Source organism: Diospyros lotus, chromosome 9 (assembly GCF_014633365.1).
Source record: "Diospyros lotus cultivar Yz01 chromosome 9, ASM1463336v1, whole genome shotgun sequence".
NCBI classification, from domain to species: Eukaryota; Viridiplantae; Streptophyta; class Magnoliopsida; order Ericales; family Ebenaceae; genus Diospyros; species Diospyros lotus.
The window spans coordinates 30545606-30667349 of record NC_068346.1 but is presented as its reverse complement, the minus strand read 5'-3'; the positions used below and the strand labels follow the sequence as shown (position 1 = coordinate 30667349).

Here is a 121744-nt window from a genome sequence, read left to right as displayed (position 1 = left end):
GTCAGTGAGTCGTGGATGCATCTCGAATTGGATTCAAATCATGAATAAAATTACAACTAATTGATAAAATCAGGATCTTATTGTCAAAATTAAAAATTTTGAATAAAATTACAAAAAACATAAAAAGATTTAAATTTTTTGAGGCCTTATATCAAATACCAAACGTGCGATTAGTATAATTTACTCACCCTTACAATTAATATTTACCTTTGCAATATTTGCAACCGATGGCCTTTTTACTAGGAAAGACCTATTTATTACAATCACCCACTTCTCATAAGATGATAATTATTTTATATGTTTTACTTATCTATTATAAGCTATTTAAAACTATACATTCAAACATAATTTCGTGCATCGCACGTGCCACAATCTAGTACAAATATAGATTTAAATTCTGTCTTTTAAAATTACAAATAGAGTTAGGATTCAAAAATAAGTTGGAATATGATGGATTGAATAGAAACAAGACGCATGAAATTGTATATAAATAAATTTTTCATTCTCTAATCATAGTTAGACGTATAATTTTTATTTTTTTTTAAAGCATGTTCATTTTTTTTTTGTTAAACGCACCATTATGAGCGTTTTTCGTTGTTCGACTCCAAGATATCAGTAGAGGATGTAAATCAAATGACTCAGTAATTAGTTCGATCCCTAGTCCCGTTGCAAACATGAGAGTGGTAAATGATTTTTAACTTTTAGCATCACTCTAACTGTTAAGCTTCTCTTCTTAGGCAAGACTTGAACACTAAATCTGAGAGCTTAAAGAGCAACACCTCAGAGTGTACTTCCTTTGTTAGCGAAGCTACCTTTGATGTAGAAAAACACCGAAATAATAGTTATTTTAACATTTTTGAAATGTTTTTTTATCTTGAAACATTAAGAAATATATAAAAAAAAATTAAGCCATTTTCATAATTTTAGAAATACTTTGGAGCTATTTTACAATACTCAAAAAATGTTGAAAAGTTATTTTTGATTGAAAAATGCATTTCAATTTTGCAATCATAGTAGACACGGAGGTAATTTTCTCTCTGTTATTTTAGTTATCATGTTAAAGATAGAAATAATTTATGTCATTATTAATAAAATTTATGTTTATATTTGATTGATAATTTTTTTTATAATTTTATATATTAAAAATTATATTTAAAAAATTATATTTTTTTATTTACTCATTTTTCTTGCATTTTTATTTTTTTATTTTAAAAAAAATACTATTTCTTCATTTTCATTCATTTTTCATTATTATTTTTGTGTAATATAAAACTTGCACAAACTCTCTAATTAATCATAAGTTCATCTATAAATTCATAGAATATTTGATATTTTGAAGACTATTTTATTATATATTATTACTATATATAAAAAATCCCATACGTTTTGCAAACGTAAAAATTTAATGGTTGTGAATTAAAATAATTGTTCTATATATGATTTACTTCAAATTTTGAGTTTTGTATTTTTTTTTTATCATCAATTAAATTCATAAGTTTTTAATTACTCTTTTTTGTATATCTTTATTGTAATGCCTCGTTTCTCGAGCACGTTATAATTCAGGACAATTCTGGGATAAATTTTTTTTTTATACTATTAAAACTAAGACTAAACCATATTATTGCTCTTATACATCCCAAAATTTTCATTCATTTATCTCCAAAGAGAATTATCATAAACATTAAATGCGGAAACTAGAATCGAACCTAACATCATAACATTAATCATAAGTCAGTTCTTACATCACGGGAACATAAATTTCTCAACATGAATTAATACATAACATAAATTCTCAACTAACATTAACCCTAAATAGGGTTCTATATTATCATTTCTCAAAATATTCAGAATTCGAAGTAGCAGAACTTAAATACATTATCAATATAACATACGTTCAACTGATCATACAACTCATCATGCACTTTGCTAAGGGGCATTACATGCCTCATTCATCTTCGTTTTTCGAGCACTTTGCTAAGGGGCATTACGTAAAATAAGGTTTTGGATCGAACAACTTACAAACCAAGTATTTCCATAAAACTAAATTCAATTAGGAAGTACCACTTACCTTGCAAAAAGATAATTTTACCCCTAACATAATTTTGTCTCAAAATTAGCGTCGGACTTCCAATCATACTCAATTATGAACCTTGACGCATCCTGGGCATTATAATTACTTAAGAAAATCATATTTATAATTTTCTCTAATTTTCTTAATTTCTCTCATTTTCTTCTATTATTTTCTCCAGATTATGAAATAAATAGCTTCTCATAAAATTTTCTCAATTTCTATTCACAATAATTCCTAAAACAATATTCTTAAGCCCCATTAATTTTCTCATAATTTTTAGAATCTATATTCTATTTATTTCTCATTTTCTCTTTGATTTTCAAGCATCTATTGTCTCAAAAATTCATAATAAATACTAATCATGTATTTTTTTTCCAATTTTGTCATCAAAAATTCTAAAATATCATTCTCATATTTTTGAAATTTTTCAAGAAATTTTTGAAGATAACTCACCTTCCCGCGGAGCGATTCGATATTCTTTTATATTGCGACGAAATCTCGATTTACGCATCCAACAACGCCTTCTACTACAAATTTTTACACAAACTACTAAACTCAGCCTATAGGATTTTTCTAGGAATTTTTTTGGTATTTCTCTCTCTCTCTCTCTTTTTTCTTTCTCTTTTTCAAATCTTTTTCTCACTCTCAAATATTTCTTTCAACCTTTCTTCTTCTAATTTAAGTTCTCAAATCTTTCAAGTTTTCTCTATTTATAAAAGATTGAATTAAGTTTAACATAATTGTAGTGACCCACTATTTTTAATTATTTTGTCACATTTCTTAATTATTTTTCACTAAATCTCACTAAAAATCCTTAATTATTTATCCACACCTTACTTTGTCTCCCACATTTCTCAATTATTTCACTCATCATCTTTAATTATTTTGTTATATTTCTTAATTATTTTTCACTAAATCTCACTCATAATCTTTAATTATTTGTCCACACCCTACTTTGTCTCCAGCATTTCTTAATTATTTCACTCATTATCTTTGATTATTTGTCCACACCTTAATTTGTTTCCCACATTTCTCAATTATTTCACCCATCATCTTTAATTATTTTATGATCTTTCTTAATTATTTTTCACTAAATCTCACTCATAATCTTTAATTATTTGTCAACACCCTACTTTGTCTCCAACATTTCTTAATTAGTTCACTCATTATTTTTGATTATTTGTCCACACCTTAATTTGTCTCCCACATTTCTCAATTATTTCACCCATCATCTTTAATTATTTTGTCATATTTCTTAATTATTTTTCACTAAATCTCACTCATAATTTTTAATTATTTATCCACACTCTACGTTGTCTCTAACATTTCTCAATTATTTCACTCACTATCTTTAATTATTTTGTCACTTTAATTATTTTCCACTAAATCTTCTTCTAAATAGATTATTCTTTTATTTAATTCATTAATTTTAAACCTATTTTCTTAGCCTACTAATTAGCCCATTTACTTAACTTTTTATTTTTTTCAACTTAACCTACTAATTTTAAGACCATTTACTTAGTTTTTATTTTTTCAATTTAACCCACTAACTCTAAGATTATTTACTTAGTCGTTATTTTTTCAACTTAACCCACTAACTCTAAATCCATTAATTTTTTTTCAATTATAATCTCTAATTGATGTTAAAAATATTTTAAATATAAAATTAATTATTATTATTCTCAAAGCTAGGATATTATATTTATTATCAATTATATCAATTTATTGAAAAAACCCTCAATTGGCACCTCAACAAAGTTGTCAGGTCTATTTCGTTCCTACCAAAACATCTCGACTGGAAGGTACATTAGAACAGAACGAATGTAATTTCTTCTTGAGTCATTTTTCAACTGTTTCTATCTATATTTATCGGAAAGGCTTGGAATGAGCATTTTGGGCGAGGGATATCCTATTGGTATTTTTTGAATTACATAATATATATAAATTGACAAAAATATTTCTCATGTGAGACTTGTCTTACGATTTTAGATTAGGAGTATTTTTGTTATTATGTAATTTAAGATATAATTCAAAGAATATCAATAATATTTTTTTTTTTGGACGAGATGGTTTAGAACTTCTTTTAAGAGCTGGCCCTACTTTCTTTTCTAATCTCCTTTCCTTCAATATATATATATATTTTTTTAGCTTTTGTCTTCGAGAAAGGTAAAAAGCGAAAAATTTAATGATTTTTTTATTATAATCATAAAAGTAATATTTTATTATTTTATTTACAAGAATTTCACATAAAAGAGTGCTTGGAAATGTATTATTGATATATTAAGTCTTATATATATATATATATATATATAACCTCAAAATGGTCCGAAATGAAATGTTTTGTGTTCTCTTTGTTGTTTTCACTCCATTTTGAGTTTTCAATTTTTTAAAATACTAAAAATACGTTTATTTTGTTATTTTTAAAATAAAAAAAATTATAAAAGAAACCCAAAATAACTTTTTATTGTTTTGAGTGTTTTCGACCAAAACACATTGAAAACATCAAAACGTGGAAAACATGTTAGAAAACATTGGTCTAATCATACGCAGCGAAAAATAAAATCTGATTTTATTGGTATCACGTTTTTCAAATCTTACAGTTAAATCGAAGACATAAAACGAAAAGTTACCTCGAAACGAAATTTGATTTCGTTGCCGATAACTCGCCCGATATCTCCCATGCGTGAGATGCCGAGTCGGTCCAACCGAAATCATCAAGACTTCAATAAACTTGAGAGAAAAAGGGACTCGAAAATTTTTCGTAAAATTTTCGTTTTGATTCAACTAACTAATTGATTAGATTTTGGGTTTAATGTTATATTTATAGACAAGAAACCCTAAAACCCTAAATGCTATTGGGCCGGGCTTTAGGTGCTAGCAAAAAGCCCAATCCAAATTAATAATTAAATAAATAATCATATTACTTATTTAATTATTCTTATTTCTTAAATAATTGTATTTATAATTTAGTAATTCCATAATTACTAAATTTGCCCTTTTTTTCTTTTAAAATGACTTCTATTGGGTGGGACTTTCTGGGTTCACAATTAAATTGGCAACGAGAATTAATCAATTATTAATTCTCGTAAAACATGAGTGACATCTAACAATATGTCATGATTACCCAATTTAATGTAAAGCGAGAATGTGAACCTTACACTACGGTGCCCTGCAATATAGTCCCTCTATCATACTATATCCTGACGAGATATGAGATCACGGTCAGTAGGTTAAATCTCTCGATCTCGTCATATGACCAAATCTAATAATCACACTTGACTAATATGACACACCCTTTACGGAATCCAAATTCTGTCATCATATTACCTCGGCCAATGATTTATCGTCAAGTGACTATTGGATCGCATAGGACATCCTCATCGTATATCTCGAGGTGATAGATTCCATGTCTGATGCACATATACCTCGTATGTCACTGAACTAGGCACATAGATACGTACGGCTATCCCTGATTAGGATATCAGCGATATTATATGGTTGTCCTAATCCACTGATTAGGACAACCATATAATATCGCTGATATCCTAATCCACTAATACACAGATATCCATGTCATCTCAGGTCTAAGGACTAATGCAAATCCGTAGTTAATATTAAATCATTGACCCGTGAGATAAAACCCATGTAATTCAATATTAATAGTCCCGTTCAGTGAACTCATTCCTATAACGAGTACACACTCGTCTTCCTTCTGTATCTTATACAGAGTGGTACGAGACCCACCAATCTTGTCTTTCGGTATCTTATACCGAACAAGGAGGAAAACGATGTGCCAGCCTTTGCGAGTTACTAATTATCCAAGTTAGGAACTTTATGGCCAGGAACATATTTATAGTATAACGTATTATGTATTATTCGTCTCGATTATTCTTAACAATTAAGAATGGTATCCACTCCTTATTATACTAAAGGATATTTGTATGTTCAATTCAAATCATATTGCAATTTCAATTAAACATAAAACTTGCCATTAAATAAGGTTTAAAGAATTACAAGATCAAGCTCTATTGTGTCACTAGAACTGGTCTTAAGGGCTTATATCTAACAAAACACTCACACCCATCTCTCCCCCTAATCTCGCACGCAATAGCATCTCTCATCTCTTATATTATTTTTCCTCTTTTCTCTTCCTTCTCAAGGCTCAATCATCAATAACGTCCGCCACTACCATCACCACCACAAGTCGTCGTTGACCGTCATTCGATCGCCACTGATTTTTGTCTTATCTCTCATCTCCTCTCTCATATCTTTTCTTTATTCTTTTACTAGTTTTTGAGCATGTTGATCGATAGAGATAAGGGTGTCAGGTGGTTAGATCTAATCGTCGGAAACCACCTGCCACAGTGGCCGATGGCGACTGCCAATACGTTTACGCGGGTTTGGGTTTTTTGATATGTTGGTCGATGGGGATGATGGTGTCGGGTGATTGCCTTTAATCGCTGGAAACCACCGACTACGATGACGGGTGGTGACTGACAGTGTGTTTTTAATTTTAGTGAAAAATTAAAAATTAAATTTATGAAAATTCAGCCGTTAAATCTTGTCCATTTTTGTGTATGTTAACTTTCTTGATTTAGCGTTTCTAATAGTAGGCTCTGATCGTGTGAATCTCCAGCTAGTAGTGGTTGCTGACGACAGATAAGATGTAGGACGTCGAAGAGAATAGAAGAAAAAAAGAGAAAAAAGGAAAATAAAAGGAAAAAAAGAAAATTTATTCTTAAATTTTGAAAATAAAACTATATATTTATTTAAAATTTTAAAAATGTTGTATATTTATATTATAATTAAAAATATAAGATAACATATAATATATTATTTAGTATATTACACATTATAATTATATATAATAATATTTAATATAAATTAGCGCTCAGATGTCATCAATTCATTAATTAAATTTATTATTTTATTTTAATAATAAAATTAATTTTATTATTTAATAATCAAATTTATTGAATAAAATATCATAAAATAATTTTTCTCAAATTTAAAAGTAAACGCGTTTTCTACCTTTCTATTTTAAGAAATAATTTTTTAAAATAATAAAAAATATACTTTCAAAATAGATATTCAAAATACAAAATTTAAAATTAAAACACAAAAGAAAACGCAACCTTAATTCATACATTTTTACTTTTCATCCTTCATCATTCACCAAGTTTTTTAATGGGTAAATTGCATTTGAACTCCTATGATTTAAGTTAAGTCATTTGTGCAGTAGCCCATACAGTTTACAAATGTTTCTAGAGATTCTATGATTTATTTTTATTTTTTATTTTTGCTAAAACACCCCATCATTAGCTTAAAAATATCCTTTAATGAGTTGTCCTAATAAAAGAATTAAGTCACAAGGGCACTATGGGCAAAACCCAACAATTGAGGGCGTACACGAAAGATTTTTCATCCGTACATTTACAGTATGCCCATATTCGATTCTTGAGTGTCGCAAGTTTTTTTGATTTATCTCATCTATCATTCTTTGAGATTGAGCGATAAAAATGCTTAGAAGAGAGCGTTATCCCAAGAATTAAGGCCTCGAGAGAAATTTTTGAACCACGAGGGTGTAATGTCTTTAAATGAGGTGTTTGGATACAAACACTAAGCTATAAGGGCTTTTGAAGACATTTTTGAACTATAGAAATTTATTTGTAAATGACGCAAATCATAAGAATAAGAGCCCTTATCACTATATCCTTTGCAGAATCCTTTGCTTGTGAACTTCGAGATTCTTTTATTTTGGTATCTTTTTCTCTATTGATGTATGTTACACGTTGTGAAAATCAATATTCTTTTAGGATTATCATGGTATTTTCTATTATTGTAATTCTAAGCAGGGGTGTGCAAACGGTCGATTCAATAACCTATCAACCGTCGATTAAATTGAATCGAGAAGCAAACTTAAACTAAACTGAACCAACCAATTAACCAAAACATTCGAATTAATCAATGACTACAAAAATTGTACCAAACCAATTAAACAGAATAAATACAAAAACAAAGAAAACCAAGATAACCGATAAAAAATACACAAAATCAAATAAAACGACGTCGTTTTATAAATATCAAAATAACATCATTTTAAAGTTCGATCGATTCCATTAGTTTGGTTCTTTCAACCAAAAAAACAAATCGAAAATCAAAAATTGAACTTTTAAGAAAAAGTAATCGAACTCAATCAAACCAATGCAAGATAAAAATTGAACTAAACCGGCAAATTCATCAATTTAATTTAATTAGTTTGAATAAATCAAACTTTTACTCTCCCCTGATCCTAAACTTCTATAGAGATCAAATTCTAAATCAAGGTAGCTAAAGCCATGGCATGATTCATTTCAAATTCTTCAACTGCTTCTTGTGCCTTATAGGAATGGTAAGAGATCAAGTTTGAATTGAAAACACAGCTGTTATCTTTGCGTTTTCAATTTTTAGTTTTAAGTTTTAAAATTATTTTTAATTTTTTATTTTGATACTTTGTTTTCAAAAAATTGAAAATATGTTTTTTTTGTCATTTTAAAAAACTCTCTTAAAACAAAAAATTAGAAAATGCGTTTACTTTAGAATTTTGAGAAAAAATATTTTATGATATTTTATTCAATAAATTTTATTATTAAATGATAAAATTAATTCTTTTTAATAAAATTTTGCTATTAAAATAAAATAATAAATTTGATTACTAAATTGTCGATATCTAGTGATAATTTATATTAAATATTATTATACATAATATGTGTAATATACTTAATAATATAATATATGTTATCTTATGTTTTTAATTATAATAATATAGATATATTATATTTTTAAAATTTTAAATAAATATATAATTTTATTTTTAAAATTTAAGAATAAATTTTTCATTTTTTCACTTTTCTTTTTTAGAGTCAAAACATAAAAAATGGATTTTGTTTTCCATGTTTTGAATTTAGAGATTGTTTTGGTTGAAAACAACCAAAATAATATTTTATTATTTTGAATTTCCTTTACAAATTTTTTTCTTGTTTTTGAAAATGACAAAGTAAACGTATTTTTATTATTTTAAAAAATTAAAAATTAAAAATAATTTGAAAACAATAAAGAGAACGCAACATATTTTAATTTTGGATTTGAATTTATTATTAGAATTTGATTCGATGATAAATTTAATTTTAATGAAGTTGTGGTGGTAGCATAGGCCTATTTTTGACAATTTTTTTTTTAGAATAGAGAGAAAGTAAGTAGGTGCTTTGAAAATATTCTAAGTTTGCGAGATTCTTGATATTGTTTTGCTTCAATTTATTTATAGTGAAATTATTTGTCTTTTCTTATTAATGTAGATAACACATTATGATCGAATCTAGTATATTCTATATTCATTTATTATTTTCTTGATTCTATTTCGCATTATTTTTTATCTCCACTCTCTCCATCTTCATCAAATAATGGGCTTAATTTTTTTTCCAACCTCATCAAATAATGAGTACTATTTACCTAGATTACACAGAAACAGAAACGAAAAACGTTTATGATACGAAACAAAAATGTGGAAACGGACATTTTTCTAAAAAAATAGACATAAATAAGGTCTGAAATGAGAACAGAAAATGTTTCGAAAATAGGAAAACGGGTCCGATGTCGTTTCCGTGCAACATAGCTCTTTACAAACCTAAGTCAATAAAAATTAAAATTAAAAAATATTTATTTTCAAAAAATTAGTTTATATTTGAATTATATTTTTTTTGTCATCTAAAATAACTATATGTTTTTCCCTCCTTATAGATATTCCACAACTTAGATTATTATTAATATTTAAGAAATGAAATAATACAAATAACACAAACAATCGAAAAATAAAGTAATTTTGAAGATAGCAAAAATAAAAACAATAATTTAAAAAATAAAATATCAATCATAAAAATGTGGCCTTTGTGATCTCTAAACATTTTTTATGAGAGTAATTAGGTGTTTTCATCATAAAATATTGACATTCGCCTCAAAAGTCTAAAATTGTTTGGGGAGGTGAAATCATATATAAAAAATTGGTATCCTATTGTGAGGAGTGTCTCACCTCGAGCGGTAGTCTCGATATTATTGTTGGGTTAATTCTTTTTATAATATTCAAATTGTATCCTAACTGAATATGTAAACACTTTGGAGGTTTTTTTAATGAATCTTTCCTAAAAAAATATTAAAAAAATTGGTAACTAGAAGAACCCAATGAAAAGAATAAAAAACTTTTAAAGATAGATATTGTATGCAAATAGAATAAAATAAAATAAAAATAAAAATTATGTGCTGTTGGAATATATATGGGATTTGATCACCTTTCAATTTTTGGAGGTAATAATTCTATCATGTGATGGTTGGTGTTACACATCAGATAATAATAAGTTTAAAATCACTTATAATGATAATTAAAAAAATAATTATTTAAAAAATAATAAATAATTTTTTTATATAACTCAATATTTTTAGTCATATTATCATCAAATACACGTGATTCGATAGTATCATTCCTTTCGAGAAAAAGACAATTTTTTTAATTCAAGTTTACATTTTTTTTACCTTAGTAAAAATACTCTTGATCTTGTTTTAACAAGATAAAAGATAGAAATAGAAACTACAAGTAACCTTTTTAGTAGCACGCTACAAGGAAACACAAAAGTTACAAAAACACGTATCCCAAATTTTTTTTTTATTGGCGTGCCATAAATTGACATGAAAATTATGTATAACAGTTGCGATATTCGTCATAAAATCTTAGACCAAATTTGTAAGTATTAAAATTGTAATATTTATCAAATATATATTCTTAAATAAAATTATTAATTGAGAATATTAATTAAAATTATAAAAAAAATTAATCACTCAATTCACACCTCATCTCGAGTGACCATATCCTAAGGGACCAATAATAATAATTAAAGAAATAATTATTTAAATGTTATAAATAAACTTTATATATATCTCAATTTTTTTAGTCATATTATAATCAAATATATGTGATTCGATAATATCATTCCTCTAGAGAAGAATAATTTTTTTTTAATTCAAATTTATGAATCTTGTTTTAACAAGATAAAATATAGAAATAGAAATTACAAGTAACCTTTCTAATAGTAGGCTACAATTAGACACAAAAGTTATAAAAACACGAATCCCAAAAAAATTTTTTATTCGTGCGCCGTAAATTGACATAAAAATTATGTATAGCAACTGTGATATTCGTCGTAAAATCTTAGACCAAATTCATAAGTAAATATAGGAAGACAAAAACAAACCCTAATTTGAATTTCTTTCACCATCAAAGCACCACCACCACCACCAAACAGGGATGTTGTTTGTTTAGCCAGTCGACCTGCGAACTCGGCCAATAACTCGGTGACCTATATCATTACATACTGCTGGCAAAGAAACCACCACTATATTGACACACTTGCAGTTTCATTCTCAACTTTGCATCTTTCCTTGAAGCCTGAAATTTAATTCCAGCCTTAGTTTTTTTTATGCGATTCACTCTATTCGCTGCCATTCATTGATTCCAAAAGAGCTGCCTTTGATTCCGAGTATGTGACCACAGATAGATAGACAGAGAGGGAGAGAGAAGAGACTTTTCACTTTTGGCTTTTCCTTTTATGCACTTTATGTGGTGTGTGGCCTAATAAGCCTCACCCGCCAGTACTTTTTTCCCTGCCTGCACTTGAGGGCCACGTGACCCTATGATGCATGAAAATTTTTCAAGACTTCTTCGTTTTGTTGTTTTCAAAATACCTTCCTTTTCGAACCACTAAAAAATATTTTTGAGTTATTTTTATAATTTTAATTCCCTTTTTACTTATTTCGTAATATAAAATAATATTCAAAACGTGTTTCTGATTTGGAAACGCATTTCTTTCCATGAATAGAAATGAAATTTTTTTCGTTTTTAATTCCTTTTTTACAAATTTTTAAAATTTATTTAAATACATAAAATTTATGTTTATTTTTAAATTGAATAACTATTTTTTATAATTTTTTTATGTTAAATATTTTTAATATAAATTTCGTGAAGTAAAATCTCACAAAATAGACAATTATCCAAGATAGATAAAAAGGTGATGGTAAGTTGCTAGGTCCAAAAACAATCATATAAGGGAATTTAGGTATTTAAACTTGAAAGAGGATTGGAGGTCCAATCACCACCCAATCCATGATATGCTCTTTTTGTGTACTCCACAAATTCAAGATTATCTTATAGTTTTGGAGGCCAATCATGTCCTGAACTAGCTTTTCTTGTACGAAAATTAGGGCACCATCTCATCTTCTAGTGGATCTTTCAACGCTCAGTCAATAATCATGTTAGAGAATGACGTAATAGAAATATAATAATAGCGTAATAAATGTCATACCTTATTCATTGGACATTGTGCTTTTGTATAGGTGGTTCGTGTTGAAAAGATGATCAGGATAAAGCTAAAATTATATCTTGCATCCCTCCGCTATTATTATAAGAATTGAAGGTAGGACTAGTCTCTATTAGGTCTATTCTGTCTTGGGGCTCAATTTTAAAGGTTGGGATATTCTAAACTTTGTAATAGTACCCTTCATCAAAACAAAAACTATATCTCACTATCAATTTTTTTATACCTAAAATTTCACAAATAATTTTCTTTTTTAAATTACAACTTTGTTTACACTTTTCTTTACGATTGAAGTGTGTTGATTATTTTTATGGATTTGTGGATCATGGCAATCTATATCATAGATAGATCTTTATTAGGTTAATTAAATCAAATTAGGTAGATTTGTTAGGTTAATAGTAAATTTAATGAAAAGTAAATATTTATGTCAAACTTAAGATATCTATGTTTCTATAATTATTCAATTATTTTTATTAAATATTAAGAGATAATTTGTGTAACTAATTTATTGGTTCACTTTCATTTTCCTTTCTTTTGAACACCATGGTACAATCATGACATAAATTAATCCAAGAAAAAAAAGCACACGGAAGAGAGAAAAGAAAAAGATCATTGATTGAAAGGTATTCCATATACCCATAAGTGATGTGTCGTGGGCAAAGGACCACTAAAAGACCAAAAAAGTTCAAAAGTGTAAAATAATTTATGAGTTTAAGATAGTATCGTGCAAAAGTTCAGCAGACCATTACAGTCTCTTGGAGACCAAAGGTCGAAAGACCTATATTGGGAGACTATTATTGTTCCCGCAGATATCGTAATCAAGCACTATACCAGAGCTTGTCTTGTAAATTTTTCCTTTCATTGGGGATTCCGAGTAAAGCACAAATATGATAATCTCAACATCTAAAAATCTCTTCAAGAGTTATGTAAAATAGATAGTAAGAATCATAATTTTAGTAAATCTCATAATACTAGAGAAACTTATCACAAAGTTCTATGCTTCTTCACAAACAAAAGAGTGTTTATTTCAAAAAAGAGTATGCATCTAATACTGATTTCAATACTATCATTCAAGTATTCGTGTTTAATTTAAGGATTGAAATGTTTGCTTAAGAACTATCTTACATCCTCTAATCATTCACTTTTTTTGCAGAATTTAAACGACTTGAGGAGAATTTTTTCAGTTAATTGGTTGTAGGTTTTAAGTGATTGCGAGTTTTTTTATGGGAATAAAGTATATTTTAATTTTTAATTAATCACTTTTCAATCATGTTGCTAAATACAATCAATTGAAGCATTTAATTATAAATTATCAAAATATATCAAATACAAAATATCGTATTTAATATCTTACACACGTAGATTTACTATCATACACAAGAAAAGCTAAAATCTCGTAATGCCATTTTGATTTTTTTTTTTTTTGTTTCGAGTGTGCTTTATGATAAAATTCATTCAGAACTATTTAATTTACTGTATCTTTTATTGATTACGATAATTCAAAACCAAATTAAAAACAACTCGTAAAACAAGAATAAAGTCATGTGCAAAAACTATTCATTTTTAATTTTCATAAAACGAAAAGACTTAGAGAAAAAAAAAAAGTATTTGACAAAAGGTGGCCATGTTGGAACTTGGAACGTAGCTAGTAGTCCCTTGAAGCATGATAAGGTTATGACCATATTGACAAAGTTCCACAAAGAAAGATGCACCTTTTGCTTTGTGGCAAGAGTTTCATGGATGGAAGCCACATATGGAAAGTTAGATGCCAAAAGTTCAAAAAGGGAAATCACAAGTTGTCCAAATGCCACAATGGACAACTCCGCTAAGAACAAATTGAGTACATATTCTACTAAGAAAAAAAATATTAAATAACCCTCTCACAAAAAAAGAAATAAAACTAAAACTAAAACAACTTCAAACATGCGAGGCAAAGAGAAAAAAATACCAGAAAAACTAGATAAAAGTGGGAGAACAGCAACGATCAACCCAAGGAAAAATGGTGTCAGAGAACATGAGAAGGTCACTGGTGAGTGAAATGAAGCCATAAACTATCATCATGAAAACTCTTACCAAATCGTGGAGTAGAGTACGAAACGAGGATAGCCACTAAACAAGGATGACAGTTGAGCCCACCAGAAGTCTCTAGAAAGCTAAATGGATGAAGGAACGAGGAGAGAGGAACCGTCAAATCCATAAATTTCCTATCTTCGCTGTCAACCCCAAATTATTTAAACTTATAATCTCTAAACAATAATTAATTCTTTAAATAACTTTATAATTATATCAAATCTCCTTTCATTTCAAACTTTACCCTAAAAAATTTAAAAGGTAAATTGTTATAGTTAAACGTCACCTGATAAACTTTCACTTAAAATTTTAATTTTTTTTCTACCCATGTAGCACGAGCCATATTTCAGTACATATTAAGTAAATATTTTTTTTTTGTTTTCATTTTATTTGCGTCAAATTACAAATGGTACGGTAATTAAATAATGATTTTTTTTTTCAGTTAGGCAAATGAATTATCCCTTTTTAAGTTAAAAGGATTTTTTTTTTTTTTTCATATGGATTGGGTAAGTTAAAAGAATTAAGCCAAGTTAATTATGAAGACCCCCGTTGACTTTGTTGGGGTCAGCATAAATTTTTAAAATTCTAGAGGGACCAAAAAGAAATTATTTCTCAAGTATGACTGTTACAAATAATTTTAATTTTATTTTCATGACAAAATACGGCACTAATTTATATTTTTAATAAAAAATGAAACTAATAAAAAAATTAAATATAAAGGAAAGAAAAAGTCAAATTTGTGGGTCGACCTTCAATTTTGATTAGTTTAGCCTCTAAACTCTTCTTAATTCGAACTTATTTACAAACTTTTTGAATAATTTAGTTATGGAAAAAAAAAATTAGGGGATGTTTTCATTCCAATTTACTTTTAAATTGAATAATTCAAAACGTTTTGAAATAAATTTGACTCAAAAAATTCAAAGACAAAATTGATATTTTATCTTACATAAAAATAAAAATAAGAAAAAAATTCGAAAGAAACCCTTAATTATTGTTGTTATTGTGTATAATATTTGGTTTAATATATATGAGGATCTTTTAATAATGAAAAAATATGATAATTAGTTTTTAATATGCAAAACGTCAAGATTTAATATCTCAATTATTAAAAGTTGTTACTTTAAATTTTTATTATGATAAAATATTAGTACGTGCATGAACACGTTCGTTTTTGCGAGTGAAGACATCAATGAGATGCATCAAATTATGTTTAATATATAAATATTACATTTTATCCTTCAACAATTAAAAAATTTGACATTTAGTCTCTAATATTAAAAAAACCAAATTTGATAAAAAAAAATCTAAAAAGTTTGTTAAGAAATCTAAAAATATTTTAAAAAAGACTTATATTTTTTTTTAAAAAAGATATAAAACTAGTAAAAAAAACCTAAATTTCGTAAAAAAACAAAAATTCCTTAAAAAATACTTCAAAATATTCAAAAAAATTGATGGAGTTTATTTTGTCACTTCTTGTTTAAGACCTTTGTTTAATAGTTTGTGAACAATATTTATGGATGCAATGAAATTTTTGTTATTTTTTATTTGAATTCTTATTATCACAATCTCCATTAGGTATTTTTATGAAATTTGTTTTTTTGGGATATTTTTAAGTTTTTTATGAAATTTAAGTATTTTTTAAATATTTTAAGGTATTTTATGAAATTTAGGTTTTTAAATTTTTTTTGTCTTTTTTTAATGAATTTTTAAAGTTTTTTATTAAATTTTGATTTTTTATCAAATTTGATATTTTTTATTTTTAAAATCTGTTAAAATTTTTGATTATTAAATAATTAAATATTATATTTATATATTAAATTAATCTAACGTGTCTAACGTAGATAAAGATTTTGTTTATTTTTAATATATTAAAAATTTAAAATAATATTTTTAATAATTAAAATATCAAATCTTAATATTTTATATATTAAAAATTAAATATTATATTTTTAATTATTAAGCAGTTGCTATATTTAGTAAGTCATAATATTTTATTTAAATAATATTTATCATCTGCTGCACAAATTTTGCAAGTTATTCGTTTCCCTTGGGTTTAGGGGGAAAGAGCTTTCACCGTCAAGCCCGCCGTTAGTTTGCAGCCAGCCATTGTGGCCTCGCGTCACGTCAATACAAAAGCAAACCATTAAACGAGCCAATACGTCGCCACGTGGCCCCGAATCGGATCCAAAACGATTGTCTTTGGATCCGCCCCAAACTATTCAGCTTCCCGCTTTAGATTTCCTTCCACGTCACCCTCCTCCTTCCTACGTGTCATCCACGTGTCGCATCCGCCCCCACTCCGATTGCCCCCTTCCCTCATATCCACGTCGGCCGACAATACGCTACTAATATCTCCACGGATATATCTGTCTGTCCACCGTCGACTCTTGCTTCGGAGTTTAGAAGAGAAAAAAAAAAAAAAGAAGCATTTCAGCAGGTTGAACCCTAGAGATACTCTGAAATTAGTTTCCGTTCGAGGCAGATTTGCGTCTCCGATTGCATGAATTGCTTGTTCTTCGCGGACGGAGCCGTACAGATAGAGCTGTGCGTTCTTCTTTAATGTAGTCTAGGACTAGCAGGTATACTGTTCTTTACGTTTGTTCATGTTTTATCGGGAAATTTGAAGGTATTCTTGTTAGATTTGTGTTTTTATTCGAGGAATTCAGTTCTGCTGGTGGAACTGTTGGTGATGTTTCTTTGAAAGAATGTCCAAAGACTGTTTGTCGGTGATGTTATGTCTGGTTGCGGAGAAATTCTTGAAAAGTTAGTTAACCACAACTTTGAATTTTTGGATAAGGCTTTGATCTGTGGTATGTAACTGAATATTTGAACTTTTTCCTGAATGGTAGGGACGTAGGGTTTAACAGTATACTGCACCGGTTTGCAAGGAAAGAACATCATTCTGCATTATTAATGGTTTCTTATGGTTTAACCCTATGGTAATGTAGTCATGGGATATTTGAATGTTTATGGAAAATACTACGTACTTAAAAGATTGCAGGGTTAGAGAATCGGGACTTTCTTGTTCTAATGCTCTAGTAGCAAGGGTTTGTGATTGCTTCCTTTTTTTTTTTTTTTTTTGGATTATATTTACTAAGATTGTTTTTAAATCTTTGTGGAGTCAGTTCAAAATTGGATTATAAATTAATTGCTAGGACATGTTGTTTCTCATATTCAAGTGTGTATGTTTCTCTAATGTAGGAATATGTTGAGGGGTGAGCTTTTTCTTTAGAGGTTGATTTCTTATTGAAGACAGCATGTGCAATTTGTCTAAAATAGAATCTAGTGCCTCATTCATCGGTGGTCTTCTTGAATCTGGTTGATGAGGAGTCTTTTGGTGAACACGAATGGTTGGGTTTGCGGAACTCGATTTCCATGCATGGGATCAGCAAAAAGGAGTGAGGGATCGCATTGGAGGTGAGGGGCAGGTTCTTTCTGAGGAAGATGAATCCAGAATTAATGAGGATGCTGAAGGCGCAAAGTTTGGCCCTATGCAGTTGGTCCGGTCCCAGGCTGTTCCACAGATACTGCAGCAACACCCCGAAGGGCCTCAAGGATTGACAGTTTGTTGGGAAAGGTTTCTCCCTCTTCGGTCACTGAAGATTCTGCTGGTGGAAAATGATGATTCAACTCGCCATGTTGTCAGTGCATTGCTTCGAAATTGCAGCTATGAAGGTCAGAACCTCTCTAACTCTTACAATATTGTGTTTGTCTGATCTATGTTGTGCAGTTAATCTCTTTAGCATGTCGAAGTGAGAGATATTTAATCTTATAGTTGCACTGAATTAAAATTTTTGCTGATTTTATTTTCATCTTGTACCTTCTTTTGACCATCTTTGGCTTAATATATATATATATATATATATATAATTATTTCATCTTTAAGGTTGATGCATTATTATTCCAGTTTTATCTACTGCAAAATTTGTGAGATGTTGTTCCATCTGCAGGTACAATTATCTCAAGTGAAATTCTACAATTTCACTTGAAAACTATTTTTGATGAATCAAACCTTTATCCAATCATAAATTCAGTGACTTAAGAAGAAAACTGGTATGCCAATATAATTTTCCAGTGACTTGCGGATTTATTAGAAACCAGCATGCTTTGCTTTTTTATTTTGTCTTTCCTCTATAACTCAAAATTCTCACATTGGAGTTCTTTTGGGGGCTGGTGCCTTTGTATCACCCAGGAATTCTGAACAGAAATTTCCCGTGGCCACAAAATCCATGGTGCTCCTCATGGAAGTTGAAAGGCCCAAGTACCTGATCCAATCATCTTCTCCTTTGAAATCTGTCCTCAATCCAGGAAGAATGTCTTCTGTCCTGTCTTCAGAATCAGCCCTTTCCCTAGCAAATCGTCTCATCCTTTTCCATAGGTGGCTTCTTGAATAGGCAAACTGGATGACAAGAATCAATCACTAGGACCCCTGCATCTCCTCCAAATCCTGATTAACCCATTTCTTTACCCTTGCTACCTTGGGACAGGGCTATCTTCCCATTATCCAACCCTTCTCATTGCATATCTGATTAGTGGAGCAACCCATATTGACAAGGCTTGAAGTCCACTGATTTTGCTCCCCGTCCACTACTAGAGATAAAACACCGGGTGGTCTCAGCAGCATTGCAATATAATCTTGCAAGTTATGTGAACCCTTACTAGGGTATTATTATCCTTCACCCTTGTAGTCTTTGGCTTGAAGCCATGAACATACATGGTCTGCCCCCTCTAGAAGGGCTCTGATGGCCAAGATAACCTATGGTGTTCTTCCACTTGTATGTGGGTAATCTTGTAACACCCAACATCTATAAATTGACTATTTTAGAAAATTGTAAATTTTATTAAGTATCAAAGATAATTAAGACAGAAGTGATCAACCCAATGGACTAGGGTTGGGTTTTCTGTCACACATTATGGTCTGGGTGCGACCTCGACCGTTTATTGGCAGATTTGAACTATCTTTTTAGCCATTTCCTTTATGTTATATCGTTATGTTTTATTTACTTTATGCATTGGTATTAGTTTGAATATTACAGCTATAAGGGGATGTGATATTTTAAGGGGAGGTCCACGTGTAAAGGGGCTTGGGGAAAAAGACAAAAGAGTTTGTTATTGGGGGTGGGATCTGCTGTGGCAGCACCCCTGCTAGAGGTTTATATGCCCCTAGACTCAGCTGGTAACGGTATGAAATATCAGAAACAGATTCTATTCTTCTCTGTCATTTTCTCTTTGTTCTCTCTCTTTTCTTCCTCCCTCTCTAATCTCTCTCCCTTACTTGTTTAGTCTTCTTCTAAGATCCCTGACTGACCTCTCTAATTCATATTGAATTAGAGAGGGCAGATTACATTGTCACATTTGGGTTTGTGACAACTGGTATCAGAGCTCCTGTCTTAGGTGTAACAGTAGAAGTGTAAGAATCCCACATTGCCTTGGCAAGGGAGACTTGGACTATATATAAGGAGGAGGATCCCTTCACCTGTTAAGCTGGCTTTTCAGGTTGGAGTTCTACCTCTTACTTCTTACATGGTATCAGAGGCAACCCTTGGCTGGGGGACTACCCTCGATTGTGGTCATGGATCAGTACCCTACTCGATTATCTGGGCATGTATCAGTTACTGGAGAAGCTTCGGCATGGGGGGAGTGTGAGAATCCCACATTGCCTTAGCAAGGGAGACCTGGGCTATATATAAGGAGGAGGATGTAGAACTCCAACCTGAAAAGCCAGCTTAACAGGCTTTTTAGGTTGGAGTTCTACATCCTCCTCCTTATATATAGTCCAGGTTTCCTTTGCTAAGGCGATGTGAGATTCTCACAAAGTTGAGGGGTCAAAAGAAGAAGTAGAAGAGAGTGGGGAATCAGAAGAAGAAAACAACGAAGAAATTTCATTGCATGCACTCAAGGGAGTGACTAACAACAAGATAATTAAGGTTACAGAGAGTATGAAAAATCATAACTTGTTGGTCCTAATAGATAGTGGAAGCACACATAGCTTCCTTGATGAAGGGATAGCTAAGAGGCTAAAATGTCTGCTCTAGGGAACTCAACCCTTACGTGTGACAATAGCAAATGGTAGTAGGGTGCTTAGCAAATCAGCATGCCACGGGGTTACATGGGAGATGCAAGGAGAGAAATTTGAAGCGGATTTAAGGCTACTACAGTTAGGGGGATGTGATGTGGTGTTGGGGGTTGACTAGATGAAGGGGGTAAGTCCCATTAGTTTTGACTTCAATAGAATGGAGGTTTCCTTTGACAAGGGAGGAAGGAAAATAACACTGACTGGGGAAAGGGAAACGAGATCCTGCACGATGATCTCGGGAAAGAAATTGCACAAAATGCTCAAGAATAAATGGTGTCAACTGTCCCAATTGTTCTCACTGGTGGTTGTGGGGGAAGGTTCACTTATGACAATGGAAGGAGGGCCCGAGAAAGAGCTGCAAGGCGAGGTGTACTCGACAGTTACATCTCAGTCCCGAAAGCTTGACCAGGTACATTCTCAGTGCCTAATTGATGAACTGTTGGATAGTTACAAGGACTTATTTGTTGAGACCACAACCTTACCTCCTACCCAAACCTTGGATCACTCCATAAACCTGAAACGTAATGCTGAACCCATCAACATTAGGTCCTATAGGTACTCCCCAACCCAAAAAACTGAAATTGAAAAGATGGTGAAGAATATGTTAAACTAATCTTTCATAAGACATAGCCAAAGCTCTTTTGCCTTGCCAGTCCTCCTAGTTAAAAAGAATGATGGATTTTGGCGTTTTTGTGTTGACTATCGCAAATTGAATCCCTTGACCATTAAAGATAAATTCCCTATACCCTTAGTCGAGGACTTGGTGGATGAACTGCATGATGCCCATTTCTTTTCAAAACTTGACCTTAGATCTGGCTACCATTAGATCAAAATGAAACCCAAGGATGTCCATAAAACCGCTTTTAGGACACACCACGACCATTTTGAATTTTTGGTGATGCTATTCGGGCTCACCAATGCCCCAGTTACATTTCAATCCCCAATGAACCAAATTTTTTAGCCTTACCTAAGGAAATTTGTCCTAGTGTTCTTTGACGACATTCTTGTATATGGCCCTACCTTGGACCAACATATTTCTCACCTTAAAACCACCCTTAAGGTCCTTAGCTAACCAACTTTTCATCAAAAGGTCAAAATGTGCATTTGGACAGAATCAAGTGGAGTATTTGGGGCATTTAATTTCTAGGGCAAGGGTTAGCACCGACCCTTAAAAAGTGGAAGCCATGTTGGCTTGGCCCAAACCCACCATAGTGAGGGCCTTGAGAGGATTCCTTGGGCTAACGGGTTATTATCGTCGATTTGTCAAAGGATATGAGACCATAAGTAAACCTCTAACAGAACTCTTAAAGAAGGGAAGCTTTAGTTAGGGGCAGGAGGCCGAGATAGCCTTTGAAAAGTTAAAGAGGGCAATGGGTAAGGTTCCAGTTTTGGGGCTACCCGATTTTATCCAACCATTTGTGGTAGAAATAGATGCTTGTGGGAGTGGCATTGGGGCGGTATTGTCCCAGAAAGGAAGACCCTTAGCCTTCTTAAGCCAAGCTCTAAGTGGTAGACATATGGGCCTAAGTATATATGAGAAAGAATTCTTGGCGGTTTTGATGGCAGTGGATAAATGGCGTCATTACTTGGAATTGGGGAAGTTTATAATTAAGACGGATCATGAGAGTTTGAAATTTTTGTTGCAACAAAAATTGCAAACTCAACTACAAAAAAAGGGAATGGCTAAATTAATGGGATTGGATTATTCAATACAATATTGGAAGGGCAAGGAGAATGTGGTAAGGTGTCATGAGGATGGGAATTTGGCAGCCATTACCATGATAGTATCGGAGTGGTGTAAGGAAGTGGTGGATAGTTATGAAGGGGATGAACGGGTGCAAGAACTCATACAAGGACTGGCTGTGGGATCACAAGGAACTGGTGGTCATACTCTAAGAGAAGGGATGCTGCGGCTGCATGGTAGAGTGGTCATAGGCAGCAAGGGAGACCTTAGGAAAAAATATTATAGTCACTGCATGAATCTCTCTTAAGGGGGCATTCAAGGGTCCAAAACACTTATTTAAGGGTGAAGCAACTATTTTACCCTTAAATAATAAGTGATACTGTTATGTTTTTAAGCACAATACCAGTGTATTAGCAACCAAGCAAGGGAATCATTCGATCACTGAGTATTCCAATCTCCTGCAAACTCTATGGTAGGAAATGGATCACTACTAGTGTATCAAAATGACATGTAGTGTGGATGCAGACATACTGAAAAGGTTTGTTGAAAAAGGCAGGATTTAAGAATTTCTTGTTGGCCTAAATATTGAATTTGATGCAGTGAGAGTACAGATACTTGAAAAAGAGGGTTTGCCATCCCTAAATGAGACTATAGCCATTGTCTGTGCTGAGGAAGGAAAGAGAGGAGTCATGCTTGAGACTCATACAATGGAAAATTCTGCACTAATGACTAGAAAGATACAACATTCCAGTGCAGAACATCAAGGGAGTGAGGCTAAAAAAACTACTGATGGGTCACGGCCAAACAAGGATCTGGTGCACCTATTGCAAGAAGCCTAGACACACTATAGACAAATGCTAGAAGTTACATGAAAAACCATTAGCTGAGGGTAAAGGGACACCAGGTAAGCAGAAGAGGTAGGAGCATGCCTATGTGGCTAACACTTAACAAGCTGGAGAAATGGATCATTCAGAACCAGCTACTGAGTTCAACAAGGAAGAAATCACTAAATTGAAACAACTGATTGGATCCCTAGAGAAATCTATTGGTTCAGGTACTTGTCCCCTAACTTCTTCAGGTATTTCTTCCTTTTCTAATGCACTAACTACCTTAAATACTACTCTCTCAAATGCTTGAATTATTGACTCAGGGGCCACAGATCATATGACCTGTTCTTCTCACAAATTTGTGTCATATATTCCTCGTCCTAGCAACCGAAAAATTACCATTGCTGATGGTACAACTACTATAGAAGCAGGTTAAGGAGATGTTTATATCAATGAACATCTTACCTTAAAAAATGCTCTGCATGTACCTAAACTATTCACTAACCTTGTTTCAATTCAGAAACTTACCTCAGATTCTAATTATAGAGTGGTTTTTTATCCCCCTCATTGTGAAATTCAGAAGCAGGACCACGGGGAGGGTGATTGGACATGCTAAAGAGAAGGAAGGTCTCTATTTTCTTGAGGAACAAAGTGGACAGTAACCTAGGCTAGCCAAAATCTCTCCAATCTCATGTATGATTGAATCCTCTCAGTCTCGCAAAGAAAAGATTTGGCTACAACATTTATGTTTTGGTCATCCTTCTTTTAATGTTCTGAAAATGATGTATCCTTTATTGTTCAAATGATTAAATGAAGTAGACCTCCAGTGTGACATATGCGAGTTTGCAAAACATAGAAGGGCATCCTTTCTAATGAATGTTATTTCTAATGAATGTTAAAAGAAGTCCTATTCCGTTTGCACTTATACACAGTGACATTTGGGGTCCATCTCCTATTCCTAATATCATTGGGGTTTGGTGGTTTGTTTCATTTATTGATGATTGCACTAGAACCACTTGGATCTATCTTTTAAAGAATATATGACATGTCAGTTTTGTAGTCCCCGTTTTCTATAATTTGATAAAAACTCAGTTCAATGTTGAAATCAAACGAGTTAGATCAGATAATGCTAAGGAATACTTTAATTAGTTCCTTATTTCCTATTTCCAAGAAAAAGGCATAGTTCATGAGTCCTCCTATGTAAACACTCCACGACAAAATGGGGTGGCTAAAAAAAAGAATGAACATCTCCTAAATATCACTAGAGCTCTCTGATTTCAAAGGAATGTTCCAAAGCAATATTGGGGGGAGGCTATCTTGACTGTTACTCATCTTATGAACTGACTGCTATCAAGGAACCTAAATTCTCAAAGTCCTCTTCAATTGTTGTCTCAATTCTTTCCACAAGTTTCAATCTCTAGTGGTCTCATACCTAGAGTATTTGGGTGTGTAGCATTTGTTCATCTACACTCTCAACCTAGGGGAAAACAGGACCCTAGGGCTCTTAGATGTATTTTTGTGGGATATTTATCTACTCAAAAGGGGTATAAGTGTTTTCATCCTCCAACTAATTTTTTTTTTTTTTATATCAATGAATGTTACATTTGCTGAACGAAATCAATATTTTGTTCAGAATTCTCTTTAGGGGGAGAACTTAGTAACTGAGGAAAAGGATAAAAATTTGTTTCTTCCTGAGTTTCCTTCCTTCTTGCCTACTCCTATACAACACCTACAACCTACTGTTGCATCACTACAACCAGCATCTAATCCTCAATCCAAGCCTCAAGAACAAACAACATAAGTGTTAGTTCAGGAGGTAGAACCTTGTCCACTCCAAGTTTGCTCAAGAAAGAAGAGAGACCTACTACTCATTCAACACCTGTCTAGGTATTTGAATCAACTCCTAAACTTGACATGGAGCAAGCTGAGGTAACCAAGTCTACTTTTATCTATCCTAATGAAATTGAACATGTTTCTAATCTATCTAATTCAAGTGATACTGACCTACCTATTGCCAAATGCAAAGGAACTAGAACCTGCACAAAACACCCCTTGCACTTATTTATGTCCCATAACAACTTGTCTCCTAGTCATAAAACCTTCCTCACCAACCTTAGCTCTATACCCATCCCAGAAACAGTATTTGAGGCATTGAGCAATAAGAATTGGAGAGAGGCCATGAGGGTAGAGATGTAGGCACTTGAAAAGAATAAAACATGGGACCTAGTAAGGCTGCCTAAGGGGAAGAAACTAGTTGGGTGTAGATGGATATTCATTATTAAATACAACTTAGATGGGTCATTAGAAAGGTATAAGGCAAGATTAGTTGCTAAAGGCTATACCCAAACCTATGGTGTGTATTACCTTGAAACTTTTGCCCCTGTGGCAAAAATGAATACTATAAGGATATTGCTATCCCTAGTAGCTAATTATAGTTGGAAATTATAGCAATTTGATGTAAAAAATGCCTTTCTACATGGAGATTTAAAGGAAGAAATATATATGGAGGTCTCATCGGGAGTAAGTTCAACAAAGGAAAAAGATGTGGCATTCAAGTTAAACAAATCCCTATATTGGTTAAAGCAATCTTCAAGAGCTTGGTTTGGAAAATTTACCAAAGCCATGCTCAATTTGGGATACAAACAAAGCCAAAAAGATCATACACTATTTCTAAGACATTTAGTTGCTAGAAAAATCACTGTTTTGCTGGTTTATGTTGATATTATAATGACAAGAGATGATTTGGAGGGAATGGAAAGCCTAAAGTAGTGCTGAATAAAGGAATTCAAAATTAAGCAGTTAGGCAAGCTGAAGTACTTCTTGGGTATTAAAGTAGCTCACTCTTAGCAAGGTATTTTCATATCCCAACATAAACATATCCTTGATCTATTAACTAAGATTGGTATACTAGGATGCAGGCCAGTTGAGACTCCTATTGAGCCTAGCCATAAGCTAAGTAACTATCCAGATGATGCAGCAACAGATAAAGGTCTCTACCAAAGATTAGTTGGGAGACTCATTTATCTATCACACACTTGGCCTGACATAGCATATGTTGTGGGAGTGGGTAGCCAATTTATGCACAATCCTAAGAAAGTACACCTGAAAGCTGTGCATAGAATTTTGCATTATCTAAAGGGCACACCAAGTAAGGGAATTCTATTCAAAAAAGGATAAGAATTAACCCTTGAAGCCTATACGGATGCTGATTATGCAGGATCAATGGTTGATAGGGGATCAACATCTGGGTATTGTACTTTTCTAGGGGGAAATATTGTGACCCAGAGGAGGCAGAATGTGGTGTTAAGATCAAGTGTAGAGGTAGAATTCAAGTCCATGGCTCTTGGGATTTGTGAATTACTATGGATTAAAATAATCCTAGAAGATTTAAGGGTCAAATGGAAGGATCCTATGTAACTATATTGTGATAATAAGTCAGCTATTAATGTTGCACACAATCTGGTGCAACATGATCGCAATAAAACACGTGGAAGTTGACAAACACTTTATAAAAGAAAAGTTTGAAAGTGGTCTAATTTGTACTCCATTTGTGCGTACAGGAAGTCAGCTGACAAATCTACTTACTAAAGGCCTCTCGGGAACAGCCTTTCAAAAGTTAACAAGCTAGTTGGGAATAGGTGACATACATTCTCCAGCTTGAGGGAGAGTGTCGGGAAATAAGGAGTAATTTTCAGAATTATAAGATTTATGAGTTATTGTTTTCTTATGTAGTTATTGGTTTGTTTTTCAGTTGTTTTATCTGTTAGTGGGCTGAGTTATGGTCCACAAGTTGTGTTTGTTTTCAGATTAGTGGTTAGGTAGTTGCTCCTCATTTTAAGGAAGTGGGGAGTGCTTCTCTTAATCTGTATATATATTGAGGTATAGGCCAGAAATAAGATCAGTTTTTTTCTTTCCAATTCATAACAGATGATCTTACTGAACTCAAAGGGAAAGATACACGATGATGTTTTGCAAACTCACATACATCACAATGTAAACTATCAATTGAAATGTTCTGGAAAAGTAAACATAGTTCTAAGAATTATCTAGTTTACAAAAGTCATTGTTTTGTGTTTGGACAATTCTGAATTTACCTTATCTGCTAGCTGACGATTGAATCAATCCATTGAGTAGTCTACCTTTACATTTATCATTTAAACACCTACGGGAGATATAGCAGATTCAGATCCTAAATTGATGGAAGGTAATTTACATACCTATCAATAATTTGTTGTTAATAGATGGTCATATTTATTTATTTATTTTGGGTTGGTGGGGGGGCGGATCAATAGCAGGTGATTGTAAGGTGGCATTTCATCAAAATCTGTTCTTTGAGTTTGTGGCCTTTTAAGGTTTGTGAGTCATATGCTTATTTCTGCCCCTTTCTGTGACGTATAATGCTCAAATCTTGTGTGCTGTAAATTAATGGAAACTCATATTCTCATCTGTTTGTTTTCTCTTTTTTCTACCAATGATGTTGATATTGATTTCATCCTTGCAGTTACTGCTGTGGCTAATATTCTAGAAGCATGGAAAGTCTTAGAAGATTTAACCAGTCACATTGATCTTGTCCTAGCAGAGGTAGTGATGCCTTTTTTATCGGGCATTGCTCTCTTATGCAGGATTATGAACCACAAAACTTGCAAGAATATTCCAGTTATCAGTGAGTATTAGTCATATTTCTTCTATTGGGAGTTCTATGGATAAGTAGCATTATTTTTTCCTAAAATTTTCACCGATTGATACTTTTAACTGCTTCACCCGATGAGTTTTCTGTGCAGTGATGTCTTCTAATGATTCCATGGGTATAGTATTTAAGTGTTTGTCAAAGGGTGCAGTTGATTTTTTGGTGAAGCCTATACGAAAGAACGAGCTTAAAAACCTTTGGCAGCATGTTTGGAGGAAGTGCCACAGTGTGAGTAGATAGAGTTTTCCCAACTTATGTATTAATATTTTATTGACTTGTTGCGAGTTCAAAAGAGGTTAGTCTTCCTTGTAGATGTAAGTTCTAGTAGTCACTAGTTTGAACTATGAAAAATGGAGTTCCCTTTCATCTTGAAAGTCACATGCTTGGACTAAAATCAAACAGAGGATATTGTTCAAACCATAGTTATTCCTCGGCAAAGATGGTTTCTAATTCTAATTTGTGTTAATTTCTCATTCTTTCTTTAGTTTAGTGGCAGTGGAAGTGAAAGTGGTATACGGACTCAAAATTCTACATGGTCAAAAAGTATTGAAGAGTCTGACAATGACACTGACAGCAATGATGAGGATGATAATGCTAGCATTGGTTTGAATTTTAGGGATGGAAGTGACAATGGCATTGGCACTCAGGTATAATTTACTTTCAGGTAGTCAACATTTTAAACTTTTGGCCACATGTATGTACACCCATGATTTGTATAATTCTGCTCATTAATAATGTAAGTTGCATAAAATATACATCTAGTTATTTTCTTTATCTTCAAGCTTGTAAAACTTGGCATCTTGATTAAAATTATGGATGAACCAGTAGTAATTTGAGATTGTGATCTCTTTTATATGTGAATATACATTATTATAGCATGAAGTATACTTCTCATGTTACTTTTATTGTATTTGAATAACTTAAAGGCCAATCTGGTGATAAAGGTTAATTACCCGCGGGCTTCAAATTGGCTGATATACCTAAACATCAAAATAAAGAGTTGAAGTGAAGATGAGGGTGGCTACACTTTTTGGGCAAAACCACTAGTAACAGAATTCAGATAATTGGAAGTTGTTCTGTACTAAATCATGGAAATCAAACTTCTCAAAGAGCATCAATATGATTTCTCAAAATTTGGTTGATGTCAAAAGTAGCCAGAAAAACCAATCTCATTCCTCCTTGTAGGGTTACAAGATTATATACAGTTGATAAAAGAGACCTTTCTAATCTTAGCCTTCTACATTAGGAAGTTCCTAATCTAGCTTCTACTGAAATTAAGAAAGATTTACAAGATACAGTCAAGATATAATTCCTAGGTAAAGGAAATACAAATCAAGCAAATAAATCCTTGAATATACTTGAGAATCTCGAATCTCGTTATTTGCTAACACTCCCCCTCAAGATTGTGAGTGGATGGAATGCAAGATTGTGAGTGGATGTCTTGCATTCCAATCTTGCTCAACAACCTTCGACACACATGGCTAGGCAGACCTTTTATAAAAATATCTGCAAGTTGATCATCTGTAGATACAAAGGGTGTGCAAATTAGGCCACTATCTAGTTTCTCCTTTATGAAATGTCGATCCATTTCAACATGCTTTATTCGGTCATGTTGTACCGGATTATGAGCAATACTAATAACAGATTTATTGCCACAGTAGAGCCTCATAGGTGTTGTCCCCTTAATCCTTAGGTCTTCCAAGAGTATCTTATCCAATGTAGTTCACATATTCCTTGGGCCATTGATTTGAATTTTGCTTCCGCACTTGATCGGGTTACAACACTTTGTTTCTTGCTTCTCCAAGTCACAAGATTACCCCCTAGAAATGTGCAATACCCTGATGTTGATCTTCTATCAACCACAAACTTGTAACTAGGGTTTTAGACGTGAAATGAAGAAACAAAAAATCACACGAGAAAAATGAGAATGAGAGGTTTTGAAGAATGCCTTGATCAATCAATTAATCAAAATGAAATAAGGCATAGCTGAACTATTTATATCTAGCTATCCTTGACAACAAACTAACTAACTGACTTAGTTACTTAACTAATCCTTTACTAAATACAACAAAGAACATAACTAATTACAACAATTCACTATACTAGTCAGCATCAATTTCTTTAACATTCCCTCTCAGATTAGACCTCCTGACAAAGTTAGAATAGGTAAGCTTTGTCTTGTCTGAAACTGCTGGCACATGAGAATATATAGGAGATAATCTGAGCCCAAGTTTGTTACACAAAAATGACAACCTGTCCCTTGATAGTCCTTTGGTAAAGATGTCTATCACTTGATGTAGAGTAGGAACACACTGAATTTCAATCTCTCCATTTTCCACCTTTTCCCGAACAAAGTGCACATCTATTTCAATATGCTTGGACATGAGAGAAATACTGGATTTTTTGCTATGCTCTTTGCTGCCAGGTTATCACACCATAAGACTGGAACATGGGCTAATGGATAGCCCAATTCAGAAAACAGATTTTAACCACATGATTTTAGTCACTCCTTGTGCTACTACACGATACTTTGCTTCTCCCACAGAATGAGCCACCACGAACTATTTCCTAGAGCTCCAAACCAACAAATTTTGGCCAAGAAATACACATAACCCATTGGTAGATCTCTTGGTTACTTTGCAGCCAGCATGGTCTGCATCAGTGTAAATTGTTAGGGACAATTCACTAGAGGTAGGTGCAAACAACAAACCCAGACCTATTGTGCCCTTGAGATATCGAAGTAGCCGTTTACAAGCCATTCAATGTTGCACTTTAGGAGAGGATAGGAACTAGCTCAATTTATTAACCACAAAAGTTATAAATGGTTGAGTATAGGTCAAGTATTGGAGAGAACCAATAGTGGTTTTATAGAGTGATGGATTAAAAACACTATCCCCTTCATCAGTTAATGAAATGCCCAAGTTCACTGGAGTCTCACAGGGCTTGTAGTCTTGCATTCCCGTCTTCTTCAACAAATCCAATGTGTATTTGGATTGTGTAAGATACATACCACTAGCATCTCTATGAGCCTCAAAACCTAGGAAAAAATTGATTGAACTTAAGGTTTTGAGTGCAAAATAAGTGTCCAAATCATAAAACAGGCCTTACGAACAATAGGATCAGACCTCGTGACAAGAATATCATCAACATATACCAATATGAATAATACAACTTTAATGGTTCTCTTAATGAACAAAGAAACATTTGAAACAGACCTGATAAAACCCCAATTTTGCAAAACTGTCCTTAATTTGGTGTACCAAGCTCTAGGTGCTTGTTTGAGACCATAGAGTGACTTTTTTTAGCTTACAAACATAGGAGGGAAATCTGGAATCAATAAAGCCCTCAGGTTGTGATATGTATACATCTTCAATTAGGTCCCCATTGAGAAATGCATTATTAACATCCATTTGTTGTATGTCCCAACCAAAAGTGGCTGCCAAGGAAAATAAAACTCTAATGGTGGGAGCCTTAATAACAGGACTAAAGGTCTCCGCATAGTCTATTTCAGGGGTTTGAAGAAAACCCTTAGCTACCAAACGAGCCCTATGCTTGAGAATTGACCCATCAGATTTATACTTGACCCTAAATACCCATTTGTAACCAATAAGATTCATATCAGATGAAAATAGAACTAAATCCCATGTATGATTGTGCTATAATGCAGAGAATTCCTCCTTCATAGTTGTAATCCAATGAGGATCTAAGAGAGCTTCATGAACTGAATTAGTCTCTAGGGTACTCATTAATGCATGGGGAGAGGTAGCAACAAGCTGTTTGGACTTAGATCGAGTTATCATAAGAAGAATAGAGGGTGCTGGAGCAAGTTTATGTTTAGGAATATGGGGCTGAATAGGTGGACAAGACTGCTGATTTGAAGAAGGCTTTGAAGACATAATATGAGAGGAAACATAATTAGCAGGATCAAAAGGTGATAAGGAAGGAACTAAAGACTATGCTACTCGAGGAACATCAGAATAAAGAGAAGGAAGAAAATGAAGGATAGAGGTTGAAGGACCATGAGACTGAAGTGCAGATGAGGAACAAGCTGAGGGTAAGAATAAGTTAGGATAGGGATACTTATCTGGATTAAATTTAACATGTCCAGAGACATATTCTACTCGAAGGATGTAAATATTTGTACCCCACTTGAACATGGCTATAACCAAGGAACACACACTTGGAAAAATGAAAATCAAACTTGTGTCAGTTATGAGGTCGAAGATAAGGAAAGCAGCAGCATCCAAAAGGTCGAAGGTCAATGTAGTTAGGTTGTTTATGACAAAGTAACTCAAATGGAGAGCAAAATTTCAGGACAACAGAAGATAAAAGGTTTATGGTGTAGGCAACTGTTTGAAATGCTTCTACCCAAAATTTTAAAGGCATATGAGCATGGACTAACAATGTAAGACCCATCTCAGCTATATGTTGATGTTTTCTTTCATCAACACCATTTTGTTGGTGTGTACAAGGACATGTAAAACGAGGCTGAATGCCATAAGTCTGAAGGTAGGGCAAAATGGCTTTAAATTCTCCCCTATTATCGGTTTGCAAGGCTTTTAGTTTTGAGTTGTATTGTAACTCAGCAAACTTATGAAAATTCATAAAATGGGTAAGGCATCAGACTTTAGTTTCAAGGGAAATAGCCATGTGTATCTTGTATGGGCATCAACAAAGATAAGATAATAACGATAACCCTCAGTAAAAGTAATAGGAGCTGGACCCCATACATCAGAATAAACCAATTCTAAAGATTGTTTTGCTGTAATGGGACAATGAGCAAATGGAAGTTGGTGTAATTTGTCAATTTTACAGGAATTACAAAAGGAAATATCAGACTTGAAACAAGAAATATGAAGTTTATTCAAAACATGTTATAGTACATGAGATGCAGGGTGCCCTAATTTGGCATGCCACTGCTGCTCGACATTACGTGTTTGGGCTACATTTATACTAGATGACAGATCTAGAGAGAACATATACTGTCTTGTACATTTATTTGAAGAAACAGAAAAAGTAGTAGCAACTTCTGAGGTCTTGAAAGAAGGAATAGCATTGGACTCGAACACAACACGACCAAATGCTGGTACCAACTGATATAGGCCATCTTTAAGTGTTCCTTGGAGTAGAACTAGCCTTAAGTCCTTGTCCTTAATCAAACAAGAAGTAGAATTAAACTCGGCTTTAACATTATTATCCTTTGTGAGTTGAGATACACTAAGGAGACTCTTCTTCATATGAGGAACATGAAGTACATTAGGTAATGAAAGAACTAAGCTAGGGTGAGTTTGAGTTTGTAAATGATTGACACCAACATTGGAAATAGGTAATGTCTTACCATCACCAACAACAACTTTATCAACGCCATGATATGGAGAGGATAGAGAAAGATTGTTGAGGCTGGTGGTAATGTGGTTAGTTACTCAAGAGTCAACAAACGAAGGAGATTCTCCACGAGGTGAGGCTTGGGATTGAGTATCAATGGACTGAGGCAAATAACCATAAGAGGTAGACCCTAAGTCAGCCATAAAAGTTTCATTAGATTCATTAGGACTGGCTAGAAAAACATGCGGATCTGATTGAAATTGAGAACCACCTCCACCTTTACCAAAATTTCCAAGACTTTGATTATGACCAGAAAATCTTTGAAAACTCCTATCAAAGCGGTGGTAAGATTTGTCTACAAAATGGCCAAGTTTACCACATAGCTAGCAATATAGTCTCCTACCACCAAATTGACCTGGACTCCTACCTCCTCTATTCATATAACTGCTCCCACGGGATACAAAACCTCCTCTATTATTAACATAGCCATTGTCAGATCTAGATCCATAAGAGGCAACATTCACATTCATGGATGGTGAATTAGCATAATCGAAATTAACAGAGGAAAAAACAGATGAATTCTTAGTGGCTAATCTTTGTTCATGCATTAACAAAAGATATTGAACTTTCTCTAAGTTTATCTCATCCATCTGATATGTAATGGCTCACCACAGTTTCATAATCATGATCGAGGCCATTCAAAATCGCTAACAGATCCTTGTCACCTAGGGGTTCACCGATAGCAACTAGAGCATGTGCAATAGTTTTGATTCTCAAAATGTAATCATTAATAGAAAGAGAGTTCTTCTTAACTGATAGTAGTTGTTGTTTCAATTGAAACGACTTAGCAACTGTCTGCTGCGAGTAGAGAGTCTCAAGAGAAGACCATACCTTCTCAGACGATTCGCAATGTATCACCTGTGCGAGGACTTCCTTGTCCATCGTAGAAAAGAGCCATCCAAGAAGAAGTTGATCAGATTGAATCTAGGTCGTGTATGTTGGATTTACAATCGATGAATCAGATCCTCCTGCTTTCGTATTTGGAGCATATTTAGGCGGAGGCAGAGACTTGTTAACGAATTGAAGCAAGTCAAAGGCTCTAATGGTAGCTAAGATTCGTGCCTTCCAGAATAGGTAATTACTGGTATCAAGTTTGATTGGGACAAAATTGAAGGATTTCGCAACTGAAGGAAAATCGAGTTGCGAGTTAAAAGATAAAGAGGAGTTTGATCGAGGTAACGAGGAGACACTGCAATCTTGATTAGATGCCATGGATATAGGTCAAATGGCTCTGATACCATGTAACTAGGGCTTCAGACGTGAAATTAAAAAACAGAAAATCACACAAGAGAAAAATGAGAATGAGAGGTTCTGAAGAATGCCTTGATCAATGAATTAATCAAAATGAGGCATAGCTGAACTATTTATATCCAGCTGTCCTTGACAACAAACTAACTAACCGACTTAGTTATTTAACTATTCCTTTACTAAATACGACAAACAACATAACTAAGTACAACAATTCACTATACTAGTCAGCATCAATTTCTTCAATAGGACCCTACATAGTCAGCATCAATATAGGCTTCAAGAGACAACTCTTCCCCCTTCTTGAACATTATACCTTGACCTGGTGTCCCCTTTAAATAATGTAGGATCCTATACACTGCTTTTAGGTGAGTTTCCTTACCAGTTCAAATTCTGTAAGTCGTTTTCCCATTGACAAAAACTAATAAATTATCATTCATTCCGTCAAAACACTTCTAGATCTATGTATGCATAAACACACACACACATACATATTACATATACATATATATGCACACAGTATGTATATATATACATACATATCTTCTTTTGGAAAATATTTTTATATACAAACCAAACACTGGAAAATAAAATACAAAATAAAATGTGAAATAATTTCACATGTAAATTATTTTCCAATGTTTCACATTGAAACAAACAGAGCTATACTGTCTATATGCTTGATTTTGTTGATGTAATGAATATTAATCTTGGTTTTTAGATGGAGGATTTGTCAACTTGGTGAAGCATATTTAAGTCTCCTTTGTCTACTAGTTTTTTTTGCAGGTCATAATTTGTTAGATTTCCACATCTGATTAAATTCAAGCTGTGCTAGATGATGAGATTGTTCCTTAATGTTTCGTAGCTTTTTGGTCAAATTCAAAGGTTGTCTAGATTTAGACGATACTTGGTTCACTAAGAAGACTATTAGAGCCAGTGCTTTTAGGGTATTTGCATTTGCAGTCTCACGCTGGAGTCCAGTTCTTTTCAACTAAGAAAGGGGATAATGATGACATAAGTTGAGATTTTAGGAAAGTATACTCTTGGCATAAATTTTGGAATTAGAGCAAGGTGGCATACTTCATTTTGTTTGCTAATTGGTCTTCTATTTACTTCTTCAATTTTAATGATTTTCTTTCCATAAATATGGTTTGTTTAGCACCCTATATAAACCTCTGGTTATGTATTGTGGAGGCTATCCTTGGTTACTGAATTGAAAAACATATTTAAATGTTGTTTCCCAGTGTTCTTTTGTGTTTTAAAGTGATTTTGTTCTTAGTCCTATATAATTGGGGTATGACCCATACATCATATTGAAAACAATTGCATTCCCATCCACTGAAAGGACCAAAATATTTCTATTTCCTGAAGAGTGAAATGAAACACCAGAAGAAAGGCAGAAACAAGCCTTGTATTCTAGATAGATTTCATCCTATGCTTTCCATCATTTCTGCATTTTCAACTTTTTTCATCGCTTCCAAAATGTCTCTGCTTTTGTGTCAAATAAAGGAAAAAACACCCAGTAAAATTTTGGATATTGCATGTTTTTATATAGTGTCCAAGTGATCAAATGTCTGTATGTTTCCTGGGAAGACATGCAGGCATGTACGAAAACTATTTACCATGCTTGTGAAAACTATTTACCATGCGCACAAGCATAGCAGAAGAACACTGGATCAGCATTTTCTTCACATTGTCAGATACCATTCCTGGCTGCATGGAGATTGAAGTCAACTTGAACTACTGAATAAACCAACCGTTTATATCTTATTGCAGACTTCTTGGACAAAACAGGCAGTAGAAGTTGAAAACCCCAAATGCATGTCACCATGGAATCAACTTGCAGATCCCCCTGATAGCACTTGTGCCCAGGTTGTCCACTCAAGGGCTGAAGCATTTAGCAACCAGGTGCCCACAATGGCCACAAAAGAGTACAACAGAGAGGATTGTATGAACGGTATGTGCAGCTCTATTCACAGCAACCATAGCCTTAGCTCTTGCCTGTCTATTACTTTGTCTTCCTAGCCCCTTTATTTTGTTATTTTTTTCCCGGTTAACCTTGCTGTTTTGAATTCACCTCTAAGGCGATGATGCAATTGGCGAATACTTGCAAAGAGAGGTTCCTAGGAGTCCAGATTTACAACTTGAAGAACAAGGAATACAAGTATTGGTCTCTGTAGCAGAGGCTAACGAGAAAAAAACTTCTGATCTAGAATCCAGAGAAGGTGATGAAAAATTAGAGAGAGTAAAACTGGAGATCAATGGTGAGACACGAAATGGAGAATATGGGGCAGAAGCTGCTGATTTTATTGGCACTCTAACTAACTGTAGTAATCTTCAGATGGAAAATGTAGCCAAAATTCCTTCTGACATCTCTATCTCAAACTGCCAAGTCAAGGCCATCTATGAAGCCGAGGAAATGCCTTCCCTTGAACTCAGTTTGAAGAGACAGAGAGACATTGAGGAGAATGAGCCAGGAGCACAAGAGCGAAATGTTTTGAGACGTTCGAACCTCTCAGCCTTCTCAAGGTATGCGGACTTAAATCCAAGAGAAATTAAATTGCACCTCGTCAGCAAATTTCATAACTTGAATAATAATAATAATAATAATCCTGAGTCCATGCTATGCAGGTATAATACCAATTCAACTGCTAATCAGGCTTCAGCAGGGAATGTGGGCATTTGTTCCCTGGTTGACAATAGTTCAGAAACTGCAAAAACAGAAACCATCCACAATCTACAATCTCATTCAAACGGGATACCTAATCAAGGTTCCAACGGCACTAGCAACAACAGTGATATGGGCTCCACAACTAATAACGCTTATACCAGGCCACCCGCTTCTGGTGAAAAGTCAATGCTCAAATCTGCAGTCAATATCCATCCCTGCTCTGCCTTTCAACCTGTTAAAGATGGGTATTATGTGTCATCCCGTAAGTCATTGATACCCTATAACATCGATGCTGCAACAATGAACGGCGTATTGGCACAAGCAAAGGGCATGCCCTCACATATCCAACATTCGCACAACCATCAGCACTACCTCCACCATCATTACCACATCCATGACATGCAGCAGCAGCAGAAACTGCCCAACCTCAACGAATTGTCTGGGCCGTTCAGTTTCTCAAGCTCAAAAACTGAAAACGGGAGTGGTTCTGGAAGTAACAACGGGAGCAATGGGCAAAATGGTAGCAGTTGTGCAATTGGAGACGGAACAAACAGGGGTAGTGATGGCAGCGGTGGAGGAAGTGGAAGTGGAAGTGGAGTAGATCAAAATCGTTCTGCACGGAGAGAAGCTGCTCTGAAGAAATTCCGTGAGAAGAGGAAAGAGAGATGCTTCAAGAAAAAGGTAAAACTACTTGATTCTCTTTCCAATCTGAAGCAGCTCATTATTCCCTTGGGCTACTACTAATATGAGAATTTGTTTTTAACTGCAAATTTCTCAGCGTCTTTGAATCTATTTTCCCTTGGGGGGGGGGGGGGGGGGGGGGGGGGGCAAATGCAATTTCAGCAAAGTCTTTTTCTTGCATGTTCCTATCCTGGAATTACATCAATCTCTCTATATGTGAATAAAGCCGTCAGCACCTGTGAAAATTTAATTCCTATAATAAAATAATAAATGGGTCCTTAACTTTATTCATTTATTCCTACGTGTTCCAAAATTCATATTCTCATGATTCATCCCCCCCCCCCCCCCCCCCCCCCCCCAAAAAAAGAAGCACTAAACACAGAAACACCTTTACTTACTGTGTGGTGTGTGTGTGTGGTGTGCAGGTGCGGTATCAGAGCAGGAAAACCTTAGCAGAACAAAGACCGCGCGTGCGAGGGCAATTTGCTCGGCAAAGCCATGTACGATAACAAAAGCGACAATAAATATTGCTAGCAGAAGCGCTTCAGAAGCTTGAGTTTGCATGTAGAATACGCATATGATGATAGACTTAAGACCAAAATCCCTTAAACCATTATGCTATGCGAGTAGTTAAAGGCAAATATGGAAGGACAACCTTGAACTTGTAGTTTGTTGTGTAATCTGAGACTTATATGACCCTGTTGTGCTGCTATATCACTACTCATCCCCCCAAAGATAAAAGCTTCTTTAATAGAACTCTTTTGTATTGGGTTTGATCCTTTTGCTCAAGATCTCAACCTTCTGTTTTCTTTTTCTTTTTTGCTTCATGTTACTAGTAAGTGTTTGCTTTCTGTCTTCACTTTAGCAAATAGCTGGGAACACGAGGTTATGGCTTTAATTATTATTCACTCTTACTCTCCCAACTGATAAATGATGGCCTGTCAGCTTGAGCCACGTCAGAAAACTTGATCTGAGTTGGCATAGCAACCGGCTCCAACTCTTTGTATTCTTGTACCAAAAGAGACGGACTTTATCCTTTGGCTTTGTCCAATTAACTCGACACTCAATCATGATTGATATTAGGGTGTGTTTGATTGTGTTTAATTAGAAAAGAAAATATTTTTTTTTAATTTTTATAAAACATAAAATCTTCCATTTCCTTAAAATTAATTTTTTTTATAAAAAATAAGTCTAAACATGTTTTAAAGGTTATATTATAAAATTTAATTCTTCGTAGGTAACGTTTTCTATAAAATTTTTATATTATCAAATATACCTAAGTAGTTGGATAAAGATGTCAAGCCTAATATGATGTTACCATTAAAGTCAAAGTTATTTGTTATGATTTTAATAATTATTTTAAATAATAAAAATTACTTAAGTAAATATAAAACAACATTCACGCGACTAATTTTAGAAGTCATTTCTAGTCATTTAATATAATTAAACAGTTTGAAGAAATAATAAAAATATATTTTTACCAAATATGGAAATCTTAAAAATAAATAAAAAAATCCCCTAAATATAAAGGCATTCAAAATTTGTGGGTCTGAAAAAAACGGACGATGAAACAAAAAATTAAAAAGTTACCTATTCATATCATCATAACCACAAAATAATAGATAAATAATAATTAATTAATCCCATTTTTGGAACACCGTTTGATCAACACTTTTTTCATTTTGCTAGTACGACAACCCGATTAATAAGGCTATTCAATTGCATGCAATACGATGTTATTTCTACTATTTTTTTAAAATAAACAGATATTTCTAATACAATATATTTGTTAATTATAAATTTAAATTTTATTTACTTTCATTTTTTTTTTAAATGACATGACTCAGATTCAAAAAATTTGACGAAGTTTTAAAAAAAATCGATATACTTGTTTGTTTAAATAATAAAATAGATAACATTACAACACAACAATAACATGATATTCTGATACTGACTTAAAGCGAGCTAAACTTGGCAAGTGGGTATATTGAATTTGAATTTGAATTTGGATTAGGATTACAGGTGCCAGTAGAATGCAACATCAATTTCAAAGATAGATGATTTGGTATCCACCAAGTCCAAGTGTCCCAAATTCCAATTCCATTTCCAGCAAGCTGCTTTGGGTCTTCTTCGTTCTCAGAATAATGTGGATAGGTTTGGGGCCTGCAAGCACCTTCTTCATTGAAATTTAAATCAACCAAAAAGTAGCGTGGTTGAGATGAACGCTTTAGAAAGAAAGCAAACCCAAATACATGAAATGAAAGGATGGTTTCTTCTTTGTGAAAGCATCTATCTATAAAGCGGCAGCAGCAGCAACAACATAACATATTCTCATTCAGTATTCTAAATAGAGAAAAGAGTTGGTGGTGCATGTTATGTTCACTATACAATCATCTCTTCAAGTCCGACTCCCTGGATAAAAGCATTCCACAGCATTTTCTCTGACCCTGAAGTGGAAATTGCCCATCTTGTTCCGTGAGCTCCACAGACCCTCACAAATTCTTTTGTTCACTACTGTCAACTGATCATAACCAAAAACAAAAAAAAAGAGACAATAATTGTCAACACATAATTACAGGCAACATAAAATTAGCAATAACAGTAAGAAGAAATACCATGATGCTTGTCATTAACAGGTGAAGCTCTCTCTCTCTCTACTGGAATATTTATTTTCTTGTAAAATCAATTCACAAGAGTAACATTTGGCAGGCCAATATATACCATTAAACCTAATTCGGTTGCAAATTTCATGCAATTTACCGGAATGGATTTATGAATTCTCTACTATAAATTTCAAAAAATATTTTTTAAGTTGAAAACTTGTATTATGTTTCTATCCTCTTCCAAGTTAAAAAGGTATATTATGTTTTTTCCCACGTTCAAAAGGTATAAGATAAAAGCTCCAAAACAGGTAATTTCAGATGACAATATATCCAACAAGTGTGCTTCAACATTTAAACAATTAATATAATTTCACACCTAAGTCGCCTAGACCAAATGAAGGGAAGAAAAATCAAACTGGAATCACCTTGAACCTATGCCACAATATGCAAAAGGCTAATAAAAATGCACAACTTGCCCTGGGAAATTTCTAATACGAAAAATCAACAAAATGGCAGCACAATCCAGACAAAATAAGAAAAACAACATTATTAACATACTTGTCTTCTTGGAAATAATTCTGATATGAAAAATCAACAAAATGACAGCATAATCCAGACAAAATAAGAAAAACAACATTATTAACATATTTGTCTTCTTGGAAATGAGGCTGCAATTCAGAGATAGGTGATGAACCTCAACAAGAAAGACTGCTGCTGTTGCAGTTTCAGTATAGTGTCTCTAAGTTGATCCATGATTTCTCTATTTGTTGGTTATTGATGCTTAAAATGATGTGAAACTATGCTTGCACTAACAGCAGCATTTTCAACAATGATGAGTAGAGGCTGGTGATAATGGACCGAGTTCTGGTCTGATACAGAAATTGGAATGGAACTTGCATGAAGTTGGAGTTAATAAAATAGGGAAGAGAGTAAGAAATTGAAGCCAACTGAGGAAACAGAGGACATGAGGAAAAACCAGCCATCAATATTTATTCAACGTCAAAAACCCTCATTCCATAAATATCTCAACGAAGTCATTATACAAGCTTGATAAACCCCTAAAATACCTAGACAGCTTGACAAACTAATCCTAAATCAAATACCACTTAAAATCTCCCATAATATATATTAAAAGCCATGATAAGAGTAAAAATTAAGAACTTAATCCCATAAAATTAATGATTTAATTATCTTGTGGGCCCCAAACATCTAGACTACAACACCCCTCTCCACAAGTACTAAAACCCTGACATTCCAATATTTTTTATTGTTTCATATAATCCACAAATATATTAGCGCCATGACAAAATTTACGCATAAATAAGTCAACTAATTGGCTGGTAAATAGCAGGTATCAAGAGCAGATTGTGTCTGTGTTTAGTATAAAGACAGCACCAAACTTGAATCTGTCCTAATTATGGAGCAAATATGTCAAAATTTTACAATGATTTTGTTATAATATATATGAGCAAAATAAGTTTGTAAATGCACGTCTAAGATGCATAGCATGTGCAGGGGAAGAAATTATTTTCCACTTTATTCTTTATATGTAGTACTGAGTACAAATATCCATTATAAAGAAAAGCTACATAAGGAGGATTCCATTGATAATACAATCCCAAATGACAAAAAAAGAAATAAAAAAAAAAGGATCAATGAGATCATAACACATTAATCCCTAGTTGAATTTTGAAATTCATTATACTGTTTGGCAGCAATGTCACAGGCCATGCTACTTTCCAGGCAACAATGGCCAAGTAATTAGATTTTTACTTGTTAACCTATGCAAATTACATATTTTTTCCCATTTAAACATTATTATCTATCTTTTAAATTAAGGGTAGCCTTATACCAGCGCAAAAGTTTTCTCCATTGCAACCTAGAATCTTGGACTGAAACCATGAAAACCACCTCATATGCATGAGTAAATTCAAGTATACCACAACACTACCTGTCCATGCACATCAGCTGCCAAACCAGTGGCCAAAGGTTCTGCCTTTACAATAACTTCTGCAAGGTACTCCATTTGTAAAATAAGCATAGGTCTTCCCATGCTTGAATAGATGTCCTCATGATTTAGAACAAACAATGAACAAACCTGCAAGGAGAACAAAGTAAAATTTCTAGAAATCTCAATGAAACAACTGGAAGTGTAAATGAGATTATAAAAAAGTTAGCTGTATCTTACAAATTGAGTCGTTAAAGTGAGGCAGTAATGCAGAAAGTTCAAGACATGATTTGAAGACCCATTAGCAGCCACCTCCATAAGAGAGACATCATCAATCATAATAGAGATGTTCCCTTTGCTACCTGCTAAGGCACTAACCTCCACGGCATTCTGGATCTTTCCATACAACTCAAAAAGGCCACCTTCGCCATTTTTCTCGCCATCTCCATCTGATGAATCAATAGAAATTGACTTTGGTTATTAAATTGATTTTCTTAAATTTCAAAGCACAACCAGAGCCAAGATACTATTTTATGCCCATTGTTTTTTTATAAGAGTGATTTTTCAAAATAAATAGCCAAGCAATAAAATTATTAGAATCTTGGATATAAGGATTTATTTGAGAGTGATTTTCTCGTTGTTTGGGAGAGTAAGGGATGGAAAGTATAGAAAAACGTTTTTTCTTGTTTGGGAGAGCAATGGGAATGTAAGAATATTAGTGGGAATGTAAGAATATTAAAAAGAAAACAATTATACCCTTTTAACGAAAAGATATAGTGTTTAGTCAAGGCAAATTGGACTTTTTAAATAACGATTAAGTTAATTTTGTCAAAACACAAAAAGAAGTTTTCCATCCATTCTTCCCTAATTTGGGGGAGACAAAAGGAATATGGAAATGGATAGAAAGTTTTTCCATCCATTCCATTACTATTGTCTCTTCTAAAGAAGGAGAAAGCTCATCTATTCATTTCCATTTCATCCCCTCTCCCAATCACACTGTAAGAGAAGGGAGATAAGGTTTAGCTGGATTGTTTAAATGGAATCACTCACCTGATTCTCACCTGGACATTCCAAAGTAAGCATATCAAGGAAAATGAATCTTTTATTATCCCTTTGTACAACTAAGTTGCAACCCTGTGACATCAAGAACTCCAGAAATCAGAACCACTAAAGAAAAAGGCTTCCTTATATTAATTCAAGTGTATCATCACTTTCACAGAGCTCTATACACTGGGAATTTTTTTAAGAAGACAGCATTAATCAATGATGCAGACACTGTAGAAACCAATGCACTATCTTTGTTTCATTCGTACATAAATTCAACTTCCCCACACACTAGAACAGGGAAGTGGTGTCTCAAAATAGTCCATTACATATTTTGTGACATTTAGATTTTTCAACTATATTTTGGATCATTTATTGTTCTGAAATTTTAATCAGGATGTTCATAATGTAAAATGCCAGCAATTTCCTTACAACCACACATCACAACATAATGCATTTAATGAACTTTTATGTAAGAATGAATATGAATATGACCTTCATATCAACTGAAACTACATACACAGTAAAAGCTTTTCTCAGCTATTCAATTAGAATTCCGGTTGGCAACTCCAAAAGTGGAAAGGGCAATCCAAGTTTAAGTATATATCAGTTCCATTATGGAGTTAACAGTGGCAACAAGGGCATAGACACATCTCTCACAAAAGCATGCACAAATACAGGTGTTTGCAAGCAATGAAGTATGTGTTCGTCAGTTTCCTTAAATACAAAAAAAAAAAAAAAAAAAAAAAAAAAAAAAAATTGCATGGCACCTTGGGAATTTTCACCACACCAGGTCCACTTCAGTAAGCTCCTTAACCAATTTTATTGAAGAACAAAAGACCATCCAATAAAGCTCCCAATATTATTTAAATTTGTTGCCATTTCCATAGCATCCTGATCAAGGTTTCTAAATATACTGTCCACACACACATCAAATTCTAACACACATATCTACTAATTGTGTGACCCAAGGAAATCTAATGCTTTTATTCCCCAGTTTCTGATCTGAAAATTTCTCCAGATTCCATACGCTTCACATCTCATAGGGAAAACCAGTGCACCAATTTTGACTTTCATCTCTAGTTTGCCTTAATATGATTATATAGTTGACAACTAGTGTAAAACTCATTGGATCAAACATCATGAATTCTAGAACAAATGAAAAAATTGTTAGGGTGTAACCCTCTTAATTGCACACTATATTCCCCAAGTACAGTGAAAGATTAGCTAGGGCTGCTGTACCAGGACCCAGAAGTACTGTAAATCTACAAGGTTTCTCACATTTTCGTTGACAAATGTAAGTAATAAAGCTAGTCCAGGATCATCAAATATTGAGACTTTTAATCCAAAAAATAAATTCCATGGACATGGTGGGCGTATTGATTAGGAGAAAAAATAATATTATATGCCTCTAAACAGATGAGTTTGAGAAGCCTATAATATTGACAGAATCTGGATATAAACTTCAGTACAAAAGGAAGGATTGTGCAAGGAATGGAGAGGGGAATTGTTACGGTTAAGACTTTAAAGGATGGGGTAGTGGATGAGAAGTGAATAGGAGATAGGATTGTTGCAATTAAATTTATTATAGAGGAGATTATGAATATTATTAGTACATATACACCACAAGTCAGGTAAGGAAAATAGAAAAAGACAAAATTTTTGGAAAGATTTAGTGGGGTTGGTACAAGAAATGCCTAGAGGAGAGAAGACCATTATAGGAGGTCCTGGAGGTGACTTAATAGTCATGTGGGCAAAGAAGGGAAGGGCTATAGCGACATACATGGAGGTTATGGATTTGGAGAAAGAAATAACTAGTTAAAGCTATTTCTGATTTCACCAAGACATATGAACTTATCATAGCTAACACTAGGTTTAAAAAAACAAGACAACATACAAAAATGACTTATCAACTACCCAAAAATAAACAACTTTCTTATGTTAAGGATTATAAAGTCATACTAAGAGCAGTCCTGACCGCTCAATGTAAATTTATGGTCCTTAATGACCATATCAAAACATTGTGGGGAAAAAGTTATACAAAACAAAGCCAAAGAATCCTATGGCAGGATTCAAAAGGTGAAAAGCAAGCTATTTTCAAGGATAAATATGTGATAAAAGAGACTGGATTGCAAAAGGAGAAGTTAACCAAATGGGGATTAAAATTACTCCAACTATGTGAAACACAACAAAAATGGTTCTGCTAAAACTGAAGGGAAAAGTCTCAACCCATAAAAAGTCTGGGTGGTGGAATGAATTGGTACAAGGAAAAATCAAAATTATGTGACCTTCCTACAAAACTTTACATGCATGCCATAATGAAGAAAACATAAAGAGGTATATTTTCACCAAAAAAAGGGGAATGAATGCATTTAGTGAAGCAAAGTCAAAAACTTCTAAGAACTTATATCAATGACTTGATAAAAAAGATGGGGAAAGAGATCCATGTGAACAAGCTAAGGTGATAGAAAGCAAAACAAGGGATTTGAGACAAGTAAAATGAATAAAAGATAAAAACTAAGAAGTACTAATAAATCAGGGGGTGGTCAAGGAGAGAAGGAAGGAATATTTCTCAAAGTTATCAATGAAGGTGGAGAAACAAGTGATGTGATGGGGCATCTTAGTAACTTTGAAGAAAATGGGAATTGCATGTTCTTTAGACATACATTACCATACAAAATAAGACACGCTTTGAAAAAGATAAGGAATAGAAAAGTGGTTGGACAAAAAAAAATTATCCCTACAAAAGCATGAAAATACATGAGAGAATAGGGCATTTTTCGTTATGAAATTATTTTATTGAGATCCTTAAATTGAAAAGGATGCCTGATGAGTGGAGGAATAAAGCTTCAGTGCCTATTTATAAGAATAAAGAAAATGTTCAGAATTATAAAAATTATAGAGGAATCAAGCTAACAAGCCAAACTATGAAACTTTGGAATTGAGTGTTTGGGAAAAAGTTACAATAAATCGAGTTGTTTACCAATTTAGTTTTAAGCAAATAGAAAACCTGAAGTAGGAATACTCTAGGTAAAACTGGAGATGAACAAAATGAATTCTTTTTCACACCTGTATTTGATCTCCAATGAGGTATATATACATGAGCAGGCCTTAGTTTGCTCCTAGAATACAGGAATTCAAAATACAAAATTTAAATATAGTACGACAGATAAGATAGGATTCAAACTTAGAAAATGGTTCTCTCCTATCTTTATGGAACTACTTTATTTGTAACTTCTTATCCTTTCTTTATCTCCTCAGTTGTCTTTAATTTAAAACTCTCCTTCTTATCATCTTATCTCTTTTATCACATCCCAATCTCTTCTTATCACCACATGGTAGGAATTATTCCATATATTCTCCACCACTCCCTCCTCAAGCTAGCGAATAGATGTCTCTCAATTCTAACTTGCCTCTAATCAATTCAAACCCTTATTTAGTCATGGCTTTGGTAAGAATATCAACTTCTTGTGAACCAGTAGGAATATAGGTAAGATTGACCTCTCCATCTTCAATTTCCTGTTTAACGAAGTGTCAATCAATTCTCACATGTTTCATCCAGTCATGTTGAACTAGGTTATTCACAATGCTTATGACTGATTTGCTATCACTATATAGCATTGTAGGGGTAGTTATAGGTATCTGCAGGTCTTCCATTAGTTTTTCAAGCCAAATTATCTCACACACATCTTGAGCTATAGCTCGGTACTCTGCCTCAGCACTATTTTGAGCTACCACATTTTGTTTCTTGCTTCTCCATGTAACAAGATTACCCCATATCTTAGTACAATATCCTAATATAGATCTACTATCCTCAATAGATCCAACCCAATCGGCATCTACAAAACCCTTTATTCCTCAGTCTTCATTTTTCTTGAACAAAAGCCCCTTCCCAAGAGTTCCTTTAAGTTATCTTAGAATATGACAAGCAGCATTGAGGTGTTTGCTAATAGGTGAATGCATAAATTGGCTTACTGCACTCACTGCATATGCTATATCAAGTCATGTACGAGATAAGTAGATCAATTTGCCCACTAACCTTTGGTATCTTCCTTTGTCTACTAGATTTCCTGTGCCATCATCTTTAGTCTTTTAGTTTGGTTCCAACGGTGTGGTAGTTGGCTTATAGCCAAGCTTGCCTGTTTCCTTCGGTAGATCCAATGTGTATGAGAGATAAAATTCCTTCCTTCCTTCTTGTCACTTTCATTCCTAGGAAATACCTTAGTTGTCCTAGGTCTTTTACTTCCAAGGCTTGATGTAACTGCCCTTTAAGTACCCCTATTTCTTGGATATTACCACCAATAATAATAATATCATCCACATACACTATTAATATAATTTCCCGACCATCTGCTATATGTTTAGTGAACAAAGTATGATCAACCTACCTCTACATATACCCTAGCTGGTTTAAAGTTGTACTAAACTGTTTAAACCAAACCCTAGGGGATTGCTTAAGTCCATACAAGGACTTCTTCCGCCTGCAAACTTTTCCTTCTCTACCTTCTGTCTCGAATCCTTTAGATCACCATTGAGAAATGCGTTCTTAACATCCAATTGGTGAAATTCCCAATCCAAGTTAGTTGCAAGAGAAAGCAAGACACATATAGAATTTAGTTTTGCAACTAGAGCAAAGGTCTCCTTATAATCCAATCCTTGTGTTTAGGAGAAGCCTTGGGCTACCAATCTTGCCTTGTACCTGTTAAGACTTCTATCAGATCTATATTTAATAGTGAACACCCATTTGCTACCTACCACCTTCTTATCTTTAGGTAATATCACAATCTCCCATCTGACATTTTTTTCCAATGCATTCATTTCATCCATTACAACAATCTTCAGTGTGCATTTTGTAAAGCACTATGGATATCTTTAGGAATTTGAATTTCATCAACTTGTGTAGTAAATGCCCTTAACTGTGGAGACAATCCAAAATATACCAAATGATTAGATATGGGATACTTTGTACATGACCTTACCCCTTTCCTCCAAGCTATTGGGATATCCAAATCATAGGTTTTTGTAATTTTTGTCCTCTATTCTTCCCATCAGGTATTGTCATCATCTCAACTACTTCAGGTTTAGGTCTTCCATCCTCTTTAGGTACTGGACCTTTCTCCTAAGGTGACTAGCCTTGCTTTGGGTCATAAGTTCTTCGAGAATAAACCAAAGGTGGTTTTCGAGGAGCTTGGACTGGTTGTTCTCCCCCTTGATCTGTCACATAACTAGGAGTGGGATTAATCATGGTAACTGCCTTAGGACAAAACAAAGAATCCCAAACAAAGAAGTCCCCTCCTGCAGAGATATGGGGGAATAAAAGTAGCGATCATCAAGAAAAAAACATCACATGATATAACAAATTTCCTAGTGTTAGGACAATAACACTTGTAGCCTTGTTGTGTTAAGGAGTATCCCACAAACACACACTTCATAGATTTAGGTTCCAATTTGGAGTGACATAAAGAATAATTATGCACAAACGTTATACACCCAAGGACCTTTGGTGACAGTGAATTAAGCATTCTGGTAAGGAGGGGATAGCTAGCAAGAAAAGTGCTAAAGGGAGTCTTAAAATCTAGAACCCAAGTAGGGAGTCTATTGATGAGATAAGCTATAACATCTCACATCGAGCGATAAGAAGGACCGAAACAACTTACCCTAATGGGCCTACGCGAACTTCCCAGAGAGGTCACCCATCCTTGAATTTTTCCAGGTCAAGCATGCTTAACCCTGGAGTTCTTTGCCTGCATTTAGCCTAAAAGGTATTCAGCTGGTGTTGTTTCCTTCCTTATTTATCCTCGATATATACTATTCTCCTCTGGGCTCCCGGAGTTTTTACATTCTTCTCCCCATGAGCACATGACGTCCTCGTCATAGAACTTTATAACTGGTCCTAGACCTTCTCCCCTTTGGAGGCTGCTATCCTAGAAGCTTGCCAGGAGTCGCTCCTTGATCAGGCCTCGTGCCTCGGCGCCACTCCCCGCCCTCATTGGATCGCCTTCTCCAAGGGTCAGCTCTGATACCACCTATAACATCCCGCATCAAGCGATAAGAAGGAGCGGAACAACTTATCCTGATGGGCCTACGCGAACTTCCCAGGGGGGTCACCCATCCTTGGATTTCCCCAGGTCAAGTACACTTAATCCTGGAGTTCTTTGCCTGCAATCAGCCCAAAAGTATCCAGCTGGTGTTGTTTCCTTCCTTACTTATCCTCGATATATATTATTCTCCTCTGGGCTCTCGGGGTTTTTACATATTGATACCAACTATAACGCCCCACTTTTCTTTTCTCCAAGGTACACATATAAAGATGCATGATGACGCTAGCAACCACATGATAATCAAAGGGCATTTATGGAATCCTTTGCCAACGGAAGCAAAGGATCGAACCTGAAAGCTTTTTAAAAACCATAAGTTAGACATTTAAGGCTTCCATTATATGTTTTTAACACAAAAACCACCCGAAAAGCCATAATACAACCTGGGAATCTAGGGATCATTTAGACTCCCTTTTTACAACAATTAAAACTCACACTAAAGCCACAGTACAACGCTTTTACAATTAAAACGTAAAGAAGCTAGCTATCCGAGAATCACTTCCTTTCCTTTCCTCTGGCTTGATTCCGGGGCACCTGTCACGACTAACCCACCTAGAACGTTGAATGTTCTAGGGGTATGAGACACTCAAGTTAGATAGTTATATCTAAATGAGTGCAGAAAGAAAAGAAAGCATGCATGTAAATGAGTTATGCAAATGACATGAAATCGCCCATGTGGTAGTGACGCCGAGGTGTTGCAATCACCCCCGCTGCTCTATCATGTTCTCACATCTTCAAGATTTTTCACCAGTCAAACATGAGATCCTGACTTCAACTAGCCACACACACCAAGTGATGAATGGCAAAGTAAGAGAAAATGCTCGATTTAAAGAAAAGTCATGCTTATGCAAGTAATCATCTTTATCCGTGTGAAGACAAAATGTTCGGTATGTAGCACAAAGATGCAAGAAGCACTCACCTTGCTGGTTTGGAAGTGTTAAGGTACTGTTCACAGGGTTTGGGAATACTTTCTGCAAAAAATAACATACTTTCTAAATTCAAACCTAAAATATTTTTACATGGGGTCCTAGGAATAAATTTAAGGACCAACACTGCAAAATTTTGGGCCAAGGGGGCCCTTCACGCGCTGGGGGAAGGGCCCCCACGCGTTGCACTCGCAACAGGTAGGTGACGCATGAGCTGCACGCGCCGCCCCTCTGTTTTGACCTCTTGATGTTTTCCGGCCCGTTCTCCCTCGTCCGATTTGACATTCGTTTGAACCCACGTGACCCTTATTCAATTATCTATCAAACCATGGAAAATAATTTGACTTACCTTTCTGTTTTGATGCTGTTTCACTCCTTTTACGGTGGCGATACAAATTTTCCGACGAAACGTTTTCCACTCTATTTTTGGGCAAAACTTTTCCTCTCAAACTCACTTCCTTTTCCTCTTGTTTAATGTTGAGATTTCCCCTTCTAAAGGCTTGGTATTTATAGGCATCCACAACGAGTGTGCCATGTGTCGCTTGGATAAGGTAGGTAATTAATGCTTTCGTAGGATCGCGCCACGCGTCCCTAGTGATTTGTGCCATTTCATCCCTAATTGGTTAAGGAAACTAAATGAGCTAACTTATAGTTAGGAAACATAATCATGAGCAATGATGAGGAATCTACTAATTGGTTAAGGAAACTAAATGAGCTAACTTATAGTTAGGAAACATAATCATGAGCAATGATGAGGAATCTTGAAAAAACCTAATTAACATGTGGTGGCACATATTTCAATGGACATGTGTTGCAAGGGGATGAAATAGCACAAATCACTAGGGACGCGTGGCGCGATCCTACGAAAGCAATAATTACCTACCTTATCCAAGCGACACATGGCACACTCGTCGTGGATGCCTATAAATACCAAGCCTTTAGAAGGGGCAATCTCACCATTAAACAAGAGGAAAAGGAAGTGAGTTTGAGAGAAAATTCTGCCCAAAAATAGTGGAAAAATGCTTCGTCGGAAAATTTGGACCGCCGCCGTAAAAAAAGTGGAACAACATCAAAACAGAAAGATAAGTCAACTTTCTTTCCATGGTTTGATAGATAATTGAATAAGGGTCGCGTGGGTTCAAACGGAGGTCAAATCGGAATCCAGACGAGGGAGAACGGGCCAAAAAACATCAAGAGGTCAAAACGGAGGGGCAGCGCGTGCAGCTCATGCGCCACCTGTCTGCTGCGAGTGCAGCGCGTGGGGGCCCTTCCCCCAGCGCGTGTGGGCGCGTGAAGGGCCCCCTTGGTGCAAAATTTTGCAGTGTTGATCCTTAAATTTATTCTTAGGACCCCATGTAAAAGTATTTTAAGTTTTGAGTTTCGAAAATATGTTTTTTTTGTAGAAAAGCATTCCCAAACCCTATGAACAGTACCTTACCGCTTCCAAACCAGCAAGGTGAGTGCTTCTTGTATCTTTATGCTACATACCGAACATTTTTTCTTCACATGGGTAAGGGTGATTACTTGCATAAGTATGACTTTTCTTTAAATCGAGCATTTTCTCTTACTTTGTCATGCATCACTTGGTGTGTGTGGCTAGTTGAAGTTAGAATCTCATGTTTGACTGGTAAAAAGTCTTGGAGATGTGAGAACATGATAGATCAGCAGAGGTGATTGCAACATCTCAGCGTCACTACCACATAGGCAGTTTCATGTCATTTGCATAACTCATTTATATGCATGCTTTCTCTTCTTTCTGCACTCACTTAGATATAACTATCTAACTTGGGTGTCTCATACCCCTGGAACATTCAACGTTCAAGGTGGGTTAGTCGTGACAGGTGTCCCGGAATTAAGTTAGAGGAAAGGAAAGGAAGTGGTTCTCGGATAGCTAGCTTCTCTATGTTTTAATTGTAAAAGTGTTGTACTGTGGCTTTAGTGTGAGTTTTAATTGTTGTAAAAATGGAGTCTAAATGATCCCTAGATTCTCAGGTTGTATTATGGCTTTTTAGGTGGTTTTTGTGTTAAAAGCATATAGTGGAAATCTTAAATGTCTAGTTTATGGTTTTTAAAAAGTTTTCAGGTTCGATCATTTGCTTTCATTGGCAAAGGCTTCCATAAACACCCTTTGATTATCATGTGGTTGCTAGCGTCATCATATATCTTTGTATGTGTACCTTGAAGAAAAGAAAAGTGGGGCGTTACAGTTGGTATCAAACAAACCCATTGTAGGATGGCGTGACTATATTTGGGATTGGATTTAGAAAGATAAAGGTAATAATGAGCTTTTACCCTAAAGTCTTATGGTGGCATGACTTAGAAGAATGAGATTGACTTTGGAAAAGAGAGATAATTGTTATAATAGATTCTTATCCTAAAAGTATGGTGGCATGACTTAGAAGAATGAGATTGACTTTGGAAAAGAGAGATAATTGTTATAATAGATTCTTATCCTAAAAGTCACGTGGAGGTGTAATTTGGAGACTTGAGATTGGAAGGAAATGAAAATTAGAATTGAAAGATAAATCAAAGGAATAATTCAAGGTGTGGTAATGATGGCTTGAAAGAAAAATGGGGTAACTTAAAGGCTAAAGGATATCTTGAGATTTGGGGTCTTGGGAGACTATATAAAGGGGGGGGGGGGGGGAGACCTACGTGAAGGTAAAATATAGCAAGTGAACAAGTGCAACAAGGAGAAGAAAGAATCAAAGAAAGTACGGAAGAAGAAGGGTAAAGACACCTTATCGGAAATCAGCAAAAACATGAGAGATATCAAAGAGGTAAGTCGATTTTCTTTCCATAGGGTCATAGAGCACGAAAAGGGGAGTCCGTAGGTTCAAACAGAGAGTGAATTGGATAAAAAATGAACAAGTTATAGCATTTTTAATTTTCAGTTGCAAAATCCGTAACAGGGAAGAAGACGGCGCGTGGCCACTCTTCCGAAGGCGTGTGAGGGCACGTCTGGCCTCCGTTTGACCTGAAATTTCACCATTGTTCTCCTATTTTAATTATCTACAATCCAATGTAAAAATATTTAAGGTTTAGTTCACTGAAATGCGTGATTTCTGCAAAAACAACCCTTAGTGCTCGAAATCGGGCTGTGAACAGTGCTATCGAAGGAAAAACGATCAATGTGAGCGATTCTTGCATCTTTATGCTACATACCGAACATTTTGTCTTCACATGGGTAAGGGTGATTACTTCCATAAGCATAAATTTTCTTTAAATCGAGCATTTTCTCTTACTTTGTCATACATCACTCGATGTGTGTGGCTAGTTGAAGTTAGGATCTCATGTTTGACTGGTGAAAAGTCTTGGAGATGTGAGAGTTAGTCAACCCCAGGTCTGCCCATTCACATGCAGGTGTCAACCTGAATTTCGACAGAATAAGGGATGCCAAATAGTAAGTTGGGTAGTTATGAGTTGAGGAATATTGTTAATTAATGTGTGTTAATTGTAACTTTGAGTATGATTAGTTATTTTAAGGAATGTGACTGGGAATTAAAATGAAGGTGTGGCAAGGTTGTTCTAGATCATGTTACGGATTATTATGAGTATCTAGTAATGATATTTGGGATTAACGCACCGTAACCCTTGTGAGTTAATGATTGAGGTGTTCAAATCATACTTAGATTAGTTTGTGGTTGTATTTGTGAACCGATATCTAACTTGTTCTCCTCGAGAGAATTCGAGCATGAGAAAGTGTCGGTACTAGGAATGTGACTACTGCATCGTGTGCTAAGTGGGCTTGGGAATTCAGAAGTTTGGAAAGGGCGTGATGGAATGGTAAATTGCATACATGGGTCGGGGTAGGTCGTAATTGTGAATGGAATATTTTTCTTGATGTGGGCATGTGACGTGTTGTGAGCTTGCTTAGGAAATATGTTTTCCCATAATAGCAAGCAATGGGATTGGGATTCCCATACTTGGCCTTAAAGGAAGGGAAATTTTATTCTGGTTACTGACCTAGTCTTCGATTTGGTATGTAGATTATTGTACACCCCAAAATTGTGAGCAATTGGCTCTGATTTGATTATCCTGAATTTTGCCTTTGCTAACGCCATAGTTCTGAAAGGCGCGAGGCGCAAAGGGTCCTGGAGCCTGAGGCGCGAGGCGCACGAGGCGAGGCGCGCCTTTGCGAAGCGAGGCGCACCTTTTAGAAAAAAAACTAAAAATCTTGTAAAATTATAAAAAACTATCAAATTATCAATAATAACACATGCATATCATTAATGTTTCATTATCTTCAAATTCTAAACTAACAACATCAAAGTTAATTCATTCATCATACAATTTCTAAACTAGAAACATCATCAAAGTTCAAACTTAAAGTCTCAAACTCAAACAAGTACCAACCATCGTGCAAAGTTCTAAACAAACATATAAACACTACAAGTCCACAATCAATAAAGAAGTTTTAATCATCATCATCATCATACCCTTCACCAAATTGAAAATCATCATCTTACGGTGCCATATTTTGCTCATCCTTGATTCCTTGTTATTTTTCTTCTTTTGCATGTACTCTCCAATCTCTTGTTTTATTGATGGAGGACATTTTGGAATAGCTTTAGTATTCTCCACAATCAATAAACACTACAAGTCCACAATCAAGAAAATGCTTTCATTTTGAAAAATGCTATTTTTCTAGGTTTGGAAGATTAGCGCATTTTTTCTAAGTCTGGAAGATTAGGGCATTATAAGGAGACATATAAGAAAATGTTTTCATTTTGAAAAACTAACTCCCGGTATTTTGATAGTTAATATTCATTGTTGTTAAAATGATTTTTAATGAATTTTTCAAGAAATAGTAGGTATGTATTTTGGGAGTGGTAAAATCGCTAAATCCTGAATTTGTACTAAAATCAAAATTCTATTTTCTTATTGTTATGGATTTTGATTTTTTAGATATTTTTATTGAATCCAAATGGGGGGTACTTTCTTATTTACATTTATGTATTAAAGTAAATGGAAGGTAAAATATAAATAAAAGAAAATGTGGACATTTACTTAAACTAAAGAAATGTAAATAAGTAGTGATGTATACATGCTGAAACTGAGAAGAGGGGATGCTGGAGAGGAGAGAAAGAAATGATGCAGGCAGGATGCAGGCGCGGTTTTCATGAGGCGCGCCTCAGCGCCTCACCTTGCAAGGCGCGCGCCTTGCAGAAACCGTCTCGCCTCAGCCCAGGCGAGGCGCCAAACTAGCGCCTTAAGGCGCCTTGTGCCTAGGCACGCCTTTAATAACTATGGCTAACGCAAATGCTAATGCAGTAGTGAGCATGCTTTGGCAACTCTATGTGAAAAGGTTGAGGTTTCCATGATTGCCTGAGGAATTTGCTTGAGAAAGTAGATTCAGGGTGAGCGAAGAAGAAAAATTTCGAGGACGAAATTCTTTTAAGGGGGAGAATGTATTACCCCAGAATTTGATATAAAACTTGGATGTTGTAATGGAAATTATACTAGCAAAATGAATGGTATTTTGACTCAGGAGAAATGAGAGAAATCTTTAATTCTATTGAATTACGAATGTAAAAGGGGTCAGAAGTACTTAAGGAAAGAGTTAACAAAGTAGGATTTTGTGGTTAAGGAGGCAAAAGTGTTTCAAATGGAAGTTAAGGGCTAAAGTGTAAACAGATGTGGTTTCAGGGCATTAACGTAATAAGGAAAAAGAGGAAACCGGGCTTAAGTGCAAATGTCACAACTTGTAAAAGGGTTAGCTTGTTTCCAACTAAAGGGAATAATTGTAATGATGAGTCCTTACCCTAAAGTCTTATGAAGGCATGACTTGGAGGAATAGGATTGGATTTAGAAAAATAAAGGTAATAATAAGCTTTTACCTTAAAGTCTTATGGTGGCATGACTTGAAAGAATGAGATTAGCTTTGGAAAAGAGAGATAATTGTTATAATAGATTCTTATCCTAAAAGTCACGTGGAGGTGTAATTTGGAGACTTGGGATTAGAAGGAAATGAAAATTAGAATTGAAAGATAAATCAAAGGGATAATTCAAGGTGGTAATGATTGCTTGGGAAGAAAAATGGGGTAACTTAAAAGCTAAAATATATTTTGAAATTTGGGGTCTTGGGAGACTATATAAAGGGGGGGGGGGGGGGGGGGGAGAGATATACGTGAAGGTAAAATATAACAAGTGAACAAGTGTAACAAGGAGAAGAAAGAATCAAAGAAAGTAAGGAAGAGGAAGGGTAAAGACACCTCATTGAAAATTAGCAAAAACAGTAGGGATATCAAAGAGGTAAGTCGATTTTCTTTCCATATGGTCGTAGAGCACGAAAAGGGGAGTCTGTAGGTTCAAACGGAGAGTGAATCGGATAAAAAATGAGCAAGTTGTAGCATTTTTAATTTTCAGTTGCAGAATCCGTAACAGGGAGGAAGACGGCGCGTGGCCACTCTTCCAAAGGCGCATGAGGGCGCGTCCGGCCTCCGTTTGACATGGAATTTTCACTATTATTCTCCTATTTTAATTATCTACAACCTCATATAAAAATGCTATAATATAATACCCTATATTTTCGTGAACTTGCCACATATTTTAAGTGAGACTAAAATACAGAAAAATATGCTTGAAATGGTAACAAGTGACCGAATCAGCTGCAGGGAGTGCCCTGGAGCTTAGATACTTAAGAACAAATGTATATTTTTTATGAGCGTCTCGAGGCGAGATTTATGACACTGAAAAAAATAAAATAAGAGACCATTTTTGGTTAACCTAAGCTGTAGGCTAAAAAGATCGAATGATGGTAAGGACTTCCCGAAAATCGTACATATCGAGTAATAAGGATGAAATTATAAGCTCATGTGGTAAAATATTAAAATTGAGAACTTGAAGTAAGGGTCAAAATGTCATTCGGAAGAAGTTAAGAAATTAGCTTGGATTTCAAAAACTAAATCCATTCTAGCTTTGGATTTGAAAAGCCATTCAATTACATCTTTGAGTCTTTGGAGTTCATGGCTTAGATTGTGACAAGTGACATAATGTGATTGGTTCAAAAAACTATAAATAGGCATCATGGTTTGTTCTCAAATCATTCAAGGGAATTTTGAGGAGTGAGGCACTCTAAGTGGAGAAGCTTGCTCTAGAGAGAGGGGAGGAAGTTCTGCAAGAAGGCGAGAAGAAAGCGGCGAAGAACGAGCCTTGTCAGAGTTGCAAGTTTTCACCGGAATTCACCAAAATCAGTAAAAAAAAAAAGCGAGGTAAGTCCGATTTTTTTTTGATAATCCTATAGAGGGGGAAGAGAGGGTCGTGTAGATTCAAACGAGGGTCGAATCAGAGTTAAAATGGGGAAGTTATGGCCGAAAAACCAAACCGAGGCAAAGTTGTCCGAATCTAGTAGGCAGCGTGTGAGATACACACGCCGGAAAGTGGCTGCGCGTGGCCAACCTTTCCAAGGCGCGTGAGGGGCCCATTTTTCTTCAACTTTTCCAATTTTGTCCCTACTTTAATGTCCTTCAACCTTATGTAAAAATATTTGAGGTTAGGTTTACCGAAATGCATGTTTTCTGCAAAAACCTAGGTCGTTTACAGTAAAACCGTATCATTCAAGAGATAAACCAACAAGGTGAGACTCCTATACTCCAAATCCTATTTTTTATTCTCTTATGAGAGATTTCTATTTCATAAGACGTGTTTTGTGAAGTTCTTGTACATAAACTCTTATTTTTCTCTTACGTGAAATCATGTTGCATATATAAATTTTATTTTTTTGAAAATATATGTTGTTGGCTTTTTAACTGTTGCATTTATAAAATTCGTATGATCATACTGTTGTACCTATTTATTGTTGGAGTCGGATATCCCCCGAGAGGCGCTATGCGTGAGCCATCGAGAAAGCTCTCGTGGGGAAGACCGTGAGCCTAAAGGACAATGGATGTGGTGCTTGCATGAGTTCAATGAGGTCGGGCCAATGTGACATGGTTAGGGACCTCTCGAGAGGCGCTATCAGTGCGCCATTGAGAAAGCTCTCGTTAGAAGAGGCTAACATGTTCGCGAGGCACTTCGAAGTAGTTCTCGTTATTTTCTTCATACGTTTTATACTTGATCATGCATTGATATAAACTGTTTTTTTGGATTTTCTCACTAGAAGATTCATCTTCTAATTGGACTATATCCTTGGAATATTCAAACGTTTCAGGTTTGACAAGCAGCTCTAAGAGAAAGGAGGTAGCTGAAGAATAAATTTAATTTACTACTTGTAGCATGTTTATCATATATTTATTTATGTACGAACCTATGTATATCTTGGATATGTTTAAGGCGTTTAGTTATCTTACGAGAGATGATGTCCTTGTAATACATTTTGTAGAAGTTTTGAACAATTTTATTTATGATAAATAAAGCATTATGGTTGTTAACCATATCAAGTTCGATTTATCTTCCACATTTGAAATTTTAACACATGTCTTAGCTATTCGATTATTGGGTTTGTTAAGCTAAGAATGTGAAAATTAGGGTTTTTGAGATATTGTGTGATGTATGACAGCGATTGTGATATGAAAAATTTTTATATTCCCAAAATCCTAAGTTGTAATGCGCTTAAGAAATTTGGGGTGTTACAGTTGGTATCAGAGTGAATCTAAGGAAAAGTTCACAAGCAGATGTCAAGCAAAGACCACCTCTGAATCCTTGCTCGCGTTGGAACTTGGAGTACCTGATATGCTTAACATACCTGGAACGTGGAACGTTCCAGGGGTATCAACCCAAGTTAGATTTTACATCTAAGCGAGTGAATCTGAAAAGGAAAGGTATGTGCGTGCAAATGCAATAATGTCATTATGAAATCCACCCATGTGGTAGCAATGCCAGGGTGTTGCAATCACCCCCGCGGTAATCATAGTTACTCATTGGCTCACCGTAAGAGCACGAGTTCTTCCATGATGGCCCAACAACTAGCCATAGTCACTAACACGAACATGATATATGACAAAGCAGAAGTAATATGCATAACCAAGGGAAAATATGAAATGTAAGCCACAAAGGCATGATATGCAAGCCAACATCCACACACAAGTGAAGCAACAAATGCTCAAAGTGTCACAAAACATGCAAGAATCACTCACACTAAATCCACAGTACAACACTTTTACAATTAAAACGTAAAGAACCTAGCTATCCGAGAACCACTTCTTTTCCTTTCCTCTAACTTGATTCCGGGACACCTGCCACAACTAATCCACCTAGAATGTTGAATGTTCCAGGGGTATGAGACACCCAAGCAAATTCCTCAGGCAATCATAGAAACCTCGACCTTTTCACATAGAGCTGCCAAAGCATGCTCACTACTACATTAGCATTTGCGTTAGCAAGGGAAGAATTCAAGATAATCAAATTAGAGCCAATTGCTCACAATTTTGGGGTGTATAATAATCTGCATACCAAACCGAAGGCTAGGTCAGTAACCAGAATAAAATTTCCCTTCCCTTAAGGTCAAATATGGAAATCGCAATCCCATTGATTACTATTACGGGAAAACACATTTCCTAAGCAAGCTCACAACATGTCACATGCTCACATCAGGAAAAACATTCCATTCACAATTACGACCTACCCCAACCCATGTGTATGCAATTTACCATTCCATCACCCCCTTTCCAAACCTCTAAATTCTCAAGCCCACTTAGCACACGATGCAATAGTCACACTCCTGGTACCGACACTTTCTCATGCTCGAATTCCCTCGAGGAGAACAAGTTAAATATCGATCCACAAATACAACCACAAACTAATCTAAATATGATTCAAACACCTCAATCATTAACTCACAAGGGTTACGGTGCGTTAATCCCAAATATCATTACTAGATACTCATAATAATCTGTAACATGATCTAGAACAACCTTGCCACACCTTCATTTTAATTCCCAATTACATTCCTTAAAATAACTAACCATACTCAAAGTTACAATTAACACACATTAATTAACAATATTTCTCAACTCATAACTACCCAACTTACTATTTGGCATCCCTTATTCTGTCGAAATTCAGGTTGACACCTACATGTGAATGGGCAGACCTGGGGTTGACTAACTCTCACATTAAGGGGAAATTGATGTACCTTGTACAACCGTTGGGCTTGTGTTGGCATCTTCCCCTGTCAGATGATACATCTGGCCTCGTCGTGGTTCTTGGCCTCCTTGGTTTGTCTGAGATTGATTGACTCTTCTTCTTTGCGGGCATTCCTTAGAGAGATGGCCCGTCTGCTGGCAATTAAAGCACACAGGTCCTTTGGGCAATCCCGAGTCACGTGGCCAGTTCCTCCACATGAATAGCATCCCTGGGCCCCTGTCCTATAGAGTTTCCCTGGATGATATTTTTGACATTTCGGGCACATACCTTTGGTCTTGAACTTTCTTCCTCGAGTCCCCAAGTCATGCTTTCTTTCCAACCTTCCATCCTCGGGCCCACGAAACTCCGTTCCCAAAGTCTCCATTCGCTAAAGGTTACTTTCTACTGTCAAGGCTTGCAGTACCACTTCTGCAGAGGTGCGTGTCCCCAATGAGCTTAAGACCAATTGAATCTTCCACTTTAGTCCTCCAAGGACTTCTGCGCTTTGGCTTCCTCATCTAGGTTGTATACAGACATATACTTGATTAGCCTTGTGAAGTGATCCTCGTATTGGGCGACGGACATGTCCCCAGTTTGTTTTAGATTCATGAACTCTCTCCCTTTCTCCATTTTCTTACATAAGGGAAAGTATTTCGTATTAAAAAGTTCCTTAAACTGCACCCACGTAGTAACTGGCGTACCTTGTACTTCAAGACCTTGCAGGGTTCTCTGCATCGTTTTCCACCACTGGTCAGCTTCATCACGAAGCATGAATGTTGCACAACCAACTTTGTCCTCCTCCTCACAGCCAATAAAGTCAAAGATCTTTTCGATCTACTCCAGTCAAAACTCACTTTCACAAGAATCAATCCCTGCCTTTCCTCGAAAAATAGGCAGGTTCAACCGCTGGAACCTGTCGCTAACATTAGGATTTCGGGGGATAACTTGACCCGTTGGTTGTGTTCCTTGCATAAGGGTGACCATACTTTCCAGGACCCATTCCATTTGATCCATACGAGTTCCTCCTTGGTTCCCTTCGAGCAATGGGTTACCTTGGGCATCCCTTCCTCGTGGAGGTCCTGCATCTCCTCCTCTTGAACATTGTTTCCGCCTAGGGTTCCTAGTTCAGCTAGTGTTTACCATTTTAAACCATTTGTAAGAAATTTCAAAAAACAATTTATAAGCATATTCTCCCAAAGATGTACACCCAGTTAATAGAATAAAGCATGCAACCACATGTCCTAACCTTCTATATGATAATCACTCACCTACCCATATCCATATGAGGGGTCTTATAAGGCCATTATCAAGCATGCAAATCCCTAAGTCCCAAATTCCATATTGTAACAACCTCTTAGGGTTCTCATTACACACTCAGGTCCTTAGGTTTACAATACATCCCCAAAATTCCTACAACATCAACAACCTTCCAAGTCAATTTGTTCAAAATCCTCAAGGTTTCTAATCCTTAGGACAAAGTTACTCTCCCTCGATTTCTAATCCTGGAGGTGGCGTAAGATCTCGTTCTTCAGGTTCCTCTTCGCAACTCTGGTTTATCGCTTCCCCCACGGGGTTTAGGTATGTCTCTACCTCGCGTAAGTGGGTAATAAAAGTTACAAAATCATCATAGGGTCCCAAAATGTGAAGATCGTTGCCAGCGTCTTGCCACTCCGGGGTTAGTAAGGAAATCAAATAGAATATTTGTAAATCCACCATATAGGGATTCATCACATAGGTTGGAAACTGTTGTAAAATAGGGGTAACTAAATTCAAAAAATCTCCTAACTTCTCCCTCGGATGCATATATCATCCTCCTAGCAACGCAGTTTATCCTCCCATGATGGCACGATGAAATTGATTTTCCTCTATCCGCGGATCCATTCCTATCACAGACCAAAATATCTAATATCTTCCAAGATTAGTCATATCAAAACTCAAAATAACTCATATCACTATTGTATCTTCAAAGTTAGTTAACTCGAACTCAAACCAAACTATTTATTCTAGCTCTCTTACTATGGCAACTTTCCCAAGCTCATATTTTTTGTTATCCTTCTTTATACAAGCTAGGTAGTCGTGTGCTCCTTTCTCTAACATCTTAACAGCTTTAAGGACTGTTATCCGTTTGATTTATCTTTTAATTCTAATTTTCATTTCTTTCCAATCCCAAGTCTCCAAATTACACCTCCACGTGACTTTTAGGATAAGAATCTATTATACAATTATCTCTCTTTTCCAAAACCAATCTCATTCTTCCAAATCATGCCACCATAAGACTTTAGGGTAAAAGCTCATTATTACCTTTATCTTTCTAAATCCAATCCTATTCCTCCAAGTCATGCCTTCATAAGACTTTAGGGTAAGGACTCATCATTACAATCATTCCCTTTAGTTGAAAACAAGCTAACCCTTTTACAAGTTATGACATTTGCACTTAAGCCCGGTTTCCTCCTTTTCCTTATTATGTTAATGCCCTGAAACCACCTCTGTTTATACTTTAGCCCTTAACTTCCATTTGAAACACTTTTGCCTCCTTATCCACAAAATCCTACTTTGTTAACTCTTTCCCTAGGTATTTCTGACCCCTTTTGCATTCGTAATTCAATAGAATTAAAGATTTCTCTTCTTTCCCCTGAGTCAAAATACCATTAATTTTGCTACTATAATTTCCATTACAACATCTAAGTTTTATATCAAGTTCCGGGGCATTACATCCTCCCCCCTTAAAAGAATTTCGTCCTCAAAATTTTTCTTCTTAGCTCACTCTGAATCTACTTTCCCAAGTTCCATCATCTACTTGCAACTCAACTGTCTTTTCTTCTTAGCTCACGCTATGGAAAGAAAATCGACTTACCTCTTTGATATCCCTACTGTTTTTGCTGATTTCCGATAAAATGTCTTTACCCTTCCTCTTCCTTACTTTTTTTTATTCTTTCTTCTCCTTGTTGCACTTGTTCATTTGCTATATTTTACCTCCACGTAGATCTCTTGTTACATACTCAGGGCCTTTAGGTTTACAATACAGCCCCAAAATTCCTACAACATCAACAACCTTCCAAGTCAGTTTGTCCAAAATCCTCAAGGTTCCTAATCCTTCACCTACAATCACTTGTTCACTTCACAAACCATTACTCAAGGTATCCTTATCAACAAAATTCAGTTAGTCCTAGTTCATCAAATTCCTAAAGAGTAACAATCAACAAATCTCCAAATGATAATAACCATCAAGTTCCAGGAAGCAATAATTAGATCCCTATACGTCAAACCAAAATTACCTCCCAAAATCCAATAAGCTTCTTGGTTATGGCAATATAGTGGTTTAACCTACCAAACGACCAACTTACTCTTTCCTGCCTTAATCCACATACTCATCGAGTTTAGGTGTCATTCCTTCGGGTTCCTTCTTCCTTATGTTTTACATAACCTATCACCACAAACCATCAAGATTAGTACGACTATAACATCTTGTATATTACATCACCGCCTTTTATTTATACATACATAGCGGTTCATCTCCTTACCACAACCTTCCTGCCTTGCTATTCTAAATATACATATATATAAGCCATATCTTCCACTATCGCTATTCTACGTATACATATGTATAAGCCATATCCGCTATTATTCCACTTCCCTTTTATACATATCCAAAATTTACATAAACCAAAATTGTCTTCCTACACCTCCAACCAAAATCACTCTTCATCCTCAGACGCAGATGGGGTGGTCGGGGCACCTTCCTCGGGCTCTTGCATGGGTACCTCCTCAAGCGCAGGCATGACCTGATCAGCTATGAGGGCCTCGACTTCACGTAAGCGGTTCATTAAAGCTATGAAATCAGGGTGAACCTCATGAATAATGAAATGATTGCCTGCATCCTTCCACTCGGGGGTGAGTAAGGAAACTAAGTAAGCTATTTGGAGTCATGCCAGATGTGGCACCACTACGTCCGGTGGAAGCTCCAGAATGGTAGGTGACACAGCATCAAGAAAATCCCCTAAGGTATCTCCGGGAATCATGTACACTCCCCCTAGTTGCATGGTCCACCATCCCATGATAACGCGCTGGTTCTGATACTCAATTACATTAGGGTCCATTTCCTGTATTTAACCAAAAACATCTTCAAAGTCAATCATGTTAGGAAACAAAATCAGGTTATGTAAATCCAGCTCTGATACCAACTGTAACGCCCCACTTTTCTTTTTTCCAAGGTGCACATACAAAGATGTATGATGACGCTAACAACCACAAGATAATCAAAGGGCGTTTATGGAAGCTAGCTATCCGATAACTACTTCATTTCCTTTTCTTTGACTTGATTCCGGAGCACCTGTCACGACTAACCCACCAGGAATGTTGAATGTTCCAGGGGTATGAGACACCCAAGTTAGATAGTTATATCTAAGTGAGTGCAGAAAGAAGAGAAAGTATGCATGTAAATGACATGAAACCGCCCGTGTGGTAGTGACGCCAAGGCATTGCAATCACCCCTGTTGATCTATCATGTTCTCACATCTCCAAGACTTTTCACCAGTCAAACATGAGATCCGCCACACACACCAAGTGATGCATGACAAAGTAAGAGAAAATGTTCGATTTAAAGAAAACTCATACTTATACAAGTAATCACCCTTACCTGTGTGAAGACAAAATGTTCGGTATGTAGCATAAAGATGCAAGAAGCACTCATCTTGCTGGTTTGGAAGCGTTAAGGTACTGTTCACAGGGTTCAACAATGCTTTTATGCAAAAATAACATACTTTCAAAACTCAAACCTAAAATATTTTTACATAGGGTCCTAAGAATAAATTTAAGGAACAACACTTCAAAATTTTGGGCCAAGAGGGCCTTTCATGCGCTGGGGGAAGGACCCCCACACATTGGACTCATCATTGCAGGGTGAACCTGGAGTACCTGATATGCTCTGCTCTGATATGTTTCAAATGGAAGTTAAGGGCTAAAGTATAAACATAGGTGGTTTCAGGGCATTAACGTAATAAGGAAAATGAGGAAACCGGGCTTAACTGCAAATGTCACAACTTGTAAAAGGGTTAACTTGTTTCCAACTAAAGAGAATAATTGTAATGATGAGTCCTTACCCTAAAGTCTTATGAAGGCATGACTTGGAGGAATAGGATTGGATTTAGAAAGATAAAGGTAATAATGAGCTTTTACCCTAAAGTCTTATGGTGGCATGACTTGGAAGAATGAGATTGGCTTTGAAAAAGAGCGATAATTGTTATAATATATTCTTATCCTAAAAGTCACGTGAAGGTGTAATTTGGAGACTTGGGATTGGAAGGAAATGAAAATTAGAATTGAAAGATAAATCAAAGGGATAATTCAAGGTGTGGTAATGATGGCTTGGGAAGAAAAATGGGGTAACTTAAAGGCTAACGGATATCTTGAGATTTGGGGTCTTGGAGACTATATATAGGGGGGGGAGGGAGAGAGAGAGACCTACATGAAAGTAAAATATAGCAAGTGAATAAGTGCAACAAGGAGAAGAAAGAATCAAAGAAAGTAAGGAAGAGGAAAGGTAAAGACACCTCATCGGAAATCAGCAAAAACAGTAGGGATATCAAAGAGGTAAGTCGATTTGCTTTCCATAGGATCGTAGAGCACGAAAATAGGAGTCCGTAGATTCAAACAGAGAGTGAATCAGATAAAAAATGAACAAGTTATAGCATTTTTAATTTTCAGTTGCAGAATTTGTAACAGGGAGGAAGACGGCGCGTGGCCACTCTTCCAGAGGCGAGTGAGGGCGCGTCCGGCCTCCGTTTGACCTGAAATTTTCACCATTATTCTCCTATTTTAATTATCTACAACCCCATGTAAAAATATTTAAGGTTTAGTTCACTAAAATGCGTGATTTCTGCAGAAACAGCCCCTAGTGCTCGAAATCGGGCTATGAACAAAAATTTTTCATATCACAATCGCTGTCATACATCACACAATATCCCAAAAATCCTAATTTTCACATTCTCAGCTTAACAAACCCAATAATCGAATAGTTAAGACAGGTGTTAAAATTTCAAATGTGGAAGCTAGATCGAACCTGATATGGTTCACAACCATAATACTTTATTTATCATAAATAAAATCGTTCAAAACTTCTACAAAATGTATTACAAGGACATCATCTCTCGTAAGATAACTGAATACCTTAAACATATCCAAGACATACATAGGTTCATACATAAATAACGATATAATAAACATGTTACAAGTAGTAAATTAAACTTATTCTTCAGGTACCTCCTTTCCCTTAGAGCCGCTTGTCGAACCTAGAACGTTTGAATATTCCAGGGACATAGTTCAATTAGAAGATGAATCTTCTAGTGAGAAAATCCAAAAAAACAGTTTATATCAATACATGATCAAGTATAAAACGTATGAGGAAAATAACGAGAACTACTCCGAAGTGCCTCCTGAACATGTCAGCCTCCTCCAACAAGAGCTTTCTCAATGTCGCACGCATAGCGCCTCTCAAAAGGTCCCTAACCATGTCACCTTGGTCCGACCTCATAGAACTCATGCAAGCACCACATCCGTTGTCCTCCCTAACCATGTCACCTTGGTCCGACCTTATTGAACTCATGCAAGCACTACGTCCGTTGTCCTTTAAGCTCACGGTCTTCCCTACGAGAGCTTTCTCGATGGCACACGCATAGCGCCTCTCGGGGGATATCTGACTTTTCCCCTCGACCAACAACAAATAGGTACAACAATATGGCCACACGAATTTTATAAATGCAACAGTTAAAAAGCCAATAGCATATATTTTCAGAAAAATTCAGTTCATAAACGCAACATGATTTCACGTAAGAGAACAATAAGAGTTTACGTACAAGAACTTCACAAAACACGTCTCATGAAATAGAAATCTTTCATAAGAGAATAAAAAATAAGATTTTGAGTATAGGAGTCTCATCTTGTTGGTTTTATCTCTTCGACGGTACGATTTTACTGCAAACGGCCTAGATTTCTGCAGAAAATACGCATTTCGGTAAACCTAACCTCAAATACTTTTACATAAGGTTGAGTGGCATTAAAGTAGGGACAAAACTGGAAAAGTTGAAGAAAAATGAGCCCCTCACGAGCCCTGGAAAGGTTGGCCACGCACCTTCATGCGCAGCCACTTTCTGGCGCGTGTATCTCACGCGCTGCCTACCAGATTCGGACAGCTTCGCCTTGGTTTGGTTTTTTGGCCATAACTTCCTCATTTTAACTCCTATTCGACCCCTGTTTGAACCTACGCAACCCTCTCTTCCCCCTCTACAGGATTATAAAAAAAAAAAAAAAAGACTTACCTCATTTTTTTTCTGACTGATTTGGCGAATTCCAACGAAGACTCGCAACTCCGACAAGGCTCGTTCTCCGCCGCTTTCTTCCCGCCTTCTTGCAGAACTTCCTCCCCTCTCTCTAGAGCAAGCTTCTCCACTTAGAGTGCCTCACTCCTCAAAACTCCCTTGAATGATTTAAGAATAACTCATGGTGCCTATTTATAGTTTTTTGAACCAATCACATTATGTCACTTATCACAATCTAAGCTATGGACTCCAAAGACTCAAAGACGTAATAGAATGGCTTTTCAAATCCAAAGCTAGAATGGATTTATTTTTAAAATCCAACCTAATTCCCCAACTTCTTCCCAATGACATTTTGGCCCTTATTTCAAGTTCTCAATTTTAATATTTTACCACATGAGCTTATAATTTCATCCTTATTTCATTTGGATAATTTTCTAATTACAATTACACCTTCAAACATCAAATTTATCGAGATACTTAAAATCTCAAAATTAATAACTCAAAATTACTCAATATGTACGATTTCCGGGAAGTCCTTACCAACATTCGATCTTTTTAGGCTACAGCTTAGCTTAACCGAAAACCGTCTCTTATTTTATTTCTTTCAGTGTCATAAATCTCGCCTCGAAACGCTCGTCAAAAATATACATTTATCCTTAAGTATCTAAGCTCCAGGGCACTCCCTGGAGCTGATTCAGTCACTTGTTGCCATTTCAAGCATATATTTTGGTATTTTAGTCTCACTTAAAATATGTGGCAACTTCACGAAAATATGAGATATTATGTTATAGCATTTTTTCATGGGGTTGTAGATAATTAAAATAGGAGAATAATGATGAAAATTTCAGGTCAAACGGAGGCCTCACGCGGCCTCACGCGCCGTCTTCCTCCCTGTTACGGATTCTACAACTGAAAATTAAAAATGCTACAACTTGCTCATTTTTTATCCAATTCACTCTCCGTTTGAACATACGAACTCCCATTTTCGTGCTTTACGACCTTATGGAAAGAAAATCAACTTACCTCTTTGATATCCCTACTGTTTTTGCTAATTTTCGATAAGGTGCCTTTACCCTTCCTCTTCCTTACTTTCTTTGATTCTTTCTTCTCCTTATTGCACTTGTTCACTTGCTATATTTTACCTTCACGTAGGTCCCCCCCCCCCCTTTTATAGTCTCCAAGACCCCAAATCTCAAGATATCCCTTAGCCTTTAAGTTACCTCATTTTTCTTCCCAAGCCATCATTACCACACCTTGAATTATCCCTTTGATTTATCTTTCAATTCTAATTTTCATTTCCTTCCAATCCCAAGTCTCCAAATTACACCTCCACGTGACTTTTAGGATAAGAATCTATTATAACAATTATCTCTCTTTTCCAAAGCCAATCTCATTCTTCCAAGTCATGCCACCATAAGACTTTAGGATAAAAGCTCATTATTACCTTTATCTTTCTAAATCTAATCCTATTCCTCCAAGTCATGCCTTCATAAGACTTTCGGGTAAGGACTCATCATTACAATCATTCCCTTTAGTTGGAAACAAGCTAACCCTTTTACAAGTTGTGACATTTGCACTTAAGCCCGGTTTCCTCATTTTCCTTATTACGTTAATGCCCTGAAACCACCTCTGTTTACACTTTAGCCCTTAACTTCTATTTGAAACACTTTTGCATCCTTAACCACAAAATCTTACTTTATTAACTCTTTCCCTAAGTACTTCTGACCCCTTTTACATTCGTAATTCAATAGAATTAAAGATTTCTCTTCTTTCCCCTGAGTCAAAATATCATTCATTTTGCTACTATAATTTCCATTACAATATCCAAGTTTTAAATCAAGTTCCGGGGTATTACATCCTCCCCCCCTTAAAAAAATTTCGTCCTCGAAATTTTTCTTAGCTCACTCTAAATCTACTTTCCCAAGCAAATTCCTCAGGCAAACATGGAAACCTCGACCTTTTCACATAAAGCAACTGCCAAAGCATGCTCACTACTACATTAGCATTTGCGTTAGCAAGGGCAGAATTCAAGATAATCAAATCAGAACGAATTGCTCACAATTTTGGGGTGTACAATAATCTGCATACCAAACCGAAGACTAGGTCAGTAACCAAAATAAAATTTTCCTTCCCTTAAGGCCAAGTATGGGAACCGCAATCCCATTGCTTGCTATTACGGAAAAACACATTTCTTAAGCAAGCTCACAACACGTCACATGCCCACATCAGGAAAAACATTTCATTCATAATTACAACCTACCCTGACCCATGTATGCAATTTACCATTCCATCACCCCCTTCCCAAACCTCTGAATTCTCAAGCCCACTTAGCACACGATGCAATAGTCACACTCCTGGTACCGACACTTTCTCATGCTCGAATTCTCTCGAGGAGAACAAGTTAGATATCGGTCCACAAATACAACTACAAACTAATCTAAGTATGATTCGAACACCTCAATCATTAACTCACCAAAATACATAAAGCGGTCAAAACGGAGGGGCGACGCGTGCAACTCACGCGCCATCTACCTGCTGCGAGTGCAGCGCATGGGGGTCCTTCCCCCAGTGCGTGTGGGTGCGTGAAGGGCCCCCTTGGCCCAAAATTTTGAAGTGTTGGTCCTTAAATTTATTCTAGGACCCTATGTAAAAATATTTTAGATTTGAGTTTTGAAAGTATGTTATTTTTGTAGAAAAGCATTTTCGAACCCTGTGAACAGTACCTTAACGCTTCCAAACCAGCAAGATGAGTGCTTCTTGCATCTTTATGCTACATACCGAACATTTTGTCTTCACACAGGTAAGTGTGATTACTTGCATAAGCATAACTTTTCTTTAAATCGAGCATTTTCTCTTACTTTGTCATGCATCACTTGGTGTGTGTGGCTAGTTGAAGTCAGGATCTCATGTTTGACTGGAGAAAAGTCTTGGAGATGTGAGAACATGATAGATCAGTGGGGGTGATTGCAACACCTCGGCGTCACTACCACAGGGGCGGTTTCATGTCATTTGCATAACTCATTTACATGCATGATTTTTCTTCTTTCTGCACTCACTTAAATATAACTATCTAACTTGGGTGTCTCATACCCCTGGAACATTCAACGTTCCAGGTGGGTTAGTCATGACAGGTACCCCGGAATTAAGTCAAAGGAAAGGAAAGGAAGTGGTTCTCGGATAGCTAGCTTCTCTACGTTTTAGTTGTAAAAGCATTGTACTGTGGCTTTAGTGTGAGTTTTAATTGTTGTAAAAAGGGAGCTTAAATGATCCCTGGATTCCTAAGTTGTATTATGGATTTTCGAGTGATTTTTGTGTTAAAAGCATATAATGGAAGCCTTAAATGTCTAGCTTATGGTTTTTAAAAAAAGCTTTCAGGCTCGATCCTTTGCTTTCGTTGGCAAAGGCTTCCATAAACGCCATTTGATTATCTTGTAGTTGTTAACGTCATCATACATCTTTGTATGTGCACCTTGGAGAAAAGAAAAGTGGGGCGTTACATAACCAGCTAAAAGTATAGCCTCTCCCTAATAGGAATTAGGAACTAAGCTTGTAAACATCAATGATCGGGTAATTTCAAGGAGATGTTGATTCTCTTCTCAACCACTCCATTTTGTTATGGGTTATAGGGATAAGTACTTTGATGGATAATCCCACTTTCACTCAAGTAGTTGTCAAACTCATTTGAGAAATATTCCTTTCCATTATCCAACCGAAGGATATGGATTGATATTGCGTACCATTTGGTGGAATTTTCTAGACATTGCATGAACTTTAGACTTTTCTTTTAGTAAGAAGAGCCAACAAACACGTTAGTGTCTCAGAGCTAACAAAGGTATTTTAGGATTCTAATGAGAGAATCCTGAAGGAATTCGAAAAAGAAAGAGAGAAAGGAAGAGAGAGAAAGAGAATAACAGAATTTGGGGGAGAGAAATTATATTCTTTTCATTTTCATGATTGTTGGATAAGCCACAGTACAAGTATTTATGATCCATTAGCTGTTGTATTTTCTAGAATGTACACCAGGAGAAGCTAGCTAATAATTGCCTAGGTACAACCCCTAGCAGCTTACAAAAATTTTGGACTATCCTACCCTTAGGACCATGACAAAACCCTAATATGATCATCTATGAAAGTGAAAAACCAACAAGTGTTGGTGAGATTAGGAGTTCTTGTTGGTCCCCATACATCACTATGTACTAAATAAAATGGTTTGGTGGGCTGATAAGAATGAATAAGATGTGAAACTTTACTTTGTTTAGCAAATATACATTGCTCACATTGAAAAGATTCACTCCCTTTATTAATAAACAAGTGAGGATACAAGATCTTTAAGTATCTAAAACTAGGATGGCCTAACCGTTTATGCCATAAATGAATATTAAAATCTAAGACAGTAGAAATGGAGGATTTATTATGTAACCTAGATAAGGTGGGAGTACCGGCTGCTCTATTGACATAATAAAAACCCTCCTTTCCCTCAGCATTGCCAATTATCTTTCTCGAAATTAGGTCCTGAAAAACACAGTGAGTTAGAAAAAATGTCACATTACAATTCATGTCCTTAGTTAGTTTGCTGATTGACAATAGATTACACTTCAATTTAGGCACATATAAAACAGACTTTAAATGCAAGCCAACTATATATATTGATCCTTCTCCTTTAGCATAGGATACGGTAACATCTGCCATAGTCACAATTACAATCCTATCACACCTTTTATAGGTTGAAAATCAATGTAATGAACCTATCATATGATCTGAAGCTCCTGTATCTACAATCCAATCATCTGTAGACAACATTTTAGAGAAGAAACACTAATAAGTACCCTGTTCGGCAAGTGACACAGTTGGTTTGGAAGATTCAACCGAATCAGATGACTTAGTGACCTTTGTCCGGTTCAATACGTGCTGAAGAAGTTCCAATTGATCCGTTGTTGCGGGAAGATTAGTCATTTTACCCTCTTCAGCCTCTACTACATAGGCTGCATGAGTCATCTTCTTTTGATTTTTTCCCTTTCAATTTGCTGGTTTCCCATGAATTTTCCAGCAAGTATCTCTAGTATGATAGGGCTTATGACAGTGATCACACCACTGTTTCTCTTTTTGTGATTCACCACGTATTGGTACTGTTCTTAGTTTAAAAGCAGCAAGAGCTGAATTCTGAGTGTTATTTTCATTTGTAGAAAATGAGTTCATCATTACCTTCTTTTAGCTTTCCTCCCTTCTTATCTGTGCAAATACCTCCCGGATTGATGGGAATGGTTTAGTTCCCAGCAATCTTCCTCTAACTTCATCCAGGTCAAAATTAAGGCCAAGAAGGAAATCAAACACCTGTTCTTTTTCCACCATTTTATTGTATTTAACTCCATCTTCAGTGCACTCCCAACTAATGTCATAAAATAGATTCATTTCTTGCCTAATTCAGTCAACATGTTATAGTAATTGATGACCGAATGATTACTTTGTCGAGTTGTTCGAATGGCTGACCGAATTTCAAAACATTGAGTTGTGTTCTCCATATCTGAGTAGAGAGCTTGCACTACCTCCCATACTTCCTTGGCTATTTTATAGAACAGATAGGTTCTGCCTATCTTTGGCTCCATGGAATTAATGAGCCAAGCCATAACAATTGAATTTTCGGCATCCCAAACTTCATAATTAGCAACTTCAGGATTTGGCATAGGAGTACCACTAGTCAGGTATCCCACTTTTCCCTTCCCTTTAACAACCAACAAAACTGATTGAGACCATTCTCAAAAATTAGTCCCATTCAATTTATGCTGTGTAATTTAAAAGGTATGGCTGCCTAAAGAAATAGGAACTGGAGTTTATGGGGTTCAGGTGGGTGCAGGACAGCTAGTGGAGGTTTCACTTGTTGGTGGGTTGCTAGTCATCTTGAAACGACTATTTGGTGAAGAAAAAAAAAAGATATGTAGCCACTAGATCGGCGGCTCTGATACCATGAACAAATAGAAAACCCGAAGTAGGAATACTCTAGGTAAAATTGGAGGTGAACAAAACGAATTATTTTTCACACTTGTATTTGATCTCCAATGAGGTATATATACACGATCAGCCCTTAGTTTGCTCCTAGTATACAGGAATTCAAAATACAAAATTTAAATATAGTACAACAAATAAGATAGGATTCAAACTTAAAAGATAGTTCTCTCCTATCTTTATGTAACTACTTTATTTATAACTTCTTATCCATTCTTTATCTCCTCAGCTGTCTTTAATTTAAAACTCTTCTTCTTATCATCTTTTCTCTTTTATCACATTCCAATCTCTTATTATCACCACATGGCAAGAATTATTCCATATATTCTCCAACAAGTTTCATGCCTAGTAAGTCAACAATGGAAGCTATATATACTTGGAGAGGCACCTATTGGAAAGATATAGAGATAAGCAAAAGGATTTACATATAGTTTGGTCATGTGAAAAAAAAACCCAATAATAAAGACTCTTGTGAGGAAACAAATGAGTGGAACAAGTCTTTAGCAAAAGACATATAGGAAGATAAAAAAGACCTGATGGGAGACTCTTTAGGTATGATATGAGTTATAAGAGCCTTACATAAAAATGATTGGATAGCTAGAATTCATGTTGCTATTGTTAACTCTAGCAAACCACTTAAGCAAGTCAACCACTTAAGCTCAAGCTAGAGTCAACCCCAACAAAAGGAAAATGGCATCAGGAGACCTTATAAGGAAGATCATGGAAAGCAAGTCAACCACTTAAGCACAAGCTAGAATCAATCCCAACAAGGAAAATGGCATTGGGAGACCTTATAAGGAAGATCATGGAAAGCAAGTCAACCACTTAAGATCAAGCTAGAGTCAACCCCAACAAAAGGAAAATGGCATCGAGAGAAGGAAGATCAGGGAGTTCTTATTGCCAATGTAGTGTTAAGGGAATCTATTATGGAAATAGAGGTAGTATTACAAATATCTAAATAGATGATGTTCATTTTTTTTAAAGGATTTGTTTAAGTTAGTTCACATTCCTGATTTTACAATGTATTAGAAAACTTGGTTGAATAGCATATAATATGAAGTAGATGCAAGACCTAAGAGCCCTAGGATTCATAATTCATATCCAAGATGAGATTATCATAGTACCAATCAAATTAACAACTAAGTTTGATTGCAAGCATATGATCCTTCTTTCACCAACATAAATTAGAAAAACAAATTACTATCCAACAAAGTTCCCTATATTATCTAAATTTGTAGGGATATTCCCAATACCCTAATCATTCAAAGTCTCTCCATCCTACCATCCACAAAATCATCAAATTCTAACACTCATATGCCAACAAATTTTTGGTGCTCACAGAAATATAATGCAGGTATTGCATCAAATATCTCATTCTATCTCAAAATTTCTCTAGAATTCCAAATACTTCACATTTCACAGAGAAAATTGGCGGCAACAAATATTTTAAGTGTCTTCAGTACCAGAAACTTCCCAAATACCAAGTTCAACAATTTCATTGACCCCAATCGCAATATGATCCAATGATCATCCCAGCCCTAGCACAGAATTGTGAAGCAGATTGCGAAACCTTAACTGTTGTACATTCACATAAGCCGAATCATCTTACATGTCAACATGAATTTAAAGAGAAATCAAAGAGAAAAGCTGTAAAAATCAAACTAGAAATTTATGTACCATATATATATAATGGAACATGTTAAGCAAGACAACCAAATAACACTCCAACAAGACCTACTCCATGACGTATACCCAATAAGATATTGTATTGCACATTTGTACCCAACCAGCATCCTAGATAGCATTGGAATGAACCTCTCCTTAAGTCATTATAGAATACTAGAACTATCTCATCAATCAGTTTTATCTCATGCAACTGATTATAGAGGCCATAACCTCATAGCAGTCCAGCTGAAAAAAAAAAAAATCATTTGTGCAAATCTATAAACAACAAACAATAATGAATTTATTAAAAAATGATTCAGTATTAAATTTAGTTTAATACAGATGAGAATCTAGTTTAAATTTCTCCACTATCTTTCCTTTCTTTACCTTATTTCTATTTTTCTTTTATTTTTATTTTTTTAAACCAAATATATAGACAGAGTAGATGTCTTTGATTGGCAATCAAACTGTTAAACTTAATTCCACATAAAACTAACAGTAGTCTATAAGAAGTACATTCAATTCACCCCAATTTACAGAAACCCAACCGCAAAAAAAAAAATGTGAATTAACTCGTGTGCGAAGTCAGGATTTTGAATTCAAAACTCCAATAATGAGAACGATTCAGTTCATGCAGCAATAACAACAAACAAAAGGACAAATTTTGACAGAAAGTGGGGCAGAACCATTTTTCGCAGAATGCGATCATAGTGAGAAAAGGGATGAGCGAAGGCGACGAAGATGACGACGCCGCCGGAAAGAGCACGCTTGAGGAGGTGGTGGAGGACGAAGGCACCGCTGGTCTCGACGCAGTCCTCGATAACCACCACTGTGCCACCGCTCCCGCCGCCGTTGAGACCTAGTGCTTCGTCCAGAAGGTTCGACGCTCGCTCCATGGCTAGCTTGTGGCAATTGAGGATTAGGATTTTGATGGGGTTTAGGGTTGGATGAGTTAAATGATGAATCTGAGATCAGCTGCTAACGTAATGAAAGGGCCTTCCTGTAATTTTCTAAAATTACTGGACTTTTAAGAAACTTTAATTAATTCCAACTCGACTCCCACCGTCAATTTTCACCATATGTTCTATAACTATACAGTACAATATAAAATATGTGACTTATTAATTATAGTATCTATAAATTGATATATTACATATAATAATATATATAATATTAAAAAATATGAGATATAAAAAAAGGTCAAATCATTATTATATTATGATTCATTAAGTTTTATATAAAAATATGTTTTTATATATTATATTATAATAACATTGTTGTTCATAATGTTGAAATTTGATTGAACTTAAACTTAATTTATTTTTGACTTAGTTTTGTTGAATAAGTTAGTATAAGCAGATTTATGGTTTGTTTAGTTAAAGTGTTTTTATGAAGAATTTTTGGATTTTTTTCTTTCGTATTACACTTATTTATAAGTGGCAGTATCGTTTGTTCCTTTATCAATATCTCAATAAAAATTTCAGAGTTTTTTCCTTTCTATTTTTTTGCTCCAAGAATTTTTTTTTTAGAAATTAAAATTGAAACTTTAATTTTCTACATTTGATATCAGAATCTGATTATGAACATGAACGCAATGATTCAACCTCAGCTTTTGAAGTTCAGCCAAAAAAAAATTTGATCAATGGTGTATTCAAATGAAAGCCTTGTTCGATTTTTAGGAGCTAATGGAGATTGTTGAAATCGGCTATGTTGAACTAGTTGATCAAGCTATAAGAGCAACACTCTCTCAATCTTAGAAAAATGCCTTGAGAGAAAATAGAAAAAAAGCACAAGAAAGCTCTATTCTTTCTTTACCAAGTCGAGGACAAGATTGTGTTTGAAAGAATTTAGAATGCAATAACAGCAAAGGAAACTTGGGAGATTTTGCAAAAAGCGTACAAAGGTGATAAGAAAGTGAAGAGTGTAAGGTTGCAAACCTTACGAGGTGAATTTGAAATTTTTTTTATGAAAAAAATTGAAATTATATCTGATACTCGAGTATTCTGTGTATGCAAATTTAAAATCATTTTATATCATTTCTCTAATTGAACAATCTGACAAATCCATTTAATGTTCTAAAGATTACATGTCTTCAAATAAGTTGATTTTAGCTTGGTCATCATGCTTTGAGCCCTATTTATTTCCATCAATAGTTTTGTATCTTCAAACCTTTGAGGCTTGTCGCGGTGACAAGATATAATTATATTATATTTTGATTTTTCTTTTAATTTTTTTTTGGGGTTTTGAGTTTCAAATTTAGATGGCCTTTAGTTAAGGAGGTTTTGTTGGTGTAGGGTGGAATGCTTAAATGAAATTGACACCATTATTCTACTTAGTTGCTATCTAGGAATTGTAATTAGAAGAATTCTTTTTTGATTTTCTCTAGGGGATGCCCTTTGTTAGGTCTTAATTATATGGCAATTCAAAGTTGGTAATTGTTTGACCAAGTCAAGACTTTGTTGCTTTGGGTGGTTTGAAAGCTAAGCTGGTAGAAAGGATTCAGTTTGTGCTTATACCTTAGAGGCTACCATGTAGAAATCATACAAAGTACCACATGCTAATATATATTGCAGGACTTGTTGTGTGTGACTTTAATTTTAATAAATAGTTCTACTATTTGATTGTGTTATTGTCTAGATACATTAATAAATTTGTAGTTATAGACTATATCCATCTCGATTTTCTAATTTTTTTAAAAATTGTGAAAGAAGAAGTGATTAGGGACGCGGGGTGTCCCTTGCATAGGCCCTTCACGCTTAAATTAGTCTTTAAAAGAATGTAGAAAAATGAGAAAATTATAGTTTTAGATCATTTATTTTGAATTTTCAAATAAAGACATCAAAAATAGGTTTGACATGTTTTTGAATCTTGAAAAGACTTTCAAGAGGGTCTCCCGAAGAGGAGAGTCTTACGAGAACAATTCTATCGAGAATGCCCAAAACACCAATATTACACAAATATATTATCATAATATATAATTATGTACTATATAGAAAAATAAAACAATGAACAAAACACCAAACCATTATTATATTATGATTCATTTTGTTTTATAATTTTTAACTCGAGCATTTTGGGATTAATTTTTATATTATTGCACATTATTTTCAGTTTTTAAATAATCTTATTAATTAATGATAAATATATTGTGTTTTGAGATCTTTAATTAATTAATAAAATTGTTTAAAAATTAAAAATAATATAAAATAAATACATTTTATCTGAAAATAACATGCTTAATCATTCACTGCCCTTAGTATTATCATTTAAAATATGCTTTAAACATATTAATGTTCTTAAAATAATTTAAAACTATATTTAAATTTTAAAATGTTAAATATCATATTATTATCATTTTACAAGCACTCACTCATTTATCAAAAAAAAAATAACTTATAGTGTAAAATAGACATCCCATTTTTTTATTGAGAAAATATTTTTTCAAAAATATAAAATGACTCTTTAAAAGATAAAATTAATAAAATTTTAAAAAAGATTAAATTTGAAAGGTCGATGACTTTTGAATTTTTTTATATTATTAATTAAGTTTAGCATTTAAATTAATTTTTAAAATGTATTAATACAAATGTAACATGTGTCAATCGTTGAAAATGCCACATGTTAGCCAATGATTAAGACAAAAGTATTTTATCACTATACTAAAACTCATTTTGCTTAAATTTTGCCTAAAAAATTAAAATTTAAACAAAACATCACTCTATGAACTTTAATTTTATTTATTTATTTTTTTTACATATGCGTAACATGGGTCACCTTTTTAGTATAATATATTGGTATCACATATTATATAATATATGTTGCTTTATATTATATAGATTATTTTATTATGTATTACATAATAAGTTTTGTTGATGATGTCCACGAAAACAAGATAAGACACTTCAACAAAGACAGCCAGGTTATTTGGCCATATCGACAGCCAACACCACATCATTCAAACGTCTACGGGTGCGCAAGGGAGTGCGTGGCGGGTTGCGACCATGCGCGTGGGGGCTCCCTACTTGGCCATATGGCATAGTCTCATTCCTTCAATTCTTTCGCTTATTTTTGCTAATTCACTTTGTCCATTTACTTTGTAGGGCATATCAATTGCTCCCTACTCTTTTGTTCGGGAATCCCGAGCGAAAGAGTATCTTACCCTGCAAATTTCGTACATGCCTTCCTTTTACTTCTTTCTCTTGAAGTTCTTCCCTATGTAGGTAACTTTTCAAGCCCCGAGGTTATTTTAGCTCTTATAATCATTTTGAGTCTCTATATCATTCGTAGTTCTGGCGTTTTCGTATTTCAACTTTACATAAGGGTCGATCACTCAAAGGTGACGAGGCAGGTGGTTTGAAAGACATGCACCGTGATGAAGCTTCTAATCCTAGAGTTGAGATCCCTATGTTTAATACTCCACCATTTGGGAGCATGGACACGACTCCTTGGTGATCTAAAAGATCTTCAAATCAACTTAAGAGTGCTAGACATGGACTTGGTGATCGTGCCATTATTGGCTCATATACGTATCTATATTTCATCAGGAGAAGCATTGGCATATTGAGAATTTTCTCTGAACCCAAGGGTGTTCATAATGATTGACGTTCCATTTTTTGGTTGTTGAATTATTTGCAGAACGACGAATATGACGTCTCTTCTTATAGGACAATGGCTATTGCGCCATTTGGTCATTAGGCGAAACAGTGTAAGTCGTCTGTGAGGCCACAGATATTATGCTTCCTCGTTGTATAGCTACTTGCAGGACAACAGTCTTATGACTTCTCGTTGTCGAGCTACTTGCGGGGCAACTGTTTATTTTTTCTCCATTGTTGGGCTACATGTAGGACAATGGGATGTGTTTGTCTTCTCGTTGCCGGGTTGTAAGCGAGGCAACATGACCTTTTATTTTTCCCTCATTGTCAAGCTATGGGCATAATGGGTTTGTGTTTTCCTTGTTGTTGAGGCTGTAAGTGGGGTAACGGGTCTTTTTTGTCATAATGTTGCGGCTCCCTATTTCATGTGTATATGCTTGTTGGTATTGTGGGCGTAACGCCTACGTTTGCAATTAGAAAAAATATCAATATATTTTGTGTTCGCAGTTCGACGTAACGCCTATGTCCATGATTAGTTTTGTTTTCGCAGTTTAGCATAACGCTTACGTCCACAATTAGAAAGAATATGTATACATTTTACTTTCACGGTTCAACATAATACCTATGTTCGCAATTAGAAAGAATATCCATATTTTGTTTTTACGGTTCGGCATAACGCCTACATCTGCGATTAGAAAGAATATCCGTTGTCAGGCTACGTGCAAGACAATGTCTTATCTACGTGCGGGATAATGGGTTTGTTATCTTCCTCATTGTCGGGCTATGAGCAGGGCAACGAGTCTTTTGTGTTTTCTCGATTGTCAAGCTATTAGCAGAACAACAGACTTATTTTTCTCCTTGTTGCTAAGCTATGTGCAGGGTAACAAGTTTGTTGTCTTTTTCGTTATCAGGTTGTTATCTCGTTGTCTGTTGTGCGGGTGCAGGTGGGCAGAGGCGTGCAAGCACGTGTAGGGGTGCGTGGTTGATCGCTGGGGGCTCCCTATTTGGCCACATGGCGTAGTCTTTTTCCTTCGATTCATTCACTTATTTTCGCTAATCCATTCTGTCCATTTACTTTGCAGGTAACCTAAGTCTTGAAGTTTCAACTCTAGGTTTTGTGCCAATGCAAATGATATAAACAAATTTGTAGAGCAAGGGTCTACTAATGCATGTACTAGTACTTAGAAATAACAAAATTGGATAACAACAAGGTTAGTGTTAGCATCTTCCTTGATCATATTATAAATTCTTCCATGTTGATGCCCTTGATTAGTTTTGGCTTGATCCTATTGCTTGGTCCCTCTTTACTTCTAGTAATCTTTTGAGATATGCCTAGGTTGCTTGAATTAATAACAAGTTATTCCTTTAGGGAATTTCCAAGACACATGACCTTCTTCCTCACAATTGTTGCATCGATTGGTTACTACCGTGCGAGGTTTCCTATTATGTTGTTTATGGCATTTGGGGTAAGCTGTGTTAGGTTTAAACTTTTTGCCTTTTAAGCCCCAATCGTTACTCATTCCCAGTAGCTTCCATCTTATTGATATTATCTTTTGTGGTCTAAGGTTAGAGCAACACATCAATATAAGCTCCAGTACCTCCTATGCTTAGGGTCTATTGTATCTAATTAATAAACATGTATCTAATTAATTATGTGAACTTATCTTCATACTAGGTAACTGTCATATTCCTTATTTACCTTAAGTTCGTGAATTTCCTTTCTTTTTTCATTCTCTTGAACATACCTTCGTATATGTGAAAACCTGTAATACACGGTATTAAATAATAAGAGAATTTCTGAAGTTATGGGTCAAAATGATATTTAGCAAAGTTTCGGGCCTAAGTGCAATATTCGAAACGAAAGAAGAATGACTAAGTTAAGATGAGCCAATTAACGAGAAATGGCACAGTTAGACGATATTTGATAAAAATCAGGGATTTTCAAAGGTTTGAAGTCAAAAGCACGCAATTAGGAGAGTTCGGGCAAAAGTGCAGATTTTGCAAAATATCATAAGGAGGTCGAATTGACGAATTTTTCAGAAATTTCAAAAGGAAATAGAAAATATAGAACTTGAGGGTCGTTGTGGTATATTTAGAAAGATCAGGGACTCAAAGAAAAGGGCTAAAATGTCAAATGAAGAAAATAGGGGGTGAAAATGCAATTTTGAAAAACTTGCATAGTGGGAACGCGACCACCGCACATGGCTGCCGGCAGCCGCCTCTGGAGGCGTCAGGAAGCTCGCCTAAGGGTGCTAGGGTGATCTGCAGGTGATGATGAAGCTTCAGGGGGTGGCCATTGGCCGAGCACGGCGGCGAAGTGACCGAAAATGATGGCCAAAAATATTTCCGATTTAGCCGAATTTTTCGAGGGATCTAGCGCTTGATTTGGTGTTTCTCGATTGGTTTAGAGGCTAGATTTGGGCTTAAGGGATAAGGACGAGCAAGATAGGGTGGGGAATCGGGTAAAAATCGAGTATAAAATGAGGTTTTCGGCCGAGGGTTTTCTTCAAAAATCGAGAGAAATTCAGGGCATTCGGGCTTGAATCGAGGCACAAGGATAAGGGGCTTGTGTTCTTAGTGTTCTAAGGATTGATTCTGGAAAATTTGGGAGCGTTTGGTATAGATTTGGAGGGGTTTTGGAAGCTTGGCCGGAAAAATCGAACCGCCGCCGCCGCGACCTGCAACTGGGTTTTAAACCCACCTCCGGCCACTCTTTCCGACGAACAAGGGCACCATTGAGGTCGCCTTGAAGAGATCTACAAGCCCCTACAAGAATTTAGGGCGTTGGACGTCGCCGGAATCGGAGAAGACGACCGGAGAATAAGACTGTGCGGCGGCGCGTGGCAGCCACTCGCAGGACCTTTGGGTGGCGCGTGAGGGCGCGTGAGGTATGTTTTTTTCTTTGTTTTTAATTTCAGAATTTAAGTAAAATTATTTTAAGAATTATCATGGAAAAATATTTTGTGAAAATTGATGTTAGGTATTTTTAATGAATTTCCGAAGATAGAAAGGTTTGAAAAATAAATAAAAATAGAGAAATTATGGAAAAATATAAATATTGATTCCAAAGGTCTTAAATGGTGAAATAGGAATCAATTGGGTCATTGGAAGAAGAATCACACAATTTTTGAGGTGTGGCACGTTTTTCGAGGCGAAATCCGGACTTTTCTGAATTAAGGTGAGTGGTTTGATTTTAGCCTTATCTTGACTTGAAAGTGTTTTTAAGTGCTTTTGGTGAGTTCTTGTGAGTAATTGTACGCTCCTAGACTGAGCTTATTTTACAAGGCATTTACTTACATTCGTTGTGTCGATATTCACTACATTGCATTAACTGTTTATTTTTAAAATATTGGTGCATGGCGTGTAAGTTTTCATATCATATGGGGTCAAGTCTAATTGCATCGTTGGGTCCATATGGGGCGGTATGGGGTCTACTTGAGATTGGGACAATGTTAATCTAGGTGAACGGGTGTCACACTGGGGCACTCGAGGGAATAATGTTAAACCAGGTGAACGAGTGTCACGACGGTGCACCCGAGGGATTAACGTTGGACCAGGTGAACGTGTGCCACAGTGGGATATTCGAGGGATTAAGTATGTCAAGGTGATATCCCGAGTTAGACGTGTCTTGCATGTTGTCGTATAGTATGCCATGCTCGTATGTCTTTCATGCATTGTATAACTGTTTCATACCTTCACTTAGATGGTTTATCATCTAACATGGGTTATGCCCTTGGAACATTCAACGTTCCAGTCAGGGACTACAGCGAGGTCGAGGACATGACAGATGAGCCAGTGGTGTTTGTTTGATAGTTATTGTTGTTATATAAATTTGGAAGCATTGATGTTATATATCACTTGACGATGTTGTAATAATTAGTATTGATGTTGTATACATATGACGGCATGGGAACATTTTGGTGTGTAACACGTGGTAGGCCACGTCACTTTGATTAATTAAGTATTCCGCTGTGTTTATATTGTCTCGTTCGGTTAAGATTTGTTATTGTTAACTAAACAAGTAAGACTGGATCTCTCGGGGTTTATTATCTGCATGTGGAGACTATCCTTAAGATCATCGCGGGTGCCGGCTGTAGTTTTTCGACGAGTGTTTCATCTGCATGTGAAGATTGTGCTCACAGGCGCCGCGAGTATCGGATTTTTGTTTTAAAAAAAAAAAAGAAACCCCGCGAATTTCCTTATAGTGACACGCCTGTATAGGGCGGGGTGTTACAATTGGTATCAGAGCCCTAGGTTAAAACCCTAGGATGATTAGGCTAGGTTATTGAACTTAGCACGGTTAGGTTTGTTAACTTAGAACAGGGATATGGATTCTAGGTGTCATATGAAAACATTAGGAAACACTTGTTTGAGGTCTCTAAGAAAATCTTTGTGTATTATTAGTAGAAAATGGTGGATCAAGTACTGCTGTCACATTGGGCAAATAGGATCGAAGCTCGAGGAAACCTGCAAAATGAGGACATGAATGTGTTTCTGCTTGCAATGGAGGAAATTATTGATGATGTGCCCCCTAGTTACCGACAGATGGTAGATTTATCAGAGTTTCAGATCGGATTTCTTATTGACCAGTTGGAGGGGGAATGGAAGACTTTTGCGCAATGGTTGTGGCAGGACTGGGAAGACGACTCTCTACGTGAATTCTGCGCAAGAATGCGGAACGAGCATCAGGATCTACTCGGGGACGTTATAGATGAGGAGGAACAGGCAGAGATTGCTGCAAATCTCGCGAATGAGGTCATAGATATTAGCTCTGATGAGGAATCAGATGAGGAATCTCAGGAAGTCCAAGATGATGACGAAGGACCCCCGGTAGCATCCGACAGTGACGGGGACCACAAGGAGTCATGGATTTGGAGGCCGAAGAACTACTGAGCAGGGCCGAAGAGATAGTTGTTGGACGAAGCGATATGTAAATATAATATAAAATAAAATAAGATGTTATGTCTATTCTCCTTTTCGGTTGTACTAAGTTGTTCTGTTTTGTGGGATATTATAAAGAAATAAAACTGTCCCCTTTGTATAGAAACAATCTTTTCTTGAGTATAATTTATTTCCGTGATTTACTTCAGATGGTGAATACACGAAGGCTACGGGACACAGCTCATGACGTAAGTGGAAGAAGAGAAGGAAATAATCTCGAAGATCAGGATGATCGCAGGAATCACTCAGGAGGGAACAAAAGATACGTCGGGGAATCGAGCTCCAGTGAGGACCGATTTGAGTGAATGGAGCGATTTTTAGAAAATATGCTAACATACGTGAGTCGAGAGGAGCCTACGCGGCACACGACCATAGCTTTGGAGCGATACCGACATTTGAGACCCCCTGTGTTCAAAGGAAGGACAGGCGATGATCCTAGCTCAGCCGAGTATTGGCTGGAGTAGACCGAGAAACTACTTCAACATCTCCAATGCAGTGAAGAGGAGAAGGTGAGGTGTGCAACCTACACGCTGGAAGAAGAAGCAGGTCGGTGGTGGCAGTCTACCGAACGATCATTAATAAGGTCTCAACAGGAGCGTGAAGCTGAGAATGAGGATGCACCAATGTATACTTGGGCGGGATTCAATGAGGAGTTTAACGCCAAGTATTTTTCCAAGAGGTGGAAGGAAGAAAGAATTTGGGAGTTTATGAGGCTCAAGCAGACGGGAGAGATGTCTGTGAGTCAATACGATAATCGGTTCATTCAATTGATTAAGTACGTACCCATGTACGAGACTGACGAGAGTCAGAAGGCACAAAAGTTTGTTTCAGGACTACAAGAACATCTCCAGCAAGTTTTAAGTGGATGGGACATTGAGACTTACAAATAAGCATTGCACCGAGCTTTGACCATTGAGAGAAATCTGACACGAGCCAAGATCATCAAGACAGAGGAAGGAAGTAAGAGCGGTAAACTAGGCAGTCCGACGACTCAACCAAGGGATGACGGGAAGTGTCCTCGATGTAAGAGAAAACACCCTGGGAAGAGATGTGTCTTGCGGTGCTATGGATGCGGCGAAGAAGGTCACATCGGGAGAAATTGCCCAAAGATCAAAGCAATGCCCCAGGTTGGGAATCAGGGAAAGGTGGTGTGTTACAATTGTGGTCAACCAGGGCATATCTCGCGCGATTGCTCAAAAAGGCAGAAGATGGAACCACCGAGTGGGAGTGCACAAAATGTTCGTCCAGGCCGAGTGTACAATCTGACTTGTGAGGACGCTGAGGCCGATCCTGCAGTTATTGAAGGTACACTGTTCTTTTTGAATATTCCAGCTCATGCTTTAATTGATCCAGGTGCTATGCATTCATTCGTGTCGCATGCATCATTAGAAGGTTTAAAGTTAGAACCTAGGGAATTGGGTTATCAAATGGTAATAGCCACTCCCATGGGTTCAACTCTAAGAACTGCGGTAGGGTGCCGCGAGTGTATTTTTAGTATGGGATCGGAAAGTTTTAAGATTGATTTAGTGGTATTAGACATTCAAGATTTCGACATAATTATCGGTATGGATTTCCTATCGCTACATGAGGCTAAAATAGATTGTAAGAGTAAAACCGTGAGTTTACCCAAGCTTAACAGAGAATGGGTTGTGTTCCAGGGTCAAAGTAGGAAGATTAAGAGAGAAAATGGCATGACTTTGCACACGTTGCAATCATCCAAACCCGAATCAGGAAAGAAAAGTCTCGAGTTGGAATCAGTGAGAGTCGTGAATGAGTATCCTGAGGTATTTCCTGAGGAATTACCAGGATTACCTCCCCAAAGAGAAATTGAATTTTCGATAGATCTTATACCAGGTACACAACCAATATCCATACCTCCGTACAAGATGGCCCCAGCTGAGATGAGGGAATTGAAGGAGCAATTACAGGACTTGACCGACAAAGGATTTATCAGACCAAGTGTGTCACCCTGGGGAGCTCCGATATTGTTTGTGAAAAAGAAAGATGGTACCTTACGTATGTGTACTGACTACCGACAGTTAAACAAGGTAACCATAAAGAATAAGTACCCTTTGCCTAGGATTGAAGAGTTGTTTGACCAACTCCAAGGAGCTAGAGTATTTTCTAAGATAGATCTTCGGTTTGGGTACTATCAAATGAAGATCAAACCGGAAGATGTACCCAAGACTGCATTTCGGTCACGGTATGGTCACTACGAATATCTAGTGATGCCGTTTGGATTGACCAATGCACCTGCTGCATTTATGGATTTAATGAACCGAACGTTTAGACCATACCTGGACAAGTTTGTAATAGTGTTCATAGATGACATTTTGATATACTCTGCAAGTAAGAGTAATCATGAAAAACATTTAAGGATAGTCTTGCAGACTTTAAAGGACCACAAATTGTACGCCAAGTTCTCGAAATGTGAATTTTGGCTTACTCAAGTAGCATTTCTTGGACATATAATTTCTGCAGAAGGTATAGCTGTCGATCCAGCAAAGATAGAAGCAGTTCAAAAATGGCAAGCACCTAAGACCATTGGGGAGATCCGAAGTTTTCTTGGACTAGCTGGATACTACAGAAGGTTTGTAGAAGGATTTTCAAAGATATCTGCTCCACTTACTCGATTGACGCAGAAAGAAGTTAAATTTGAATGGGATGATAAATGTGAGCAAAGTTTTCAAGAACTTAAGGCACGATTAACTATGGCACCGATTTTAGCAATGCCAACGGAGTCAGGAAAGTTTGTGGTGTATAGTGATGCTTCGGGAATAGGGTTGGGATGTGTTCTAATGCAAGATGAGAAAGTAATCACTTACGGATCTCGGCAACTGAAAAGACACGAGCAGAACTACCCAACTCACGACTTGGAATTAGCAGCTATAATTTATGCTTTGAAGTTGTGGAGACATTATCTCTACGGGGTACAATTTGAGATTTTTACGGATCATAAGAGTTTGAAGTACATATTTTCTCAGAAGGAGTTAAACATGAGACAAAGAAGATGGATGGAGTATTTGAAGGATTATGATTGTACCATTTCCTATCATCCAGGAAAGGCGAACATAGTTGCAGACGCTCTTAGCCGAAGAAGCTCCGAGATTGTGGCTAACATGATGATCGAGGAATTTAGTCACCTGACAGTAGGTGTTAAGCCTAAACCAATCAAGGGATATTTGGCAAATTTGACAATTCAACCTGATGTGGTGAATCAAATCAAATCAGCTCTTCAATCAGACACAAGAAGAAGTCAGTGAATAGAAGAGAACGATCAAGTTAAAGCACCTGAATTCAGTTACCATGGTGGTATACTTCAATTTCAAGGAAGAACATACGTGCCAAGGGATCAGGGTCTAAGACAAGTTATCTTGGGAGAAGCTCATCGGGAAAGATACACAGTACATCCCGGATCAACAAAAATGTATAAGGATCTTAGGGAAATTTATTGGTGGCCAGGAATGAAGAAGGACGTGGCACGGTACGTGGCACAATGTGATACCTGTCAACGTATCAAAATTGAGCATCAGCGTTCGGGAGGAAAGTTACAACCATTGGACATTCCCGAGTGGAAATGGGATCACGTCACTATGGATTTTGTGACCAATCTACCTCGAAGTCCCAAAGGAAACGATGTTATTTGGGTAATAGTGGATCGACTGACCAAGTCGGCACATTTCTTGCCTATTAAGATAGGGCAACCGACTCACGCTCTGGCTCAGCTGTACATTGAGGAAATAGTATGATTGCATGGAATACCTACAAGTATAGTGTCAGATCGAGACCCACGATTTACGTCAAGATTTTGGGAAAGTTTCCACAAGTATATGGGAACACAATTGAAGCTCAGCACAGCTTATCACCCTCAGACTGACGGACAGTCTGAGCGGACAATTCAAACGCTCGAGGACATGTTGAGGGCATGCATTTTGGAATTCTCAAGAAGTTGGGAAAAACATCTACCGTTGGTAGAATTTGCCTACAATAACGGGCACCACAGCAGCATTGGAATGGCTCCCTACAAGGCATCATATGGGCGAAAATGCAGGACACCACTCTGCTGGGTAGAAACTGGAGAAGTAGGATTAGTTGGACCCGAGATTGTTCAGACTACTACTGAGAAGATTAAGAAAATACAAGAGAAAATGAGGATAAGTCAAAGTCGTCAGAAATCATATGCTGATCAACGAAGACGAAACTTGGAATTTTTGGTCGGTGACAAGGTATACTTGAAGGTCTCTCCATTTAAATCCGTGATTCGAGGAAAAATGAAAGGGAAATTAAGCCCAAGATACATAGGACCCTATGAGATTTTGGAGAAAATTGGATTAGTGGCTTACAGATTAGCTTTACCTGTGGCATTATCAAACATCCACAACGTGTTTCATGTGTCTCAACTACGGAAACATGAGCCAGACCCTACGCAGGTACTTCGAAATGAGACCATTGAGATACGAAATGATCTAACGTACCCTGAGGAACCAGTTCGAATCTTAGATCAAAGGGATCAAGTCTTAAGGAACAAGGTTATTCCCTTAGTGAAGGTACTATGGGGTAATCATGACGAAAAAGAGGCAACTTGGGAACGCGAAGAAGAGATGAAGACTTCTTATCCACATTTATTTTAATACTGTAAGTTAGTAATTTCGAGGACGAAATTTCTTTTTAGAGAGGGAGGATGTAATACCCGGTATTAAATAATAAGAGAATTTCTGAAGTTATGGGTCAAAATGATATTTAGCAAAGTTTCGGGCCTAAGTGCAATATTCGAAACGAAAGAAGAATGACTAAGTTAAGATGAGCCAATTAACGAGAAATGGCACAGTTAGACGATATTTGATAAAAATCAGGGATTTTCAAAGGTTTGAAGTCAAAAGCACGCAATTAGGAGAGTTCGGGCAAAAGTACAGATTTTGCAAAATATCAGAGGGAGGTCGAATCGACGAATTTTTCAGAAATTTCAAAAGGAAATAGAAAATATAGAACTTGAGGGTCGTTGTGGTATATTTAGAAAGATCAGGGACTCAAAGAAAAGGGCTAAAATGTCAAATGAAGAAAATAGGGGGTGAAAATGCAATTTTGAAAAACTTGCATAGTGGGAACGCGACCACCGCACATGGCCGCCGGCAGCCGCCTCTGGAGGCGTCAGGAAGCTCGCCTAAGGGTCCTAGGGTGATCTGCAGGTGATGATGAAGCTTCAGGGGGTGGCTATTGGCCGAGCACGGCGGCGAAGTGACCGGAAATGATGGCCAAAAATATTTCCGATTTGGCCGAATTTTTCGAGGGATCTAGCGCTTGATTTGGTGTTTCTCGATTGGTTTAGAGGCTAGATTTGGGCTTAAGGGATAAGGACGAGCAAGATAGGGTGGGGAATCGGGTAAAAATCGAGTATAAAATGAGGTTTTCGGTCGAGGGTTTTCTTCAAAAATCGAGAGAAATTCAGGGAATTCAGGCTTGAATCGAGGCACAAGGATAAGGGGCTTTTGTTCTTAGTGTTCTAAGGATTGATTCTGGAAAATTTGGAACCCACCTCCAGCCACTCTTTCCGACGAACAAGGGCACCATTGAGGCCGCCTTGAAGAGATCTACAAGCCCCTATAAGAATTTAGGGCGTTGGACGTCGCCGGAATCGGAGAAGACGACCGGAGAAGAAGACTGTGCGGCGGCGCGTGGCAGCCACTCGCAGGACCTCTGGGTGGCGCGTGAGGTATGTTTTTTTCTTTGTTTTTAATTTCAGAATTTAGGTAAAATTATTTTAAGAATTATCATGAAAAATATTTTGTGAAAATTGATGTTAGGTATTTTTAATGAATTTTCGAAGATAGAAAGGTTTGAAAAATAAATAAAAATAGAGAAATTATGGAAAAATAGAAATATTGATTCCAAAGGTCTTAAATGGTGAAATAGGAATCAATTGGGTCATTGGAAGAAGAATCACACAATTTTTTAGGTGTGACACGTTTTCCGAGGCGAAATCCAGACTTTTCTGAATTAAGGTGAGTGGTTTGATTTTAGCCTTATCTTGACTCGAAAGTGTTTTTAAGTGCTTTTGGTGAGTTCTTGTGAGTAATTGTACGTTCCTAGACTTAGCTTATTTTACAAGGCATTTACTTACATTCGTTGTGTAGATATTCACTACATTGCATTAACTGTTTATTTTTAAAATATTAGTGCATGGCGTGTAAGTTTTCATATCATGTGGGGTCAAGTCTAATTGCATCGTTGGGTCCATATGGGGCGGTATGGGGTCTACTTGAGATTGGGACAATGTTAATCTAGGTGAACGGGTGTCACACTGGGGCACTCGAGGGAATAATGTTAAACTAGGTGAACAGGTGTCACGACGGTGCACCCGAGGGATTAACGTTGGACCAGGTGAACGTGTGCCACAGTGGGATATGCGAGGGATTAAGTATGTCAAGGTGATATCTCGAGTTAGACGTGTCTTGCATGTTGTCGTATAGTATGCCATGCTCGTATGTCTTTCATGCATTGTATAACTGTTTCATACCTTCACTTAGATGGTTTATCATCTAACATGGGTTATGCCCCTGGAACATTCAACGTTCCAGTCAGGGACTACAGCGAGGTCGAGGACATGACAGATGAGCCAGTGGTGTTTGTTTGATAGTTATTGTTGTTATATAAATTTGGAAGCATTGATGTTATATATCACTTGACGATGTTGTAATAATTAGTATTGATGTTGTATACATATGACGGCATGGGAACATTTTGGTGTGTAACACGTGGTAGGCCACGTCACTTTGATTAATTAAGTATTCCGCTGTGTTTATATTGTCTCGTTCGGTTAAGATTTGTTATTGTTAACTAAACAAGTAAGACTGGATCTTTCGGGGTTTATTATCTGCATGTGGAGACTATCCTTAAGATCATCGCAGGTGTCGGCTGTAGTTTTTCGACGAGTGTTTCATCTGCATGTGAAGATTGTGCTCACAGGCGCCGCGAGTATCAGATTTTTGTTTTAAAAAAAAAAAAGAAACCTCGCGAATTTCCTTATAGTGACACGCCTGTATAGGGCGGGGTGTTACAAAACCAGACTTAAACACGCCCTCATATATGCACATTCGCCCCTTGATGGGATAACAAGCCTAGTTGTAGGGATCAACTTCCCTTATCCAATCCTTAAGGATGTTGTTGTTACCAAAATACAATAATGAATTTATTTGATTGGGAATGTAGTTGTTAGACTGCCTGCATCTCTAATGAAGAACACTGTCAAAAGGCACGAGGAGATCCATGCAAAAACACTCAGACACTTAAGTTAGACACTAAGGATGTTGAAAATTGTAAAACGAAACTCACACTAGTATCAAAGATGTACCTCTTTTGGAATTAGTGATTGTTTATTTATAGAGAGACATGGAGCAATCCTAAGTAGGCTAGGATTAAGATTCTTACAAATAAAATTCATTTCTTACATATGACTTTTATCCTCTCAAATGGATCTTTAGATGTTAGAGTTATCCTATTTTGTGCATTACATGGGACCCCTTTATTTGGGGAAATGTTTTGGCAGTGGAGTCGCCATTGGAGGGGTGATGATGCCCTTTGTTGAGCCTAGCTTTGGGGTTATGTTCATGGCATGACAGCCCAAGTAGTTGTCTAGAGGAGGTTGCCCTCAGTAGAGGCCTTAGCAACCCCTCGACCGGCTTGGCTGGGTCGTAGGGGGTGCCTTTAGCGAGCGCCTTGGTCAGGTCGTGGGGGTCCCCCCCGCAACTATTTTGGCTAGGCTACAAGCCTTATTTGCTGACCCTTGGATTCTATTAGCCACGTGTTGTGGATCTGTTGCAGCCTTTTGTTGCTAGGTAGACCCAATTAATCTAGGTCGACATGTTAATTAATTAATTAATTGTTTTATTGTGTATTTTTTTTTACCATGTCAAATCATATGTGAAACTCACAACAAAACAACAACTACCTTTCATGCTCCAAATTTTTTGGTGGAACATATAGTGTGGGTTGATCTTTCCAAGAAAGGGTGAGAATGCTAATTACCCCATCTAGAGCATTCCAAAGGGTGGTGGGTTCCATCAACGAAGAAAGGAGAAATAAGACTTACATAAGGGGAAGGATAAGACGTAAGGGTTCCCTATGTGAAAGATGAGCATTAATTACAAGACAGTGACCATGCAAAACTAGCAAAGAAAAGTGTAGCTACTTGCAAAATGGTGACAAAATGATTGCAGATATGGTGGGCCTCATTAGATAAAAGAAAAACATTCTCAAATGACTTTTCTTCTTCCTTCACTCCAATTTCATCAAACTATACAACTGGAGGTCCCTTAAAATGGGTAAATCTTATAAGACCCCACATATGCTAATTCATATTTCCTTGTCATCCTAGGGAAAAATGACCTTAAGCTTTAAACCTTACATGTTCATTCTCCTAAGGCGCGACCTACCAAGGGAAATCCTTGTCAAGTCGGGGTACATGCCCTACACCATGCACTTCACACTTGATATCATTAGAGTAACTTATCCCAAGCAATGACAATCTAAATAATGATTATCCCCAGCAACTATGGCTATCTTATGCCCTCTTAATGGGATCTATATCCCTTTCGAGGAATCATCCTAGAAGAGACATCCCCATGGATGCATATTGCCCCACAAACTTGGTGGCAACTCACTATAAAGGCCTTAACAGATGAGGTAAAAAGGACCAATTAATCCTTCTCATCTAGCTATATATCTTTACTACTTTTTTTCTACTTTTATCTAAAGTTTCTAACTTATGCATTAAAGAGTCTTTCAAGAATACCCTTATGAAATCCTAACAATTGTTTTGGAGGGAGCAAGTTTCATCTTGCCAAGGAGATTTGATCAAAGACCATGGTGGTTCATACTTTGGTGTACAAGTGTCTAAATTTTTTTTGGTGTCATTTTCATCCGCATCAAATACCTAAATGATGCTTTTGGTTTCAAATGAAATAAAAAAAAAAAATCTTAATTAAGAGATAGAAATATGAATATGAAAGAAGGGACATATCATATGAGAAGTGTTAAACTTTGAATTCAATAGAGATTCAACCCCCCTCTCCTATGTCAACCCGGTCGGTCGCTCTCTCTACAATTTTTTTATGTAATTTCTCCACGTGCTTGCTTACGTTTCTTAAATTGATCGCATATTTTTTCTCTCTTTGTTTTGAAATTAAATAAATTATTAGGCAAACTAACAAATATACTATTGTACTTTGATCTTAAGTTGACAACTATACTTTTCTTTTCTTTATTATGAATACAATATACATTGTAATTTGGCTACTATATTTAAAAGAAGACACAAATTGCAATTCTGTGGGTCTTTCAAAAATATGAATTTGGGCTTTCATTTGAGTGTTTGGGACTCTACAGGGTTATTTTGATTGAGAATTAGAGTTAACATTGTTAATTAGAATTAAAATATTATAATACAATATCAAGAAAATATATGTAATAATAATTAATATGGCCTCAAGTATAAATGTACAATATCTTATTTTAATACAAATATAAAAATACCATGACTTATTTTATCCTTCAAGTGTGATGACGACTAATTTAGTGTTAGAACCAAAATAAAGTGAGCTATTTCACATTTTGTCCTAACCTACTTTTCCTCTCACGTACTAAACTTTTCAATTTTTTTTTTCTTTTTCCTATGTGCTCTGCTCTGGTATGTTGAATTTGATTAAAAATGATTTTATTAGAAAATATTTTGTTTCTGTAATTAAGATTGAACAAAATAAGCCTCAAGATAGTAATAAGGCAAAGGATCATGAATGATATATATAATAATAAAACAAAGCATGAGTAAAGAAAATAATGTAAAGTTTGTTACCCTCTCATTATTTAAAAAGAATAAAACATAATTAACACAGCATAATTTTATTTTATTTAAATAAAAATAAAATATAATAAAATAAAAAAAGAAAGAGAAAATAAAGTTAGAATTATATCCAAAAACTAAAACTTTGCGTTGCTTAGGAAATAAAAATGAAAGTTAACTTGAACTGAAAAACCACAGTAAAATAGATTCTCAAATGGGTGATGGGTTTAGGGTTGCATCAGGAGTGTGTAATAGATCAAGTCATCTCCTATAATAAATACAAGAAAGAACATTTACTACACTTTCAAGTTGTGGCTGCTTGCTTGGCTTCTTACTACAGAAACAAACACTACTGTTGTTTTTAGGATACAAAGTAGTTCTTCTACCCTGCAACAACCACAATCACATTCTAATTTCAATTGTAGCTGCTGCTGCTGCCTCCTCTGAGTCAGTCACAGCACACTTGATACTGCAAACCGAAAGCAATAATAGCCCCCACTGATATATATATATATATAGTCAAGTCCAACACTGCCTGCAAAGAGGCAAAAGACAGGCACTCTTCCCTCCATTAAGCTGTCCGCAGAGGCGGAGAAACCAGTATTACTCCGTCTCCCCGTACAAACAGAAACGGGATCGTCCTCCTGTTCGTCTGAAATAATAAAAGCACAATCGCAATGTATCAAATAACATTTTTATCGAGGAAAAATCCAAGAAATTCAGAAAATAGAAAAATCAAGAATGTAAATGACACAACAGGAATTGCAATCAACAACTCTGCCAAGGGGTTACAAAAAAGGACAATTCCGGTAGAAGAAAGAGCTAATAAAGCTTGAAAAGTTTTGCAATAACAATGGGCCCGCCGCCTAGCATTCATCCATTGCTACAATCAGTATTATACTTGGGACTCTGTACAGGCTACCAAAGTTAAAATGACCGGGTATTATGTATGTCAATTATAGCACACCCCCCATCTTCTTGCATGAGGAGCCTAATTACACTTTCTTACTGCAGTAAAACAGGAACTCTGATACTAGCTTGAAAACCCACCCTAGGACACCCTGACAATTGATTAGATGTAGAACAGAAGATCGAGGGAAATGAAGTTTAGAAATGGCCATATAACAACTCTTGTATGGGTCAAGAGGGTTCATCAAACGTGATGAACTGCAGTTGAGAGGTTTATCGAGGAGAGCCATGTTCAGCTCAGTTTTTGGAGGGGATCAAATCACACTATTTTTCAATGAGGTTTTTTGGGTTTTCACTCATATCAGTGTTTAAAATTAGATTCATAGTGTTCAATTTGAACATCATGTGATAGGTAAAAAATAGACATGTTGTCGCCTAAATACAATAATAAATTTCTTTTTGCGAGAGAGTGTCTTACTTAAGATTTGCAAGTGACCTGTGAGGAGCAAGTGATTTGCAAGAAGTGGATGACCAGCAAGGAAGAAATCGGTTAGGAGTGCGCATGACCTCCCGCGGTCACCGAACGAGTGCGTAGAAAGCAGAAAGCAATTAGAGTTTATCAGATCCTTAAATCTGCTAATGAATTCTCAGCCGATTGGTGAGAATTAGGGTGGGAAAATTAGAGGGAATTGGAGAGAATTGCAAGAGAGAGAGAAGAATAGAGGGTGAGAGAGAGAGAGAGAGAGAGAGGAGAATTGAACGGGGAACAGATAATGAGTCTCAAAATATTCTTCGATGCCTTGTATTAGGCTGGATCAGTGCTTATATACTGATCCTAGCAGCAGAGATTGGCGCCAACTAGGCTGCCCAATTCAAAATGAATTTCAATAATAGGTAGTTATTTTCTAAGCACAATTACTATAGCTAGCCTCTAGTGCGACTGGTTATAACCGCCATACAAGGTACAACCCCCAATAGCAGTAGGTACATGACAAATTCTCCCCCTTAAATTTTTTTTTTTTCGTCCTCAAGAAATAGAGAGGAGATGTGCAGCTTGAGGGAACTGTGTGAGCAAGTCCAGAAGGTATTCCCAAGTGTTATTATCTAGATGGAGATTATACCATTTCACCAATACTTGAGTCAAAGGGGCTCCCTATTTGTAGATGACCCTCTTGTCCAAAATGGCAACCTGCTCCATATTAGGGGAAGTGCCTTGAACAAAGGAGGGTAAGGTGGGACTAACCTATTGTGATCCCACTAACTTCTTGAGCAATGAAACATGAAACACCGGGTGAATTTGGGAATCAGCAGGCAACTGGAGTTGGTAGGCGATGTTTCCAAATTTTGCGGTAATAGGGAAGGGTCCATAGAATTTTGGGCTCAATTTTGAGATCTGTCCTCGAGATAGGGCCCTTAGATGAGAGTTTTGGCTTTAAATAGACGTCAACTGACTCATCTCCAACTTCAAACTTCCTTTCACTCCTATCAGCAAACTATTTCATCCGGTTTTGAGCGTTTGTCAACTCCTTCTTCAGCAACTATAAACTTACTGCCTTTGTTGTAGGTATGTGTCCACTGCTGCTGCTGTAGTAGGCACCATAATGGCAGGTAGGAGGGGAGGTCTGTACCCATACAACGCCTCAAATGGTGACATTTTAACAGAGTTGTGGTGGCAGGAATTGTACCACCACTGAGCCAAAAAGAGCCATTTGTGCCAACCTTGGGCTGTAGGAAACAAAGGCAGCAGAGGTAAGTCTTTAGGCACTGGTTAACCCACTTTGTCTGTCCATCTGTCTCGGGGTGATAGGCAGTGGACATGGGCAGCTTAGTCCCCAGAGATTTCAACAGTTCGCGCCATAGCAAGCTTGTGAATACCTTGTCCCAATCAGATATGATAGGCTGTAGGGTTCCATGTAGCTTCAACACCTAGTCCAAGAAGCTTCGGGCCACTTCTTGAGCAGTAATGGGGTGGGAAAGGCTTAGGAAATACAATCCATGGACACAAAGTCCATGGACAAACTGGTCCGGGCTTGCTCAGGAGTGGCCAAGGGCTGCAATAAACCCAGGGCTGCAACTGTTTCATGCTTGCATCTTTTACACACATCGCAAGACAGACTCCATCACAAACTTCTTCAACTGTCACCAATAGAAGAGTCGTTTTACCTTGTGGTAGGTGTTTTGTATCCCCAAGTGCCCACCCGAGGGAGATCCATGCAGTGACTGTAGAATCTGGCCTTTGAGTTGGTCAATCTCCAATAACAAACCTGCCATGATATCTCATCAGCCCATTAGATAGTGTCAAGCTCTGCCTGCTTGAAGGGTCAATTATCAGCTGCACCAACACTTCTTTAGACCACTCAGTTTTCTCATTACTTGCTGTCACCTCCTGGTACCAATCAGGGATGATTGAGGTGATGGCTGCAAAGGTTCCCTCTTCAAAACAGCAGGACAATTTATCTGCAGCGATATTTTCTTTCCCTTTTCTGTTTTGAATGATGTAATCCAGCCCCATAAGTTTGGCTATACCTTTCCTCTGCAGTTGTGCGCGTAGTTTCTGCAGCAGTAGAATTTCAAACTTTCATGGTCAGTTCTAAGAATGAATTGATTTCCCTCCCAAGTAATATCTCCATTTATCCATGACTATTAGTATAGCCACCAAATCCTCGTCATAGATGCTCAAACCCAAGCATCTAGGGGCTAAGGCTTGGTTGATAAAAGCCAGTGGTCTGCCTTCTTGCATTAAGACAGCCCTAATCCCCATATTACTCGCATCAGTTTCTAATATGAATGGCTCACTGAAGCCTGGTAAAACTAGCACAGGAACCTCGCCCATTGCCTTCTTCAACTACAAAAAAGCTTCCTCAACCTTGGTCAAGGTGTTGGGCAAAAGAAGGGCTTTACACAAGAATATCATCAAAGAAAACTATGACGAATTCTCAGAGGTAGGGTTCAAAAATTTGGTTCATTAGGGCCTAAAATGTGACTGGGACATTGGTGAGTCCAAAAGGCATGACCATGAATTCATAATGATGATGGGTTCTAAAGTCTATTTTGGATATGTCTTCTGGCTTCATTATGATTTGGTGATAACCAAATTGAAGGTCTAGTTTGGTGAAAACTGTAGCATGATTTAATTCATCTAACAAGCCTTCAAGGATGGGTATGGGGAACTTATCCTAGATAGTAATGGTGTTTAGTTGACAGTAGTCAACACAAAATCACCATAAATCGTCTCTTTTTGACAAGTAATAGGAGTGAGGCAAAAGGGCTATGGCAAGGTCTAATTATGGATTTTTGAAGCATTTGCCTCACCAATTTTTCAATCTCAATCTTTTGCATAAGAGGGTATCGATATGATCTTGTGTTCACAGGTTCAATGTAGGGTTTGAGAGAAATGGGATGATCAAAAGGTCGTTTGGGAGGTAAGGAGTCAAGCTCTACAAACAGGTCCTCAAACTCAACTAACAGCATGTTAAGAGAGTCAAGTTCATGTGCCTCCCACTGGTGTTAAAGCCGGCTGTTGATAGTCAACATTAGTTCATCTTCTTGCTCTTGATTTCCCTCCATATCCATGGCATGAATAGAGAATAGTTGTGCCACTTGGGACAGCTCGCCTTTAAACATCTTCTGTAGTTTCCTCCCCGTAATCATCTTACATATCCCGGTTTCCATGTTGCCTGTAAGAGTCATCTTCCTGCCATCTTTTTCAAAAGTCACTTCCATCCCATTGAAGTGCAAACTTATGGGGCTTACATTCTTCATCCGGTCAACCCCCAACACTGTCATACCCCCCTAACTTCAACAATCTTAGATCAACTTCAAATTCCTCTCCATGCATTTCCCATCAGAATCCAGCACAGGCAAACTTGTTGAGTACCTTGCTGCCATTAGCGATGGTCACTAACAGGGGCTGTGTGCCAGTGAGTTTGCAACCTAGCTTCTTGGTTGTGCTCTCATCCAGGAAGCTATGGGTACTCCCATTATCAATTAGGACCATTAGCTTGCAGTTGTGCACCTTCCCTTCCACTTTAATGATCATGCTATTGGCCAAAACTCTTAAGGCATGCAGAGAACTCTACCCATTATCCTCTCCTTCGATTTCAGTTGGAACCGTTGGTACCTCTTCCCCTGCTTCTACTTCTTCTTCACCTTCCGGGAAGAGTAATTGACTCTTCCACTAATGCCCTGGTGCATATTTATCTCCACACCGAAGCACAATTCGGCCTGCCTTATCTACTCAACAATTCTTCCTCCTTGTGTCTGAATAGGAGTAGCTGTGGACGGAACTGTCAAACTCCTAGAGCCATGGTTGCCCTTAACTGCCTCCTTATTGAACCCTTTACTTCCTTGCTAGAAGGCACTAGAGCTTCCCCCTCTTGCTTGTAGACTTTGTTTCTTCATTAGAGCCTCCACAAACAGCTCTTGCAGCCTAGCACTCTCAGCTGCCTGTTTAATGGTCCTTGGCTACAACATCTTCATAGTGGGCCTTAATTCTTCACTCAAACCACTGATGAGCTTGAGACAAAGTAGGCCTTGGTTAAATAGGGGTTGAGGTTCAACATCAAGAATTTCAGCTCCTCAAATTTAAGTCGATAGGCCTACACCGTCCCCTCTTATTTTAACTTATTAAATTCTTCAATGACATCCATCATGTTTTGATCTCCAAACCTCTCGCACAAATCCTCCACAAACTTTTCCCATTAGCAACCATCTCTAAACTGACTCTAGCCTTGGAACCAAGCATCCCCCACATCATTAAGGTAAGCAGAGGCTAATGTGACCTTTTCCTGTTCGGGAACATTATACAAACCAAACATCCTCTCACACCTTCTCCCCCCCCCCCATTTTAGGTTATGCCCATCAAACATGGGGATCTCCAACTTAGGCATGGGAAAATAGGGCTAAGTTGGGGCAGCCTGCACTTCTGGCCTCCTCTTCACTATGTTCTCCCCAATCACTGCCAGCTCTACATCACATTCTGAGGAGCCAGCAACTCTGTGGATTGTTCCATTTCTAGGTAAGATTAGATCCAATCTCTCCCTAGGAGGAAAATTAGGTGAAATCCTTACCAAATTTTGTCATTGCGAACATCAACATAAAACTCTGCATCTGCTCCCGAATCTAATTGCCAACTTCCTCATGCATGTGATTGACTTCTTCTCGCAATTGGCTGATCACATTGTCTATCTTCTTTTCCACGACAAATTCTATAGATCCCATGAGGATCTGCATCTCCTTCATTGTCATTGTCATCTATTGTAGTTGTGACTCCATCTATTTCATCCTGATGCCATTCGCAATCAAAATTGAGGTTACGGGTCGAATCGCTTGGCCAAGGAACTATTTTAATATCAATTTGTCAAATCCTTGAATTTGACAGTGAATTCAAAACCGATTGGTGAGAATTAGGGTAGGAAAAATAGAGGGAATTGGAGAGAGAGAGAGAGAGGGTTTGAGAGAGAGAGAAGGATCGAGAGAGAGAGAGAATAGAGGGTTTGAGAGAGAGAATAGAGGTTTGAGAGAGAGAAGGATCAAGAGAGAGAGAGAACGGAGGGTGAGAGAGAGAGAGAGAACGGAGGGTGAGAGGAGAATTGAGCGAGAAATAGATGATGAGTCAAAATATTCTTCAGTGCCTTGTATTAGGTTAGATCAGTGCTAATATATTGATCCTAGCAGCAGAGATTGGTGCCAACTAGGCTACCCAATTCAAAATGAAGTACAACCATAGGTAGCTATTTGCTAAGTACAATTACTATAGCTGGCCTCTAGTGCGACTGGTTATAACTACCATACAAGGTACAACCCCCAATAGCATTAGATACATGATAGAGTTGTGGTCTGAGCAAGGTCGTGAGTGTACCTAAGCAAGAGGGTGGTTCTCCTATTTATAGAGAAGAGAATACCAGAAAGGCCTCATTCTTTGATAGACATCTCAGACACTCTTCCAAATAAGTAAGTGGGCATATCAGAGGTAAGTTTGACCCATTTTTCAGGGTCTCATGTTTGGAGATCAGGTCTCTCGAGGTTTGTAATCTCCCGAAAAGGTCTCTTGCATGGTCTGGAGAGTGACTTATGAAGTACTTTGGAAGGGTCTCTTGGTGATGTCTCGAGAAAGGCTTCTAGAGACACTTCATGAGGTCACTCATTCGGCCTCAACTTTCTTAGTCTCTTGTGTAGTTAGTCGACTAACTTAGCTAGGTTACTCGACTAATCCTCACGTTTACTTGACTAATCCTCCTTGTTACTCAATAATCTCTCGGCGATTACTCAACCAGTCACTTAGTGTGCTCAAATAAACTTTAGCCACTCGATTGACATTTCAATCACTTGATTGGGTATTTCAATGGTCCCTCGATTTAGTCTCTTGATGGTTACTCTCGGTCAATCTCTCGAAGGCCCATGCTTGAGCTTACAAGAGACCAAAATGGTCTCTCGTTATGCAATCCCTAGGAGACTGAGAGGTCTCTTGGTGATCAATGCAGTCCCCAGGAGATTGAGAGGTCTCTTGGTGATCAATCCGTTATGCAGTCCCTAGGAGACTGAGAGGTCTCTTGGTGATCAATGCAGTCCCCAGGAGATTGAGAGGTCTCTTGGTGATCAATCTTCAAGAGACCATTTTGGTCTCCCGATGACTCAAATGCCACTACAATGTTCATTTTCTCGATCACTTTTATAGTGGGCCTTGACACCAAGGGAAGTGAACAAGTGGAAAAGTTTTACGATCAGACAACTGACAAGTACAATTTCTCAAAAGACAGCACGATGAGAGGGGCAAATACTCTACCTTCCAGGATACCCTGAAAAAATAGTAGGGAGCAATTGTTATACTCGATGACAAGCTTAAGTTTAAGGAAAAAGGTTAGTCAACTAACCTCAAAGGTCAGTGAAGTAACCAAGAAAATGAAGATTGCACCAACATCTAAGTCACTAAGAGACAAAAATGGTCTCCCAAAGATCGATCGGTCTCCTGGGCACCGCATAAAGGGAGACCAAATCAATATCCTGCCGATCAATCATTGAGAGACCGAGCAGTCTCCCAGGGACTATATAATAGGAGACCAAAATAGTCTCCTACAAGCTTGAGCATAGCATGGGCCTTCAAGAATCCTTAGTTAGGATGAGCCTTCAAAATAATCTCCCGCAAGCATGGGCCTTCAAAATAGTCACCCATGTGAATGATGAGCATAATCTAAGTATCCTTAGTTAGGATGGCAGCTTTATTATAGGCCTTACAGAAGATAAGACAATGGATATAAGTGAACAAAAATCTAGAATTCATGTAGCAAACCAGCGCCAACTGGCCCAACCCTAGGTAGTGAGTTAAAGGCTTGGTATGATGATGTAATTATATTGTTAATTACCAGATATATTCCATTATATAACAATTGAACAACTTGTTCTATATAACTATTTTGAACATATTTTCCAATTTTGAGATGAAAAAATAGTACTCTATGGGCTTGTTTGTTGCAGCTTAAAAGCTGCAACTTTTAGCTTCTAGCTTCAAAAAAGTTGGGATGTAGTGTTTGTTTTAGCTTATAAAATTCTAACTTATAGCTTCTACTAGCTTTTAGAAAAGGTAGAAGTTGGCTTTTTCAAAGCTGGGGTACCCCAGCTTTTACAACTTCTGCTTAAATGATTACATTTTTATGACAATTTTGCCCTTATTTTTAACAAAGAATTACCCTCTTGTCTACGCAATCATGGGTTTTTCTTCTCCACCGCCATCTCCAATTTTAGATCTCTTCCTCTCTCTCTCGCCATCTTCCTCTCTTTCTATACTCTAATTAATTTTTTTATAACACTTGAAACTTATACATATACACTAATTAATTTTTAAATTATCATTCTATAACTACTAAGGGGGCATTTGGTATAGAAGAAATTTTAAGATTCCTGGGAATGTTAGGTTGGGAATCTGTATTCCCATGTTTGGTATAACTTTTTTATAAAAAAAATCCTGGAAAATAGGATTCCCGGGAATGATTTTTAAGTAACTTTCCCACAAAAAGATTTCCAGAGGGGGTTGGGAATCCAAGTTTCCCATGGACTTGGGAATGTTTTTAACAAATAAAAAGACTAAAACACCCCTTACTCTTTTATAACCCCATACAAACGTATTATATATATTATATATATGTAATATATTTATATTAAATATATTATATATACATATATGTATATATATTTATATATTATATATTAAATATAAAAATATATTATAATATATTTATATTATTTATTATAAAATAATATATATATTAAAGTAGATATTCATACAAACATATATATTATGTATATATATTGTATATATATATATACACATGCATATATATATATACATAATGTGTAAAAAAATAACATTTTTTTATTTTCTAAAGATATTGTGGGTCCCAATATTTTATATAGTAGAAAAAAATTATCATTTTTAAATAAAAAATTAAATAAGGGTAATTTTGGAAAAAGAACATGAATTCCCAAGAATGTTACATTTAAACCAAACATAGCAATGTAAGATTCTCAGAAAAGAATACTCAACATTCCTGAGAATGTTTAAATCTATCCAAACATAGAATTGCATAAATCCTGGGAATCAAAGATTTCCATGAGCATTCCCAAGAATCATGAATCCTAGGAATTTAAAAACTTCTCCCGTACCAAACGCCCCCTAAGGGTATTATGGACAATTATACAAAAATAAGTTATTTTACAACTTATGGTATCAAACACCACAACTACTTAACTACAACTTCTAAGAAGTTACAGCAAACAAGTTCACAACTTATTCTAAGTTTTAGAAGCTGTAATCTAAAAAGCTAGAAGCTATAATTCCTTTAATTAAGCTGCAATAAACGGGGCCTATACTTGATAATTTAATGCTTTTTCCATTTTTTGTTGGAAAAGGAAAACAAGAAATGTAGCAGAAAATGGATAAACTGAAAAGTATTTTTTATAACTAAACAGAACCTTGGTCTTTTCTTCACAAAGTTTCTTCCCAGATGGAAGCACGTGGAACCTAAAAAACAGTTTCATAAAGTTAAATGTCACAACTATAAGGTTAATGCATGTGCCCCTTCTGAAACAGAACGATGTACTTTACAATCAAGATGGTTCACTCAGTTCACCATTTTGGAAGAGAACTCTGTACAATGTTTTATAACAGCTGTATAATGGCAAATCCCCAGAATATTAGTATTCTCTGCTAATAGTAATCTAAGAAGCAAAAAATTCAAACATTCATATGCTAGCTACAATAAAGGGAAATGCAGCTTTTCTTGCTTCCCCATATCATAAATTTTTCATTTCACTATTTAACCAGGAACGATGTTGACCTTAAAGATCAACCTAAAATTAAAGCACCATCATAAAAAGAATAAATTTATGACTTACTCGAACTATCTCCTCATAGGTCTCATCATCAATCTCCACTGTTGTCACAATTTCTTCAACATCTCCAAGTATCATATTTAGATGCTGGTCATAGGCCTACAGAACAACATTAACAATTAAAGGCAGAAGAGATATACATAAATACGTGTGTATATGAAGTTCATGACAAAAAATGAAGCTTCAAATAACCAATAATAAAGGAATGAAAGCAAAGTTGAATTCCCTGGATGCACGTTAATTTGAAGAATTAAGGAAGCAGATCACAGTCCCTAAAATCTGACCAAAAGTATATAAACAAATAACATGAATGTCACGACCCCAAGAATTAGGAAGATATTTTCTTATTTTATTTTTAGTTGTTATATATTTAATTAGTTTATTTAATTAGTGGTTATATTTTAGGAATTATGGAGAAGTGGGGAGGTAAGGGAGTGATTTAGGAGCAGTTATTGACAGTGGAGGAGTGGTACCTACCACAAATAACTTTTGGTTAGCTTTCTATATAAAGCTGTAACCCCCACACTGCCGAGATCATGTATGAATTATGAAAATTTTATTCAAGTCTCTCATTTCCCCCTATTGTTCTCACTGATTTCCCCCTCAATTCTGTCAGATTTCTCCCTCATTTCTCCTGGTTTCCCCCCCACTTTCTATCAGTCTCCCTCATTTCGGTCTCTCTCTCTCCATTATTTCTTCCTATTTCTCCCTCAAATTCCAGTTTTATCTTCAAAGAAAACATTAGTTAGGACTCGGGTCTGACAATGAAGAAACGAAAGGAACTCTTAAGAGTACTCAGAACCTCAAATTTTACATATTTTTCCCCTAAAAAAAATGAAATTAAAGGAACTTTCAGAGTCTAATGAACACAACGTCATCCAAAAATATAACCTAAATTACACATTGTAGCATTGTGCATCTATGCAACTAAATGCAGAATTTCTACCAGTCTTATCAAACTGCACATTGCCCTAACATATTGGCTAAATCGAAAGACAACCAAAAGGAACAATAACCTTTTGAACATAAATAACCAGAATCAATTGATACCACTCTGTATAAGAAAGTTCAAAGAAATGACAGAAACTTAGTTGATTCTATGAAGATAACCCATTTAAGTCCAAAGGACCATATGTATTAACTTGTATATGACTCTTGTTTCTGTTTAATATTAATTTTAAAAAGTGAAATATTTCGGGTCCTCAGGGACGAGAAGGAAAACCATTCCTCTAACCTAGTCTGAATTTCAGTAATAATCAGGCTACACTTTTTTCTTTTGAAAAATAATGAGTATGCTGAACATTAATGCAGAAAAATGAAGGCAGACTAACCATCATCATGGTATGAAGGCCTCAAATATGTTGCCATCAAAAGTTCCACAAAAACGTAAACACGTTTCACGTCTCAACTTGCAACTCTTCATAATTCAATTTTTAGATTAAATTTTTCAAGCGGACTACACGCCCTAGGTAGTTCCACAATCCGAAGAAAGAGAAGACAAAAGGCGTAAGCAATCCGTTCGTGTAAGATTTAAATTAGAAAATCACATAGAAAACGAGAGAGAGAGAGAGAGAGAGAGAGAGAGAGAGATACGTGAAGTTTCCCGCGGAGCTCTCGATCAGAACGAAGCTTGACGTAGATTCTCTCGTCCAGGCTAAGCCTGATGAGGTCGAGCGGCTCTTTCACTGCGCTCTCTTCTTCGCTGCCCATCCTCTCTCTCTCTCTCTCTCTCTCTCTCTCTCTGTGAAATTGGTTTGGTTCGGTGGACTTTCTGCTCTTCTCTCAGACTCCACGCCCTCTCACCTTTGCTTTCGGTCGGGTATGGCAATGGCTCTGTCAATTTGATATGTTGGTTGAGTCGGCCCTAACCCTAACCCTAAACTCAAACCTGCTATTTGTATGGAGCTAAGAAGAAGTGTAAATTGCACGTAGGCGCGTTTGAGGTGAGGACCTCGTGATTTCAGGCGAGATAAGGTTTTTATTATACAAAAAATATTTAGTAAAAAAATTAAAATTGAGTTAAATTAAAATGTTAAATGATTAAAAAAATCTAAAAATTATAATTATGTATAAATAGAGTTATATATATACACAAATTATATAAATATATTTGTTAAAATACATTTTTTAAATGTATATGAATATAAAGAAATAGAAAATATTATATATATATATGTAAATATAAAGGTTTCAAAACATATAAACAAACAAAAGATATATTATATATATAAACTAAGAAAATTTAAATAGCATTGCCAATAAATAGTTCATTATCGAGCCATTTGGGTATAAATAAATGAGAAAAAATTCCCATCTACAAAAGCATAAATATGAAAAACCTATCAACTACAGCTATCACATATGGAATTGTTTTGTTTTGTGATTACCATAAAGTATATGAATGGAGAGAAAAAAAAAATAAAAAGGTAATTGTCTACTTACAATCACTCTCATTTAGCAGTGGTTGGGAGGAAAAATAAGAAATAACTTTGGTTAGGTTTTCATAGGGACAAAGGAAATTAAAATTTATACTAGTTCTTTAAAACTCAACGCAACCTCACCATTTTAGTAAAGTTACATTTAGGGAGTATTTGGTACGAGAGAAGTTTTTAAATTACTAAGATTTATAATTCCTGATAATACTCTTGGGAATCTTTAATTCCCAGTATTTATGTAATTCTATATTTGGTTAGTTTTAAACATTCTCAGAAATGTTTGGTATTTTTTTTTAGAAATCTTAGGGGCTGTTCTTTTTGGCATTTTCAGCCTGTTTTCCATTTTCAGTTTTTCAAAACACTCAAAACGTGTTTACTTACTCATTTTCAAAAACGCATTTTGCAAAACACACAAAAAATTTACACAAAAAACTCAAAATGCCAAAAACACGTTTTGGCTGTTTTCAGCCAAAACCAGCCTCCATCCAAAACACGGAAAACAGCCACCGTTTTCATCCATTTTCTTCAACCTCTCTTCTCTCTTCTCTTTCTCTTCTTTTCTATTCAAGTTCGATCGCCTCCATCGTCCATGCCACCGCCATCACTGCAATCGCTCGCCACGACCATCACTGCCACACCCAAATCCGCCCGCCACTGCCATCTCCCTCGCCCGCTATAGCCCTCCGAGCCTAGATCCTCCATCGCCACTGCCTTCCATGCCAAGATCGGCCACTGCCACCGCCACCGCCACCGCCACTGCCATCGCCATCGCCCTCGCCTGTCACTGCCCTCCAAGCCCAGATCTGCCACAGCCACCGCCAGCCACTGCCTTCCACGCCCAGATCTGCCACCGCCACAGCCATCGCTCTTGCCCGCCACTGCCTTCCACGCCCAAGCCATCGCCACCGCCACCGCCTGTCATGCCCAAATCCAGTCGCCCACCACCGCCTTCTGCCATTTCTCCCTTCCGTGCCTCCACGCCCAATTAATATAGATTTTGTTATTTTATGCTTTATATATTTTTTAAATATTTATGTTGTGAATAATTTAAATCTCAAAATTAATATCAAATTTAATTTATAGGTAAAAATAAATTTATTATGAAATTAATAGTTGAGTGAAATTAAAAATGACTTAGAATGTACTTTGTAATTTTAATATATTATATATGATTAAATTATATAAGTTGTATTATATTTGAAATTCTTTAAATGAAATTTATAATTTATTTTGAATCAAATTTCTTAAATAAATTATCATAAAATAACATTTTATAAAATTTCAAAGTAAACGCATTTTCCAATTTTCTGTTTTGAGAAACAATTTTTCAGAATAACAAAGAGAACGTGTTTTTAAAAATTTCAAAACAGACACTCAAAACACAAAACTCAAAATGAATTCAAAACTCAAAACTCAAAACTGAAACACAAAGAGAACACCACCTTACATTTCTATGTTTGGTTTAAATACAACATACTTGGAAATCCATGTTAATTTTCCAAAATTAGCCTTATTTGATTTTTTTGTTTAAAAATGATAAATTTATTCTAATATATAAAATATTGGAGTCCACAACCTCTAAGTCACTTAAAAAAAAAACTCTTTAGGAAGTCAAAAAATGCTATTTTTTTACACATTATGTATAATATACATATACATAATATATATGTTTATATTAATATCTACTTTAATTATTTTTAAAGAATTTGGAATACAAAATATTCAATTGTTGCTAATAAAGCTTATGATACATGAAGATCAATATATGTGAAAATACAAGTAGTGGATATAATTGAAATAACGAAAAGTACATGGTTGTCTACTTCTACTTCACTACTTTGGTGGTTCTTTCTATTCTAGAACACAATATTATTTGTACATGAAGAAGTAAACGTTGTATTACAAGAACCCAAACAAGTTCATAAGGGAAATTTTAAAAAACTATCATGACATGACAAAATAAAAACCAAAGTACTTCAGCATTCACAAGTGCTAATATCAATTTAAAGTTTACAACATAAGTAGTCACATAAATCCACAAACCAAAATAAAATCCAAGTACTAGAGTCTTCACATCAATTTAAAGACCAGGATTTTCAGTCAATGTTTAGGCCACCAACATCTTTTTGTGTTCAGGATCCACCTGCATAAAAAAGTCAGTTATTTTGCTATCCTTACATATAGTCATACCAACTCGAACCCTCTCTTGAATAGTCAATCCTTCAATCTTCATAAGCTCTTCAAAAATTGACATCCTCCTATTACTTCCCTCAGATTCATGCTTAAAACAAGAAGTCAGCTCCTTAATATTCTCATTAGTGCTCTCATAAACACGACCAAGCCTCTCTATAGTCTCAAATACCATTTCAATCATTGAATCATCATGTCTCTCTCTCTCTCTCTCTCTTTACCTTTTTTAGTAGAATTTGACCCACTAACATATCCCCCAACCTCTTTAGCACTATTGTCATTAGTGAATATTTGTTGGGTTTCCTCAATAAAGTCCGAAAGTCCATCTTCTCCATACTCAGTTTCAGTAACATTAGTTTCTTCGTCCATTGCTTCCACAGCATCTGATGGATTCTCCGCATCAGCTCCATTAGCTACATCTTTACTAAAAATTGGACACAATACATCAAAGTAAGGGAATAGCTTATTATAAAGCCCTTTAGCAGAAGGATGGGTCTACAAAATAGAATTATTTTTAAAAATTATTTGACGAATAAATCTATATTGATGAAAAAAAGAAAAAAAAGTACAAATCTAATGCTATATTTTACCTTTATCCATTCTTTATATATTTCTTTTCAACCATAATCAATTTGTCCTTATTATTCCAACCAAATCCACTAGGGCCCCTAGGCCCCATCATTTCACAAATTGCATTATAGTGCTTCTTTAATTGCTTAATCCTTGACCCAATACGAGGGTTAGCTTTCAAGGTACAACCAAGCATTTTCTCAAGCATCATTTTCTCCAAATGAGTAGCAAATCCAGGCTTGAATCCATTGTCGCCCTTCCAAGATGTCCCAACTTCAACTAGACACTCAACAAGTATTGCATCCTCTTCTGATGTCCACTGATGGTTAGTACGTTTTATTGTAGACTGACTATTATTTGCCATCTAGTGAAGGAAAAAAAGTTAAATATATATAAAGAGAAAAGCATAAGCAAAAAGACAACAATTATATAACATAGGCAAAACAAACCAAATCACAAAAAAAAATTGTCACCATTACAACAAAATTAAGAAACCACTTAGAATTGTCAATTATTACAAATTAACATAAATGAAACATGGAATTATGAATATTTCAAACACGTCTCCTCCAAGTGTTAAACATTTGTTGTGCAAGGTCATCCCTCTAACATGTCCAAGCATCAGATGTCTCTACATGAGTTATCCTATCAGCTTCCAGAATATCTTCATGTTCTTCCATGTCAAATATACGATCTTCTAAAGGGTCAACTGCCATCTCTTTTCTGATATGATTATGAAGCAAGTAACATGCAGTTATAATCATGCATTGTGTTCTAATAGGATAGAATGACTTAGCTCTTAAAATTCCCCAACGTCCCTTCAACATCCCAAAACATCTTTCTATGACATTCCTAGCAAATGAGTGTTTCATATTAAAAAATTCATGTGGTGTTGCAGGTTGTGCCCCATGTCTCCATTCACTAAGATGATATCTTTGCCCTCTATAAGGTGCAAGGAACCCTTCCCCATTCATGTAACCAGCATTACATAAGTAGTAGTAACCTAAAAAATAGTGACCAACACTCAGAAACCATATAAACAATTGAAAAAAAAATTAACCAAAACAAACTTGGGTTTACCACAAATAAATTGAAGTACCTTTTGGAATCCTTAATCCATTCCTACGAGATATAGCATCTTTGAGTACCCTAGAATCAGCGGCTGGTCCCTCCCAACCAGGCAAGATGTAAATAAATTGTAAATCTTGAGAACAAACTCCTAACACATTTGTTGCTATATCACCTTTCTTGGTCTGATATCTAGGCTTATCATCTTGTAGGACATTTAACTTGATGTATGTTCCATCTAAAGCTCCTCGACAATTCTGTTAATTCCATAAAAAAAATTACAAAAGCATTAGTTTTTATTTCATGATTATTAATTTAACATTACCTAAACTTATATGTATTTTTAATGTTACCTTGAACCATTTCCATCGGTCATCAGTTGAATTTTCAGGGATTGTCTCCGGTTGTTTGAGTAAAATTGTATGACATCATAATACTGCATGCAAAACTTTGTTGAACTGTCTACTTATTGTTTCACCAGACCTCATGAATTGTCTTTTAATAACTCTATTTTTAACATCGTGAGCCAAAATGTGCAGAAAAATTGTAACAAGCTCTTCCACACACATGTGCCTAGTTGGTTCAAGCTTCCCAACAGTTTTAAGTAACTCACACAATACATAAAAAGACCTCCTATCCATTCTTGTATTTTCAATACAAGATGTATTATTGATATAAACAATCATATTAAAATTGGCATTCCTTATCATAGCCCTACTATGGAAATCCCATGTTACCATTTTCCTAGTTCTCTTCCTTACAAAATCAGCTAATAACAAAGCACATATATTCATCAAGAATAGAGTCAATTGATTCAAACACTCCAAATGCATAATAAGTACAATGATGAGCCTTTGCTTCCTCCCATTGTGCAACGTTGCCATAATCTAACATAAAAAAAAGTACATTTATAACTTTTTAATTCATTTAGTATATAAATTATTATCAAATATATCAATCCAAAGCTAATCTAATTTGCACCCTATATATTATCAAATATACTCCCCCTCAAATTAAAATTCCAAACAACAAACATTACCATCATCATTGACAAATATTATTCTTAAATATAAATAAAAATACTAAATCGTAAGACAAAACATTACATATGTATATGCATAATATGTAAAAATATATATAAAGTAGAGCATTACATATAACATGCATAATATGTAAAATATATATATAACAGAACATTGTAGGTGTTCAATATGGCCAATTGATTGATGCAACAGTAACATAAAATCTAAAAAAAATAAAAAAATAATTTAATGGATATGGCATAACATATCTATTGAATATATTATATATCATATACAAGTTACAGTAATAACAAAGCTGAGATGGAAGAATATATTATATACATGTAATATATTATATCTATTGAATATAGTATATACATATAATGGCTAACTCTCATTGTGTTTGATTCTTTGACTCACTCAAACGGAGGAAGAATAAATGGCTGACAGGTTGAGATAGAAAGATGGAAGAAAAATTGCAAGGGAAATGCCCACGTCACAGCGCCGCAACAAGGGAAACGCAGATTATAATAGTGGCTGATTAGGGTAGAAGGAGAACATAAATAGGGGCATATATATGTGTGGGGGAGGGGGTTATAAGAGGGTGGGTGTTTTAGTCTTTTTATTTGTTAAAAAGTTTTTCTTGTCCATGGGAGTCTAAGATTTCTGGCCCTTCCCATGAAAATCTTTTTATGGGAAAGTTGATTAAAAATAATTCCTGAAAATGCTATTTTCCTAGAATTCTTTTTTAAAAAAATTGTACCAAACATGGGAATATAGATTCTCAATTTAACATTCCCAGGAATGTAAAAATTTCTCCCGTACCAAACGCCCCCTTAGGCTCCTCAACTCAAGTAAGGTGAGTTGAATTGAGAGGTTAGACTGTTATCAAATACCAAATTAAAATGTTTTGTTCAAACATACCCTAACCCTGCCACCTAAACTCAAGCCCAAAAAGGTTCATAAACTTCCCATGGTTTTGGGTCATTGTGCGAAAACCCTTTGTGAGTAAAATGTACTTTTGAAAGTCCATATATTTTTATATTTTTGCTTAGATACCCCATATGTTAGATTTTAGATACCCATGCATTAGTTTGTTAGTGATAAGAGGCATGGTAAAGCCTGATATGATGATTCTCTATGCCTCCACATCTCTAGGTAAAATGAAAGTCTTCATTTTGTTTTTCCAATATACATAATTATTTATATTATTGTCCAAATACAACACTAATTTTTTTTTTAACGGGAGAGTATCTCGATCAAAGCTTGTGGGTAACTAACAATGAAGAAATCTATTAGGGGTGTGAATGACCTCCTATACGATCCTCCTGATGCAAGTCAATCTCCAGATAAAAGTGTAGAATGTAAAAAAAGTATAACTGTAATAAGTATAGAGTTCTGAGTGTATAGAAACATGAACTTGAAACTTATAGAAATTTAATAAATTTCACTCGGGGATTCATGTAGAACTTTGACAAAGTTAATGTGTCCCATTTTATGCAAGACCATAGTGGCACTATAAAATGGGAAATATTGCTCAAGAAAAAAGATGCAATATAATTATGACACAATTTTTTAGAACTACTAAATTACAAGTTTGTTTGGCTTACTAACTGTAACTTTGGAAGTCTGGATTTCAACCAAAGTGTTAAGGTATGAAAACTGAGTATCTTGATAGACTAGCCAGATTGGCTTGTTGATCCACCACCCCCACTCCCTCTTCCTAGTCTGTCTCCCTCACCCTCTCGGGCAGGGAGGCATGAAGGCATGTAGGTGCCTGGTGTCAAATAGTACTCTAAAGTTAGCAAGTAGAAGCCGATTGATTTCCATTCATAAGCCATAATATGTTACATAGTTGCGTTTAATTGATTGATCTTATTTTATGTCATTTACGGATACCATCTAAAACTAGTATTCAACTAACTAACCTTCAATTTGAACATTTCAAATCTGGCATGGCATGTTCCATATGCAAGTTCAGCATGGGTGATGCTAACTCTCAGACCTTTGTAGAGTACTATATATGGGGATGGGATAATCTCCCATGAACAATCCTAATGTACTACACATTTCATCTCCTATTCTGAGGGTTATTTACATATTGTCATATGCAACACATACGGAAGAATTCCGCAGCACTATAATCGGTCATGATCTCCACTACGTTTGTAATGACCCTAAATTGGGTTTAGGTGTTTTTCATATTTAATTTTAACTCAAGAGCATTCTAAATGTGGGTCGAAGTATTTTAACAATTTATTTTGATGGCATGAAATGATTTTAGATTAATATGAAATTTTCTTAGTGCATGTGATCATGAATTTAAGTGTATGGGTATAATTTTTAAGAATTTGAGAAATTAATGTTTTGGACTCCATTTAAATAATTAAATGAGTTCATGGGTTTATCAGGTGGGTTAAATAAATTGTTGGGTTGGGCTTGGGCCCAATGATTAAAGAGATTTAAATTTTATTATGTGAAAAAGAAAAGAAGAAAAAGAAATTAAAATAAAAATAATTGCCAAATGTCAAAAACACCCCAAAAAGCTTGTCCATTACAAAAAAAAAAAAAGGGGGCAAATTAGTCTTTTGGGACGGGGAAACAGTGCAGTCTAGCAGCCTTTTCTGCTATATCTTTTATTTTTTTGCAGAGACCATATCCCTACTTTCAGCACCTATAATTTACCCATGTTGCCCACTGTTGCATTGCATCTTCTTCTTCACTCATTGCTGTGTGTTTTCTGTTGTTGGGGAGTTTTTGCACCTCATCAGGCAAGTTCCTCTATTCATAATGGTTATTGTTATCTCTGCTGTTGCTGCAAGTCTTACTCAACCTCTTTAACTTTCAGCAAGTTTTCTTAGACTATTTTTCCAAGTTGTTAATCTCCATGATTAGCCCCTGTTCCAAATTCGCTATATATATATATACACATATCAGCATGTTTATTCATTATGGAGTTCTTATTCAGCCAGGAATGTCCCTATGTAGATATATAAGTATACATTTCTCTATACCAGTGAGTTCCTTTTTCACATATGATTGTCCATATATATATTTCACCTTGAGTTTCCCTTTTGTGAATGGTATTTTTTTCGGTAGATGAAGATACGAGGATTTGCTCATTTTCATATCTGTATAAGCTAGTCATCCGACGCCATAATTGAACCCATCCGATATAAGACCCAGCTTGCTCCATTTATATATCCCCCATGCCTTTTTGAATCTTACATACATATATATATACATACACACGTTCGGCCATGGATGCCCTGTTCCAAGCAAAAACCATATATATATATATATAAACAGAAATGGCTCCCCTGTTTCAGTCGAGCAAAATCCATATATATGTATATATATATATAAATGAACAGCTTCATTGTTTGATCCAGCCGAGTAAATGAACAGCTTCATTGTTTGATCCAGCCGAGTAACACTGATATATATATATATACATATATACATTTTCAGCCATTTGGGTCCCTTGTTCCAGCCGAACAACCAGTGACCATATATATATATATATACACGTTACTTAGTTGCCCCATTCCAGCTGGCCCATTTATATATATATATATATATACACACACACACACATATATACCTAGATATATAAACGTGAAAGGGTGGCCAGGTAGGAGCTCTTTCCCCTTACTGATACATCTGACTACCCCCTGGCCATATTCCATCCACCCATCTATAGGTTCATATATGCGCCAGTAGAGAGAGAGAGTGAGGGCTTTAAGACCTATGAGAAAATAGATTATTAGATTTTATTTAATTCTAATGTAAGATAATTTTCTCATATTGTAAAGGTAGACTTTTAGTACAAAAGCCTTCTCTCTCTTTCTTTAATTATACTTATGTATATATATATATTTGTATACGTATGTTTAGCATCCATTTAGTCTCTGTTTTATTTTACTATCTTTACATGCTATCAAATATGTAAACCCACTGTGGACATAAGCACCCAAATAATATATATATATATGTATATAGGTTTAATACCATGTTGAACACTCACTGAAGGCGTAAGGCACTTAAAATATATATATATATGTATATGTGTGTTATTATTCTCTGTAAGTTTAAGAGCACTTAAATAATATTTATATATATGTATATGTAAGTTTGCTATTCTCTGTAAGTTTTAAAAAACCAGCGTAAGGCACTTAAAATATATATATGTATATGTGTGTTGCTATTCTTTATAAGTTTAAGAGCACCCAAATAATATATATATATATATATGTATACACATATTTAACACCCACGCACCCATTGTATGTTGCCATGAGCATTATTTAATTAGCTATTAAATAATTTTTGAATATGCCCAAATTTATGAGAATTCATACCAAAATTTTCCTTGCATTTTTAATAGTCATTGGAATATGGCCAATAAATTAAATGGCATTGTGTGTAAAGATTAATAAAGCTAATGTACTTGATGTGGTACTTTTAGTTGCATGGGAACTCTAATCATAAATTTGAAACTTTTTGTGGAGGTATATTTGTCATCAATATGTGGTATTAAACCATGTGGATACTTATTTATGCATTTGAGAGCATGGCAACAAGGTCAGTAACCTTGCGTGATTTCATAAATGGCATGTCAAAATATGATATATATATATACCATTGTTACTAAATTTTGCGCACCTATTATTTTGCACGGAGGGAAAGGTACCCTAGAGCACCTGGCACGGGACGAGGTGGCCATAGCCGGTAGGTTGGCTCCGTATTGAATGTGAGTTTTTATTCTCTTGATGCACTTTAGCATATGTTGTTTAATGGCTTGCGAGCCTACGAGATTTGATTCTAATAATTAATGTTATATGTACATTTGCATAATAATATATGGTGACATGATACATTTAAATTGAAACTGATAAGGTCATAAATTATGAATCTTGTATGAAACTGTCCAGTTCCTGATTACTCTTTTGGTGTCACCTTATTGTTGGTTCCTGCTCATTGTTTATTGTCCTAGAACTTGCTGAGCCTTGTGGCTCACTTGATCTTCTTTGCCATTCCAAGTAAAGGGAAGGCTATTATTGGGGGCGAGTCCAGTGGGACTAAGGCCTAAGGATAGTGGTGTACGGGAACGCGTCCTAACTAGAAGATCTTATTAGCATTTTGGTGAGGCTTGAGATGAAATGATTTTGATTTTGTTAGGTAACATTAGAGCCTCTTAATTATATTATATAGCCTTCGAGCCCCAAACTTATGAGATATTAGAAGTGTAACTGAACCTCAATTTAGTTTCCGCTGCTAGTAATGAATTGAGTTGTTTATTTTATTATGGTTTGTTTTATACCATCTCTGTGATGACCTCCTTCGAATATCCTATGCTAGCGGGAATATTCGAGAGTGAGCCCTTATAATTTTGAGATCAGAGCGTAAGTTAGGAAGTGAGAGGAGTCTCTGTACACCTAGGTTTGGGTAGAGTTAGAATTGTGTCTAATAGACGACGAGGAAGACCGCCGACCCGTGCCCAAGGCAACCGAGCCATCCCTACTCCAGTTCCTAAACCCATTCCTGAGCCTACACCTATTCCTACCCCTACACTTGCACCTGTACCGGCCACTCCAGCGGAGTCAATGGCAGACTTGCGCCAGGAGGTTGGTGAGTTGAGGGGCACAATGACTGCTATGTTGAGGCACTTTGAGAATTTTATGGTGCATCAAGGAAGGCAAGAGCAAGTACCACCTGGAGCGAGGAATGAACCAAGCTTGAATGAGAACATTAGTGGTCAGACTCCAAACCCAGCGCCACAGGAGGTGGAGCCCCATCGAGTGGATGGCAATACCGGGAGCCAGTTGGTAAGGAATTTCATGGCACTAAGACCTTCAGAGTTTCGTGGAGGGACCGACGCTTTGGCAGCGGAGGAGTGGATGATGGCAATGGAGAAGCACATTCGGACAATAGGGTGCAATGACACCCAGAAGGTACAGTTGGCTACATATTTGTTTCGAGGAGAAGCTAAAAAGTGGTGGGAGACAGTTCGACAGAGGTTTGTGGGCAGGGAGCCGTCATGGGCGGAGTTTAGAGAGCTTTTCAATGCCAACTACTTTCCAGCTTGGGTCCGAAATCAGAAGACATATGAGTTTATTGAACTGACATAGGACAATAGGACGGTAGCGTAGTATGAAGAGGAGTTCATCTCTCTGGCACGATTCGTTCCTGAGTTGGTATGTACCGAGGAAAAGAAAGCAACTAAGTTCCAAAGAGGTCTACGAGTGGACATCAGATTTCACCTAGCCGGTGCACAGATCATGGATTATGCTACACTGGTGCAGAGGGCACATATCATAGAGAAGAAGAGAAGTGAGCTAAGGGCAGTTCAGGCAGCCGACTGGGGATCAGGTTCAGCTCGAGGGCAAGGCAATGACAGGAAAAGGAAGGGAGCATAAGGGTTTTTTGGTAATGTAGTTGACATTCCTCCTTGCACAACTTGTGGAAAGAGGCATCAAGGAGTATGTAAGGCATATGAAGAATGACTGTCCACAAGGGAAGGGTATAACGGGAAACAGGGAGGTGACTTACTACCGATGTGGAAGAAAGGGGCATACGTCTAATGTTTGCAGACAGTCGCCACAACAAGGAGGATAGAAGTATGGGAACCAAGGCAACAAGATGGGACAAAGGCAACCACTGCCGAGACTTCAGGGGATAACACCACCATTGGCACTACCACCAAGACAGGGCACCATAGACGCTGGTCGACCCCACACCCAGGGACGTGTTGGAAATGTATGCCCTAAAGACACGTTTTGTTTAATTTATGGTAATGATGTTTCTTTTATTCAGTTTATGGCACATATATTATTTGCATTTAATTGTTGGAAAGGTGTCCATGCTATTAAGTAAGTGATTCATGTGATGGGTCGTTCTTCACAGTTAGGCATGAATCATGGGTACTTAATAAGCAAGAAAATATTACTCTTGATCTTTTGATAGAACTGGGCATTCTATCATGATAAGATCATTGTGCAATAGATCCTAATGGAGGATGGCTTGCCTTAGCCAGTAAACAGTCCGTTTACTCTAATTGTACAAGCGCATTTGGAATGCGTAGAGTGGACCTGTGATAGAAGCTAATGACAAAGTACTAATTATCATGGAGCTAGTCTATCACTGCTACTACGTGGACGAGTACTCTAATACTTGAGTATTAGTTGGTGGTTTAGTGAACCTAGAGCTATATTCTTAGATTCATTGTAGGTGAGGTCTATCAAAGATCAATATCCTTTTGAGTTGGGAGTATGGTTTCTAATTAGCTAAGACAGACTAATACAAGATAGTTTCTGTGATTCACCCCCTTGTGATTGTCCAAGAATAATCGAATAATCCAGGGCCCTGGGAACGTGACTTAAGAGTGTGTGCTTCTGGGTAGCTCCCAGTGATAAGCAAGTACATTCGAGTAGTCACGGATTATTGGACTAGTGATCTAAGGATGGTAGAAGTCATTTAGAAAGGTGTTAGTACATTATTCCTTTCTAAATGATGGGTGTTACGCAGAGGGGTATTTTCGTCATTACACTAGTAGGTCAAAGACATGGCATATGCAAAATTATTCGTGGGGTCAGTGTTACCATATGGTGATAGTTGGAACACTTAGAATGACAAAATATAGCTACTAGGTAGCAGGGATATTTTGGTCATTTTAGTAGCCGTGAATAATTTGTCTTTTGGTCCCCGGGGTAGCTCGATGTAATTCATGTATTTTTTAATACATTTGGCTTGTTGGATGAATTACATTGAGAGAGAATTATTTTATTCAGAATGGTCCATTGGGCTAGAATAAAATAATAGTTCATTAGGGTTTTTAATTAATTAATTGGGCTAACCCAATTAGAAAATTAATTAAAAGATCTTGGCCCATTAGGGTTTGGCCCACTAGGGTTTTAACCCTAGGGTTCTCCCTATATATATCTCTCTTTAGTTGTTTTTTCATTTAAGTTGTTTTTCATTCTTCTTCACCGAAGAGAGGCCACGAGTTCGAGTCATACTCCGGAAGATCGAAAGGGTGCGTTTGAGTTCTGATGCGACGGAGCCGAAGGCTAGCAGGACAGCCATCGTCTCCACCACGCGAAGAAGCTCCCATCGCTCCATTCCGTCCGGTAATCCGCCGCAAAAGTAAATCTCCTAGATTCTTATCAATACGAGGAACGTTTTTTGATTAAAACGCTTCCGTTGCATACTTTGTTTCCTCGTTCATGATCCTTCAGGACGGGCATTTTCTTTGACTTCAATAGAGGCAGAGAAGGGAAAAGACACTGTGCAAGGTATTCTCTCCCTGTATAACATTGATGTGTTTGTTTTGTTTGACACGGGGTCTACATATTCATTTGTTACATCTAGGATTGTGTGTCACATTCCATTCTCTAGTACATTGCTGCCTTATTATTTGATCGTGTCTACACCGGGAGGAGTCGAGTTAGTGGGGAGTGAAGTCTATAGAGACAGTAAGATTCTGGTGCATGATAAGGAGTTGTCCGGGGATTTGATAATCTTAGACATACATGATTTTGATCTTATTTTGGGCATAGACTGGTTATCTCGACATTATACCAAAGTGGATTATAGATGTAAGGTTATCTACTTTGAGTTACCTCAGCAGCCAGTCATAACGTATCAAAGCATTAAACTAATGAGTTCCACTCCCATGATATCGATGATGAAGGCTGAAAAATTGATGCGACGTGGATGTAAAGCTTATTTGGCTCTTGTGACCACGGGTAAGGAGAACAATACAGAGCTATAAGACATTCCAGTAGTCCATGAGTTTCCTGATGTATTCCCCGATGAGTTTCCAGGTTTGCCGCCATCGAGGGAGGTAGAGTTTTCCATAGAGTTGATGCCAGGAACCCAGCTAGTTTCCAAGGCACCTTACAGAATGGCCCCAAATGAATTGAAAGAATTGAAAGTGCAACTTGAAGAGTTAATTGAGAAGGGATTCGTCTGCCCGAGTGCTTCACCTTGGGGCACCCCGGTCTTGTTTGTGAGGAAGAAGGATGGATCCACGAGGTTATGCATAGATTACCGCCAGTTGAACTAGGTAACATTGAAGAATAAGTATCGTCTTCTTCGAGTTGATGATTTGTTGGACCAGCTACGTGGAACCTTAGTCTTTTCAAAGATTGATTTGAAGTCGGGGTATCACCAAGTAAGGGTCAGAGAAGGAGACATTCAGAAGACTGCATTTTGTACTAGGTACGGCCATTACGAATTTGTGGTCATGCCATTTGGGCTGACGAATGCTCTGGCCGTTTTTATGGATTTGATGAATAGGGTTTTCAGGGAGTACTTGGATCGTTTTGTCATTGT

The 121744-nt window shown here is 36.2% G+C and overlaps 4 protein-coding genes across 5 annotated transcripts; 2 read left to right on the top strand and 2 right to left on the bottom strand.

The window, feature by feature from the left end:
* Positions 1–16906: 16906 nt before the first annotated feature.
* On the top strand, positions 16907–38612 carry LOC127810277 (two-component response regulator-like PRR73). Its single transcript, XM_052349660.1, has 9 exons — positions 16907–17117; positions 17740–18213; positions 27627–27788; positions 27907–28040; positions 28298–28459; positions 36222–36402; positions 36530–36974; positions 37077–37797; positions 38223–38612. The coding sequence occupies exons 2-9, from the start codon at positions 17886–17888 to the stop codon at positions 38304–38306; spliced, it is 2217 nt and encodes a 738-aa protein (XP_052205620.1). The 5' UTR covers positions 16907–17117; positions 17740–17885; the 3' UTR covers positions 38307–38612.
* A 1147-nt stretch (positions 38613–39759) lies between these two features.
* LOC127809904 (elongator complex protein 6) lies at positions 39760–76395 on the bottom strand. Its single transcript, XM_052349077.1, has 5 exons — positions 76146–76395; positions 43410–43482; positions 42589–42797; positions 42352–42498; positions 39760–40318 (listed from the first exon to the last, which is right to left on the bottom strand). The coding sequence occupies exons 1-5, from the start codon at positions 76353–76355 to the stop codon at positions 40196–40198; spliced, it is 762 nt and encodes a 253-aa protein (XP_052205037.1). The 5' UTR covers positions 76356–76395; the 3' UTR covers positions 39760–40195.
* A 12610-nt stretch (positions 76396–89005) lies between these two features.
* LOC127809352 (uncharacterized) lies at positions 89006–89623 on the top strand. The gene has a single exon (XM_052348116.1). It carries the CDS (start codon positions 89006–89008, stop codon positions 89621–89623), a length of 618 nt encoding a protein of 205 aa, XP_052204076.1.
* A 5383-nt stretch (positions 89624–95006) lies between these two features.
* Positions 95007–107042, bottom strand: LOC127810412 (sm-like protein LSM3B). 2 transcript variants are annotated; one of them, XM_052349893.1, is made up of 3 exons: positions 106717–107034; positions 105127–105222; positions 95007–95479 (listed from the first exon to the last, which is right to left on the bottom strand). In XM_052349893.1, the coding sequence occupies exons 1-3, from the start codon at positions 106831–106833 to the stop codon at positions 95399–95401; spliced, it is 294 nt and encodes a 97-aa protein (XP_052205853.1). In that variant the 5' UTR covers positions 106834–107034; the 3' UTR covers positions 95007–95398. The 2 variants fall into 2 exon arrangements, with proteins under 2 accessions (XP_052205853.1, XP_052205854.1); XM_052349894.1 differs by lacking the exon at positions 95007–95479 and adding an exon at positions 104702–104752 and having other exon boundaries at positions 106717–107042.
* Between the last annotated feature and the right edge of the window lie 14702 nt (positions 107043–121744).

Bases quoted from the DNA above. Each gene is read 5' to 3' on its own strand.
- LOC127810277 (XM_052349660.1), top strand. From the start codon at position 17,886: ATGGTTGGGTTTGCGGAACTCGATTTCCATGCATGGGATCAGCAAAAA. The intron at 28,041-28,297 runs GTGAGTAGATAG...TTCTTTCTTTAG, and splicing joins TTTGGAGGAAGTGCCACAGT to TTTAGTGGCAGTGGAAGTGA. The intron at 28,460-36,221 runs GTATAATTTACT...ATCTTATTGCAG, and splicing joins ACAATGGCATTGGCACTCAG to ACTTCTTGGACAAAACAGGC.
- LOC127809904 (XM_052349077.1), bottom strand. From the start codon at position 76,355: ATGGAGCGAGCGTCGAACCTTCTGGACGAAGCACTAGGTCTCAACGGC. The intron at 43,483-76,145 runs GTTCTGCCCCAC...TTGATGTCACAG, and splicing joins ATCGCATTCTGCGAAAAATG to GGTTGCAACTTAGTTGTACA. The intron at 42,499-42,588 runs GTAAGATACAGC...TTCTCCTTGCAG, and splicing joins TCACTTTAACGACTCAATTT to GTTTGTTCATTGTTTGTTCT.
- LOC127809352 (XM_052348116.1), top strand. From the start codon at position 89,006: ATGGCTCCCTACAAGGCATCATATGGGCGAAAATGCAGGACACCACTC.
- LOC127810412 (XM_052349893.1), bottom strand. From the start codon at position 106,833: ATGGGCAGCGAAGAAGAGAGCGCAGTGAAAGAGCCGCTCGACCTCATC. The intron at 105,223-106,716 runs GTATCTCTCTCT...GTTGTTCTGTAG, and splicing joins AGCTCCGCGGGAAACTTCAC to GCCTATGACCAGCATCTAAA. The intron at 95,480-105,126 runs GTAAGTCATAAA...TTATTATTTCAG, and splicing joins CCTATGAGGAGATAGTTCGA to ACGAACAGGAGGACGATCCC.